Genomic DNA, 143,280 nt, shown 5'->3' with positions numbered 1-143,280 from the left:
GACAAGATTTTTGCCCTGGTAGAGCCTACAGTTCGTGGAGGAAGCAAACACACACACACACACACACACACACACACACACACACAAATTCACAGGTGTAGTTTTAAGTAAAGAGATGCTCTGACCAGTCAAGGGATTCCGCAAAGGTTCCCCCGGGGAGGTGACAGTTGAGCTTGCAGAGAGTAGGGCTGGGCTAGGCAGGGCTGTCCTGGGTTCAGAGAGGAGCTGGAAGGGGACAGCACAGAGGAGCAGGGCTTGGGCCTGCCAGTGCTCCTAGACCAAGGTCCAGCCTAGGTGTGTTCTCTGAGCGACTGAAAGCTGCCAAGTTCTATCAGCAGCTGACCTGGTCCTATCTGTGGTCACCTGTGTGGGGTTAACAAGAAGCAGAGAGCACTGGAAAACGAGGAGAACACTTCTATGGCTGGAGTTGGGACCATGTAGGGTCAGGGCGAGGAGACAGATGCTAATCACTGAAGACTTTTTAACCTGGGCTAAACGGATAAGTAGGTCTTTTCAATTTATACCAAGGGAATGGAAAAGCACTGATTTTAAACAAGGGGCAGGTAGATTTTGTAAAACAAAATTCATCCTGGTGGCTGAAAGGAGTACGAATTATAGGAGTTCATCGTGGCTCAGTGGTTAATGAATCCGACTAGGAACCATGAGGTTGCGGGTTCAATTCCTAGCCTCACTCAGTGGGTTAGGATCCGGCATTGCTGTGAGCTGTGGTGTAGGTCACAGACGCGGCTCAGATCCCATGTTGCTGTGGCTGTGGTGTAGGCTAGCCGCTATAGCTCCGATGAGACCCCTAGCCTGGGAACATCCATATGCCACAGGTGTGGCTCTAGAAAAGACAAAAAGACAATAAATAAATAAATAAATAAATAAATAAATAAATAAATAAATAAATAAAAGTGTTTGTTGTGACTTAACTATTTCTGTGTCTCCCCCTTTGCAAAAAAAAAAAAAAGAAGAAGAAGAAGAAGAAGTAGGGAGCCCAGTTGGAAGACAATGCAACAATCAAGGTTGGAGAAAAGGATTCTGCTAAAGCCATCAATGTGGACAGATGGCGAGGACATGGCCATGGAAAGGAGGCAGCAGGGACAAAACACGACGTGTGATGATGATCTTGGCTTCTTCGTGGTGTCTTATGGGAGGGAGTCCTGTCTTGTCAATAGGGGTTATGACAAGGTCATTTACGAAGCTCTGGAGACAGAGAGAGAAGCTGAGATTGGTGTGGTGGATTCATGGGGCAAAGCTCTCAGGTCTGTATACAGAAGACAAAACTGGAGTATAGTCAAAATGACCCTAAATGCCATAAAACTCCTTTAACTCAGCAGAAAACTGAAAAGACCACATAAACTTCTGCTTCTCTGTCTTTTGGCCGTGAGCTCCCATTCCTGGGTCATGTACTGGAGTCCAGGAGTATTTTCAACCTGAAAAGCACAAAAAAATAACTACGTTTTCTTTTTTCCTTTGGGATTTGTATGTGAGCATGTCTGTGAACCTGTGGGGCTCTGGGGGGAGGCGCCGCTCGAGTGCCTGGAGTTAAGTTAAGTTAAAGTTGGCTAGAACTTTAACTTAAACTTTGGGACAATGGGAGATCGTGGTAAGTAAATAAATTGCTCAAAAAAAGCCATCAGAACAAGGCAGTATTGCTTCATTAATGGAGCCCTGAGAATTGCCTCAGGTCGTTGGGTGGGAGATGGGATGAGGCCTGCATTCAGATTCAGACCAAGGGCAAGAGTTTGAGAACCCCCCTTCTGCAGACTTGAATACATGCTTTACTGGATACTGAGGAGCTACCACTCCCAGAAAGGAAGAGGCAGGCTTTTCCAACCCCCACTCCCCTTGGATGATAAAACTGTAGCCCACCGGATCCTGGGGCAGAGCATCCATGCCTGCCTGCTTGCATCTCTCCCAAGCATCCTATCCTAATAAGTCTATTTCTTGCCTATCACTTTGTCTCTCGCTGAATTCCTTTTGTGCAGAGACATGAAGACCCTGAACCTCAGGGAGTCCAGACACAGGGTGAGTGCTTCTAATTGAAAATCTTGGGTTTAAGTCCCAATCTGGGTTTAGGCTGGGTTCGAGTCCCAGCACGTGGGTTCAAGTTCCAATCTAGGTTCTGGCTAAGTTCAGGCTGTTAATACTGTCCATTTCAGTTTGATCAACAGCCAGGAATGTGAGCTCTGCGCAAAGACAGAAGCATCTTCTGACAATGTCGTCGCCTGCAGTGCTGCCGAGAGGCGCCCACGGCTTGGGCCCGGGAGAGGTTTCCATAGTCTTGGGCAGGTCACATCAGCTGAAGGCAGAAAAGTGCACATGGAAACCCCTCAGTAACTGTGGAGTTACCACTTGGCTTCCACTGAGACTCACACTTTGAATTTTGATCAGTGGAAAATTACAAAGTCTCACCCAGTCCTCGTCTTCCTCGTCCGATCCCCACTAAGCACAACAGCCTCGCCGTGACTTCCTCCTGGCTTATTGTCTCAAACCTGCAACACCTCAAAGGCAAGGATCTGGCTCAGATATCAGAGAATCTGTATCTTTACACAAAGTCAGGGGCAGACATGGTTGCTGATTTAATGTTTTCGGTTTCAGGACACCCCCGGGTGCAAATTCTATTGCCCAAAGTTGGCAGAGTCTTGCCCAGATTCAAGAGGAGAAACAGAGAGTTCCCGCCATGGTACAGGGGATTAAGAATCCAACTGCAGTGGCTCTGGTTTGATCCCTGGCTCAGGAACTTCCATATGCTGCAGGTGCGGCTGAAAAAGAAAAAGGGAAAAGAAAAAAAAAAAAGGAGGAGAAACAGACCTCACCTCTGGACGGTAGAGGGAAGGCCTCTTTCTAGACCAGCCCCCAGGAAGGGAGATGTTGTTGACAATACGATACAAGATCCTTAGCTTTCTTTCAGTCAGCTCACACTGACATGTTTATTTCATGCTGCCTTTTTTTTTTTTTTGTCTTTTTGCTGTTTTTCTAGGGCCACTTCCGCGGCATATGGAAGTTCCCAGGCTAGTGGTCCAATCACAGCTGTAGCCACTGGCCTATACCAGAGCCACAGCAACATGGGATCCAAGCCACATCTGCGACCCACACCACAACTCACGGCAACACCAGATCCTTAACCAAATGAGCAAGGCCAGGGATTGAACCGGCAACCTCATGGTTCCTAGTCAGATTCATTAACTACTGCGCCACGATGGGAACTCCTCATGCTGCCCTTTCTTAAAGCCTTGGTCACAATGCAATCATTTCCTGACTCACACATGGACTGTGCCCACCAGTTTACAGAGATGGATGTGGCAATGCACTAAGTACTTTTAATTATTGTAAAAGTTTAGGAAGCAAGGACTTAGATGTTCTCTACTACACAGCAAACCCCATGTGACTTAAGCATCCACACAGCGTGGCAGGTCCCACACTGACCACCCCAGAAGGACTCACAGGCAGACATTTTTGGCCTCCACTGGCTGGAGTCTTCTGCACCATGAGCAACGGTGCCAGGTGACACTCATCATGGATTGCAGGAGGGGCTTGATCAAGCAGGTTGACAAGCATTCTCGCCCCAGGACAAGCAGGCGGTAGTCCACCAAGTTCTCCATCACAACAGCACAAGCTCCTGGTACCTTCTAGTCATCCTGGGACCTGTGACTGCACCTTCTCTTGTTCTGCTATCACCCTGTATATACAGCAATGTCTGATCACCTCTTTTCCTTCCCTGGCTCCCCTTCCTTGGACCACATTCACAGGAGGGGGGTGCTCTTTGGCACCAGATCCCCACCCTAGAACCTGGCACTGGACCCTCTGCAGCCCTGGCCAGCCTGTGCCCCTCCCCCAGCACTGGCAAAGCAGGGCCTCAGTTGCTGCAGTCAGAGGAACAACCATGCTTCCCACAGCCCCCTTCCCACTGTGTTCCCCCCAACAGGCCAAGTTCCACTCACCTCACAGTAGGAAAACTGATGAAAATGGTAACATTTGCGGAAAACTCTTCTAAAGGCCAGGCTTTCTCTTAACTACATCAGATCCTCTAGGGCAGACGTTATTTAACCTGAGGATTTACGGAGCCCGTGGATAGACTTCAAGGAGGTTCAGAAATGTTTAATTTACACTGTCTACAAATATTTTAAGGTCTGTGAATTTTTCTGGGGAGAATTTTTCGAAAATCCTGAGAGGAAAGCCTGAGTCAGGAAAAAAAATTAAGAAAAAAGTGTAACAGACAGCTTTTTTTTTTTTTTTTTTTTTGCATTTCCTAGGGCCGCTCCTGCGGCATATGGAGGTTCCCAGGCCAGGGGTCGAATCGGAGCTGTAGCCGCCAGCCTACGCCAGAGCCACAGCAATGTGGGATCCAAGCCACGTCTGTGACCTACACCACAGCTCACAGCAATGCCAGATCCTTAACCCACTGAGGGATCGAACCCGCAACCTCATGGTTCCTAGCCAAATTCATTAACCACTGAGCCATGACAGGAACTCCAAAACAGGCTGCTTTTGATAAAAGCTGTCCATCGAGGCATTCCTGTTGTGGCTCAGCGGGTTAAGGACCTGGTGTTGTCTCTGTGAGGATACAGGTTCAATCCCTGGCCTCACTTGGTAGGCTAAGGATCTGGTGTTGCTGTGGCTGTGGTGTGGGCAGGTAACTGCAGCTCTGATTAGACCCCCAGCCTGGGAACTGCCATGTGCCATGGGTGTGGCCCTAAAAAGACAAAAAAAAAAAAATGCTGTACACTGAGCCCATGGTGCAGGCATGAACTGCACAGTGAAGGAACACATGAAAATACATGAATTCATGTGAGCAGAGGGCGTTTGGTGACTCCTATGAGCAGTGTGGCACTCGGCACTGCCAAAGCATATGCTCTGAGCTGGATCTCTTACCGGGATGACTTTCATCTTCTCCATCACCCAGCTGCAAACTTCTGGTGCCAGAGGGGCAAAATCAAGTGATGTGTGCTGGGTGGGAGAAGCTGTCCACACTTTGGGAGGTTCCCTAATCTGGGCGCCAGCCTCCAGGGAGTTAAGAGCTAAAAGTGTCGACTGTATTGGGCAGCTTTGCTGCATAACAAAACAGGCGCAATGTAGAGGCTCAAACAGCAGCCATCTGTATAACTCATAATTTTGCAAGTTGGCCAGCTGTGGGCAGCTGGGTGGGTCTGGGCTGGAGAGGGCTCAACAGTCTTGGGTGAGGATTGTGTAGGCATCTGTGGTCAGCTGGTCAGGTTCATGACATGAGGTGACCTGGGAGGATGGGACAAATGATTCTGGCCTTTCTCCCTGGGGTGTCTCATGCTCCAGCAGGCTGCTGCGCATGTTCATGTGTGGGAGGGTTCTGAGAGCACAGGGTACAAAGTGCAAGGCCCTTAGACTTTGGCTTAAAACCGTCAGTGTTCTTCTGTTCACATCCTATTGTCCAAAGTCAATAGGAGCCCAGATTCAAAGGTGGGAAAATAGATTCCACCTGTTAATGAGAAGAGACACAAAGTATCATGGCCGTTTTTACAGTCCTCTGGACCAGAAGAGCCTTCCAGCTGAGCCCAGCACCAACCACGGAGCTGCAGAATCAGGAATTTAATAAACAGCAGTTGTTCTGAGCCACTAGTTTGTTATGCAGCAAAAATTAATGGATACTTTGTGTTAGGTTGGGTTTCCCTGAAGAGGATGCTGAGATGAGGATTCACCTGATTGGTTAAGAAGTGCTGCCAGGAAAGCCAGTGGTGGGATGGGGGGGTGGGGACCAGGAAGGGACAGAGGGACGGAAAGACGAAGGTCCAGCAGGGCGAGATACAGTGATAACCCCAAAGACAAGGGAACCTGTCGGCTGCCAGCAGTGGTGCAGGATGTCCTTGCACCTGATGGTTGTTTGTTAAGACCCAGGGGTGTGCAGCCCTCTGATCAAGAAGCCAGTTGCTGGCTGTCGGGAGTGACGCTGACCAGAGTCTGCGGTGCACCATGTGGCTTCCAGGGACCTGGCAGCTCCAGTGTCCAAGACGGGTAGTTTTATCTCCAAGGTTTGGAGCCTGTAGGATGATTAGAATGCTCTTACTGCCTAGAAGTTCTTTCTTATTTTTCTGAACATTTTTGTTGCTGCTGTTAGGATGCCAGGCCATTTCTCATTCTCTGTACCTCTGGGGGAAAAGTGAATATCTGAAGTGCCCTCATCATAACCCTCACACACTCAAGGACCTTTGCTCATCCGCCCCCTGGACAGGTCCTGCTGGAGAAGTGGCCTCCACTCCATTAACCTTTCCCTGCAGCCGCCAGACTCCCCTTTTAATCACTCAGTCTGCTCCGTTTCTCCCTTAATCCTCTCTCCGACGCCCACCCCTCCCTGCACCAATTTCTTTGTTAAAGGCAGGAACCCAAGCGAGACACTGAGTGCTCCTAGCTGCTTAGTGGTGACAGGCAGTGGGAACAAGTGTGCACAGCCCAGTCTGGCGTCCCGCGCTCCAAACGAGGCCACTGTCTTCAAAGGTTTGCTTCGATTTCTGACAATGGAGTTGTTTCTTCAACATGCAGTTGTCTTTAGCGCTATTGTGCTTTATGAGAAACAAACATTTTAAGGGAAAAAAAATCAAAACTTAAAAGAAACCTTAGACTCAATGGATCCATGTGTCTGGCAGAGGCTTCACTTGCCTGGTGACCTCCCTGGTGACAACATCCAGGAGATTAGAAGTTTGCTGGGTAGAGAGGCAGCATGAGCATCATGTGACACGTAACATGTAACATGCATGTTAACACATGTAACACGCACTCTTTTGTGTCATTTCTAAACTTTGATCCAAATCCCCAACATGTGGGAGCAAATTATGGACCCTCCTGGGAAAGGATGTAACTCCAGCTCCTTCTAAAATATGGTTTGATATTGTGGTTTATGTTAAGAAATATCTATTTGATCTCCAACCCTCCTGGCACAGAGGTCCTCAAACCCTTGGCATTTCCTAAGTGTGGAGACCCAGCAGGTATCTTTTGTTATGTTAATGAGGCAATTTCTAGGACCCGCCGCCCAGGAGGGGGCTGGTTGCCATGAGAACCAACCCTGAATTATGGACACTTGGAATTTTGAGTCTCACCCCCTGATTTCCAAGGGAGCCGGAGGGGCTGGAGTTTGAATCACTCATCAATAGCCAATGATTTAATTGATCAAGCCCTATAAGGAAGCCTTCATAAAATCCCAAAAAGATGGGGCTCTGGGAGCTTCCAGGTTGGGAACCAGAACGCTTCCACATGCCACTGTGCAGATCCCAGTCTCCATGGGCACAGGAGCCAAGGACCCCCCCGCCCCATGGAAAAGGCATGTACGAGAGCTGGTTAACCTCTGGTTACATGTTGAAATAAGAAGGTTTGGGATAGTCTGTGTCCATCCTTAATTAAACTTAAAAGTTTCTGCACAGCGAAGGAAACCCTAAACAAAATGAAAAGACAACCCACAGAATGGGAGAAAACATTTGCAAATGAAGCAACTAACAAGGGATTAATCTCCAAAATTTACACTTCTACAGCTCAATACCAAAAAAAACAAACAACCCAATCCAAAAATGGGCAGAAGATCTAAACAGATAATTCTTCAAAGAAGACATACAGATGGCCAAAAAACACATGAAAAGATGTTCAACATCACTCATGATTAGAGAAATGCAAATCAAAACCACTATGAGGTACCACCTTATACCAGCCAGAATGGCAATCATCAAAAAGTCTACAAACTGGAGTTCCCATCTTGGCACAGTGGTTAATGAATCCGACTAGGAACCATGAGGTTGTGGGTTCAATCCCTGGCCTTGCTTAGTGGGTTAAGGATCCGGCGTTGCCGTGAGCTATGGTGGAGGTTGCAGACGAGGCTTGGATCCCGTGTTGCTGTGGCTCTGGTATAGGCCAGCGGCTACAGCTCTGATTAGACCCCTAGCCTGGGAACCTCCATATGCTGCAGGAGTGGCCCAAGACATGGCAAAAAAAAAAAAAAAGTCTACAAACAATATGTTCTAGAGAGGGTGTGGAGAAAAGGGAACACTGTTAGTGGGATTATAAATTGGTGCAACCAGTGTGGAAAACAGTATGGAGATGCCTCAGATAACTAAAAATAGAACTACCATTAGATCCAGCAATCCCACTCCTGGGCATCTCTCCAGAGAAAACCATGGCTTGAAAAGATGCATGAACTCCAGTGTTCGTTGCAGCACTATTTTCAATAGCCAAGACATGGAAACAACCTAAATGTCCATTGACAGAGGAGTGGATCAAGAAGATGGGGTACATATGCACAATGGAATATTACTCAGCCATCAAAAGGAAAGAAATAACAGCATTTGCAGCAACATGGATAGACCTGGAAATTATCATGCTAAGTGAAGTCAGACAGCAAGACACCAACATCAAATGCTACCACTTACATGTGGAATCTAAAAAAAGGGACACAATGAACTCTTTGCGGAACAGATACTGACTCACAGACTTTGAAAAACTTATGGTTTCCAAATGAGACTGGTTGAGGGGTGGGGGGATGCTCTGGGGGTTCAGGATAGAAATGCTATAAAATTTGGTTGTGATGATCATTGTACAATTATAAATGTAATTGAGAAATAAAAATGCTATTAAAATAATAATAAAATGAATTTCACATGTTTCTTTTTTACTTCTTTTCATAGACATTAGCGGCATGTGTTGGACACTGGCCAGCACCTCACGCGTCTCCTGGCCCTGCACTGTTTGCTTCACTTCTTCCTTCAAGGCTGATTTGAAAAATCTGCATTTAAGTTGCATCTTTGATGTGTGGGACTTTGTGTTCTTTAAAGAAGATCAGCTCATTCGTCTCCAAAAATCAGAAAAGCAGCAGAGTTTGGATCAAGTGTGACGAGGACAATGTGGCATTTGTCTTATAATTTACTTTGCAGGCATCGAGGATGGCATCTTATTACCAAAAATCCTCAGGAATCACCCTTGAGGACAAGAGGACATTACAGCTTCTTGTTGTCCAATCTTTGTAACCAACTTCGAAATACTTGGTTCTAGTAATTAAATGACTGTTCAGATGAACTGAGCATAATCTGGCAGCCGGGACCTGTGCAAGGTGACAATGGCTTGAATGTGGGTCAGGTTTTGCCCGCAGCATCTCTTGGTGGATTTCCAGCTAAAGTGCTTAGGATCACACAGAGGGAGTTATTCAATGGAACATGGCATGTTCTTGTGATCAAAGACCCCGGATGCCCTACAATCCCACCTCCTCATAGGGCAGGAGGGGAGATGAACATCCAGGGCTGGACGGGAGCAGCAGTGTCTCCTAACATCACTGCCGCTTCCACAGCAACAGCCCAGTCCTGCAGCCTCATGTCAATCACATGATCTCCCAGCTCCAGTAACCACCACACCCCTGACCATCCCTCTGTCCAGGGAGGGGAGTCAGGAGCCACGATAAGCCCTGGTTTTGACGGAATCCTCTCAACCACTGTGCTTCTCTCTTCCTAAAAGATATCAGCTGACATTTCCAACACGTGCGGTACCCTGCTTCCCCTGACAAAAGCATGGTGGGTGGACCCTCTCTCACTGCCGCGAGCTGAGTGGTAATGTGTAGACAGAAAGGGAGGCTTGGGGAGGTCCTGCGGTGGCGCAGTGGAAACGAATCTGACTAGGAACTGTGAGGTTGCAGCTTCCCTGGACTCGCTCAGTGGGTTAAGGATCTGGCATTGCCGTGAGCTGTGGTGTAGTTCACAGAGTGGCTCGGATCCTGTGTTGCTGTGGCTGTGGTGCAGGCTGGCAGCTGTAGCTCCAATTGGACCCCTAGCCTGGGAACCTCCATATGCTGCTGCCCTAAAAAGAAAAAAAGAAGAAAGAAAGAAAGGGAAGCTTGGGTGATATTGACCAAGACGCAGAGAGGTCCGTGAGAGCTCATTCTGTGCTCATCATCTCCTTTAATCCCAGAAACACAGTGACTGTCACATCCATTTGACTGCCCACAGAGCAGGGACACAGAGGGTTCAGTCTCTCTCCCTGTCCCGTGGAGTCAATAACAGTCATGGGTTTTCTCTATCTGGTGAGCAAGTCAACCACTAGAAAGTCCAGTCTCCCAGCGATGGCGCACCGGATCTAGATTTGGTCTCAAGAGAAAGACGGTAAAGTCAACAAGATGAAAATACAAACGCTAATACGTCAATGAAAAGCAAGGCCACAGGGTCTAGCACTTGCTGCCTCCTCCTCCATGGGGCATGTCTGCTCACATAACAGCTCACGTGACAGGATTGGCCACAAGGAGGAGGCTGATGCTGGAGGCACAAACGTAGCTTCGCAGAGAAGGGCAGGCAGATGGTGGGGTCACTTAGTGTTGCTGATGGAAAAGCTTAACGTTAATGCCTTCCGTGTTTATATACCAGCAGTTACATGCCAGAAATGTTTCTGTGTGTCTTCATTGAAATTGCATTTACTATTTTTTTATTTTTTGGTTGCCTCTAGAGCGCATGAAATTTCCTGAGCCAGGGATCAGACACAAGCCACAGCAGCAACCCGAGGGGCTGCAGTGACAATGACTGATTCTTAACCCGCTAAGGAAGGAAGAAGACCCCCTAAGGAAATGAGGAAACTCCACATTAATTTTTTATTGGACAGATGTTCTATCCTTAGCAGCTGTGAGCCTGCCCTGGTGATGCAGGACCAGGGGTGTGGTCCTCGAGGGGCTCCAGGTGCCCCTGACTTCACAGCCTTCTTCCAGCTGTTGGAGGGTCACGATGGAGGGTCCCCATGGATAGGCCAGACCCGACAGAAGGTTGGCTGTAGCACCGTGGGTGGCAGGAACGAGGGGACTTAGAGCTGACATCTTGAGAGTCAGGGAGAGTCCGCTTCTGTTACCTGACTCTCAGCCAACCCAGGGCCTGAGTGTCCCGTCCTAGGAGACAGAACCATGAGGGGTTGGGGCTGGATCCCCGGATCCTCTCCTCCCTGCTCGCATCTGCTTCTTTGATCCTGTGGAACCACAGGGGACCCCAGGAGGAGGGGTGGAAAGTCATGACCTTGCTGCATAAACACTTATTTTTTTGCTTTATTCTTAACCCTCCCTTTTTTAGGGTCTCATCTAGGTGCAGCATATGGAAGTTCCCAGGGCTAGGGGTCGACTCGGAGCTACAGCTGCCCGCCTACACCACAGCCACAGCAACGCCAGATCCGAGCTAAGTCTGCAACCTACACCAGAGCTCACAGCAATGCCAGATCCTTGACCCACTGAGCGAGGCCAGGAATCGAACCCAAGTCCTCATGGATACTAGTTGGGTTCATACTGCTGAGCCACCACAGGAACTCCTTACTCTTTTTTTTTTTTTCTTGCTAAATGTATGAATTAAACAAATCAGTGGATTTCCTGTCATGGCTCAGTGGAAACAAATCTGACTAGTATCCATAAGGATGTAGGTTTGATCCCTGGCCTCACTCAGTGGGTTAAGGATCCAGTGTTGCTGAGAGCTGTGGTGTAGGCTGGCAGCTGTAACTCTGATTTGATGCCTAGCCTGGGAACTTCCACATGCCACAAGTGGGGCCCTAAAAAAAAAAAAAATTGGCAAAAAGCCATGACCTGTCCCCTTTACCATCCCTCCATCCTGAAGTGCCTCTGACTTCCATCCACGTGACTGGTGTCTAGGAACCTAATATAAATTGAGTTATTGACGGTCCTTTTTTTCACTCAGTCTGTCTCTCCTATTAATGCTGCCATCACAGGGCGGGTAGTTTACTTTGTTGTTGTTGTGTAGGAGTCTGTGCAGGCTGCACCCTGGATCTTTCCCGTTTTACCTGTGATCACCGGGCTGTGACCCCAGAGGCCTCCCTGGGGAGTGTGTCTGGAAACTGCCCCCAGCGAGCCGGGGTGGGGGGGGGGGTGCAGTGCTTTGCCAAGGGAGTTCTGACAAGCTACAACCCAGTGGAAATCTCTGAAAAGCACAGTGTGCCCGTGAGCCTCTCTCGGTGGGGGATCTTTTGACCGCCTCCATCTGGTCACTGTAGAAGGGCCTCAGTCCTCTGGAGCCATTCCTCCAGCAGACCCTCTGCAGCCACCATCCCAGCAGGGACAGAGAGCTGAGCTGCAGCACTCTGGACGGTCCCTGCCAGCAGGTGGCGCTGCCCAGGAGGTAAGAAGTGCAGAGGGTCACATTCCCTCCCCACATCCCTCCCTCTGGGAGAGGGCCTTGGGAGTGTGATAGGGATGCAGTGAGCAAAGGTAATTGTAAAAGTCCCAACAAGGGACCACAGATAAAGAGGGAAACCTAGGGGACTTTGGGAGATCACCGTAGGTTAATAATTGCTCAAGAAAGCCTTCAGCACGAGGCAGGCTTGCTGGACTAGAGAAGGCAGAGATGTTGGGTGGGGAATAGGATGAAGCCTGCGTTCAGATTCCAATCAAGAGCAGGAGTTTGAGGACCACCCTCTTGCTGATTTGAATACACACCTTACTGGATACCAAGGAGGAGCTACTGCTCCCAGAAAGGAAGAGGCGGGCTTTTCCAAACCCCACTCCCCTTGGATGATAAAAGTGTAGCCCACTGATCCTGGGGGCAGAGCCTCCTTACCTGCCCACTTGCATCTCTCCCAAGCATCCTATCCTAATAAATCTATTTCTTGCCTATCACTTTGTCTCTCGCTGAATTCCTTCTGTGCAGAGACATGAAGGCCCTGAACCTCAGTGAGTCCAGACACAGGGTGAGCGAATCTAATTGAAAATCTTGGGTTCAAGTCCCAATCTGGGTTTAAGCTGGGTTTGAGTCCCAACATGTGGGTTCAAGTCCCAGTTTGTGTTCTGACTAGGTTCAGGCCATTAGTGCTGTCAGTTTCAGGTGGACGCCCAGAGCAGATGACCCTGAGATGTGTGCTCCACACAGACTCCCGTGTCCCCAAAGAAAGCAGCTCCAGCTGCCCATCCACCTTTCTGGGTTACACTTCTATCTGCCAGGTCCCCCACCGTCTCACGTCCACTCTACCCCAGGGGGACTTCTTGGGACCCTCGACCAACGGATCTGTTTGCAACTAACCTTGCCTTGAGGTCTACAGTAGATGAAGCCAACGGAAAGGGCTTCAGACATGGGTGTGGGTGTAGGAGGGGACAGCAGTCAGGGACGGGAACTCTTGGGCCACCTCCCTCCTTTGTGTTACAACAAGGACAGAAAATCTTAGTAGAAACTCTGATAATAGACCGAAGTGTGTTTGTGTATCTGTGTGTGTTTCTGTGTGTGTCTCTGTGTCTCTGTGCAAGTGTGTGCTGAAAACCATTTTTTCCCACGCGTGCCAGACCCACTTGTCATCTGTTCAATTTCAGATAAGCAAGGCTCTTGCCTTTTCCAAGGTGAGGCGGCTTTAGGTTGACTGGAATTTGGTTGCCTAGAGATTATCGTGATGATACACTGACTGGTTTTCTTATTCCTAAAGGAACTTGTTCTGCGGCTCTTTTTGTAAAGCACCCCAAGCATCTACCTCTTCCTGTGTTTCCACTTTGCTTTTCAAGGGAGCCTAAGCCTTCGCCCTATGGTAGCTGTGGTCTTCGCCGTCTGTGTCCAATGCATGTGAAGCACAGACTTCTCTTGCTCCTGCCTTCTGTTGCAACATGTATATAACATTTACAGAAAGGGGAAAAAAAGTAATATTCCCGCTCCTTAAAACAAGGAAGTCCGAAAGCTGCTGGAAAATAATGCAGATGAGCATTTCAATCACTTTCCAGTGGGAAAGGATTTCTTGCGTGTCAACAAGAACAGATGACAATATACAAAATAGATAAGTAACAAGGACCCACAGTACAGCACAGGGAGCTCTACTCAATACGCTGCAATAATCTCTGTGGGAAAAGAATCTGAAAAGGAACGGATATATGTTTATGTAGAACTGATTCACTTTGCCCTACACCTGAAACACAGCCTTGTGAGTCAACTATGCTCCAATAAAATCATTACCAATAAAAACAGCAGTAAAGGAGGAGTGCTGAGTCAGACACTTCCATTAGAAGTTTGTTCATCAAAAACCAGCATTAGAAGTTCCCCTGTGGCTTAGCCATAACGAGCCTGACTAGTATCCATGAGGTTGTGGGTTCAATTCCTGGCCTCGCTCAGTGGGTTAAGGATCTGCTTAAGCTCATCTGCCATGAGCTCATAGATGCCACTCGGATCCTGAATTGCTGTGGCTGTAGTATAGGCTGGCAGCTGCAGCTCTGATTCGACCCGTAGCCTGGGAACTTCCGTATGTGCCCTTGGTGTGGCCCTAAGAAGAAAAACCAGCATTAAGTGGGGCCATCCAGCTTGTCAGCTGCTGACAAATGTCACCCCTGAGCCCCGGGTGCCACAAAGCTTCATGGCTCCTCCTGCAGCAAAGTTGTCATGAGATTCCTCGTGGAACGTGCCGGAAGGTCCCTGAGAGGCTGGCTTATAAGCATCAAGCACCGTAAGTGACCCAAGTGTCCAAAAAGAAGGAGCACAGTGCATGGAGTGTATGTGTAATAATTAGACAACACAATGAAACATTGCACACAGGGAAAGGCAGTGTGGCTGAATGGGGTAAATGTGATGTTCTGGGGAAAATAAAACTTCGAGTATCAACCCAATTTAATTCAAAGGTACAAAGACAAAAGAACTGTAAACGTGTTAAATGTGGCTCTACCTGGTTATTGGAATTTTATTTATTTATTTATTTATTTATTTATTTATTTATTTAGTCTTTTTCCTTTTCTAGGGCCGCTCCCACGGCATATGGAGGTTCCCAGGCTAGGGGTCCAATTGGAGCTGTAGCTGCCAGCCTACACCAGAGCCACAGCAACTCGGGATCCAAGCCATGTGTGCAACCTACACCACAGCTCACGGTGATGCCAGATCCTTAACCCACTGAACGAGGCCAGGGATCGAACCCGCAACCTCATCATTCTTAGTTGGATTCATTAACCACTGAGCCACGAGGGGAACTCCTGGTTATTGGAATTCTCAGTGAACTTATGTCCTTATAATTTTCCATGTTTCTAGACAAAATTTAAGTGAATATGCATTGTTTTTACATCAGAAAGAGAAAAACGTTGTTATAAGATCATAGGTCTCCTCCCCCTCCCTCTTCTCTCCTCCTCCCCCTCCCCCCTTTCCTCCTCCTTCTCCTTTACAGGCCCAGACCTCAGCATAGGACCTCCAGGCTTTGGGGGCCACTCCATAAGGAAGAGACACAGGACCCCCTCATGCAGCACTAGAAGCAGGTGCTGACAGCTTGGCAGAGACACAGGAACTGCAGGGACACACCTGCACACTCACACACACTCACACTTACACACCACTCCAATGCCCTGCCCTGGCCACTGCCCCCACCACCTGCCTGCTCCTGGATCCTCTCAGCCACTGTTCTGTCTGCTGTTCCAGATCCTCTGCCAGCCTCATTCAGATTTACCTTGAAAAAAGTCCAACGTGTAACCCACTTTCCAAGGGCAGGTCTAGGAGGGAACAGTTGCTGTTATGTAGGGCGAGCCCAGGGGCTCTTGGGAGATGCCCTGGTTTCCGGGTCTCTGCTTACCCTGCAGGAGGCTCCAGCCCACCCCCACCCCCAGAACAACACTCTCACCCCCTGCAAGGCACTCCAGCCCCGCTCCTGCCTGGCACCAAGGCCCATGTAGGCCACAGGGACCCAGCGAGGCCCTCAGAGCCCACCTCACACATCTTGGCTGTGAGGACGGCACAGCCCCAGCTCCGCCACGGCCACTGCCTTCCAACCTCCTGTGCAGCCCCCCTCACCTCCATCCAGGACCTCATCTGTGCTCTGACTTCATTCTCAACTGAGAGGACGACGGGTTGCCAATGCATCTGCGGCCCATCAGGACCCCCAGGCTCCAATCTGGTTCCAAACTCTGCCTGCCTTCTCAGATGAGTGGCTGCCTCCCTGACGTCACACCTGGATGGGGCCAGGGCCCTGGGACTCAAGGGGGGTCTGTGCTCACGCAGTCCACACGGCCCCAGAGAGAAAGGAAGCATGGGGTGGCCGCCATGAACCAAGGAGTCCTTCCCGATGGACCTCGTGTCCTCCCACCTCCAGTTCCCCCACCCCCTCCTTCTGTCTTAGTCACCGTCACCATCAGTAGCATCCCTTTTCCTACAACCTGTTCTCAGAGCAGCAGCCCCGTGCCGTCGTCTTAGAGAGATCAGACAAGGGACAGTCCGGTGGGATCCCCACCTACCCACTGCCCTGCCGAGGTCGCCACTGGACATGGAGTGGCAGACTCCTCTGCATGGCTGGCGGGGCTCCAGGGGTGGCCTCACTCCCTTCCCAGGTGTGTCCTGGGCCCTGTCCTGCTGGCCCAACACCGTCCAGCTGCCCTGACCTGCTTTCTGTCCTTCAAATATTCGGAGCTCATGGCTGACCTAGAGTCTGCCCTCAAGCCCTTTCTTCCATCTGCCTTCTCACGGCTGCTCCTTTTTTCTTTTTTCTTTCTCTTTTTTTCCCAGTCTATTTTTTTAGGGCCACACTCATGGCATATAGAAGTTCCCAGGCTAGGAGTTGAATCGGAGCTGCAGCTGCTGGCCTACGCCACAGCCATGGCAATGCTGGATCTGAGCTGCATCTTCGAACTACACCACAGCTCATGGCAACACCAGATCCTTAATCCACTGAGTGAGGCCAGGGATCAAACCCAAATCCTCATGTATACTAATCGGGTTCGTTCCTGCTGAGCCACGATGGGAACTCCATGGCTGCTCCTTCGAAAAAGGGTCTCAGCCCTTAGGTCACCTCCTCGAGTCTCTGATGACCATTCAGCATAAGGTGGGTGCTGTCCCAGGCCAACCTTCAGACATCTCCCTGTCATTACCTTCATTGTGGGGTTCCTCTCTGCCCCCAGTGGGATATAAGAACCTTGAGAACAGGGATCAAGCCAATTTTGTTTACCCTTTATCCCTGGTGCCCAGAAAGTCAACTGGCACGCATACGGCAGTCAATAAGTCCTTGCTAGATGAATGATTAAATAATTGAGTGACAAGTGCTGACCTTATGTATCCATGCTTCTGAACCCCGAGGCATACACAAATCAAATGTGAGCTTTAAAAATTGTGACCACTCAGGCCCCAGACCCAGAATTGCTGATTTCACTGTTCTGGGGAGGATTCACACATCAGCATTTGTGAAAACTACTGACGTGAATCAAATGTGGGCCCATCTGAGAATCACTTTGCACTCAGGTTTCAGCCCTGGGTCCTGATGCTGTCGGCTCCTCAAATGACTCCTGGTAAGATGCCCTGTGGGCAGGGCCCCAGAGGGAAGGTCAGCAGACTGGGCTCACGGTGCTGGAGCCTGAGCTCAGGATGGCCAGCAGGTCTCAGAAAAGTGAAGAATTGTTGGAACTGGACAAAGTGGGTGACCAAGTCACCTTGGGGTTGGGGGGGGTGAAGCCAAGGGAGGGTCTCCAAGGAGCCCTGAGAGCAGAGTCTCTGTTGGGGCTGATCTTCAGTGACCAGGGCCCCTGGGAACAAGCCACCTGGCTGTCATTTCATCTGCTGGTTTGTGTGCTTGGTCCCAGCACAGTGGAACATGGAAACAGGAACTCTTGCTGGTTGCAGTTCTCAAGGTTAATCAGAAGGAAGGCAAGTTTGAATCCACGCCAAAGGAACTCTCCTTGGGAAAGGATCGATGAAAATCCATGTTCATGAGGAAAGAAGGGATCAGAAGGAGGAAACACAGCAGCCTCACCGTCACCAGGGGAATGGATCTGAAAGCTTCTTTGCCCCCCCCCCCCGAGTTAGCTACCAAATTTTTTTGTAACGTTAAATCATTGCGTGATGTATAATACAACTCAATCTATTAGGCACAGTTTAGTGAATTGATCCAATATTTTTTGCAACAAGTGAGACATATTAAGAATATGAATGTATTAGTGAACCAAATGATGTAGTCTAAACAATGCAACATGCTGATGCTGCATGTCGTTAGAAATTAAAATCAGGGGAGTTCCCGTCATGGCTCAGTGGCTAACGAATCCGACTAGGAACCATGAGGTTGCAGGTTCGATCCCTGGCCTTGCTCAGTGGGTTAAGGATCCAGCGTTGCCATAAGCTGTGGTGTAGGTTGCAGAGGTGGCTCAGATCCCAAGTTGCTGTGGCTCTGGCGTAGGCCGGTGGCTACAGCTCTGATTAGACCCCTATCTTGGGAACCTCCATATGCTGTGGGTGCAGCCCTAGAAAAGGCAAAAAAAAAAAAAAATTAAAATCAGGAACCTGATTAGAAACCATCAGAAAAGTATGTTGATTTGGTTAAACATGCAGGTGATGGCCAAGGAATACGGACACACTGACATGTTTAGAACAGTGTTTCCCCAACGCAGAGCCAAAGCAGAGGGGAACCTGAGGCAGTGGCATCGCCGTGGGCATCACATGTGAGCATCAACATGGGCATTGCAATGGGTGTCACCGTGCCCATCACTGTGGGTATTGACTGTGAGCACCGCTGTGGGTGTCACCTGTGGGCATCACCATGGGTATTGGCTGTGGGCATCACCGTGGGCATCACTGTAAGCATCACTGCAGGTGTCATCTGTGGGCATCATCTGTGCTGTAGCCAGAGACATCAGCATGTGATGTCACCATTCAGAGGCTGGCTGGGAAGATTTGGGTAAATAACTTTTCCAAATCCAGCCACAACAATAGCTGACTAACTCCTCATGGAGTCTGGGCATCAAATCAAGCATCTTGATTCAGGCCCTTACTCTCCATATTCATTCGTGATGTAACAAAATGGAATCTTCTTTCTGGGAAGAACTTTTGTGTCATGAAAATATTTACATTGGTCACAGAGCTGGAAATAAAACGAAACGCTTTGGCAAGTATTTTACACCAAATGTTTAATAAAATCGTTCTTATGGGGAGACCATCCATCTGACCTCAGGGTCCTAGAACAGCTGGCTGGGCCAGAGACCACCCCACTCGTGGGTGAGGCTGTATGTAGTGGGGCTGTGCAGGGTGGAGATGTGGAGGGTGGGAACAGGCATGGTGGGCATATGCATGGCAGGGACGTGCAGGGTGGGCGTGTGCAGGATGGGGCTATGCACCAGAGCATCAGACAGTGTCCCTTCCTTGGACCCCAGTTCTCTCACTCTGCAGTATCTTCACAGCACATCCTCTTTTTGCTCTTGATGTTCTTGGTTCTGTCTCCCCACCCCCAGGCTTCTAGATTACGAGCCCTTGCCAGGCAGAAGCTGTGTTGGAACCATATCCTTTGCAGCATCTAAGGAGATACCTCACACTCCTTAAGTGGGTGAGGGAACTGCATCTCCTGTTGCCCGCTGACCTGGAGGAGGAATGGTTTCTGGGATTCAGAACCCACCTCCTCCAGTCACAGTTCCATGACCGCTCAGGAGCTCCCACTGGTCAAGGCCAAGGACTCAACCATCCCTTCAGAAGGATGGCCTGACTGGGGGCAAAGAAAGGAGACAGGGAAATATTGCAGAAAATAGCAGTGGTCCCGGCCAATTGAAATTCAACATATCCCCTGGGGATTCATTTTCTAAATGGCTTCTAATTTCCCTAAGTGTTTTGTCCTTTTCTCTCTTATATTCAGGCATCCAGTGAGCAGGCACTGGTGCCATAAATTCCTGACATTCCCTCTCTGGCAAAATCCGCTAATTATAAAGCACCGCTTACTGCTGAGAGCCAAGGGAAGAGTAAATTACTTCCTTGTGTTTTTACCATTGACCCCAGAGATGGCCGTCTCCTGTCCCTGCCGGGCCCAGGTCGTCCTCTTCCTGCCCTTTGCAGGCTGGTGCCAGACGCCACGCTCATCCCACAGCCCGTGAGGTGGGGGGTCTGCCTCCTCTGCCCCAGGAATGGGCCTCCATCTCCCACTCCCGTGCCCCTTTGCAGAACACCAGTGTCCTCCTGATGTGGTCCCTGTTCCCAGCCCCCGGCCACAGAAGGGGGTGTGTGCCAGACACGTTCCCAGGTGCCCTCAGGGCTGTGACCTGACAGGGCAGATACAAAGGACAGAAGGTTAAAGTGCATTGAATGCCAGCGGAAGGCTCCAGACCAAGCACCTTACATGAGTGATGCCATTTGATCCTCCCAACACGATGGGGAGACGCCGTTTCTGCCCCTGTTTTACAGTTCAGACCTGAGGCCTGGGGCGACTAAGTGCTGGCCAGGGCTTGTCTTTCTCTCTTTCACAGACACAGATGCAGGCACACAACCACACACACACATGCACACATGTGCACACACATGCACACAGCTGCACACACGGGCTTCTCAGGAAAAGCATTGCAGGTGTGGCTCTTTGCTCCCCACGTGCTTGGCATGGAGGTGAGAATGCCTCCCTCACCATGGATACAGGAGGCATTTGACAGAACCTGAATCCTGCCCTTTCCCCTTCAGCAGCTCAGAAGGGAAGGGGCTGAGCTGAGGGGACCTGAGGTGACACCAGAGCAGAAATAGCCAGAGAGGAGACCCCAGGGGGAGACACACGAGAATGCACAGCCTCAGCACAAATGGCTGCTAGTTGGGGAGCACGGGCAGGCCGGCCACCCTGAGACCCGGGGACCCTCTCTGTGCTTTGCCATCCCTGTCTTGGGCCACCACTGGTGCAAGGATGTCCATCCATGAGACCACCCTGGGCACCGACCTGCAGCCTTCGCCTGCACGCTGTCCTGAGGCCAGCCCAGAAGGCAGAGTGGCGAGGGATACGCTCACAGCGGCCACGCATCCTGGTTGCTTCTCCAGAATTCGCCTCTGTCTTTTGATTCTTAGGGGCAGGTGGTTTGCAAGAAAAAGACATGTTTCTGTTGAAAATTGTGTTTTCAGTGTCTTCAGTGAAGCAATAAAATGTATTTTTCTACCCGTTGACTCTTCTGGTGAAAAAATGGAGTTTCTTGACAGGGCAAAACCCGTTATTGTTGGGTGCAGCCAATTTGAGTGCTGGATGGGAAGTGATGGGTGGCCTTCTGTGTCTGTTCAGAAGTGTTTCCAGACCTGCTCAGGGCCGGGTCAGTGGACGCCACACCACCCAGGAGCTCCCGACCAAAGCCCCCAGCAATGAAAACACTCTATAAAAAGTTTTTAAATTATTGTTAAGGGTAATTTAAGTTTTTAAAATGCATTTGTGTAAGAAGGAAAAAAGCCATATAATGTAAATAATTCTAGGAAATAAGTAATTTTGCAGTGAGAACATCCCGCAGTTATCAAATAGTGTGCACTCTGTGCTCTGGTCTTTTCAGCTCTGACCATGGACAGCGCTTGGGCAGCTGCTGCTGAGACCATGTGCACACAGCTCGGAAAGTCAGAATAATTGCCCTCCCCCAGTGCACACAGCCCTTGCCTGCACAAGACTGCCGGGCCAGCAGGTGCAACAAGTAAGATGGATAAGGACAGGGCTCCAGTAGGAAGCAGTGCGGCTCACGGAGACACAGGAGGGTGACTCCCTCCTTGAAGGGAGGACATGCCCCCATGCTGTGTCCCGGGTATGGGGACATCAGAGAGATAGGCCTGCCTGTGGGTGGATGTGGCTCAGCCCGTGTGGGCCAGACGAGGGGCAGGTGGAGACGCACGCCTGACCCAGAGCACAGAAAAAGCAATGGACACTTGAGGTGCTGCCCTGAACCATGGCACTGGGTCCAGAGAGGACGCTTTGTTTTGTGCTGCCAGCCTTAAGGTAGACATACCCTGGTGGCCTTGCTCAGCCTCTGCTGTGGGAGAAGACCCCACCCTCCACCCTGGCTTCTGACATCTAGCAAATCATGTTTCAGGGACTCGGAGAAGGACCGGCTGCTGGGATGATGGCAAGCTGTGCTGATGTGTGTGTCAGTTGTCCAGAGAACACAGCCGGACACAGAGGACAGGTCCTGGCACCTGTCTGAGTGAGCTCCATTGTTTAAGAGGGAGGCATTCTTTTCTCAAAATATGAATGGTAAACTGGGAATCACAAAAGTGAACTTGCTTACCTTTGTGTTTCTTTCCTCCAGTTCCACATGCTGCAAAATCACAGAAGTGCTTATTTTTGCTACAGAATTTTCTTTTGCAGAAAAGAAGCACATGCAGCAAAAAATATATTTTCTTGAGCCAAAACAAGTTTGTAGGCCTTTTAGAAAATGCCAGGAATCGTGCTAATAATTAATGACATGTTCAAATGCTTAGTTCTGCACTAGCAACATTTTTCAAGGGTCCCAGGGCGCCTCGGCTTCTCATTCTGCTAGAACCACACCAGCACAGGCAGTTCTTCTGCACAGGAAGTAAAACACCACCTTCTTCCATTTCAGTGAAGGAGGTGCCTTATTCACTTGTCTGGTTCGAAGGGGAGGTAAGAATCCATCTTTTGGGGCTAGTGTTTCAGAACACATACTCCAAATTCTAGCCTCACAGTCCATCCTGATAGCAAGGTTTTTGTAAAGCAAAGCTTTTCCTAAGCATTTTTCTCCCCAGTAGTCCTGGAAACAATCATATTTTCCAACTTCCAGCCTAAATACATTTTCTTTTCTTTTCTGTTTTTTTGTTTGTTTGTTTTTGTTTTTGTTTTGTCTTTTTGCTATTTCTTGGGCCACTCCCGCGGCATATGGAGGTTCCCAGGCTAGGGGTTGAATCAGAGCTGTAGCCACCGGCCTATGCCAGAGCCACAGCAACATGGAATCCGAGCCGCGTCTGCGACCTACGCCACAGCTCACAGCAACACCAGATCCTTAACCCACTGAGCAAGGCCAGGGATTGAACCAGCCACCTCATGGTTCCTAGTCGGATTCATTAACCACTGAGCCACGACGGGAACTCCCATTTTCTTCAATGATACTGCTTCTTCTGATACTGTACTCCATCATGATAACAGATATGTGTCATGGATCATTAACTGGATGTTGGAAACTAGATAAAGTCAGGGGGACCACGGTGGACCGGCCCCACCAGCGACACAGGGGGCCAGTGCTAGAGACTCTGGTGCAAGAAGGTCAGGGTGTCACCTGACATCACCAGCAGCGACCAGGAGAATGTGAAGCCAAATCTGTGTTCGGGTCAAGTGATGGTCCAGGACAAAGAAATAAATTGTCAAAATCAGGAGAGGAAATCGGTGCAGGGTGGGAGACTCCCTGTGGAAAGGGTCCATGATATCTGCATGGAGATGGAAGTGTGTGGGGGGGGGGCTTAAACTTGATCTCTTTCTAGGTTGGTCTCTGGCTGCCTGGTGTGTGGGGGCTGTTTCCTGGAAAAGGTGTAGTACCTACTACAGCTGGACAATTAACCAAACCTGCCCCCTTCACTGACTCACGTGTGCCCTGCACCTGCCCCATGTGTGTCCTGCGTGTGTCCCATGTCTGCCCCATGGTCTGAGACTCCCTGGGGCGTCTCTTGAGCTCTGGCTTTCAAGGCCGGGCCTGAGGGGAGCCAGAGCCCACGGTTCCTGCTGTCCTAAGAGAAAAGAGGGCTGTCCCAGGACCAGTGAGATGAGGGAACATACAGTATGAATGTCGCAGCAAGGCGCACACATGTGGGGGGTTGCACAGGGAACCAGAGGGATAGAGGTGTCTGACACAGCCTGGCACGGCCTCTGCCTCCTTGCACTCAGACGAGAGAACACATCAGTCGCCCACTCCTGCAGCATCTGAAGGCCTCCTAGTGCCAGCTTTGTGTCAAGAATCTAGACTTTGACACACCTCTCGACTCCTTTGAACAAAGTACCCAGCAGCCCTGGCCGTCCTGCCTACTGTCTTAAAGACCTGCCGTCTCTGTGGTGACATGGAGCATGTCCTTGCCTGACACCACCAGGCAGCAGACAGTGTAATCCTGCCATTAGACATGGGACAGTGGGCTCCCTAAGGGGCACAGGGGACAGGAGGTATCCCGGCTTGCTGGGCCATCCCCACGGGAGCAGGCAGCCCACCCCAACGCACCCCCCCCCCCCGTGAATGCTGGCTGCTCACAGAGCTGGAGACTGGCCGGATCAGAGCCCCACTCCTCGCTCAACCCCATGAGAACCCTGTGCCCAGCCCTCTGTCTCTTCATCCCTGGGGTCACGCCTGCCCACCCCACCGAGCTCAGACCAAGATTCAGTGAGGCCCTGGATAAGAAGAGATCTTATCTTCAGGAGCCACTGACTGCAAACAAGGCCCCCATCGCCTCCCACCCATGCATCCTGTCTCCATGCAGGCAGGCCATGGCCCCATAGGTCAGCAGGTGGAGGCTGTCCCCCACCTCCTGATCCTGGGCCCCTCAGGCTTTGGTCAAGGAAACCCCTGTTATGTGATGGGGGCTTGGAAAGCCGCATGCACTGGGTCCACCAGCCTGGGCCGGCCAGAGCCAAGGAAGGAAGGCTTTGGCGAGCAGCTGCCAAGGATGCCTGAGGGAACCCACAGTGTTTAGAGGCTGCTTCCAATGTGCTATCTTCCTGTCTTCCTTAATTTATTCCAAAGTGAGGTGAGGGATGCAAAGGCCAGACTCAGATTTGGAAGTCAGGAGCCCAGACTGGGCTTGACTCTCACTCAGCTGCCTGGGACCCTTCTTACCTGAGAATACAAGGGTGGCACCAGGTGGGCACCAGCAACCCCTTGGTATGCCGGCATTCTGCTGTGTCTTTCCGTGTTCTAAACTCACTGCAACACAGGGATCTCTCTCCCTTTACTTCTTCTTTTTTTTTTTCCTTTTCCTTTTTAGGGCTGCACCTGCAGCATAGGGAAGCTCCCAGGCTTCAAATCAGAGCTGCAGCTGCTGGCCTACGCCACAGCCACAGCAATGCTGGATCTGAGCCGCATCTCTGACCCACACCACATCTCATGGCAACACCAGATCCTTAACCCACTGAGCCAGGCCAGGGATCGAACCTGCATCCTTGTGGATACTAGTCAGGTTCTTAACCCACTGAGCCATAATAGGAACTCCCTCTCTTCCTTTGCTTCTGATACCAACCCACATTTTCCCTAGAGCCTCGCTAACCATGTCTGCATTGACCATCTGGGAGTCAAAGTCCACAAGATTCTACTCTGACAAAGCGTTGCAGCTTTTCAATTTCTGGATGTCATCAACCAAGACAAACAATTCAATAACAGACTTTGGGTGGGGGGGGTGAGAAAAACCCTGGATTAATTACATGGCTTTAAAATTGGGTATGTCACTCTCCATCACCACATCATCACGTAACAAGACTGAGCACCACATGCGTTTGAGCTAAAGATGGTTTTGGAATAAGTCACGCATGGCCCTACAGGGCGTGACACAAGCTCTGTCCAGGGTCTGGAGCCTTTCCGTTCAAGATGTGCTGAGGAATATTTCCCATCTGAAGACCTCCAATCTGTGCTTCCTCCTATCCGGTCACCCACCTCTGGGCACTAACAGCTTCTCCTGAAAGTGGTCCAGAAGCCTGACAGCTGGCTGTTGGCTGGGTGACAGTTCACAGCCCAGGAACCGGCTCCAGCAGCCTCTCTTAGCTCTCAAGTTCTGTTACCTCTCCTGAGGGAGAAGCACTGCCAAGGAGGTTACCTGATTCCCAGGAGGTTTCAGTGATGTCTACTGTGTCCCGCTGCTCAGGACACGACAGTCCCTCCTTTGCTTTCTTATTTTGATGCTACATTCCAGCATAATAGTTATGATGACATTCCAAGCAACAACCTGGGACCACACTTAAGAGGAAGCGCCCACACAGGCAGCTATAGACCAGCCAGCTGCCCTCACCCCAGGAGCCCAGGACAGCCTCCCAAAGCTTCCCCTCTTCTGGGGCAGGAGACACCACTCTTCTCTGATCCCTGGCCCTGCAGGTTTCTTACACAATGAACAGTAACCCCCACTGGGACTGCAGAAACACTAAAAGATATGTGTGCATGTGTAGGGGTCAAGAAAAGACAGCATACATCTGGAAACCTCAAAGCTATGTGAGTAACATGGGAGAAATTAACAATAATAACAGTGCCACCACATCGTGCATGTCCCCCTTTTCTTTCAAAGTGCCCTCTATCTTCAGAGACATCTAATTTTACACACACACACGCCGCAACTCCTGTGGTCAATCACTGAGTATTTGTTCAGTACCTGGGATGTGCCCCAAAGCTGTACAAGAATAAAACATAGTCACCCAAGGTGCCACCATATTCGTTCCATGACAGAAGACCAGGCGAATGTTTAAATGCGGAATTGAGTGAGGCATGTAATGCAAACAAAGCCTTAGAAAATGTTAGGAGATGAGCGCGCACACACACCCCAACGCATCCAGGGTCCACATACATGTCACCTGGAAGAGCCAGGGTATCGAGTTCCAAAGCATCAGCCTGGAACATTCAGCCCCGAGGACACGCCCCAGAGCCAGGGCACGGCAAAGGTACCTCCTCCCTTGCATTTCTGCAGCCCTCACCTTCGGATGGAGTACTGCCCAGACCAAGTATTATGCTGCACCCACAGGTACCCGCCCACCATGTCAGGAAAGGTACAATTTAAAATGCAGGCTGGGGAGTTCCCACTGTGGCTCAGTGGTAACAAACCCGACTAGTATCCATGAAGTTGCAGGTGGATCCCTGGTCCCTGCTCCTCAGTGGGTTAAGGATCTGGCATGGTCCTGAGCTGCCGTGTAGGTCCCAGACATGGCTCAGATCCCGCGTTGCTGTGGCTGTGGCTTAAGCCAGCAGCTGTAGCTCCAATTGGACCCCTAGCCTGGGAACTTCCATTAAAAAAATTTTTTTTTAAATAATAAAATGAAAGCTGGGCCCTGGGTGGGCAGAAAGTCCAGCCGTAGCCTAGGCTGGAGTTCTCCCTCTCAGAAAACAAAACTGGCCCCTAAGCCAAGACCTAGACAAGCACAACTGCATGGACAGGCTAGACCAGAGGCAGGCTGCTCCTGTCCTTTGGGGGCTGGGGAAACCCCAAGTGACCGTTTTCAGATATCCTCAGCTTCTTCATCTGATAAATGGAAAGACCCATTCTCTACCTCAAATGAGTTCATCTGCTCAGCGGAGTGGTTCAGATGAGAGCATGCTCTGAGCAGGAGAGGATCCAGGAACAGTGGCAAGTTTATGTTCTCAGCTGACATATCTTTCCATCTGAGCAGGCCCAGGAGGGCACGGTGCCTTTCTGAGTGTTCCAGGGCACAGCCTTAGCTCTGGGATCTGGAGGGAGAAACTGCCTGCACTTTGCCCTGCAGCTAAGAGGGAGATGGGACCGTGCTCAGGTGGGTAAAGACAGAGCACAGGAGGTGCTCCTTCCAAGCCTCCACCCACATGCCCCCTTCCAGGTGCACTGGGACTTGAGCTTCTCTCTGGGCTGCTGCCCACCCACAGGAGCCAGGACCACAGAGGGAACTCCAGGGAGCGCTTGCTGCTCTGGCACCACCTCCAACTCCAGCCTTCAGCAAACTCCACCCCAGGGGCCTGGCAGAGGAAGAGGTGCCTCCTCAGGGGCCAGGGATGGGTGTGCAAGGCGGGGGAGGGGGGGGTCTGCACCAAGTAGGGTTATAACCGACCTTGACCCCTCGCCCCCCGCCCCCTAGGTGCAGCCAGTGCCGGCCTGGCCAGGGCGCCTGGCACCTCTCTGCCTGGGACAGAAGTGGACTCACAGATTCTTTTCCTAAATCACTTTTGACTCCCTTTCTGGTACTTGTTTCTTGGTCAGTTCTTTATGAAATCCAAACTGAAAACACCCCTTCCCCAGCAGCCCTCAAGGTCTGAAATTTTAAAAAATAATAAATCTGGGAGGCGCACTCCCTCGCTCCGCCCCGCTCCCCATTCTCCTCACCAGGATAATGCCCACCCCCACCGCCCGCCGCCCACGTTTCCTCTTCATTCCCGCTGCCCAGGGCCAGCCCTGCGAGCAAACCAGACCTGTTTGACGCTGGGCGGGGTCCCAGCGTCTGGGCCCCCGCGCCTGGTTTCTCCTGGATGGTTGGCTGGTTAAGACTCAGGCCTATAAAGTAGGACCTTAGGAACCTCAAAAAACCAAACCAAAAAGAAAGAAAGAAAAAATAAAAATCCAAGAATTGGCGCCTGGGGAGGCCTTTAGGACCGAAGGGAAGCCATCTCTTCTCCGATCCGGGAGGCAAATCCGCCCTCCTAGTCCCCAGCGGACGCCCCTTCCCCCAGCCTCTGTCACCCACATTCCCAAACACCAGCCCCGGGCCACCTGCCAGACGCGATCCCCAGCGGGGCCCGGGGGCCTGGGGCAAAGTTGGCGCCGCCTCAGCGCGGGGCCGTTCCCTCCTCCTCCTCCTCCTCCTCGCTGCCATCCCAGAGCCCGTGGCCGCCGCCTCCCGCACGCGTGTCTCCAGGCTTGAGAGCCGAGCGGCGCGCCTGGGCGCCCCTCGCCCACCCGCCGGCCGGGCGCGCGCCACGGAGCCTTCCCGCACCCTCCTCGCCCGAGATCCCAGGGGCCAGGCTCCACCCCGTCGCCGCTGCAAAGGAGCCCCAGCCGCCCCGGCCGGCGCCGCTGCCCCGCGCCCAGCGCTCCAGTAAGCGCGGGGCAGCCGCGGGCGCGGGCGGCGAGCGCAGGGCCGGGCGGCGCGGAGGTAGCAGAGGGGAGGGCCGGGAGGCGGGGGAGGGAGCCGGGAGCAGAGGCGGGCGCCGCACCTCCCCGCGCCCCGCGCTCGCTCCCTCCAGAGACGAGCCGGCAGCCGCCTGGGCGCACCAGCGGGTCACCTTGTCCGGGAGGTAAGTCCCTGCCGCCCCGGCAGCGCGGGCAGCAGAGGGGCCCGCGGGGCGGGTGGCGAGCGGGTGGCGGCTCCCGCGCGGCGGCTCCCGCGCGGAGAAGCGTCCTGGCTCCGCCTCGGAGCGCGAAGACCGGCGGCGGCGCGGCACCCGAGTGAGTCGGGGTGGCCCGGGCGGCGGGACCCGAGAGGCGTGGGGTCGCCAAGCGCCGGGGAGAGCGGAGCGGGCGGGTAAGATGCGGAGGAAGGGACCGGGTGGTGGCAGCCTGGGCTGCAGCTTGGCGCCTCGCCACTCCGGGCGCCCCGGACGCGCGGAGGGACGGCTTGGAGAAGTCGGAGGGAGCTGCTAAGACCGAGACCCGGGAGCGCGGCGGTGCGGCGCTGCCCGAGGGGCGGGGGTGGAGGCGCGCGGCAGGCATTGGCTCCGCGGGCCCGGGAGACCCCCTCGAGCGACCCAGAGGAGACCGGCTGGGGCTGGTAAGCAGAGCCACCGTGGAGCTGGGGACCGAGGTGGACGGGAAAGGAAGCGGGCTTCTATTCGCCGTGCAGAGGGGGAAAAGGAAGGCGATGTTGAGAGCGCGCTGGGCATGGGGACTCCCTACCAGCGACCTGGCGGGGGCGGGGACTCCGGGAGCCCCTCGCGTCGGCGGGCTGTCTGGTCCCTGGCAGCTGAGACAGCCAGCAGCCCTGGGAGCCGCCAGCCACTGCGCGGAGAGGGACCGAGTGGATGCGCTTTCGGGTTCAAGTTCTGGTCTCGATTTCCCTCGGTGAGATCTCTGCCTCTTCTTGTGCTCTCTCCAAGGTGCGGGGAGAGGATTACGGGCAGAACTGGGCACTTTTCCTGGGGAAGGGCTTTGATCGCGATGCGTTTTCTGAAAGACTCCAGTGGAGTGGGCGCTTACAGCCTTGCTTTGAGGAGGCTGCCAGTGGGATCACTTGGCTTTTTTGAAGCAAGGCAAGAAGGGGTCCTCTGGTCGACTTCTTTTCTTTGGGGGTCCCCTTGCACGCCCCGGCTTGGGCACCAAGCTCCCAGACTTCAGGTGCGCACAGCCCTTCTGCGGTGTCAGATGCCCTGGCGCCAGGCTCCTGGCTGGACTCATGTCTGCGCCTTCCCTGGCCACGTCCCGGTTCAGTGCAGCAGACACCGGCTGGGGGCTTGGCTGATTTAGGGGCTGAGGTAGGTGGCTCCGTTTTTCAATTCGAATCAGGCTCAGGCGGTGGGGTGAGCATGGGGTCTGTGTATCTGTGGCCCCCCTCCTACCAGCCAGCATGTTTGGTCAGAGCCCAAAGGGAGCGGCTGCTGCGCAGACCTGCAGCCTGTGGGGTGAGCCCATAACAAACCCTGGAGCCAGCCAACTTTTCCTTGATGAGGGGAGACTGCCAGGCCCCGGGGTATTGGTGCTGGCATGTGGATCCCCTGGGCCTCAGGGGCCCATTCCCTAAATGCTCACTGCAGCCAGAGTGGGAAGTGGTGGTCTGATGCCCAGTCTGGCTAGGACAGGAAGTGGCTGGAACACATTTTCAGATGAATTATTGCCTTATTGCTGTGTGCCGGGTGGTTGTCTTTTTGGTGATCGGACCACAGGTACGGGCCTCTGAGACCTCTGAGGGTGAGCCCTCCGCAAACCCCCAACCCCAGGGGCAAATGTTGACTTGTCGCTGATCTGGTGCCCTCTCCCACCCTGCCCCCACCTACTGCATGAAAATGGAATTGTCATAAGCAAGAGGGCCTTGTTAAGTAAAAGGGAACCTGGGGGGAATCTGTCTCTAAGTTTTTTATAGAGGATAATGTCCGTGGTGCACCAAGGAGGGGAGAGCAATGCACTAACCCTGCAGTGTCCCCTCACCCGCCCTTCGCTCCCGTCCCAACCCCGCCCCGCAGTTTGGGGGACTGTGTCTGAGGAAGGACCTGGAAACCCTTCCCACTTCACTGCACCTCCACATGCAGCCCCTTGAATCTCCAGCTCATGACGCTTCATTTCATCTTCATCTAACCAGCATCAGAAACAACTTTGAATGTTTGCCGTAGAAATAGGTGATATTAAAATAGAAATGAAGGTGCCCCGTGTCCGTTTGGGCGTAGAAAAGAAAACTACTAACGTTCCCTAAGGCATGAAGAAGGGAGTTGGAGCAGGAGAAATTCAGATCCTGAGAAGAGAGACATTTGAAACAATTACATTTGGCTAGTGCAGGGGATAAACGGGATTCCACTTGAACCACAATGAGCAGAACATTTTTTTTTCCGGTTAAAAAAAAAAAAGGAAAAAAACTTTTAAAACTCTATTCATCAATCCTAAGCAATTTATTTCTACCACACTTCGCAACAGCAGAAATTAAAAGCACTGCTCTGAATTGACTGCCCTTTCTCGTTAGCTCTAACACATGCCTTCTCAAGATTATTACGGTTATTAGAGAATACAAAGGTATTTTCTTATGTAAGTTTTCTATGGGAGACGCTAGTGGGTGCTGTTCTGAGGTTCAAGCGAGGGCTGAATAGTTTCTCAACTAGAGACGTTTGCCAGTCACCTGCCCCATGGAGACGCCCCCTGGAGACTAGGCTCGCTCAGATGGATTCCAAGTGTGGGGATCCGTTGGCTGGAAAAGGTAGCCAGGGGCTGGCTTCCAGAGACCATGGAAGGGGGTCCCTGCCTCCTCATACCTCCCCACCTTCCCTAACAAAAGCTGTTCCTAAAATTGTCCTCCACGTGCTTGCAGGCTGCAGCCAGGTTTGTGAACCCCTTTGTAAGGTGCCTTTACAGAGGAACGTAGCTGACCTTTTGGGATGCGAGTAACCATCCTGCTGGCCAGCATCTTTATGTAAACCCAGCATAACCCTAGGCCCTCCCGTTGGCCTCTGAGGGTCCGGTATGTTGGGGTTCCTCGTGGCCCAGTGGGCTGACACAGTGCTTTGACCTGGGCTTTGAACAGACCCGCATCAGGAGCAATATCCCTGGGCTGAGTGGGTGAAGGTGCAAAGATGGATGGTGGGATGTTGCTGTGTCAGCATCAGCACAGCCCCGGGCTAACGGGAGGCAGAGCGGCCTCGTCCTCTCGTGGGAAGTCACACAAGACTGGGGGAACAGGTGATATCAGAGCCCCAGCTTGGACACAGGATCACTGCACTGGAGGCCTTGTGCCAACATGACGTAAACCAAAACACCGAAGGTGTTCTGGCCCGGTTCCTGCCTGTGTCCCCAGAGCTGGAGTAACAGAGGTGGCAGTCAGTGGTTTAAACAAATGCGTTTTTTCCTTGCATTCTCCGTGCAAAGTACTCAGACATTTCAAATTACTCCTGAGAGTTTTTAAACGTGTCTTAAGGAGGAGCTGCTTTAATTCAGGCCCCAGGCTACTATTCAGTGCCCTCAGCATGGCTTTGCTGGGGCTGAGGAGGGAGTGGGGAGTTGGAGGCACAGGCGGACTTTCCATGTGTCTGTAGCTGCCCCCGCCCCCATGACACCTTCTGGAATTCTCCTGCAAAGACCAGCTCCCATCCCTGGACTCTGCTGCTCGCCTGGTAAATGGTCTAAGACCACTTAGCTCTTCTGAGATTCTGTTTCTTTTCCTCTATATTCTTTTTTTTCCTTTTCCCGCCTTTTTTAGGGCTGCACCTGCGGCATATGGAAGTTCCCAGGCTAGGGGTCACGTCGTGGCTACAGGTGCCGGCCTACACCACAGCCACAGCAACATGGGCTCCGAGCCACATCTGCAACCTACACCACAGCTCATGGCAACACCAGATCCTTAACCCACTGATCGAGGCCGGGGATCAAACCCACATCCTCTCGGATCCTAGTTGGGTTCGTTAACCACTGAACCACGAAGGGAACGCCCTTCTCTGTATTCTTTCCTGGATTTGAAAAACAAAGTGTCATGGTTGTCACAGTTATTTAATGTGGATGGCTCTGGTTTAGGAGGACTTGGACTCCGAGGCTCTCAGAGAACACAGAACAAGTCTGGGCCCTTCCTTGCACCCACATCCCACAGCTTCTCATTGGCAAGAGTCAGAATAAGGATGGTGTGTACACATCCACATGGGTATGTCTTTATGTAGGGGCTGCTCAACAGGTGTAGACACCCCTGCCAGGTGGGCTCAGAGGACACGCGTGGGAAAGGCTTAAGAAAGACATCTTCAACACAACTAGATGGAGATTCACATCACGTCACTACAAAAGTTATGTGATGTGTGTTCTCAGGAGAAAACGTTTTAAAGCAGATTGTCAACAAAGCACCATTTATAACACATGGTGACTTAAGTTCGTTTCCATCAAAAGTGCAAATCATCGTAAACCATTTTATGGTGAAGAACCTGTTAAATTGCATAAAATGAAATAAAAGCCTAAAGAAAAATAACAGCAAATAAGCATGAGGACCAAAGATAACTGCTAGAACTAAGAATAACAGAACCAAAGAACAATCTACGTGTGCCGAAAATAATAAAAATAAAAGCTGCTTCTGAAAGCATAGAGAAACCTGGGGGACGGCTCTGAGTCAAAAGAATTTATCCCGGAGTTCAGTGAACATTATTCTAGAGAGATGGGGGCTCGTGAGGTTCAAATCAGCATTCATTGTAAAACATTTTGAGTTTTTAGTTTGCTTTTTAGGGCTGCACATGAGACATATGGAAGTTCCCAGGCTAGAGGTCGAAACAGAGCTGTAGCTGCCAGCCTACCCACAGCCACGCAACACAGGATCCGAGCCTCATCTGCAACCTACCCCACAGCTCATGGCAACACCGGATCCTTAACCCACTGAGCGAGGCCAGGGATCAAACCAGCATCCTCATGGATACGAATCGGATTCATTTTCACTGTGCCACAACGGGAACTCCCCATCATTGTCATTTTTAAACTTAGGTCCTGATAATGCTGTAGTAACATTTAGGGGCTGTGACCTCGAGAGAGAGAGAATGTAGGTATTTAGTGATGGCAAGTTGCATCTTTCATGAAGGACCTGCTTAGGTCAAGCTCATATTTTTTTGGTTGCACCCATGGCCTGTGGAAGTTTCCCAAGCCAGGGATCAACCCATGCTACAGCAGTGTCCAGACTGCTGCAGTGACAACGCCAGATCCTTAACCCACTGAGCCACCAGGGAACTCCTAAATTCATATTTTTAAAAAGTGTTTCTTCTCAAACATGTGACCTCACTGGGTAACCTCCCTTCACACATACCTCCCACCTGTTCCCTCCTTCCTTAAGCTTTTTTTCTGTTGGCAAACATTCATGTCCAAACAAAACCAAAAAGCAGACATTCCAAACAATTAGAACTGCAGAAGTTTTATTCTTTTGCCTTAACTTTAAATCAAAGGTACTCCTGAAGGAGAAAAATATCTGAACTCACATATGCCCAGGTTTCACCCCTGCTCAGGGAACCAAAGACTCGAACTTGTTACATAAGCGTACCTTTCTGCCACACGTACAATATACAGTTTTTAACTTATTCTCATAATCCTGGTCTTCAAACCTCGGTGCGAAGAGCTCTCGGCTGGTGCAAGGTGTTGAAATAAGAATGGTTTCCTTCTGCGATCCCAGGGGGATTGAATCCTGGGACAGCACGGGGGTGGGCTGAGCTTTAGCATCAGAGGCCCCAGGGTGCCCAGCTCATCCTCCCAGGGATGGCTGCCAAGTCTTCTGTTGTTTGCAGGGTCTCTTGGTGCCTTTCAACAGAGGATAGGCATTTCTGTAGCCAACCTGAGCATCGAATGTTTCAGCCTTGGTCTTTTCCAAGGGTTTCCAGGGGGGTGAGGGTACTGTGTCCTGAGGAGCAGCAGGAAAAGTAAACCACCTGCTCTGGGTCTGAGACACCACTGAGCACAGGGGCCGACCCAAGCCCACGGCTCAGACAGTCGTGGATGTATTTGAAGAGCCAGGCGTCTGCTCTGGACGGTACTCTGTGCGCACAGAGGGTGGGGAGGCCTCTGCCCCGGGCACGTCCTCCTCCCCTGCCCAGCCTCGGACCATCCCGCCTCCACCTCTGCCTCCCACTCTTTCCCCTTCCCTAGTGCCCTCAGTACAAGCAGCTTCGAGCAGAGTCTCTGGGCAGATGGATGCACACGCACCCTGCCTCCCAGCTCTTCTTTCTACGCAGCACATCCGGCCGGAACACGCAGGCCCGTTCTCCCCGCTCCCTCACCGAGATGGATTTCTGTTAAAAACCAGTCTTAAGTGAAGGGAAATAATCCTTTTTGTTATTGCTAAGCTCATCCTCTGCCTTTCACTCTAATCTTGGTATTTTTAAAGCCGTGGATCTAAGGGTCCCACCCAGCATGCAGGCGCCCGCTTCGCTGTTCCTTTTGCTCAGAATGAGGTCTCAGGGCGAGTCCCAACTGCCTGTGGACTTGGCGCCACATCCTCCTGAGTGACTCAGGACGAGAGGGTCACTGATCTAACTGCGTCCCTGACTCTGTCCTCCCCGCTGGTGCTGCTTGCTGGGTCCCCTGCACTGTTTTCCCGGCAGGGTTGCTAATTGGATGCCCTGGGTGCAGGTGCATTGGCTGTGAACAGGGACGCTGAGTGGCTTTGGGGACATCACAGTCTGTACTAAAATGTAGAGGAAAATGTGCTGCGGACTCAAATGGCGCAGGAAAATGCACTTTCCTGAGGCTGAGCCTGAGCACTGATTGGCCACATCCCTTTCTAGGAAGAGCAGGTACAGACAGGGGCTTGGGTGCCAGACATGGGCTGCTTCCCAGATTCCCATCCCCTTTGTGCAACTGGGTATATGCAAGCACCCGGCTCCAGCATTCCGTCAGGAGTGGAAGCTTTCAAGGTGGCTCTGACCCCCTTTTTGTGCACCCCTTTGCCCCCCTACTCATATTTGCCCTCCAACCTGGAAGCCCCTCAGTGGGCACACACTGCATCCCACTAGGGAGCTACTCCGCCTGGCTGCTCTGTGCGCCCAGGACTGTAGCCGCCCAGCTCCCAATGGTGCAAGCAGAGGGCTTCCTGGTGACATTGATGGGTGGCCCCTGACCAGCAGCCCATCTGGAGCTCTGGTGCTTGTGCTCCAGCTGTTCCAGGCCTCTGGGCTCCTGCTCGGGTGTCCAGTGGCCTTAAGCTAGTCCTTACCTCGTCTGACTTAGAGCCGCAGCTGCCTCCCACTGTAGGCTGGGGAATCACTTCCCCTTGGGAGAACCTGGTCTGTCTGCCATCAGCTCTTCTGTTCTGCTCGGCGGGAGGGGCAGGAGGAAAGAGTACCTGAAAAGGTGCTCGAGTCATTGCTCATCAGGGAAGTGCAAACCAGAACCATAGTGAGACATCGCCTCACACCTGTCTGAATGGCCATCATCCAAGAGACAGCATATAGCAGGTGTCGGTGAGGGTGTGGAGTGAAGGGAACTTTCTTGCACTGCTTGCTGGTGGGAATGTAAATCGGTGCAGCCACTGTGGAGAAGAGTGTGGAGGTCCCTGAAAACATAAAAAATAGAACTGCCGTATGACGCAGCCATCTCACTTGAGTTTATCCAAAGATGAAACCGAACTCAAAATATGCACCCCTGTATTCATTGCAGCATTATTTGCTATAGTCAAGACATGTGAGCAATGGATACATGGATAAAGAAGATGTGAGATAGATATATATATACATATACACAATGGAATGCTATTCAGCCATAGAAAGAAGGAAATCCCAGAGTTCCCAGGTGGCACAGTGGGTTAAGGACCCACCATTGTCACTGCTGTGGCTTGGGTTGTTGCTATGGTGCAAGTTCCATCCCTGGCCCAGGAACTTCCCATGCCACAGGCACGGCCAAAAAAGAAAAAAAAAAAGAAGAAGAAAATCCTGCCATTTGCAGCAACATGGATGGAACTTGAGGGCACTATACTAAGTGAAATACATCAGAGAAAGATAAATACCACAGGATCTCGCCTATATGTAGAATCTGAAAAAACAAAAACAAAAACTCTGAGCTCAGAGATGCAGGGAAGAGGTGGGTGGTTGCCACAAGCCGGTGGGAAAATGGATGAAGGGGATCCAAAGGTATAAATTCCCGTTACAAAATGAATGGCCTGGGGATGGATGTTCTGTCTATCAACACTGTCATATGTGTTTGCAGGTTGTTACGAGAGCCTGTCTTTAACATTCTCGTCACAAGATAGATGGTGACACACGTGGGCCTCACTGTGGTGACCATTTCCCGGTATATACAAACATTGAACCGTGTGTTGCTCACCTGAAAGTCATCTAATGTTATACGTCCGTTCTCCCTCAATAAAACAGAGACACAACCATGGGGAGGGCTGTATGGCTGCCTCTTGTGCTCAGGAGAAGCCCGCCTCTGCACACGAGCTGTGGGTTGGGTACCAGATGGTCCAGAAGCCCGGAGCCCAGGGGACGAGGGGGAGGCCACCAGCTCTGGCATTCTCCCATCTGTAAAGGAAAGAAGCCTCCCGACCTCCTTCCTGGAGTTTCGAACATGCAAAGAAAGGATGAAGGAGGGAGAGAACCTGAGTAGGGAAGAGGGGAGGTTTGGTCATAAAAAACCACGAAGTCCTGGAGATCCGTTTCTCAGCAGTGTGAATACGCTTAACATTCCTGAACCGTTCACTTGAAAATAGTCCAGATGGTAAATTTTATGTTGTGTGTTTTTACCACAATTTTTTTTTTAAAAAAAAACCCTATATTGGAACTCTGAGGTTCTCATTATTAGCAAGTAATTGACAGAGACCTTTCTGATGTAGCCTCAGGAGTAAGGGCTCTGCTGACACATGCCATCCCATGTGTGAGTCATAGTTAAATTATTTCTCCAAAGTATATTCTAGAATGTGATGCTATCTTGGGCCCATAGTCAGAAACTGGGGCATAGATTATCAGCACCAATTTCGCACATTATGTGGGTGCCTTAGTTATTACATGAGTGAATTCTAGGTCTCGGGAATTTTGTTCAGTTCCATCATTCTCCCGTGTTCTCACTGAAGAGATAAAAGGGAAGGTGAGAAAAAAAATGGAGATGTTTCATGTCTTTGCGTGTCTAATAACGTCTCCAGATTTACAAGAGATCAGTGGCAAAGCTGATTTGGATCTAGCTTTCTTGCTTTTTCACGTCTTATCTTTTTCTTTGTGCATTAAGACCTGTTTAAACAACTGCGTGAACACGTGGGTTAGAAATGGAAAACAGCAGCAACACATGACAGAGAACCAGGGGCACCGGAGCTGGACCCTGGGGTTGGCTTTCCTGTTGTGATACAAGCCTAGAGGCAGGAGGTGCTGACCTGCCAGCTCAGCGGAGTCTGGCCCGCATCTCTACCCCCTCCTGGCTCCCAGATGGCTGCTGCAGCCCCAGATATCATGTCTGAGACCAAGGCAAGATGTAGGGATGGTGGACAGAGCCCCCGGGAGACTTCGCTCACAGCCATTTGGCCAGAACTGTGTCTGTGACCACTCTCAGTTATAAGACTGCCTGGGGAAAAGAGGGGGATTGAATTTCTCCAGTCTCAGGGGGAAGGTGGGCAGAGGTGATACCCTGGGGTGGGCTCCCCCCTCAGCCAGTGACTCCCTCCCACCTGCCAGTGAGAGGAGTGCCAGGTGGCCAGGTGTGGGGTGGGAAGACCAGGCCTGTGTACTTGCGAGCGCAAGAGGACACGGTGGCTTGCTGGTGACAAAGTGTGTAGTGTCTATGGGAAGATGGCAGGCAGGTGGGTATAAGAAGGTGGCGAAACCGTGGGCTTGAGCCCGGCGGCCAGGAGGAGGACACAGACTGAGGCTGAGCGGGGATGCTCAGCCTAAGTGACCACATGCCTCTCCTGGGGGCTGCTCAGTGCAGGCTCTGGTGCATCAGATCAGAGCAGGAGGCCACGCCTCCGTGGACACTAGCTGATGCTGTTTCTCCCTCTGTGTAGCCCAGGTCCAGGTGGTTCTCAAAGTCACTGCACAGGAGGTTCCCTGGGGGGCGTTGAAAATGGGTTTACACAGAGATAACGTGAAAAATACTAATGGAGTTTCAATAATATTAAAGGAGCAGCTGAATCAGTTTTGCTTTTTGAAACATCTGTTATAGCCACGTTCACCAAACTCTAATGCACGCAGAACACCTGGGGATTTGCAGCGGTGCGGATCCGGGCTCAGCAGGTCTGGGTGGGAGCCTGAGATCTGCATTTCTAACAGGTGACTGGTGGTGACGATGCCAAGGGTGCCAGGTCACATGTTGAGCAGCCAGGTCGTAAAGAGCTAAGGTGGTGATAGAGGCGCAGGAAAAATGGGGATGGCACCCCTGGTCCCCAGAGCCCAGGGCAGAGCCCAGCTGCTGAGCAGGAGATGCGCATGTGGGCCTGGACATAATTTAGAATGGGCTCATTCATCTGTGTAAACATGCACAGCCTGCATTTGCTTAAATGCATATGCATATGCCTATAGTTTGTCTCATATAATTTTTTTTTTTGTCTTTTTAGGGCCGCAGCCACGGCCTATGCAGGTTCCCAGGCTAGGGGTCTAACCAGAGCTGTGGCCTCCAGCCCACACCATAGCCACAGCAACGCCAGATCCACGGCGTGTCTAGGATCTACACCATAGCTCCTTGCAACACTGGATCCTTAACCCACTGCACAAGGCCAGGGATCAAACCTGCAACCCCACGGCTCCTAGTTGGATTTGTTTCCACTGTGCCACCATAGGAACTCCTTATGTAATATTTTTTAAAAAAACAAATTCATAGTGTCCCTTTTATTTAAATATGTAGAGGCAAAAAAACAAGTGCTAGAGTAGGCGACCGCTATGCCTCTGGGTGTTTAGGGTGAGTGTTGCAAGGAGCTGTGTGTGGCCCAGCCTCTGAGGGCCGTCACGCTGTCCTGTGGTGTCCTGTGCTGTGCTCTCCCCACTTTGAGTCTGAGACCAATGCTACTATCGCAAAGAAAGTGATGGTACATCTTGCAAAGGGTCCAGCACACTTCTTGGTCTGCAGGGGAACTTAATGAACACATGAACACAGGCACACATATATAAACACACACAGTGTGCGTATGTACATGTGTGCCTGTGTGCACACGCATAAACCCACACGTGCTACCATCTCCTTCCTTCCTATTATCTTGCCCTGTGGGAGGTGCCGTAGTTTGTTTGCAAACATGGGCCACAGGTTCCTCTCATCTCCCCACAACCGCCCTTTGCATGGTGACACCCACCCTTCCTGTCAAGAGGACGAATCCATTCTCTGCCCTTGGATGTGGCCTGGCCCCCTGCCTGCCTTTGACCAACACAGTGAAGGCAAGGGATGTGCTAGTTCTGAGAAGCCCAGGATCCTTCTGGACCTTGCCCAGCAGCTGGTGAAGGAGCACAGGCGAGCACGTGGTGGCTGTCCACCAGCTGCCCATGAGGCTGTCCTGGGCTCTTCAGCCCCAGTGGAGCCCCAGTGACTGTAGCCTCATAAGTAATCCAGGAGAGACCAGCCAAGAACCCAGTAGCCCAGCTAAGTCCACCTGCTGACCCAGAGGATTGTGAGCACACAAAATAGTTGCTGTTTTAAGCTGTTAACTTTTGGGATGTCTGTTACACAGCAAGTGATAACTGATACACGTGGCTAGAAAAAGCAGACTGGAGATATCCCTGAGTAAAAATATATGTTTGTACTAAATTCAGTACTGCAGCCCTTGCGTAAATGCCCGATGGACATTCAGCAGGCCATTGGCTCCCCTGCAGAGAGAAAGTGTAGGAGGTGACTTGTCCAGGCCCTTCAAGGGGACCGGACCCCATGGGAGCTGCTGTGTTCTCAGGGAAGCAGACCTGGCATCCAGGCAGACAGCTCCTTCCCACTTACTCAAAGTGCCTTGGGGATTGACCTTCCTGTGTTCAGGTCAGCTCCGAATGTTCCTTTGTGACCTCATTGTGGCTCCACTGCCTGGGTTTTTTTGGGACAGGTGGATCAGACCAAGGAGCACTAGAGGAGCTAGTGATAATCTTCCAGGCTCCAGACCAGCCTTGGGGCTCCAGGACCAGCTGGGGAGGGGCAGGCCAGGCATGCTCTGTGCTGGGACACATGGACGTGAGTGCAGGGAGCCCACCCCGTGTGTGCGCTGGCTCTGCTTATAGGGATGGATGCCGCGCGGTGGGCCTTTGCTGAGAGCCTTGCATTCTGGGCTCGGGTCCTTATGGATGGACGGGCTGAGTGGGACCAGCTGAGTGTTATGCAGAACAGGCGTTAAATACAGAGGAAGACTCACCACCAGGATTCCCAGATAGCAGAACCAGTCCTGGACTGGCTGGGGATGCGCAGACTCTGCCAGCTCTGGGATGCTGATCCCGTGTAACAGGTGCAAAGACTTTCTGTGTTAGTCACCGTCTCTTCTGCAGCGACTCAGCCCAAATGATCCTGGCAAGTCTGAGCTGCCTGTGGAGGCCAGGTCTCCTGTCCATGCCCTGACCTAGAACTGGACGTCCACCCTCTTAGAAGATGGTACTGTGGGCAGACAAGGTCACGTTGCTGCCCTGTTCCTTCACACGTACACATGCACGTGCAAGCAGACATACACACACACAGGCACACACACACATATCAACATACACAGGTATGTCCACTCGCAGAGACAAGTCACCGATCAGAGTTGACTGCACTCTGAACAGTCAGCTCTGCTGCCATGAATGTCACTTCCAGATGCAGTTGCTCCTGGGGGCCAGGGGGTCATTGAGCAGAGAGCAGCCCTGGGGACACAGACACCCTCTCCCAGACTGTGTGAAGGAGATCTATCAGGTGTTTTTCTCCTCTCCAGGCAGCCAGTCTCTGATGCGTCTGAGCCCCTGGCTTGTCCAGCGGGATCTGAACTTGGCCCCTGGGTTGAGTCCAAGGTCCCTGTGCCCACAAATACGAGCAGAGGGTGGGAGTGCAGCCCAGAGCCTAGGAGCTCATGTCAGGCGAGGTCATGACAAATCTGGAACCCAGGCTTCGTGTAAGTGGATTCTTTTCCTTCTGCCCCTTTCATGGCCAGCGCCCTGGGCCTCTCGCAGGCACATCCGCAGCCCGTGCAGATCATGAATCCCCTGGGCATCCTCTGCTTTCTTTCTTTCTTTCTTGGCCACCTTGTAGCACAAGGAGTTCCAAGGCCAGGGATCAGATCCAAGTCACAGCTGCAACCTACACCATAGCTGTGACAACACCAGATCCTCCTCTGCTTTATTTCTGTTCCACTAGTCACCACTTGTCCCGTGGCTGCACGGGGAGGGACTCCCTGGCCATCTGGCCACCTACATGCCCCCAAGCAGCCCCGCTCTGCGGCACCTGCCCCTCTCCGTGGCACCTGCCCCTCTCCCACCATCAACCATCCAGAGACACCTCCATCCTGTGGGGACCTCCCTCCGCCCCCAGATCCTCTCAGCAAAGGGAAACCACACATCTTGCCAAGTGGGAGAAATTCCAGGTGTTGATGCAGGCGAGGCTGGGCGTGGCTTCGAGTGGGATGGATCCAGGGCTGAGATGGTCCTGCAAGGCTTACCACTGATACTGGGAGAAAAAACCTGCAGGTTTCCAGGAGGTGAAGTGCTTGGTCACATGACCAAGAAGCACCAAGTTGTCTTCACAAAAGTTAGGGAAATGCTCAATACTTTGCAGAAGTCATTCACTTTCCCATTGCTGTGAAGTCAGTTTTGTTGGAAGAATTAATTACACCGGCAAACCAGACCACACTTGATCATCTTAGCTCTGAGAGTCACACATTCATAATTATCTGTAAATCTCGTTCAAGGTTAAATGCACTCACTTCCTATTTCAGGTTCCTCTGGGGCATGAAGCCCACGTGGGCATGTGCTACCGTGAAGGTTGGTTCCTGGCTTAAGTGGTTCTTTTGACTGGATTTTCCCCCAAATCAAATATCCTCTAGAAACATTAATCTCTTATGTTAAAATAAGTTCCTATTTGGGGTTAGTGGATGCAAACTATTATATATAGGATGAATAAACAATAAGGTCCTACTGTATAGCACAGGGAACCATATCCGATCTCCTAGATAGACCATGATGGAAAATAATATTAGCAAAAAAAGTCAAAAAAGTAATAAATGCCAACTTTGTTTTTTTTAAAATAAAATAAGTTCCCGGGAGTTCCCGTCATGGTGCAGCAGAAATGAATCCAACTAGGAATCATGAGGTTGCGGGTTTGATCCCTAGCCTTGCTCAGTGGGTTAAGCATCCAGCGTTGCCATGAGCTGTGGTGTAAGGTCTCAGATGCGGCTTGGATCTGCCGTTGCTATGCCTCTGGTGTAGGCTGGCAGTACAGCTCCGATAGGACCCCTAGCCCGGGAACCTCCATATGCTGCAGGTGCGGCCCTAAAAAGACAAAAGACAAAAATAAATAAAATAGAATAAAATAGAATAGAATAAAATAAAATAAAAAGTTCTGGAGGTTTTCAGGCAGCCTTCACTAGCGTCCCCACTCACGAGTGCTGTTCTGACTTCCTCCAGTGCCTCTGCTGACCGGGACCAGGGCTGGCACTCCTTTCTGGTCCCCGCTGAGTCTGAGGTCCTGAACGAGGTGGAGCCAGGGCTGCATGGCCAAGGTACCATGTCCACTCACTACCAGACCAGGTAGGAGCAGGCTGAGCAGGTGACGCAGCCCTTCTCACCCCTGCAGTGGCTGGTCTGCAGTGAATCCTTAACAAGCAGGTTCAGGCAAATGCTCAGGTGTGAAGTGAACGTGGGCTTGAATCCAGTGTCTGGAAAAGCACGGGCTGCAGCCTCCCAGAAAGACCGTTTCTCCATCCAGGGAAGGCTGAGCGTTTTGATGGGCCAGGCAGGCAGTTTAGACAGTGGAGGAAGTAGGCTTTTGAGATAGGTGGCCAGGCCACTGGAACAATCTGCGTGGCCACCCCGGATGTCTTCGGGAGGGAGACGACTTCCGGGCTGAGATCGGAGGAAGGAAGGGTCTGTGGTGCTGAGACTGGGCAGAGGGTGCGGGCACAGCGGTGGAGGCTGGAGGGACGCCCACAGCAGGTGGCGCCCAGCAGGACGCGAGCCTGGGCCGGGCTCTGTGCTTTCCGCCCCTCTCTGGAGTCAAGCACCGCGTACACCCATCATTTACAGGACGTCACGTCCAGGGCAGCGTCCAAGCCCAGGCCCTTCAAGCCTGGGCCGGGCTCTGTGCTTTCCGCCCCTCTCTGGAGTCAAGCACCGCGTACACCCATCATTTACAGGACGTCACGTCCAGGGCAGCGTCCAAGCCCAGGCCCTTCAAGGTGACCTGCTTCAGACCCTGCATCCTCCTCTGGCTTCCTGAGGCCAGTTGAGCACAGCTTTGAAAATGCTGATGGGATCAGCATGACTCCCCAGGAAGCGCATAGGACACAGGATGTGGGTTTCCACCCCAAGGGGAGATCCATTCCCACAAAGCAGAATGAATCTCAATAGCGATCTGTGCTACTGACCGCAGGGACCTGTGCTCTGGACCCTGGGGGGCGTTTTCTAATTAGCGAGGGAAATTGAAAGAGGAAGCAGATGGTTTACCAACTCTACCATAAACACTAAAAAAATGAAAAGAATGAGGCTTCCTCAAGCTAGAAAGCATCTGGAATAATTTGAAGCTTTTAGAAAAAGAAATATATTTATTTGTCTACTGATCTAGGTACATAATACATTTGCATATTTCATGTATTTAAGTAGATTATGCATTTTATTTTATACTTTATCTTGTATATATGCTTTGCTTTCCATATACTTTTATAGATAGTTTATTAAAACTCTTGAAAAGTATTATTTTTTGGTTACACCTGCAACATGCAGAAGGTCAGGGCCAGGGATCAAACCCTTGCCACAGCAGTGACAATGCCAGATCCTTAACCCACTGAGCCACCAGGGAACTCTGAAAATTGTTCTTTAACTGTGCCATGGGGTGAGTGTTTGTGTCCCCCTAAATTCCTGTGGTGAAGCTCCAACCTGGAAAATGACAGTATTTGGTGGCGGGGGGACTTTGGGAGAGTGAGTCTTTGAGGGTGGCTTTGGGAGGGTTAGGGTTAGATGAGGTTGAGGGTGGGGCCAGGAGGGTGCCTCCCTCTCTCCTCTGCCAGCACCAGGGTAGAGGGGCCATTTCAAACAAGAGTGAGACCCTCACCAGAAACCCACCACACTTCACTTCCATCTCAGAGTCCAGCCTCCGAACTGCAGGGGGATAAATGCCTTTTGTTCCAGCTGCCCTGTCTGTGGTGCTTTGAGCAGCTCAGTGCACTTTGCATCACCCTGGGCACCAGCCCTCGGTGACAGCTAAAAAGTCATTGACACCGTTGAACACCAGCTGGTGAAGATCCCCTCCCATTGGCCACATTCCATTTGCCAGCCTTCAGTTTGTTTCAGACCCTGAGCCAGGCTGTGCTCAGCCAGGCCGGGTCTGTTTCTGATGGGAAGCTGCACAGAACAGAGGTTGGGCTTTGCTCCAACTGGCTGTCGGACCATCAGACTCTACCCCTGTGCCTCAGTCCCCTCTCCTGAAAAGGACAGTAACAACGATCGCTTTACAGGATGGTTGGGACGGATCACCTCACCTCTGTGCTGTCACCCATCACTCTGGCTGCACCCATGGAGGTACACAAGACATCCACTCATGGGCTCCTCCAGGAGTCCAGGGTGCAGGTGCCTCTGCGCCCTGACCTCTGTGAGCCCAGCTTCTTCAGCGAACACCTGCAACCCCTTACTTGCTGCTCTTGTCCGGCAGCAGAGGCCCCCTCGGCCCACAGCAGGGCCACCTCCGAGGGCCAGCGGGGGATGGGGTTAGTATCCGAGGCCCCTCGGGTAAGACAACTCTGCCTGCAGGTTCCACATGGGACAGGGCTCAGCCCCTGCAGCAGGTGATACGAATGAGGTGACGGGAGATTAGGGATAAAAGAACCAGGAGAGGGGTCAAGGCCCCCAGTCCAGTCTTGGTGTCCGGAGCTGGCTGTGAGCTCACAGCGGCAGCGCAGAGGGAGTCACCGGCAGCACCGTGACTCACGCTGGCCAGATGCTAAAAATAGCTTAGGAGAGGCATCTATTTCTGCTCCTGAGATGAGAAGTTCTCCTGGAAGCAACACTTCATGGCGAGGCCCAGCGCCTCCCAAACACCCTGGAGAAGAGGCTTCGGGTGCTGTCTCTGCAAGTGGGGGTGGTGAGGTGTGAAGGCTTCCTCTTGGTCCTGCACCTCTGCCGCCCCCCCACCTGCCTCACATGACCTCTCACCCGAATCCGGGTGGCATTCAGGGGGCCAGATGTCACACCTTGGGGTTTGTTTTCTGGTGGCTCTGCAGTATCATTACCAAAATTTGAGTCCAGTGGTCCTGGGTGACTCCACCCGTGTTGCTGTGTCACCACTGGCCTCTCTGGCTGGCAGCACTCGGCACCTTCTGGCACCTTCCTAAGGAGACTGGATCTGGACCTCAGAGTGAGGCGAGCTGGGCCTCCTAGGAGGGGGCGAGGCAGGCCAACCCTGCACACTCACAGCAGCTTGTCAGGCATCTGTGGATGGTGACTTGTCAGTAGAGCTTCTGGGTTTCTCACCCTCCTCCTCCTCCAAATAGCCTTGGGACAACGTGGCTGAAAGAGGTGGCTCCAGAATCTGTCCAGGACGGCAGCAGCTAGAGAGACTGTGGGAAGATGGAAAGTTAGAATTAAGAGGATGAGGTTTAACTGTCAGATAACTTAAAGCCCGAAGGAAGAACAAGGTAGATGAGATGGAAAAGACTGAAAATAAATGTTAAAACAAAACATAGAACCAACAAAATAAAAGGAAAGCCTAGAAATTAAAGATTGTAATTTAAAATTAAAAAAAAAAGAGCAAGCAGAAGTTAAAACAAGACTAGGAATTGGAAGCTGAAGAGATAGAGTTGCTCGAAATGATAAAAAATGAGAAGTCAGGAGTTCCCATTGTGGCTCAGTGGTTAACGAATCCAACTAGGAAGCATGAGTCTGCAGGTTCGATCCCTGGCCTCGCTCAGTGGGTTGAGGATCCAGCGTTGCTGTGAGCTATGGTGTAGGTCGCAGATGCGGCTCAGATCCTGAGTTGCTGTGGCTCTGGCATAGGCTGGCGGCTACAGCTCCAATGGGACCCCTAGCCTGGGAATCTCCATATGCCGCAGGTGCGGCCCTAAAAAGACAAAAAAAAAATGAGAAGTCATTGTTCCAACTCCAGCCCCCTCTCCACAGGCACACTCTAGAATGCTTGTGAGAATGGAAGGCGAAGGAAATAAGCGGAGGTAGAGGTCAGGCACCTGAAGATTAACTGAAGAGTGTGCTACCAGGCCAGTAAGAAGTAAAACCACAACTGCCTGGATGTCAAGTCCTACAACAGATGCATTCATGGTGATTTAAGGGAGTGACGTGGCATAAAAAGACCATAAATAAAATGTATGAAGGATTCCACAGGCTTGAGGTGTAAATCTCTCTCTGGAGTGAGTATCAGTTTGCTGTATGATGTCCCTGCGTCGCTGTAAATTTGCAGAAACCCCTGGCACAGACACCAGTCACTCGGAATTTGTGACCAGATGGGCTACATGTTTCATTCAGCCTCAGAGGGGTTCACAGACTCCTTGCACACACATGCACGTGTGCACACACACACACACCATTTCATTTGGTTGTCATTTTAAGATTTGGACTTCTGGTTTCTCCTGAACTGTTTATTCTTTTTCTCTCCTTCAAACTTATTTAAAAGATACACTTTTCATTCCTATCACTAGCTATGACTCTTAGAATTTTAATACACTTTCCGGAATGGACAGATCAGAATGAGGGCTGTGACTCTCTTTCTCCTTAATGATGTAAGGGTCTTGGAAGCCTCCCATCTTCATTACTGTTGAGGGTTCTGTCCCTTCCTTTTGACACCAGAGCCCATCACTATCTCGGCCATGCATGCTCTCTTTTGATACTGATGCTCACGAACCACTGACCACATTCCTCCCCTCCTTGCATCTTCATCTCAGTTCTGCCTTCTGCGAGCAGTTTCTGTTGGTCTGGAGGACATGCTGCAGTAGCCCTCTCAGTGAAGCTCTGTTGGTGGTTGATTCTCGGTCTTTGGCCAAGTGCAGTTTTTCCTCATTTGTAAAGAATAGGATGGGGGGGAGTTCCCGTCGTGGCGCAGTGGTTAACGAGTCTGACTAGGAACCATGAGGTTGCAGGTTCGGTCCCTGCCCTTGCTCAGTGGGTTAAGGATCCGGCGTTGCCGTGAGCTGTGGTGTAGGTTGCAGACGCGGCTCGGATCCCCCGTTGCTGTGGCTCTGGTGTAGGCTGGTGGCTACAGCTCCGATTCGACTCCTAGCCTGGGAACCTCCATATACCGTGGGAGCGGCCCAAGAAATAGCAAAAAGACAAAAAAAAAAAAAGAATAGGATGGGTATCGAACTCCAGGTTCCGAGGGTTTTCTCATTTTCTCCGAAGTCTCTTTCATTTGCTTATGGTTCCTTTGACTGTGGTTGCGAAATCAACTCTTGGTTTGCCTTTTTCCTCCGAAGAGGAGCACATGTTTGTGTGGTTTTCCTCTCAGATCTGTACATGTGGAATCACCTGCCTTGTGTGCCTCTGAATCTGTGAATGAATTTACATCTTAGTTCTGATAAAGCCTCCGATCTCTTCAGACATTGTTGCTTCTCCCTTCTCAGCATCCTCTCCTCCTGGAATCCCCGGTCTCTTCCTCCCGCTTTTCTATCAGTTGATTAAGGGACATTCCTATTGCTTCCCCTGCCTCCTCACGGGTCTCCCGTATTTCCCACCAAACTCGGATTCCAGGCAGGGTCACACTCGCCCCTGAGATACGCCAGGTTTGCTCATTAACGCACCCATTATGGTTTAAATTCATTACATATTTTTGCTTTAGGAAATCCCAGTTTGCCTCGGGTCTTTCCCTGTGTGGATTAAGCGCCTCCTCGTGCACCTTGAACTTCTGGAAAGAGACTGACTTCACCACCTCCCTCGGACGCCACTTTCCCCGAAGCCTGGGAGGCTGATCTCTCTGCTGGGGGCGGTGGTGGGGACTGGGGGTGCACGGTGGGTTGCTTCTCAGTAGTTTTTAGGTTTTTACATTGTGATCCTTCTCACCAGCCCTCTAATGGAAGTTCTGGCTGAGGCTTCCTGAGGGGGGAGGTGTGTGTGGCAGGTGTATGCCTGACTTGAGGTTTGAATGTGACTGTCTCAGCTTGGGGTTTCCTAACGGAGCAGATAATAGCATTTCAAACCTCGGTTTTGCAGGATGTGGCCTTTCCAGCAGAGGCCATTCCCCAGTCTCAGACCCAGAGGACCTCCCTGAGCTGATGGCCGGGGGCTGATGGGCAGCACTGTCACTGGAGGCGTCCTTTGAGATTCCCGGCTTGGTGTAACTGCTGCCACCCGAGCCTTGTTTACCGAGACGGGCCTCTCCCGGGGAGGCAGTGCCTCTGCTTGGGTTTCAGGCTCCATATTTCACTTCTCTCTGTGACACTTGTCCCTGAATGTTTCCCTTGCCTTCTTGTGCACCTAGTCTGCCTACAGAGGCATCAGAGGCTGTGTTGCACCTGCATGCAGAGCCTGCCTCTGTGGTTAAAGCAGATTTCTCCCCAGAGACGTGATGACCGGGTGATGCCAGGACTGAACAGGCTAGAAACGTGGGTGGGGCAGGTGCTCTGGGTTCAGCCTCTGATTCTCCTCTTGGAATGCGATCCTCGTCTCTGCGCTGGTCTTTGGGGTCCAGTCGCACACAGTGTTCTTTCTGAAGCTTTGAGGCCCACTCTGGGGAGCCCACCAGCTCAGACCTACAGGAGCACAGCCTGGAGTCAAATGTGATCAATCAGCCACCCTCAGCCGCTGCCTCAGGTCCAGGAGCTGCGCAGATCCGTGGGCACGCCCTCAGGAGGGGACCGATATGAGGACTGGGCTTGGCTGGATGGTCCTCAGGAGCATTTTGGGAGAGGGCTGAGATGATGTGAAACTGGGGAAAGCTTAGCGGGTAGTCTATCTCCCAGGCAGGGCTGGAACCCCTGGTGGGTAAGAGAGCATTGCTCAGAAGCTAAGCCCGGGGGCAGTGTGGTAGCCAGAAGTAAGAATTTTTTTTAACAGGAATTCTCCATGTCCTGGTGGAAACACAGTCTCACCAGCTCAGTGTCCTTTGCTCACTTCTTGGGACTTAACTAACCTTTCCACAAAGTGTTTTTGTAAAAAGAGAAGCCTTGGTTCCAAGAGACAGCTCTGCTTTTCTGCAGCTCTGGCCCTGCTGCACCCCAGCCTCTGAGTGGGTCTGCCTCCAAAGGGCCACGGGGCCGTCCTGAATGTGACCCCACGTGCCCGGCCCCGGAGTCCCTGAGCTCTGGCCTCACTGCGAGGATGCAGAACATTGAGGGTTCACCTGAGAAGCCAGTTCCAGCGGCGGCGGCGGCGGCGGCGGCGGCGGCGGCAGCGGCATGGAAAGGAGAAAGTCCCAGGTGACTGGCCAGGAGGATGTTCCCACCCTGTCCTCCGTGGTCGCTGGGCCAGATCCACCCAAAGGGAGCCCAGGCTAGCCCCGCAGGCTCCATACCCCAGCTGCATTCCTCCACCTTACTGGAGCCAAGGGGGCCATGGGGGGGTCAGCCCAGGATGCCACATGGGGGCGCTGGGTGGGCACGTGACTTGTCCTCTGAGGTGGATGCTGAGGGATTATGTTCCCCAGGCCAAGCCAGGCCTCTGCTTCCCCCTGAAGTTCCAGGAAGCAGCCCCAGCGTTTACTGAACTCATTGATTAGAAGCTGGGCTGCGGATGCCAGCCTGAGATGGTGCCTCCGTTTCCTAATCTTTGTAATAACTCAAGTGCGTTTCTGTGTGGAAGAAGCACCTCGTTGTGGGGAAAATGTGAGCAGATATCGCTTTAGTAATTTTCGCAAATTGGAGGTTTTGTTAAAAAACACTATTGCCTGGGAAAAAGCAGATCGCTCTCCCACTTTGCATTTGTGGGCACCTGAGACCTTGTGCTGCTGCCTGGGCATCTTTAGTAGCTGATTCATGATGTGAATGAGGAGCTGGCCGTGTTCTCACTTCTGGCTCCATTTCTATGAACTTGGGAAGGTAAGAAGCATGTTATTCTTGCCGTTTTCTTTTCCCCCTTTCCATGAAACGGATCCTAGCAACAGCCAATCCGCATCCCACTTCTGTGCTGTCTTTTCTGTGGATACAGAGGGGTGGCTTTGATCCTCTGGTAATTGTATTCGTCGTGAGACCCTGGCCTGCTGGAGACCCTTGTGCTCTGTCAGTTTCTCTCTCCCTCTGTCTCTTTCCCCTGCATACGCTTGCTTGCACATACACACACACACACACACACACACACCCCTATCACCGCACAAAACACAGGCGGTAACTACTGCAGGTGAAGCCCGTGCTGCAGGTTTCAGGGTAGATGTTGCAGTCTGAGGGCCTCCTTAATATTGTATTTCTCCAGTCCTCACAAGCAGTCTTTTCACATTTGAACGTGCCTGAAATTCTGAAATGGGGTGCATCTCATAATCCATGGCTACTGAGACATTGAAATATGACAAAGTTTTTTTCCTGAGCAGATCTTTATTATGTGGATGAATCTAAATGAATATTGACTGCACAAGATGATAGTAAAGTATTATAGGGTTTAAATACAATCATAATTAATGTGACTATGTGTTTTTTAAATAATATGTTTTATATATCATCTGTATATGATTTTTTTTTGTCTTCTCGCCTTTATAGGGCTGCACCTGTGGCATATGGAGGTTCCCAGGCTAGGAGTCCAATTGGAGCTGCAGCTGCTGGCCTACGCCACAGCCACAGCACGGCAGGATCCCCAACCCACTGAGTGAGGCCAGGGATCGAACCCATATCCTCATAGATAGTAGTCAGATTTGTTTCCACTGCTCCTCATCGGGAACTGCTGAAAGAACTAATTTATGTGCAACTTAAATATCTTCAAATGTACCTTATCTTATTTTATCTTAATGACTTGGACACCAAAGTTGTTGCTTCTTTTTTTTTAATTTTTTTTTATTTATTTATTTTATTTTTATTTTTTGTCTTTTTAGGGCTGTGCCCGCAGCATATAGAAATTCCCAGGCTAGGGATCCTGTCGGAGCTGTAGATGCCCGCCTACACCACAGCCACAGCAATGTGGGATCTGAGCCACATCTGTGACCTACACCACAGCTCACGGCAACGCTGGATCCATAACCTACTGAGCGAGGCCAGGGATCAAACCTGCGTCCTCATGGACAGTAGTCAGATTCATTTCTGCTGAGCCACGACGGGAACTCCGTTGCTTCCTTTTTTGAAGAAAGTCAATTTTTTTTTCACATGGTAAATGCACAAACACATGACATAAAATTTGCCATTTTCACCATTTTTAAATGTGCAGTTCAGTAATATTAAGCATATTGACATGATTGTGCAACCATCGCCCACATCCATCTCCAGAACTTTTCATCATCCTACATTGAAACCAATATCTAGTAAACAACAATTTCCCATCTCCCTCCCCAAGCCCCTGGTAACTACCACCTACTTTCTGTCTCTGTGAATTTGATTACATGGTACCTCAGAGAAATGGATCAGACGGGACTTGCGTTTGTGCGTCTGGCTTATTTCACTCAGCATCATGTTTTCAAGGTTCATCCATGTTGCAGCCTGTGTCAGAATTTCCTTCCTTTTTAAGGCTGAGTAATATTCCATTGTGTGAACAGATCACATTTTGCTTGTCTGCTGATGGACGCGTGGGCTCCCTCCATCTTGCGGCTACTATGAGTGGTGCTGTTATGAACATGATGCACACATTTCTCCTTGAGACTCCGGCTTTCAGTTCTTTTGGATAAATACCAAGAAGTGGAAGTGCTGGATCATGGGGTAGCTCCATGTTTAATTGTTGACAAACCACCAAGCTGTTTTCCATGGTGGCTCCACCATCTTACACTCTCGCCAGCAATGCACAAGGCTGATTTCTCCATATGTGATTTTCAAAATATTTTGTGGGATAATTTTGGCCGGGGTAGCAAAGACATGGTAAAATATTAAGCAGCAGATGAAATAGCAGTGAAAACTCCAGACCTCTCCCCCAGGTCCTGACACACCCGCTGTATCCCCAACCTGCTCCCCAGAGGCACCCCACCCTCTGCCCCCTCCTGGCAGCCTCCAGACACCTTGACTGCTGGGCATTGGTCCCTGCTTGCTCTATGGGCTTTAGATTCTGCCCGATGGAGTCTTCTGTGAAAGAGGAGAATTGAACTTACTTGAGCCTAGACCTCTCGGTCACTGGCACCATGCCCACCTCCTTCCCCTCCCCCAGCCTCTCAGGTTGTGCAATTTTGAGTTCTTCTATCGGTCTGTCACTGTTGTGTCTGTAAATTGGTATCATTAAACCCATCTCCTGTCTTCATCCTTCGTACCACATCCTTCCCCAGGGGTGGGCTGCGTCCTCAACTCTCCATTAGAATGAGTAGGTCTCAGAGTTCCTGACGTGGCACAGCAGAAACAATCCGACTGGGAACCATGAAGTTGCGTGTTTGATCCCTGGCCTTGCTCAGTGGGTTAAAGATCCAGCGTTGCCATGAGCTGTGGCGTAGGTCACAGATGTGGCTCGGATCTGGCGTTGCTATGGTTCTGCTGTAGGCCAGCAGCTGTAGTTCTGATTCGACCCCTAGCCTGGGAACCTCTATATGCCGCGAGTGCAGCCCTAAAAAGCAAAAAAAAAAAAAAAAAAAGGATGAGTGGGTCTCGCTTAGTGGCCAAGAGCCAGCACCCAAAACAGGGTCACCTGCCTCCAGGTGACAGGGAAGGCGCAGGTGACCCAGCCTTGGGGACCTTAGTTTCCGCTTCAATGGAATGAGAGTCAGGGTAACACCCCCTTCGAGGGGTTACTTGGAAAATCAAACCAGAAAATCCTTCAGAGGATTTTAGGGCAGTGCCGCGTGTTTAGAGAGGCCCTGAGCTGCTTGGCCAAATGATGAGGATAATGATGGCCACGCTGTCAGGACTGGTAACCTTATAAATCTGTTTTTTAACTGTGTTGATTCCAAATGTTAAATCAGGAAATAGTCATCCCTGTGATCCTGTAAGCATTCCTGACTATAAAGCCACGTGGCAGTGATGCCTACAATTTCCCCTACACGAGTTTCCAGAGTCAGCTCCTGGGCACCAGAAGTGTTCCCAGTGCCCGGGGTCAGTGGGTTCTCTTGTTACCTTTCACAGCCTCCCCAGGTACCAGGAATTTATTTTCTTTGTATTCAAACCATGGAACCCTTTGCAGTCTTTCTGGTTGAGTTTGTTAAGTGTCCTTCTTGGGACACCGAGGGAGAGGAGCTGTGCCTCCCCCCACCCCTGCCCCGCATCCCCAGCACCTCCCCATTCCGAGGCTGTCCTCTCCTGTTCTTGGACGTGGCCTTTGTGGAGCCCACAGATGTCCAGGGTAAATTGGACCGATTGCTGCAGGACAGCTGCTAGACAGGGTTTCTTTTTATTCATTTCTGGATATTCACTCTTCCTTTTATCCCTGATTACCCACTTCCTTGCTTTCCTGTATCATTTCTTCTGGAGTAAATGTGCAAGCTACTTGTTCAGAGAGAGGGTGTGTGAGATGAATTGTCTGGGTACTGGAAATATTTAACATTTTGTTTCCTTTTTGGTTTTGCTCCCCCTCGAATGATTGCTTCCTTGGGTACATAGCTCAGCGTGGTCCCCCCGACGTGAAGGCAGGACCCCCAGTCTCTCCCGCTGGTGCCTTTCTGCTGGACACCCTGCTGTCAGCCTGGGTGCCCGTCCCCTTGGCTGCCGCCCTCCTCCCCTCCGGCTCCAGGCTGCCGAGGTTCCTTCTGCAGCTCAGCTGTGGCTTTGCAACATTCTTTATTTTGTTAAATACGTGTTACTACTTTCTCTTCTGTTAAGACCTTTCTTATTCTTTTAGTCATATTTTAAAGAGGTGTTCAAGAGAGCAGAGGAAACCAGTGAGCTGAGTCCCTCGTCCTGGGTCCCCTCATTAGGGCCAGAGGCTTGTTTTTCAAAGAACAGACTTTGGCTTGGCTGGTTCCCTGTGTGGTGCTCTGCCTTCAGTTTCACTGTTTCTGCTCTTAGCTTTATTGCCACCTGTCACATGTGTTTTTTCCCTTTATTGTCCTTACTTTGGCTAATGTGTTGATATGCATGTCGACACTTATGTTTTGGCTCCTATTGTCCTTAATATGTGCACTTTATCTACTTCCCTCTGAGTATCTTTTCACCTGCACTCCTAGGTTTTCATACGTAATTTGTTTTCATATGTAGTTTTCTCCATATGATTCAGTTCTAAATCATTTTATATTTGGTTATGATTCTTCTATAGTCCAATCGTCATTAAGAAAGTATTTCTTTTTTCTTCACTTCCAGATGACAGTGGCTTTTGCTAAATATATTGACTTTTATATCCGCTGCGTTGTGGTTCCAGAACGCGGGCTATAAGATACTAATTATTTGAAATTATTGGTCCTTGATCCATTTCTGGAAGGGAGAGAAAGAAGGAGAGAGAAGGAGAAACAGAGAAAAAGGAAAAACACGTGTGCCTGGAAGAATATTTTCTCTAACTGTTGGATGCAGAGCTTTATATATGCTCATTGATTAAATTGCTAGTGTTTTTGTTTTGTTTGGTTTTTTAATATTCCATGTCTTTCTTATTGTGGTCTATTTATTTCTTGACATAATTTAGAGAGTGTGTTTTTGTTTTGTTTTGTTTTTGCATTTGGGGGCCACACCTGCGGCATATGGAGGTTCCCAGGCTAGTGGTCAAATCGGAGCTACAGCTGCCAGCCTACACCACAGCCACAGCAACTCGAGATCTGAGCCGTGTCTGCGACCTACGCCACAGCTCACGGCAACGCCGGATCCCCAACCCACTGAGCAAGGCCAGGGATCGAACCTGAGTCCTCATGGATACTAGTTAGATTCGTTTCTGCTATGCCACAACGGGAACTCCTAGAGAGTGTTTTGAAGTCTCTTTTTTGGTGGTGAAGATATGACCTAATCCCTGAATTTCTATCAGTTTTGCTCTATTGCCTGCGACATGAGTTGAATGCACGGGAACTGAGCATCCGGGCTTGTGGATTGAACCTCCACTGTGTGGTATCCATGTTACTATGTATCGACATTTATTACTTCGTGGTGTTGACTTTGTTTTAGATTCACTAAACTGCGCCAGGTTTATTTTCTGCTCAGGATTTTTCTTGTATACATATTTCCCATCCTTTTGCTTTTAGTATTTCCTTGTCCTTATGCTTTAAGAGTATCTCTAATAAAAAACATATGTCTGGATATTGCTTTCAATCCAGAGTAAAAATTTTATTTTAACTGGCAATTCTAATTAATGGCTGTTGTGAATACTGGTGTATTTTCATTTGTTACTTCAACTTTTATTTTTATTTTTGTCCTGCTCTATTTTGTTCAGTCTTACGCACATTTTTCTCTCTCCTACTGTGAACTGTGTATACTATTCTTATTCATCTGGTAATTAGCTTTCAAATTTACCCAGGCATATTTAACCTAAGTCTAAAACCGAAGAATTTAACACATTTCTGGAACATTGAAAGGATCTTAGTATCACCCACCTCCTGATTTACATACTATTGTTTTCCAGTGTTTAAATTTTTTAAACAAACCTTACAATTTAGAGGTGAGGGTTGTGTATACTCTTATTTGTTTGAATCTACGAACACGGTGTTAGTTTTCCTCATCATCAGTCCTGCCCACCAAAGTTGTTTCTCTTCTTTCTGAAGCACAACCTTTAGAATTCCTTTCAGCTTAAGTCTCCATTTCTTAATCTGTAAATGTCTTATTTGGCTTCGTCCTTGAAAGATAGTGGTATTATATCAGAATTTCCCATCATGGTGCAGTGGAAAGGAATCCAGCTAGGAACCATGAGGTTGTAGGTTCGATTCCTGGCCTCGATCACCTGGTCGAGGATCCAGTGTTGCCATGAGCTGTGGTGTAGGTCGCAGACACGGCTGAGATCTGGCGTTGCTGTGGCTGTGGCATAGGCTGGCAGCTGTAGCTCCAACTGGACCCCTAGCCTGGGAACCTCCATATGCCGATAACAGTATTTTATACAGTTAAAATGGCTGCTTTCTCTCAACATGTCGAAGCCAACATCTCCTGGCTTCCTTCTGTGTTTGTTGCTGAATAAATTATCTACCCTTTTCCTCTGACTGGTTTTTGGTTTTGTTTTTTTGTTTGTTTGTTTGTTTTTTGTCTTTTTGCAATTTCTTGGGCCGCTCTCGCAGCATATGGAGGTTCCCAGGCTAGGGGTCTAATTGGAGCTGTAGCCGACCGCCTACGCCAGAGCCACAGCAACGCTGGATCGTTAACCCACTGAGCAAGGCCAGGGATGGAACCCGCAACCTCATGGTTCCTAGTCGGATTCGTTAACCACTGCGCCACGATAGGAACTCCCCTCCGACTGGTTTTGAAGTCTCCTTGAAGTCGGGAGTTCCCTTCGTGGCTCAGCAGTTAACGAACCCAACTAGGATCCATGACGATGTGGGTTCAATCCCTGGCCTTGCTCAGTGAGTTAAGGATCCGGTGTTGCCGTGAGCTGTGGTTGTAGGCACAGTGGCTATAGCTCTGATTCAACCCCTAGCCTGGGAACTTCCGTGTGCCACAGGTGTGGCCCTGAAAAAGCAAATAAATTAAATAAACAAATAAATAAAGTCTCCTTGAAATTCATTTTCGTCAGTTTGACTAAGCATGTCTATGTGGCATTTCCTGAGTTTATCAGTGATTTTGTGTTTGTTTCTCTTCATTCCTGAAAAACCTCACAGATAATGCCCCTTCGAGAATTCCTTCTCTTCTTGCCACTGTCCATTCTTCTCCTTTTCTGGGGCTCCTACTCAGGGTGGGTCGAACCTTCTTTCTTATTCTATGTTCCACACTCTTAACCAACCAGTTATGTTTTCTCTCTCTTGTTCTTTTAGTAATGCATTCTGGGTATTTTTCTCAAATCTATCTTCCAGTTTATTTTTTTCTTCAGTTGTGTCTATTTTGCTATTTTAATTCTTCCGCTGTGTTTTTACTCCAGCTCAATATTTTCACTTGCTAAAATTCAAACCATTTTGATTTTTTCTATTTAACTGATAATCTCTTGTTACTTACTTGTCTTTAAATATTTGTATTTTTATAAATATTTCACAAAGTATTTCTATGATTTTGTAACTCCGTATCTTGACCAATATTTCCATAAATATTTTTCTTAACGATTGTCCTATATTCCAATATCTGAAGTCCTTGATTGTCCATGCCTTTTTTTTTTCCCCCTGCTCATTCTTCCTCACGGGGGATGTGCAATCTTTGTTGGAGGTGGGGGGGGGGATTTAACTGTTAGCTCATTGCTTGATCTCTATTATGTGCTCCAGTTTGGAGGGCTTTCCACCCTAGAGCTCTGACTCTGTTTCTGCTTGTGGCCAGAGGTCATCACTTACTTGTCACAAGGTCAGAACCTGCACAACAGTGGTTCTCAAAGTGTGGTCCATGGATCTGCTTCTGTGTCACCTGGAATTTCTTAGAAACACAGGCATTCAGATCCCACTCCACATGGAATGAGAAACTCTACTGGGGACGTGGGAATCTATGCCTTGATGAGCTCTCACAGTGATCCTAACGCAGCTTACACTGAGACCACATCTATCAAGAGTCTTCGCTGAGAATAGGGGTCCAGGGTCAACTCCTCATCTTGTGTCTCAGGGCTGGTCACCCACTGTCATTGTTACTGTTATCACCCTACACGCCTCCCCTTCCTGTGGTTCTTTATGGAAAGCAATGATCTTTGGTGATTTTCCTTCACAACCAGTGGTGTCTCCAAGTGTGTTCTAATCCTGATCTAATCCCTCAGAGCCTCTTGTCCGTTTTAATGCCAGAAGGGGCAGTCTATCCATGGAGGTTTTCATGTCACAATTTTTTTTTTTTACTTTGGAAGTTTTAAGTCTTTCATTTTTAACACAGTAAGCACATGTATTCCATACCCTGTATCTGATGCCAGTACCTGCAGCCAATGTGATCCTGATCGTGGAGCATTTGCTTGTTCTTGTTGACTCTGGGTTATTTCCTTGAGTGCTTAATCCCAGACTCAGGTTCCTCATAGCATGATCTGTGGACATTTTCTGAAACCCATCTTTAGCATATTCTTCCGGAAGGAGTTTGCATTTGCTTCTGCCAAGAATCAGGGCAGGGATCCCCAGCCCCAAACACTCTAAACTGAATGGAAGACTCAGGGCCTGAGGCTTGTGGCTGCAGGTTCTCAGATGAGGTCACCCCAGCCCCTGCCCAAGGCAGCAGGTCCCCCACAAAATCTAGGGGACAAGAATACTTACCTGCAAAGCTTCTGTCTCTCTCACTCACCGGTGGTGAGTCTCTGTCCTCGTTCACAGCCTTCTCACTGAATTCTTTGAGCACATAAGTGACCTCCCTATCTCTCAACTATAGAGTTGGGGGTGGGGTGAGGTGGGGTGTCATTGCTGTTGATGGTGATCGTGGTGGTGATATTAGCGGTGGTGGTGGTGGTGGAGGTGGTGAAGGTGATGGTGGTGGTGGTGTTAGTGGTGATGGTGGTGGAGGTGAAGGTGATGGTGGTGGTGATGGTGGTGGTGGTGGTGGAGGAGGTGAAGGTGATGGTGGTGGTGGTGGAGGTGGTGATGGTGGTGATGGTGGTGATGGTGGTGGTGGTGGTAGAGGTGAAGGTGGTGATGGTGTTGGTGGTGGAAGTGGAGGTGGTGGTGGTGAAGGTGATAGTTGGTGGTGGAGGTGGTGGAGGTGAAGGTGATGGTGGTGGTGACAGTGGTGGAAGTGGTGAAGGTGATGGTGTTGGTGGTGGAGGTGGAGGTGGTGATGGTGGTGTGGAGGGTGGTTGGTAGTGGTGCGTGGAAGTGGTGAAGGTTTGCAGTGGTGTTGGCTGGTGGACTGTGGGGTGATGGTGGTGATGGTGGTGATGGTGGTGGTAGTGGTGGTGGTTAGAGGTGAAGGTGGTGATGGTTTTTTTTTTTTTTGGTGTTGGTTGGACAGGTGGTTGATGGTGGTGATGGTGGTGGTAGTGGTGGTGGTAGAGGTGAAGGTGGTGATGGTGTTGGTGGTGGAAGTGGAAGGTGGTGGAGGTGGTGGTGGTGGTGGTGGTAGTGGAGTGAAGGTGATGAAATGGTGGAGGTGATGAAGATATACTTGGAGGGGCTAATGGAGAAGAAGGCTCTTCCCACAACATCTTCCTTAAGTCTGAGATGGAGACTCACAAAGTTAAAGGAAGTTGGCACAACCTTCACAGACAGCGGTGGTGCAAATATGGAGGTTTTTTCACTTCCAACATCACAGCAATCCCTCTGCATTTCTCTGATGTTAACGAATCAGTCTTGATTGCTGCACTCTTCCCAGAGGTGCTGTGACAAAGCCTGGCTCCCGACAGGAGCCTGGAGATCAGCTGTGGGAGCTGGAAGTCCCAGGCCACCAGAAGCGATGAGTTGGGTGACGCAGCATTTTGCAATTATAATGTGCCATTTATACGTTAAATAACAATAACTGATCTGCTTCTGAATGCTTCATTAACTATCTCCGCTGCCAAATCCCAGGCTTTTCTGTGTGTTTGTGCTAAAGGCAAATTTTAATTGTTTTAATGAGGATTCGCAAGCAGCATTTTTCTCTCAACACTTGGGCGTTGGTGGGAAGGCGTGTATTATTTGCTTAGCAGGAGGGAAGTTTTGCTGTTGACACAAAAGGCTCCTGACAGTGTCTGCGTTTAGGGAAGACCCCACACCTGGCACCCTCCTAATGCTTTGCTAATTGAGCTGCAGGAGGAGAATCGTACTAGGAGCAGTCCAGGCCTGTCACCCATCCCAAGTGTCCTGCTAAACTGATCTGCTAATTAGTTTAATTTTCCTCATCAGCTGCCAAGCTAGTTTGCTCTATTCTCTTTTGACTCGGAGCTGCTGCTCTCAAGGTGGTTCTATGTGTCAAATGTGACTGTCACTGCACAAAAATCTGTGGCTCATAAGGATCTTAATCAGCCACAGAGGCACAGACATCAGCGGCTACTTTGTGAAGCCCCCCCGCCCCCCACCACTAAATGAGGCCCCAGCCCGGCAGGGTAGATTTTCAGGTCTCCCTATGGAAGGTGCGGGGAGGAGAGAGTAGGAGGTGGGTTGGGAGAGACACAGATTTCTTTAAAATCTAGACCTGTTCGCAGGCTCAGAGAAAAGGACAACTAATCGGAGGAGGTATAACTCTTCTTTTGTCTTTACTTCATTGTTCTTGCCTTTGTTGATTGGGAAATAAATACATTTACAACTCGGGTTCCCAAAACATTCTTTTAATTTTCTCCTAGCTATTTCCTCAGAGCAGAGCATCTCTTAAACATTAGAAACGAGTTTGAGGGAAGTACAAGCTGGAGTATCTCACCCCAGCTTCTGCACGGACAGAGGGCTGCACCCGGCATATGGGGGTTCCCAGGCTAGGGGTCGAATCGGAGCTCCAGCTGTCGGCCTACACCACAGCCATAGCCATGCAGAATCCGAGCCACCTCTTCGACCTACACCACAGCTCATGGCAATGCCAGATCCTTAACCCACTGAGCAAGGCCAGGGATGGAACCTGCAACCTCATGGTTCCTAGTCGGACTCGTTTCCACTGCACCACAATGGGAACTCCCACTAGGATTCTTTCAAAGGGTGTGTGTGGTGGGGCCAGAGGCAGATAGAGCATCACGTCGCTCAGAACCCACTTCCGAGGAGCAAGGCGGAGGCTATGGCTGCAGCCTGGGTGCCTTGTTCTGGGTGAAACTCAGAAGTACCATAGTGCCCACTGCATTGAGGTTGGAGCTTTCTGTCCAGGCTCAGCCCACAGTGCCCCTTTGTCAGGGGGTCACTTGGCCTGTGGGCATCTCTGGTCTGGCTGGTGTTGGGAAACCCCGCCTCTGCTCGCCACATGTCTGTGGCATCTGTCACTGTGTGTCCGGGGCCTTCCTCGAAGTGTCTTTCCCACGCTCCAGAGGTGCAGACTGGGCATTTGTTTTGCTTTGTTCTGTTTTGAAGACATTTTCATTCTGACTACATATTTGTCAGAAAAATAATGCATCATTTTACCATCTATTCCACAAGAGAGATGCAGCCGGAGTCAGTCCAGTATTACACAGAATCTCAATGAAAACAACCTGCCCCCCAACACAAAATTCAGGGCAGCCCCCCAGGGGGCCGACTCAGGCACGGAAGGAATGCAGCACCGACACATTCACACGTGATGCACCCTGCACACATGACACTCCGTGAGAGGAGCACGCCACAGATGCCACAAGGATGATTCCGTTTACATGAAATGTCCAGCATGATCAAGTCCATAGAGATAGTACACAGACTGGTGGGTGCTGGGGTGGGTGGGGGAGATGGGGGGTTTGGCTGCTTACTGCATCTGCAGTAAGGACAATATTCTGGAATTAGGGGTGAGGTTTGCACAACTCTGTAAATATACTGCAACCCATGCAATTGTACAGTTTAAAAGTCAGGTGAATTTTATGGTGGTGACTTATATCTCAATAATGCTGTGATTTTAATTTTTTAATTTTTTAATTTTTTGTCTTTTTGCTATTTATTTGGGCCGCTTCCGCGGCATATGGAGATTCCCAGGCTAGGGGTCGAATCAGAGATGTAGCCGCCGGCCTATGCCAGAGCCACAGCAACGCAGGATCCGAGCCGCGTCTGCAACCTACACCGCAACACCGGATCGTTAACCCACTGAGCAAGGGCAGGGACCGAACCCGCAACCTCATGGTTCCTAGTCGGATTCGTTAACCACTGCGCCACGACGGGAACTCCAACGCTGTGATTTTTAAAAGAACAGCCTTCCCACCAGAAATGTGGGGGACACTTTTCCCCACAGGACATGGAACTTCCAGCTGGAATAGCTTCTTCCTAAGTAAGTGTTTATATAAATAAGAAAAGTGCCTCAGATTCCGTCACAAGGTCTAAGGTTAGAGAGTTTTCAGGTTACCCGCGTCTCCAGGGTAACGACCAAGCAATTTCTCCTGATTGAGAAAGGATTCCGCCTTCGTGGGTGAGGTTCTGGTCGCTTCTTTGAGGATCAGGCTGTAGCCCACGTTCACAAACCTCTGTAATTACTCATCAGGGGGCTCGTGGGCGTGATGCAGGACCCAGGACTCCGGGAAGAACTGCAGCCTGGAGCCTGTCTTTGACCTAGAGGAGCTCCAAGCCAGTTTGAGTCGATATAAAATCTTTGACAGAGTTCCCGTCGTGGTGCAGTGGTTAACGAATCCGACTAGGAACCATGAGATTTTGGGTTCGATCCCTGGCCTTGCTCAGTGGGTTAACGATCCGGTGTTGCCATGAGCTGTGGTGTAGGTCACAGACTCGGCTTGGATCCCGCATTGCTGTGGCTCTGGCATAGGCCAGTGGCTACAGCTCCGATTCGACCCCTAGCCTGAGAACCTCCATATGCAGCGGGAGCGGCCCAAGAAATGGCAAAAAGCCAAAAAAAAAATAAATTAAATAATAAAATAAAATATTTGACTCTCATCTTCCTCCCTCTGAATCTTCTGTGTTCCTCCACTGGCTTCGTTCTGAAGCATTTCATCAACATCTGATGACCAATCTGATTTTGTTATTCTTCTGAATGACACGGTTTTGTTTTTTTTTTCCCCCAGGTTATCCACCTTTGGATAACCAAAGGTGCTCAGATGAAAAGCTACTGACCTGAGAAAGTTGTTCCCCATCAGGGATGAACAGCCACGTGTCCCCTGTGGTCCAGGCTAGTGCGGGTGGGTTTGCCCTCAGGTTTCGGGGGTTGGCTGAAATCATGGGTTTGTCTAGAGCGGCAGTAGTTCCAGTTCCTGCTGCATCTCCTTCATCTGAAAGCAAAGGATTTAGAGAGATGTGAGAAGTTCATTTCTGGCTCACTCCGACTGCTGCCGTGGGTGGGGGAGCCTTTCTGAAATTGGCAGAATAGGTAGGACTGGATCAGCTGCTCTGCCCACTGGCGACCAGGATGGGACATGCTGAAACAACCAGGGTCTGGCTGATGCAGTTTTGCAGGTGTGATTTTCTTGTCTCATCTCTGGTTTGTTCCTCCTCCAGGAGAAATGGGCCCCGTGAGGCAAGCGTGACCCTCCAGTCCAGCCCACCAGCCTGCCGCCTGGTCAGGGAGGGACAGCACCATGGCCGGAGTCGTGGAGCAGAAGAGCGGGCTGGTACACAGCAAGCTCAGCGAGGCCGGCAAGAGGAACGGCCTGATCAATACCAGGAGCTTCATGGCTGAGAGCAGGGATGGCCTGGTGTCCGTGTACCCAGCGCCCCAGTACCAGAGCTGCCGGGTGGTGGGCAGCATGGCGCCAGCTGCCCTGGACAGCAGCAGGAATGAGACGGTCCAGCAGCTGCTGGACCCCAACGCCCTCCAGCAGTCAGTGGAGTCCCACTATCGACCCAACATCATCCTCTACTCGGAGGGTGTGCTGCGCTCCTGGGGGGATGGCATGGCTGCTGACTGCTGTGAAACCACCTTCATTGAGGAGCGGTCACCCACCAAGGAGAGCCTGGAGTACCCCGATGGCAAGTTCATCGACCTTTCGGCTGAAGACATCAAAATCCACACACTTTCCTATGACGTGGAGGAGGAGGAGGAGTTCCAGGAGTTGGAGGTCAGAGCGTGTGTTTGTCATGGGTCTTTGGCAGTGGGGTGCAGGGCTCCTAGGGGCATAAAGCCAGATGAAGGTCAGGGTGAAAAGCCAGGACGAGAATATGCAGAGAGCCTGAAGCCTTCCAGGCACCTTTCATTCAGAATTTGTGGAAGAAGCAAGGCTGAGAAAGAAGAAGGGGTTTCAGCAGGGATTCTGGTCAAAGGACCCAAGGTCCCTGCCATCAGGAAGGGGCTAAGATGGATCAAGAGTTGACAGTGCTGGCAGGTCCAGGGGATTCTGCTAATATCCCAGCTACAGGGGAGAGTGGTCACTGGCGAAAGTGAGTAGGGCAAGGGGGCAGGTGGTCCTAAGGCCACATGAGGCTGGAAGTGCACATGTGGGGACAGTTTGGGGTGCTTCTGCTGCCCAGTGTGGTTTCCTCAACTTGACATTGCAGGGTGTCTACTGAGGATCATTGGAGTAGCTACGACCTGCTGAAGAAATAAATAGTAGAAATTCACAGCATGAGGGGCAGACACATTGGATCAGAGCAGCGTCCCGCCCTCAGTGGGCTAGAGAACAGGCACGGGCGTCGGGTCACAGGCTCAGAAACAAGCGTATTAGCTGAGGTGTGATGCACAGCCGCGCACGTGGCCGGGTGGGAGGGCCAGAGTGATGCTGCAGGGGTCTGAGCCCAGAGGCCAGCGCCCAAGCTGGGAAGGTCATTTCACGGCCGCAGGGGGTGGGGGTTCCTCCAGGGCATGGGTGTAGGGAGAGAAGGGCTGTTCCCTGTCAGTGGGAGGGAAAGACCCTCAGGAGGAAGTCTGTGGTCAGAGGGTAAGGACATGTCTTTGTGGCTTCGATGGGTGAGAACACTTCTCAGGTAGAGGGAAGCGGCTGGGGCGGAGAAGGAGGTGGCGGGGCGGGGGCAGGGGTAACGTCCAGGCAGGTGTGCAGGTCTGGCCGTCTACGAGGCCTGTGCACTGCTTGTCTGAGAAGGTTAACCAGCTGCAGTGCTCTGGGTAGAGGCAGAAGGAAGGAGGGCCTTGTGGGGGAGGGTCACTGGAGCTGGGGGGGAGGGGCTCTCAGGCCGGTGACTCGAGGGGAGTGGCCATTCCGAAAAGCCTCCCAAGCAGAGGGGGAGGCTCCTTGTGCAGGTTTGTCCGGCCCAGGGTCCATGACCTTCCCCATCATGAGTGGCCATCCTTCAGCAGGTGAAGCTCATGGCAGAACAAGCTCTGAGCATCCTGCCTGCCAGATGGAGGAGGCAGGAGGGAGTAAGAGGGAGGAGGTCTAGAGGGGGGTCAGCGCCCCCATGCAGAACTCCAGGCTGGGTAGAAGGCTGGGGAGGTCCCTGGGCCTCGATGGGCCCAAGAGACCAGAAGCGTCAGGACCAGAGGTAAACGAGAACCAGCAGCAGCCGGAGCGATGGTGTTGGTCCACATAGATATTCGCAAATGGGAGACAGAACGTGCTTTTGTAGCACACCCTGTGAATGCGGCCCCCCAAAGCCACGGATGAGGGTGGGGAGGAACTGTCCGAGGCCGTCGAGGAGACCCCCACACCCCTTGACCCTGTCAAAGGGCAGAGCAGGGGTGCGCTTGGGCTGCGCGGACTTTGGGGAAGGTGGGCAAGTGCTTCAGCTTCTGTTCAGGAGCCTCAGTTAGGTGTCCACTTTTTCTAAGGCCTGGAGTTTCGCCTGAAGCAAAAGCGTAAATATCGTGTGGTGTGTAGGAAGCAGATGCACAGAGACGCAATTTCGGCATAAAGCAGGAGTTGCGGGGACCCAATCCCTGCAGCTCCAAGAGCCTCCGAAGGAATGGCTGGGCTCCACCGGGGGTCAGGGTTCGCTGCAGGGGAGGCCCCGGGCTGCACCTGGATGAGGGGGGACTGTCTGGCAAGAGACAGGTGGGGGTGGCGGGGAGTCCCAGGGACGTCATGAGCAGATAACGCACAGCGGCATCCAGCAGAAATGTGCGGGGCGATGAGAGGCCCCGACATCAAGGACCCCACGGCCACCTCAGGGAGGTGGGTTCCAGGCGGGGTCACAGACCCAGATGCCTTGAGACAAGAGGGGTGGGCCTGAGAAATTCCTGAGCCTGCACCTTGTCACTTGTGTGGCTTCGCCTTCTCGGCCCTGTGGTCACATCCACACACGTCGTATCCGTGTCTGAAAGTAGGTTACGCTGCCGGGGCGGGGATGTTGGGGTGAGCGTATCATCCCAGGCCTCCTTAGCTTTGTCCTGTGGCTTCACAAAGAATGAAACACAAAGAATCTTCATCCTTCTCCTTTAAGACTCCAGCCAGCTTCTGATCAAGTTTGCAAATAAGTAAACCATATTTAAACTAGTATACTTTTCCATAGTATGTTTTTTTTTAAAATTCTTATTAGAGTATAGTTGATTTATACCCATTTCTGCTGTACAGCAGTGACCCAGTCACACATATATATACATTCCCTTTCTTATATTACTTTCTGTTACGGTCTATCCCAAGAGACTGGATATAGTCCCCTGTGCTGTGTAGCAGGACCTCATTGCTTACCCATTCTAAATGTAATAGTTTGCATCTACTAACCGCATAGTATGTCTTAACTCATGCTTTTGGCAATGGTTCCTGTATCCATTTTATTGCAACCCCTTCCCCTCAATGACCTCAGCCCGTGGGTGTGGGTTTGGAGCTCTACCAGGGTCCAAACGCCTTGGAGAAATCTTTTAAATGAAATCCCAGGGGTGCATGGCTGGGGCCACCGGCTTTGACAGGAAGGAGGCTTCTGGGGAGTGAGATCTGCCACCCCTTGTGTCCCTCTGTCCGGGGGACAGCCCACCAGAAGTGGTCGCATTGACACAGCTGGAATTTCTGTTGCAGTAATGGCATTTGCAGAGTGACCGCTGACTGTAGTAAGGTGGGGCTGGGGGCATTTACCCCTCAGCCAGGCACCTCCCGGTGCATCAGAGATGCTGTTAAAAGTGGGCGGCTTCTGGAGTTCCCCTTGTGGCACAGCGGAAATGAATCCAACTAGTATCCATGAAGATACGGGTTTGATCCCTGGCCTTGCTCAGTGGGTCGGAGATCCAGCATTGCCGTGAGCTGTGGTGTAGGTCGCAGACGTGGCTCAGATCCTGAGTTGTTGTGGCTGTGGCTTTAGCTCCGATTCGACCCCTGGGAATTTCCATATGCCACAGGTGTGGCGTAAAAAGGAAAAAAAAAAAAGTAGTGCCTTCTTTGGCATTTAGGGGGACTTTTCTGGCTGTCATCCAAGGAGCAAACCAGACAAAACATGGCTCTGAAAGGAGGAAACTGAGGCACAGGCACAGCCACAGCTCCCTCGGAGCCATGTGGTGCACGGGGGAGGGGCCAGGGCCACCCAGGGGTTCACCTGGTCCTTCAGGAGTTCTGTAAAAACAAGATGTTTTCTCAGCAACATTCTTGTGGTACAGCTTGGCTCTCCTTACTCCATTTTTCTGGGTCCTTACATCATCCTGGGTGCAGTAAGCATCTACTTTCCCACCCACGAGTCACAGATGAGCATGTGTCTGTCAGCAAACCGGGTGGCTTCTAACCCCCTGGGGCTTGAGATTCTCAGGTCAGCAGTTGGACAGAGGCTGCTCCATGGACTTGTCCGGCTCCCTCACTGGCCCGAGCCTGAGAATGCAGGCTTGGCCATTGGCCGGGTGACAGATGTGACAGCCCACAGGCCCTCATCGCATGGCAGCCACAATGGGGATTCCAGGAGCAGGCACAGGGTGAGTCCATTGAGCAGGGCTTTTCAGGCCTCTTCATCCCAAGCAAGTCTCGGGGCCAAAGCCAGGGCAGGGGAGACAGCTCCAGGTGATATACGGGAACCCAGGACCGCAGTAGCCCCCACAGAGCAAGTGGGGACCACGGGGCATCGCTTTTCAAGATCATGGGATTGAAAAGAGTGAGAGCAGCTATGGTCTTCTTGTGACGGAACCAAAACACCGTCCCTGTGGAGCTGGGCCCCTCCCAGGAGGCAGCTCTACCTCAGGCAGGAGGGAAGACATGACTCTGACCTCTTGGGATTCCAGAGCCTCACTCGCTCTTTAGCAGATCAGTTCAGTTTTCAGAAATCTGTGCCCTGCTTAGGAGCAGGGCCCTGTTTCCAGGGCACCAGCCTTTCCTGCCCGCTCGCCTGGCCCTCCCAGGGGAGACACCCTGCCCCGGAGAGCTCCACTCTCAGACACGCTCTGAGGGTGCAGCTGCCCGTCGGCCTCCTGATGGCTGTGTGCACAGGGCGGTTCTGCAGCCGGTTTCAAGAATCTTGGAGAAAGGCCTTGGTCATCGTGCTTCCCACGCCACCCGGAGAGTGGGCGATGTCACAGCCCCTAGGGGCAAGGGTGACCAGGCAGGCACCTTGGGACCCTAGGGATGCTCTGGGGCCTGATGCCTGATCGGTGCCTCAGAGCCCCAGGCCTCCTCCTGGTCCCCAGACCGCAACTCAGGCTACTGCTCACGGGACACCAACCCCAGGAACTCGCATCCCCTTTTCACACCAATAAACTCAAGCAGAGAGATTCGGGCACGGGTAAGAAAGCAGTGCCACAGAATATAAAACTCGGTTTAAAGCTATGAAGTGAGGCGGCTGAGGGAACTTACCATGCTGAAAGGCTGATTGCCACCCCTTGGTGACAAAGCCAAGCCCCCGGGTGCCACCCGAGAGCACGTGGCAGGTCATTGCTCAGAAGCACCCACACTGGAGGAAAGGGGAAGGAGACTGTGTTCTGGAGCCTCTCCCCAGCACCACCCCCCTTACCCTGCCATCCAGCCTGGGCTGCGATTCAGGGTGATGGGTTCCATCACCACCACACGCAAGGCGGACGCTTGAGGGGCACCAAGGTGCTTTGCTGGCTTCAGACTCTTGGTCCCGAGGGTCATGTTGTGTGTTCCCTGAAGGGCGATTCAGACGCAGCCACATCTCAGATCTGAGCTGGGCCGTCCAAGCTCCAAGTCTACCTGCCCTTAAAAACCAGAACCTGGAGTTCCCATTTTGGCTCAGCAGCAATGAGCCCAACTGGTATCCTTGAGGACACAGGTTCGATCCCTGGCCCCGTTCAGTGGGCTAAGGATCTGGCATTGCCGTAAGCCGTGATGTAGGTCGAAGATGCGGCTCGGATCTGGCATGGCTGTGGCTGTAATGTAGGCTGGGAGCTGTAGTTCCAATTCAACCCCTAGCCTGGAACTTCCATATGCCACGGGTGGGGCCCTAAAAATAAAATAAAATAAAAGAACCTTTAGGAAGAGGAGGGTTTCACACCTGCAGATGCCACTTCACAGCAGAGTAAGGAGGGAGGACTTGCAGACATTTGAAGAAAACCTCAAAGCATGAGTGAGACAGAACAGCAGCAAAGCAGAAGAGTGGACCCAGAGGAAATAGAAATAATTCAGGAAATAACAGACAGTGCCTTAAACACGATCTAGAGTCTTGTGAGGATGTGAGAGGCTGACCTGGGGCCAAGTGGAGGCGGGCGGGATGTGGGGTCTGGGTCTGTCTGCCTCATGCCACCTCACTGTGATGCTAACAGATAGCAGGGGGCAGGGGTGGGGAGGTGTCCTCACCCCGCTCCTAGTTTGGGGCAGCATGTCCTTGAGGCTCTTAATCAGGTCCAGGGAGTACCCTTGTCAAAACTTGGTTGAACAGGGTTTTGTTTTGTTTTTTAATTAAAAATGTGTGTTGGAGTTCCCGTTGTGGCTCAGTGGTTAATTAATCCAACTAGGAACCATGAGGTTGCGGTTTGATCCCTGGCCTTGGTCAGTGGGTTAAGGATCCGGTGTTGCCGTGAGCTGTGGTGTAGGTCGCAGATGTGGCTCGGATCTGGTGTTGCTGTGGCTGTGGTGTAGGCCGGCAGCTGCAGCTTCAATTTGACCCCTAGCCTGGGAACCTCCATGTGCCGCAGGTGCAGCCCTAGAAAAGACAAAAAGCCAAAAAAAAAAAAAGTGTTTAATTTTGTCAAGTGCTTTTTCTGTATCTATTTAGATAGTCCTATGGGGGTTTTGTCCTTTATTGTATTAATATGTCCTGTTACATTAACTGATATTCAGATGCGTATGGGGTAGGTCCCTGTGGTCATGGCATTTGCTCCTCTTTAAATATTGCTGGATTTACTGTCTAACAACTTGGTAAAGATTCTTACTTCTGCAGCCAGAAGGGCTCTGGTCTGTAGTTTTCTTGCACTGTCTTTTTCTGGCTTTGGTGTCAGGCTGACACTGGCCTCGTAGGATGAGCTGGGGAGTGTTCTGTCCTCGTCTCTCTGAAAGACTCTGCCCAGCATTGGCGTTTTTTCTTTCCAAATGTTCATTCAGAGTCTCAGTGAAGTCTGAGGCTGAACTCCTCTTTTTTAGGAAGATTTTTGATACTGAGTGGACCTGATTTCTTTATCATGTTAAAGAAAATCTTCAGATTTTCCTTTCTTTTTGGCTCCGCTTTAGTAGTTTGTGTCATACTAAGAATTTGCCCATTTTATAGTTAGCTAATTTGTCGCCGTAACACTGTTCATAATGCTCCATTTAAATCCTCTTATTTTCGACAATTATAGCTTTAAATACATGTATTATAAATACATATATTATAAATATAAATATTATTTTTGGAGTTCCCATTGTGGCTCAGCAGTAACAAACCTGGCTAGTGTCCATGACGACGTAGGTTTGATCCCTGGTCTCGCTCAGCAGTTTAAACAATCTGGTGTTGCCATGAGCTGTGGTGTAGGTCGCAGATGCAGCTCGGATCTGGCGTTGCTGTGGCTGTGGTGTAGGCCAGTGGCTACGGCTCCAATTCAACCCCTGGCCTGGGAACTGCCATAGGGCGCACACGAGGCCCTAAAAAGACAAAAAATAAAAGTAAAAAATAAAATAAAATAAATAAATCTTCTTACTTTTTATATAGTTGGTAGTGTCTCCTTTTTCATCCCTAATTTTGGTGACTTGAGGTTTTTCCATTTCTTCCTTTGTCGGTCTAGCCAAAGGTTTATAAATTTGTTGATCTTTTCAAATATCTGACCTTGCCTTTGGCTTTTCCATCTCAATGATTTTCACTCAGATATTTATGAAATGAAATTTTCCTCTCCGTTTCCTATGGTCTCAATTTGTTCTTTTTTTTTTTTTTAGGTGGGAGCTTGGTTACCTATTTGAGATTTTTCTTCCTTTATTTTATATGTATTTAAAGCTATAATTGTCAAACACTATTTTAGTTGCCTCTAAATTTTGATATATTACATTTTCATTTTCTATTCAGTTCAAAATAGTTCAAAATATTTTCTCTTTTTCTTTTTCTTTTTTTTCTTTTTTGTCCTGTCTTTTTAGGGCTGCACCTGCACCATATGGAAGTTCCCAGACTAGGGGTCAAATCAGAGCTATAGCTGCCGACCTACAGCCACAGCCACAGCAACGCCAGATCTCAGCCGCGTCTTCGACCTACACCACAGCTCACGGCAATGCCAGATCCTTAGCCCACTGAGCGAGGCCAGGGATTGAACCTGCATCCTCCTGGATGCCAGTCAGATTTATTTCCACTGAGCCACAACGGAAACTCCCTCAAAATATTTTCTAATATGCATTGTGATTTCTTATTTTACTAATAGGTTATTTGTAAAAAGTGTTGTTTAATGCCAGGTATTCAGGGATTTCTCACATTTTTCCTATTTTAATTCATGTGGTTGAAGAACCCGGTTTGTATAATTTCTTTCCTAAGTTTATTGAAACGTGATGTGTGGTCTAAGGTAGAGTGTGTTCTGAGGAACGTGCCTTGTCCCCTCATGAAGGAGTGTGTATTGTTGTGTGAAGAATCCCATGAATGTTGGTTGGGTTGAGTTCACCATGCTGTTCACATTTTCTGTCTTTGCTGTGTACTTGTCTAGTATTCTATCACTTTTGTCCGTTTTTGCTTTGTGTATTTTGGCCGCCACTGGTTAATACATGTACCTTTATCACTTTTATACCTTGCTGAAGTATTGACTATTTTTATCATTCTGAAATACCCATCTTTGTGTCTAATGTTTCTTGTCTTCAGGTCTATTCTGAGTGACATTAGCATAGCTGCGGCAGCTTTCGTATTATTATAGTTTGCATGAGGTATCTTTTTTCAGCTTTTTGTTTAGAGTGTATTTTTGTCTCAGAATTTAAAGTGTGTCTCTTCTGGAAAGCACATAGTTGGATCTTTTGCGGGGGTGGGGTGGGGGGGCTGCCCACGCATGTGGAAGTTCCTGGGCCAGGGATCAAACCTAAGCCATAGCAGGGACCTGAGCCACTGCAGAGACAATGCTGGATCCTTAACCCCCTGAGCCACAAGATAACTCCTGGATCTTGTTTTCGTTAGTTGTTGTATAATCTTTGTCTTTTGATTGGAGTATTTAGTCATTTGCATTAAACGTAATTTTTGATATGCCTAGCTTTAGATCTGCAGCTTTGATTTTTGTTTTCTACATGTTTCTCGGTTGCGTGGTTGTTTCTCTTTTTCTTCTCACTGTCTTTTTGTGGTAAATATGCATGTGCACAGCCTCACGTCAGCCTGGATATAAGGAGAGCTTCCCAGGCCCCATGGTCCTCGCCTTCCCAGGAGCATCTCCTTAAATTCCCTAAGTTGTCCTGCTCTCTGCCACTTGATCCAACCAGGACTGGAGCTGGAGGTTGGGAGAGTTTCAGGCTCCCCCCATTTCTACCTGGAATGGGTTTTCCACCCTGTGCTCCCCGATTAGCTCAGCTCTTTCTAGCAGTGAAGCATCTGTTCTCCAAAGGTAGCCCCCCACCTCGCAGAAGTACTTCAGGCTGAGCTGGTGGTGGGTTTGGGGCAGCCCAGGGTGATAGAAGCTCAGACTTGCACTGTTCTTACTCAGAATTCAGCCATGGTTGATGAACAAACACCCCTCCGATTATTCTTGGCCCTGGGTCCATGTTGAGAACTCCGAGAAGGCTGTTTTGACCATCCTGTCCATTTGTTTCTTACGGAGGGGTTTGCTTGCCCCCCTGGGTCTGCTGGACCAGAAGCCTTACAGGATGTCATTCGAACACTGGATCCATTCTCCAGCAGGCACTGGATGTAGACAAAGTATACATTCAAATGCCCACCAGTGGCCTGTGGTTAGTTAAGAATTTTAATCAAATTAGTTATCTTCAATAATATGACATCTATCCACTTATAGCATTAGAAAGTTAAATTACTCATTTTCCTCCCTGGGACAGTCTGTAAATAAAGAAATACATTTAAGTATTACAGTTTCTTTTGGATCTACTCCTGAGGCTCATTCACACAGGAAATCCACCTTATCCCCTCATAGCACCTGTGTTGCCCAAACTGCAGTGACCTTTTTTTTTTTTTTTTTGGCTTTTTAGGGCTGCAGGTGCAGCATATGGACTTTCCCAGGCTAGGGGTGGAATCAGAGCTACACCTGTTGGCTACCGCCACAGCAATGCAGGATGTGAGCTGCATCCACGACCTACACCACAGCTCACAGCAATGCCAGATCGTTTAACCCCTGAGCGAGGCCAGGGATCGAACCCACAACCTCTTGGATACTAGTTGGGTTCATTTCTGCTGAGCCACGATGGGAATCCCCAATGGCTACCTTATTCTGAAAAGAGGCCTGTGTCAATAACTTCTGCACATCTGGAAATTAAATTTACCTTTACAAAATAAATATTTCAAGGACATCCTAAACCCTTAACATTTCTAAAGACAGATTCAAAACTATTGTGTGAAATAGAAGCATGATGGGCATAGCAGTGTGCTACTTACCGTTTTAATTTTCTGTTTCAAGGAAAATTCTCATTTAAATGTGGGACCCACAGCATGTTTCTTATAAAATAAAATCAGTATCTTCATAGCCTCATCTTACATACGCCAATAAAAGGCACCGGGGTGTGTAATTATAGCCACTTGATGGGGAGAGGATCTCTGAGGTAATAAATCCACCTGTCATCACAACACAAGGGCATCCTCTGTCATATTCCCTGAAATACCTTCCAATAAACAAAGGGGATGGGGCATCGGGCCCCATTGGTGTGCCAAGGAGGTGAAAACTCACAGGACCCGACCTCTTGGCTGTGGCTTCGGAGCCCCTGCTCAGAATCGTGGGTGGGGGAACTGGTGTCTGTGGCCATCTGGACAAAGGGAACTGTGAGACCACTGTCGCTGTCGTGCAGTCGGCCCTCAGGGATTTATAGGCAGCGGAGAGCTGAGTAACCGTGAAAGGAGGGCCCTTGGTTTGGTGAACATCATTCAGTCTGGTGAACACCCACCTTTTGAACAAACACCAGTAAAATCTGATCCTAAACCAAATTGTGGTTTCATAAATTTTCCCCAAGCTTAGCCAAAGGCCCACCTACTTCCAGCAACGCTCATTTGAACAAAACCCAGTACCAGAGGGATCCTTGGGAGTCCCCAAGGCACAGATTTCCTTGATGGCTCATGAAAGTGTCTCCTCCCAGGCCCGCCACTAACTCCCACACTGTGTGACCTCCACGTGTGCACATGTGCACAGAGCACCCTTCATGGCCTGGAGCCCTGGAACCTTGGCCAGTGTTGACAAAAGCCACAGCATAACATTGTGACAAACAGAAAGTGACCGTAAGCCTCCAAGTCTGTTAGAAGCACATCCTCTGGATTTAGCGAATTGGGGGTGACAGCGCCCTGTTTCAGGGGCTGTGAGAAGCATCGCCCTCACACGGTGGTCCATTCAGTCTGTCATCCTGCTGGGAAACAGTGACAGAAAAACGACCCAGAAATCCAGGAGGAGCCCACCTTTATGAGAGCCAATATTTTCCATTGTTTCCTCAGCAAACCATTTCCCAGCACTTCCTGAAAGCAGCAGGGGAAGCTCACCTGGGAGAAAGGGCTGGCAGGTGCAGGTAGCTTGGGTACACAGTGCGCCCTGCAGGGCAAAAGGCAACGCAGGGGAGAGGTTGGCCCTCGTGAGCTGGGGTTAAGCTGGATTTTTGCAGAGGCATTTGGCTCGTTCGAGACTTGGCAGTTGCTTCAGGCTGCACAGGGGGTGAGGGAGACCCTATCCTTCCACACACGGTCCCAGGGGCCGGGCGGAGGGTGTAGCCCGTCCTCATGCTTCTGGGATCCCGCTAGGGTCCCGGAAGGAAGGCTGTTTCCTCCTGATGATGGAACCCACCCTGCACACCAAGAACCAGAGACACGCGAGCAAATCAGCAGCAGTGCTGGTGCAGAAGTGGCCGTACTGTTACTCGGAAGCAGCCCCTTTGTCCCTTAACCTGAGGCGCCCCTAGAGGTGTCCATCTGCAGAAAGTTCATGGCTTGAGTGATGGGTGAGCTGGGGGAGATGCCGCCAGTGACCTCTGGTGAGGCAGGGAGGACCCTGGGGCCTGGGGAAGCTGTAATTAATCAATGTCAGGACGGTGAAGTCGGGGGCCCTTCCTCGGAGCTGAGAGAAGTATATTTAGAAACAGCACGTTGCCTGGAGTCAACCTGATGTAAGACCTTACCTGTCGAGGTCTACACTGTGAAATACAGGTTCTGGGATGACTTTGCAGAGAAAGCAGGGGTGTTTTGGGCAGGCTTGGGGCTGGAGGGTCCGGGCTGGAGGGGGCAGCTGAAACTTGAAGTCAAAGCCCAGAGGATGGCGTCCTTCCAGCAAACTGTCCAGTGCTCTGCTGGCCCAGAAGCCTGGACAGGTTTCAATGTGGGGGATTGTATGGGGTTTTCCCCTCTTGCTTCTTCTAGAAAAGAAGGGGACGATCAATTGGTCAACTCGTCAATCACTGAGTCTCCTTTTCTAGTGCGCCTGCTTTTATCCCCTTTGAAACATCATCAGGTAGCAGATCACCCAAACAGTGAAGGAAAGTGCCCCCATCCCGCCCCTCGATCCATCTCCACCACCTCTGGGTCCCTTCGACTTCCCAGCCACCCTGCAGCTTTGCAGCCCTCCTGGGCCTGGAGGGTCCATCATGTGGCTATGCTGCCCCTCCTGGGCCTGGAGTGTCCCTCCACCTTCACCTGGTCAGTACCCAGGTCACAGGCATGGATCTGTGGCTTACGTGTTTGTGTGTTTACTTGTGTATATGCTACTGTGCTGGACATGGCCAAGCCCTTGGAGACCGAGTTCCCCAGAAAGGACAGGGATGCGAGGATCCACAGCACGCGATATACTGGGGAGTGTCACCTGGGACACCAGCCAGTCAACGGGGGTGGAAGACAGGAGGGCATCCGGGAGGGAGGGGGCTTCAGGCACAGCACAGGGGGGCCCAGCCTGGACTGGGGACGTGGAATGAGGACAGTGCCCCCCCCCCACCCACGGCCTGCAGGGGCTATGGATGAGAAGCTCCTGCCATGTCCCCACGTTCAGCATTGAGCAGCCACCTAATGATCTTCGGGCTGCTAGTCAACGAGTAAATGGCAGTCAGAGGGGCCCAGTAGGCCGACATCATCCTTTTCAGTAGAAGTGAAGCCAAGCCCTACCTGTGTGAGCACCTGCATTCCTTGAGCTCTTCCCAGTGAGCATTTGATGTGACCTTGACTTTGGTTAATGGGGTGCTTTAAAAAGTCACCCCTGTCAAAGGCATGAGGCAGTCGTGGACTCGGGCCTCCTGGTACTTGGCAGCCTGCGGGCCCTGCAGTGGCCCCGGGGCCTTCAAGTGGGGCCTCCCAGAAGCGGCTCATGTCAGGTTGCTCCCAAGTAACGGTCCGCTCAGTGTTAAAACTGTGTTTTCTACAAAAACAAGGAATAAGGAGAAAGCATGACATGCAAACTATCATGAACACAGTGTCCTTGGCATTTCCTTAGAAAAGAGAGGAATTCCAGGGTTGTTTCAGGCGGTGGATCGGCCCCCTGACTGCAGAGGGGCGAGCAGAGAGGAGGGGACCCCGCAGCCCTGCCCAGCCCAGGGTCCGTCCTCGGCCTCTGCATCCTCCGGCTCCTCCATAAACGCATAGACACAGAGGCTATGTGCAGAACCAGTGCTCGTGAAGGCCTGCAGGTGATTCTAACCACCAGCCTAAGGCACTCATGTGTGCCATGGTCGTAACCAAAACCAACTTTTATTTATTTATTTATTTATTTATTTATTTATTTATTTATTTTTGTCTTTTGTCTTTTTAGGGCCATACTTGCCGGCACATGGAGGTTCCCAGGCTCGGGGTCAAATCAGAGCTGGAGCCACTGGTCTACCCTCCAGCCACAGCCACATCAGATCTGAGCCGCGTCTGCGACCTCCACCGCAGCTCACGGCAACACTGGATCCTTAACCTACTGAGTGAGGCCAGGGATCAAACCTGCAACCTCACGGTTCCTCGTCGGATTCGTTTCCCCTGCGCCACAACAGGAACTGCCTCCCTTTTCTTTTTTAAATTGAAGTACAGTTGACTTACAACATCATGTTAGCTTCAGGCACACAATGTAATGATTTGCTATTTCTATACGTTAGAAAATGATCACAGTAAGTTGTTATCATCTGTCACCACACAGTTATTACAACATTACTGACTGCATCCCATGTGCTGGACATTGCATCCCTGTGACTTATTGATTTTGTAACTAGAAGTTTGTACACCCCTAATCTTCCTCCTTTATTTCCCTCATCCTCTTCCCACCGCAAGTTTGTTCTCTGTATCGACGAGTCTCTTTCTGTTTTGTTATAGTCATTTGTTCATATTTACATTCCACATGTAAGTGATAACAAACTGTATCTGCCTTTCTCCTTCGGACTTACTTCATTCAGCATAGTACCTTCTAGGCCTGTCTGTGTTGCTGCAAATGGCATTATTTCATTCTTTTTATGGCTGAATAGTATTCCATTGTCTCTCTTTCTCTCTTTCTCTCTCTCTCTCTCTATATATATATGTATATATATGGTCACATCCTCTTTATCCAGTCCTCTTTTGATGGATACCTAGGTTGCTTCTGTGCCTTGGCGATTGTGAATAGTGCCTCGGCGATTGTGAATAGTGCCTCTGTGAACATTGGGGTGCATATATCTTCCCAATTAGTGTTTTTGTTTTCTTTGGGAAAATATCGAAGTGGAATATCTGAGTCATGTAGGAGGTCTGTTCTTTTTCTGAGGAATCTTTCCCTGGAGCATCACAGCCCACAAGCCACGACATTCAAGTGAAGGCCAACCCAAAACCCTCCTGGGTGACCTTTGCTCAGTCATCCTGGATTCCTCTGACCCTGAGTCTCTATCTCCTTGCTGTCCTGCACCTGCATCACAGCAGACACTGGCCCAGCTCGTCTGCAGCAGCTCAATGTCCTGAAGCCAGGTGACAAAGTACCCAGTGACAGCTGTGTCCTCCCTCAGCATCCTGGTCACACTGGATCCCTCTTGAAATGAGCTGAGAAATGGATACACCCAAGGCGATCTACCCTGCCTGAGGCAGCCGGGAGCTCCCTGCCTCCTTTCTGGAACCTCCCTCCCCGAGGCTCTGCCCGGCCTGACCGGCACCTGCCTCTCTTGCAGCCTCTCTCTAGCCACCCTCCCCACCCCCGGCTCTTTCTCTTGCCTCAGGCTTAACCTTGCGGGAGGTGTTGATGGCTTGAGAGCTTCTAAACGGATCTTCTGGAAACCACTGGTCCAGCTTCACGGAGGAGGGAAGGGACCTCCATGCTCTGTGGCTGCTGGAGGCTGGGGCTGTGTCCCGGCTTCAGTCAGTGATCAGCAGGAAGCCAGGCTACTCCTGAAAGGGGCTCACAGCTCTGTCCTTTGCTCCAGCTGAACTGTCCCCTGTAACGGCCTCATCTGCCGTCCTGAGACTGGGTAGGGGGCAGGTATGAGAACATCAGAACGTCACACTCCTGGGCTGCGTGTCCACGGAGGCCAGGCTGATTCCCTTCTCAGACCCCGGAGTCCACCCGGCCAGCAGGACGTCAGCTTTGGGAGGCTGGAAGCCAAGGTCAGGATGACGTGGACTTGAAGGAGCTGTGAAGGAGCCAGCTGCCAAGTGGTGGCGAGAACAGACGCCTCACCAGATAGGAGCTGCAAATGGCAAGTAAGCGCATCGAGACGTTTGGCGGTGCAGATAAAGCCAGAGTGAGACAGCACCGCACAGCCCTTGAGATGTTGGAGACCCCGACACGGACACCACCAGGTGCAGGTGAGGATGCAGAAGCAGGGCGGCCCCTCTGAAGACAGCTTGTCATTTGCCTATAAAGTCGAACACCATGCAATCCAGCAGCGCCACTCCTAAGCACTTACTCCAAAGAAACACAGCAACCTGCACGTGTGTCACAGCCTTTGTTGGTAACAACCAGAACCTGGACACGCAGCTGTCAGTGGATGGACATGTAGACACACTGTGGGTGCTTCCTTGTCATGGAAACTCACTGGGGAATAAAACAAAACCCTGCTGACACAGCCAGAGCCTGGGTGACCCTCGGGGCCTCGTGCTGAGGGGCAGGGCAGGGTCCCCCACCCGAGTCCATGTCCTGGTTTAGGCACTGGCTGTGCTTATATAAGAAGTGCGGCCGGGGACGTGGGACTCTGTTCTATCTTTGCAGTTCCTGCAGGAGCTCTGTTCTATTTTTGAAACTTTTATGTGAGTCTAAAATTGTTTCAAAGGGTGTGTGTGTGTGTGTGTGTGTGTGTGTGTGTGTATACATCTCTGTGACCTGGAGTTAGTTGGAGAGTTTTTAGCTGTAACATCTCATCTCACACACACACCGAAATAATTTATACGTATATATTCCTATACATATTGTGTAACGCCATCCGTAATGAATTTTAATACTCTATAATCTTCCAACTGACTGAAATTCAACTTAAATATATGCCTTCCTTTCAAAAAGCAGACTATTTGAGAACAGTAAAGAAAATGGGAAATTTTTTAAATTTAAAAATCAGTGATTTTTAAAACAGGGAGTTCCTGTTGTGGCTCAGTGGTAACGAACCTGACTAGTATCCATGAGGACACAAGTTCCATCCCTGGCCTCACTCAGTGGGTTAAGGATCCGGTGTGGCTGTGAGCTGTGGTGTAGGTCACGGCTCAGATCAGGTGTTGCTGTGGCTGTGGGGTAGGCCAGCAGCTACATCTCCTATTCGACCCCTAGCCTAAGAACTTCTATATGCCGAGGGTGCAGCCCTAAAAAGACTAAATAAATAAATAAATAAATAAATAAATAAATAAATAAATAAAAATGAGTGATTTTAAATGCCTGGTATCTGATGACCAAGAACAGCCCAGCCAGTCCCTTGATAAACAACCAAAGGTTTACAGTGATGAGATCTTGCACAGAGGCAGCCCTTGGTTTAGAAAATTTTTTCTTTTTTCTTTTTTTTTTAATTATTTTTCTTTTCTTTTCTTTTTTTTTTTTTTTTTTGTCTTTTCTAGGGCCGCACCCAAGGCATATGGAGGTTCCCAGGCTAGGGGTCTAATTGGAGCTGTAGCCACTGGTCTACACCACAGCCACAGCAACGTGGGATCTGAGCCACATCTGCGACCTACACCACAGCTCACGGCAACGCCGGATCCTTAACCCACTGAGCAAGGCCAGGGGTCAAACCCGCAACCTCATGGTTCCTAGTTGGATTTGTTAACCACTGAGCCACAACGGGAACTCCAGAAAATATTTTCTTTCTTACAAACTAGGGAGCCCACCTCGGCCACAGGTGTACTCAGACATGCGGGGCAGTGGCCTGTGGTCAGCAGCGAGGAGCTGAGGGTCCCTGGGCAGGCGGGTCTAGGGTCCGGCTTCCAAGCTTCAGGCAGACAGCTTTCTCTCTGCTGCAGAGACAGGAGGTGTAGCCTCGAGGACCTCGAGTGGCACAGGGGCTGGCGTCTTTGGCCAATACCTGGAACTTTGAGAAGGCGAGGAGACATCAGACAGACCAGGAGGGATGTGCAGTCTGCTGGCTCCAGAGCAGGACAGATGTGGCTCCCCCTCAAGCCAGAGGGGCTTCTGGACCTGGGGGGGAGGCAGGCGGGGGCTGCGGAGAGGGGGTGGCTGCCAATCTCTGCGAGGAAGGCTCTGGGGTCTCCCCACACCTCCTGCAGACCGAGAGGTGCGTGCACATCCTCACTTGGTCTCTCTGCTGGGTGGACAGACAGATAGGTGAGGACCACGACTGGATGTCACATCCTGGGAGCCTGTTCTCAGCAGGTACGCTCCCACCGGGTCCAGCAACCAACCCACCTCCCTCGCCCTCTCACCAAGGGCAGCGCCTGTGGGCACGAGTGAGCCAGGAGCCCTCTGCACACGGGCCTGGCTGTGAGCACACAGTTGCCTATCTTTTGAGAGCCGCAGCTGGTGGGGCTCTGGCAGGTCACTGAGCCCCTGAGGGCAGCTGGGTGACACCAAATGCCACTAAGTGGCTTCTCCATGAAAACATGAAAAGGACAAACTTGATGAAATACCAAATTGCAGTGGCAAATGAATTATTCATGTCATGAAAAGAGTGAATTTGACTTTTTTTTTTCATTTTTTCCCGTAACGCTCACAGTGTTTCCATTAAAGCCTGATTGAAAAAGGAGAAAAGCGTGTATGGGATGCTTAATCCCCAGAAGAAAAAATTCAATTTAAAGTATAATTTGTCCTCCTAAAATGGCACATGTGAGGGATTTTTTTGACTTTCTGTTTTCGAAATAATTTCAGGCAGAAGACTTGCAAGAACTGTTCAAAGAATCCCCACATGCTTGTCACCCAGTTTCCTTCCGTCTTAGTAGCTCCCCACAGGTGCGTTCCCATTCTCTCAATGGACGTGTGTTTCCCTGAGCTCTTTGCAAGTAAGTTACAGACAAGATGTTCTTCTACCTCTAAATGAGCCAGGTGTACTTTCTAAAAACAAGTTCAGTTATAAAAGTCGGGAAATTAAAATCCTTTCAACACTGTCATCTAACCTATAGATCGTATCCATGTTTTCCCAGTCCTTCCAATAAATGCTGTCCTTTGGAGCAGAAGGACAAGAAGCAGGCCTGGGGTCCATTCAGGACCCCATCTTGCATTTTCTCACATCTCCATCATCTGGAACCTTCTCTGTCTTCACCTCCTTGGTCTGGATGTGTTTATAGAGTCTGGGGCGACTGTTTCTTAGGCCCTTCCCTGGGTTATCTGGAGGCTCGTGCTGATCGAATTCAGGTGTGTGGCCAGTGTGGCCATGGTGCGTATGCCGGGTCCGGATGGCGTGACTCCATCCGCACTGCAGGTGGCGCCTTCTGGTGTCTCACAGCGAGCGCCATGTATGTCCTCAGTGTCTTGTAGGTGCGGGGAGAGGATGGCCACCTGCTTCTCAATGTCTTCACCTCCTGGTTGGTTGGTTGTTTTGGCCACCAAACAACGGAAGTTCCTGGGCCGGGGATCAAACCCGCACCACAGCAGAGACAATGCTGGAGCCTTAACTGCCAGGCCACCAGGGATGTCCTCAGCTCCTGGCTTAAGGCCCCACAGCCCCTCCTGTATTTACTAGTTGGCAGTCAGCTGTAAGGAAGTTTTCCCTTCCTTCGTATTTGTCTCACGCGTGTGTGACTTCCTTCCAGGCTGGACCGTGGAGTCTTACTTGACTCAGTGGGCTCCTGTCCCATCCATCACAGTATTTATTGTTCACTCTCACTTTGTTAACAGATGTGACAGCAGGCACCCCTTCTGTCTGGCTCTGCTTCCTTTTGACAGAGCTCGTCATTCTTTAATCATTTTTTCAACATTTCCTGGTGCGGCGAGCTGGCCCCAGTGTGCCTTGTACGTGGCAGCCCTGACCCTGCCGTCATCCATCTCGCTGAAGCACCGTGGCTCCCGTGTTGCAGAACTGCGTGTGGAAACCAGGGCCCAGGCACTGGGTCTGCTCATCTCACGGAGGTGGGGGTGTGGTTTCCTACATGGTCTCAGCAGACAGAGGGGGAGAATGTGTGTCACATGTGTACATAAACACATTCACGCAACCATGTGTATGTGTACACGTACTTAGATGGATAGATGATAGATAGATTATAGATAGACAACAGGTTGCCAGATAGATAGTAGATAAATAATAGATGATAGAGATAATAAGTAGATAGATGTTAGATAGATAGATGATAAATAGATGATAGATAGATAATAGATGATAGATAGATAATAGGTTGCTAGAGAGATACATAAAATAAATAATAGAGGTAATAAGTAGATGTTAGGTAGATAATGGATGATAGATAAATAGACAGATATAGATAATAAGTAGATAGATATTAGGTAGGTAGATAGATAGATGATAAATAGATGATAGATAAATAATAGATGATGGATAATAGGGTGCTAGATAGATAGTAGATGATAGATAAATAGGCAGATAGACAGATATAGATAAAAAGTAGATAGATGTTAGGTAGATAGATGATAAAGAGATGATAGATAAATAATAGATAATAGGTTGCTAGAGAGATAGGTAAGATAAATGATAGAGAGATAATAAGTTGATGTTAGATGATAGGTAATAGGGTGCTAGATAGATAATAGATGATAGATAAATAGGCAGATATACAGATGTAGATAAGTAGATAGATATTAGGTAGGTAGACAGATAGATGATAAATAGATAAATAATAGATGATAGATGATGGGGTGCTAGATAGACAAATAGAACAAACATCCTCAGCCCAATCCAGCCAGTTCACACCGACATCCCACGTTCCTCTGTAAGCTGCACTTTATCCCCTGCTGCGGAGGCCTCACACTTTGGTGACTGCTCGCCTTTGCGTGAGCTTTTAGGTCACTCCCAATGCTCTGCGGTCACATACAAGGCTGCGGGGCATAAGCGCGAGCACGTGCACCTTTCCGTCATTGAGGTGAGTCTTCAGGACGAATACCTAGAAGTGAGGTTACTGAGCCAAGAAATCAGCGCGCATTTAATTGTGTTAGACGTTGACAGATTTGCTTCTAAGGTTGCCCCAGTGTGCACCCCAACCAGCCTGTGTCCCCAGCCTGACCGTACAGCTGGTTGTGCTTTTCCGTCATGGATGGCTCGATAGGTGGAACATGGCATCTTGGTGTGGTTTTCGTTCTTCCTCTAAAGGAGGATAAATATCATTCCTGGACTGAGTGAGGCCAGCAGAGCAACCAGGCCACGAAATTTCAGAAGCCAGCTCTGCAGTCACGTGACTCTGAGAGTTAAATCCTAGTTCAAACCAATCCAAACCCATGGTGCCAAACTGCCTCGGACTTTCCATCTGCAAACAGTAGGGAACTTAGCGAATTACATGTTGAGTTACTCTGGCCAATGTAACCTAAAGGGATGGTTGTATGCGTAGCTCTTACGTACAGAAAATCACACGTGGAAACAATGCAGGTTTGAAGCAGGAATTCACATGTAGAAGCTGGGCCCACAGAGGACGATGACAAGGTGCTAGGGTGGGTCTCAGAGGTGACACCCACCCCTGTGGTTGGGCCTGGAAGGTTGTGTCTGTGTGTGTTTCCAGGTCGCTTGACCGATGTAGGACGAGCCCTGCTCCCCAGCAGTAGGATCTATGTGGGCCGCCTGGGGCCCCTGTTCCACACCAGGTCCCCCCACTCTGCAGCCCCGTGTGTGCACAGGAATCACTCCTGGCCCAGGGCCTTTACACCTGCTGCTCCCAGGTCCTTATTGAGAAGGGGCCTTTGGTGGAACCACAGTGTCTTAGACAAAATCAGAAGTCTAGTGGACAGCTCCAATTAGATCCACACTGTGAAAACAAACACATTTGAGTGAAAAAGTAACATAATTTCCAGCACAGACTGCAGCCCTGCTAGGCCCAGGTCAGTCTTAGCTGATTTGTGTAGTGTTATTTGACACTGGCTGTTCCGTCTTTGAAAACACAGGATGTATGTATTTACTCTTTGTGCCTTTTATTTGGAGATAGGCAGGGTTTGCCAACCTGGACACCCACATTCCTCTGTGGCCCCATTTTCTCAGCCCCCGGTGTTCACTGAGTGTGGGTCTTGCCCTGATCAAAGCGTTCAGGGTGTCTTACCCCCCAGCCCTGGAGCAGATGCTCTCAGCCACCCCCATCCCCAGGGAGATGCCCCTGGCCTCTGGGCCCTGAGTCTACCCTACTAAGTGCAAGAGTCCCTGCCTGCCCAGTGCTCGCTGTAGCTGCCACACAGCCCCAAGGTCCCGCAGGACCAGTCCTGGTGCCCACGGAGGCCCTGCCTCACTAACACCCCCTGTATGGTCTGTGTTCCTGCCATGGTGCCCTCCCCGCTTCCCCACCCGCATTTCCCAAGGTCTCCCCAGGAAAACACATGCATCCAGTCCTGACTCCAGATCTGCTTCTGGGAAACCTAACCTAAGATGGGTTTCCAGAGTGTTTGCAGGGTTTTTTCCCTGGACCCCCAAGCACTTCGGTCACCAGAAGGCCAAGTCTTAAAAAAAAAAAAAAAAGAAGGCCAAGTCTTAGACGGAGCGGTCACCCCAACCCATGCATTGGATTGGAAACCAACCGCAGCTGGTGAGGCAAGTGTTTGAATTAATGCAGGAAGGCAGAGTAACAGCCCTGGGTGTTACTGTCTCTTCACACCCACCCTCACAAGCAGACACACCAGGCTCCTCACCCAAATGAATCCCCAAGAATCTGGCTCCAACTGGCACCTGCGTCCAGAATGTTAAGGCCCTAAGGCCACAAGCATCCTTAGGCAGTAATCAGGCACTTCTCAGATAAGTGAGGAGTTTGCGCTTTGTCCGGGCACTGAGCATCGGCAGGTTCTCTCTTGATGCCTGCTCCGTGGAGGCACTGGTCTCCCAGGCTGTGCTGGGTCCCACCCTCACCCCGGGGCCTGTGCTGTGTTTGCTCTATGATGGTGGGTGCGGAGGGCAGCCCTGGGGTGTGTTCCCTGGGGGGCGTTTCCTGGGGGCTTTCCCTGGGGTCGCCCCCAGGAACCTGATTCCCCCCAAAAGGCCGATTGTTTTAAAAGGAAAACCAGGCTCCAAGTCTGTTGGTCATGGGAATCCAGAGGAGCTGAGTCTGAATCCCCCACTGCAGAAGAGGACACAAGCTGGGAAAGACAGCGACCCCAGAGCAGAGGCCACAGCAGGCAATCCAGCTGTGCGCATCAGCCACTCTCACCCTAGAATCAAATGGGGAGCTTCCAGGAGAGAAGGCGGGGAGGGGGTCAGGGGACCATGAGAGTGGCTCATGTGGGCGGCATGGCCTTGTTTCCCCAGACGGGCAACCAAGACTGGGAGCCGAGTCTGGGGAAGGAGAGGAGCCACGTGGTGGGGCTGACAGCAGCAATTCGCAGGTGCCCACAGCCACACCAAGAGAGTGCTCTCCCTCCCATGCCTCTGGGCAAATGCCAGGGCTTTGCTGCCCCATAGGCCCCCCTGCGGGCTACAGGCACCCGAGGATTCCTCGTGCATTCGGTACAAGGCACTTGTATACATACAAGGGCTGAAGGCACTTGCCATGTGAAGTCTGTGCTGTGCCCATGTGTGGGCACTGGCCGCCTGTGCCCACTAAGCCCTTGGCAGGTGGTAGGTTGGTGGAGGAACCATGTCAGGCGTCTTTGATTTGGGTGATTTAATTAACTCTGCTCTGGTTGGACATGGGCACTGTGGGAGGAGGTCTCTGGCCTTGGCCCTCAGGGGCCTGGTGGGTCTGATCTGGGAGCTCGGGGCTGTGTTGAGTTCTGATTCCGTTCTGCCAGCTGCTCCTTATGCCCCTGATGCAACCTCTGCAAGCCCATTTCAGGGGAGCCTGGTCTCAGGGGAACAGAGTCTTGGGGGAGCCTGGTCTCAGAGGATCCTCATTCAGTGGAGCTGCATCTGGGGAGAGCTGCTTATTGTAGAAAATACTAAAACCCAGAAATGCAAAAAAAAAACAAAACAACAACAACAACAACAAAACACTGATACACCCACCATCCAAAAGCATCTTAATATCTGACATTCTGGAAGAAACGTGAGTGATTCTATGCTCTGTGCTGGTTTTTACCTCTGTTCAGCCAGGTGTCTTTCCAGAGTAATAAATAAGCATTTCCATCATTGTTGTCCACGACCGTTTAGAATTCCACGGAGAGGCCTCTTGTGGTTTCACAGTTTTAAAGAGGTGCATTGGGGGTCCTTTGTGGGCTGTGCCCCAACAAGGTGACCCAATTCCAAGTCCATCCTGGCCCCCCCCCCACCTTGGGGCCATGTGGAGATGGTCCCCAGAATTGGCCAGCAGAGGGGGCCAGGGCATGAGGAGGCAGAAGGGCCGGGGGGTGCGTGAGGCCTTGAGAGATGCGGCCAGGCCCCGGCACCCCCTGCGCCCTGACCCTTGCAGTCGTGCTTCGGGGCTCATGTGCATCCCGCCTGGTACTGTGATTATCCTAGTAAGTCTTCCCGAGGAAGAAATCCCGGGAGTGGAAGAGCCAGCTCTCTGCGTGGAGGTCATGGGGCGCAGTGGACTGCAGGCTGGGGTGGGGGGATGAGGCAGCTGCCCCTTCCCTGCTCCACCCCCTCCAACCATGTGAATTGTAAACACCTTGTAGAGACTCTAATCTAATGTCCCATGAGGAGGATTCTAGAAACAGGCGCTGTGTGTGATGCCTGCCTTGGTGGTGCAGTTGGGTGTCTTCTCTGCCTGGTTCGTTGCTGTCTCTGCCACCCCTAGGCTACCCACTCATCTGGTGGCTGGATGCCCACAGCACATAGACCCACAGCTCTCCCTTGCCCTCATGGTAGGGAGAACAATGAGAACTGGGCTGGTTTTGTCTGTCCTATAAATTGTCTGAAGTTTTTTTTTTGCTTTTTAGGGCCACACCTGCAGCATATGGCGATTTGGAACTGCAGCTGCTGGCCTACGCCAGAGCGACAGCAACACAGGATCCAAGCTGTGTCTGTGACCTACGCCACAGCTCATGGCAACGCCAGATACTTAACCCACTGAGTGAGGCCAGGGATCGAACCCACAACCTCATGGTCTGTAGTTGGATTCGTTTCCACTGCACCACAACAGGAACTCCTGTGAATTCTTTTTAAATCTATGTTAATCAAAATTGACCATTTTGGTGCTAAGTGCTTGGCACTTGACAATTTACAGATGTGGTTCCTTTATGCTTCTAAGTGAAAACCTGTGAAGACCTGGGGGGCAATCCTTTGCCTCACGGCCGTGGTGGTATAAATTCAAAGCTGTTTCCAGACATGGGGGAGAGGGTGGCCCTGTATGCTCTGTGGCTGTACCTCACATCACACTACTCTTTGATTGGGGAACTTCCCACTGGCCACTCTGGCCACTGGCCTCCCTTTGGCATCATGAGACAGGCCAGTCAAGAAGCGGTCATCACAGAGTTCCCGTCATGGCTCAGTGGTTAACGAATCCGACTAGGAACCATGAGGTTGCAGGTTTGATCCCTGGCCTTGCTCAGTGGGTTAAGGATCCGGCATTGCTGTGAGCTGAGGTGTAGGTCACAGACGCAGCTCGGATCCCGTGTTGCTGTGGTATAGGCCAGTGGCTACAGCTCCGATTAGACCCCTAGCCTGGGAACCTCCATGTGCCACGGGTGTGGCCCTAGAAAAGACAAAAAAAAAGTGGTCATCAGAATCCCAGGGTTGGGGGTGCTGAGAAGACACCCCATCTTCGGTCAAGATCTGTGGCTAAACGTTGGTGTCCAGGCACAGCAGGCAGCACAGAGGACTGGAGTAGTAGCCGCTGACCATGTGTTCTGAGATTCAAGGAGACTAACCCTGGGCCCAGCCCTGTCTATGAAAGAGATGACAGTAGAAATAGCAACAGCGTTTCTATTTCCAGAGCTGAGAACCCAGCCAGGCCAGGTGTTTTAACTCAATAAATTAAAATAAAACCAAAAGCCCACAAAAGCCAAAAACCTGAACAAGTATCCACAGCGATAGTCACTCCTCTGGTTTGAGATTCCCCTGCCAGCCTGACCCACCAGCTCAGGCCTGTCCTGCAGCCCCACGCTCCGAGTCCCAGCCCTCAGGTCCTGTCCCCCACCACCAGCCATGACTGCGGGCCCCTCCCAGACCATGCCAGCACCCCAGAGAGGCTATGGGGTGGGGGGCACCTTGCTGCTCCAGCTCAGCCGGGGGCACTGGGGGCTGTGTTTCTGAGTGGACGCTGTGGGGCTGACAGGCTGTGTGTCCAGCTCCGCTCGGCCCCTCCTTCGCTCGATGGAAGGTTCTGGCTCCCTGCAGGCTGGGCCCAGATCCCACTAGCACGATGCTGTCCAGGGACTGCTCACTCTTGTCCCTGCCATTTGGGAACCGATGCTGCAGAGGAAAAGGACAAGAATTCACAGACCTGGCCCTGTGGAGGGGAAGGCTGCAGGCCCCGGGCTCCTGGGGGGTGGCCCTAGGGGACGTGACCACCCAGGGTGACCACCTGCCTGGCGGGAAGGAGCTGGACCTCGCTGAGAAGGGAGGCCTGGGAGCCCGGGACCTGTGGGGTGTGTACATGTGTGTGTCTGTGACTATGTGTGTATCTGTGTCTCTGTCTGGCTGTGTGTATATATCTGTGTCTGTGTGTGTCTGCATGTGTATCTGTGAGTGTATCTGTATATATCTGTGTGTTTGTGGCTGTGGGTATCTGGGTGTGTGAGTGTGTTTGTGTCTGCGGGTGTGTATCTGTGTATGTGTTCGCATGTGTGTCTGTGTTTCTGTATATGTGTGTATATTTGTGTTTATGCCTGTGTGTGTCTGCATATGTTTCCGTGTGTGTATGTGTGTGTTTGTGCCTGTGCGTATCTGTGTTTGGGCCTGTGTGGTATGTGTCTGTGTGTCTGTGTGTAGCTGCCGGAGGTGGGAGGCAGCCAGGTGTGTGGACCGTGTATTACCCGCTTCCATCCTAGAAACCGCCTAGCAGGAAGCTTCTAGTGCAGGCTGAGTAGAGGCCCTGATGGGCAGTTTTATGTGTGTTTGAATAACCAGGAGGGACACCCAGGCTTGAGACCAAACCCAGCAAGTCCTTACTTAGCTCAGAGTCTGAGGGAGGAAGGGTCTCAGGCGTCCCCTCCCCCACAGGGACCCCACCTGTCCTGAAACCAGCTGAAGTGTCAGAACACAGGACGGGCTCCACTTGCCACGTGTGCCCCGCCAGCCCTGACCTCTGATGGGTCACACCTGCAGCTGCTGCCCCACCTTCACCCCAGATCTGTGTCTGTGCATTACTGTCCCGCAGAACGGCCCAGAGCTCGTCCGTGCCTGTGGGGAGGGCTTGCCAGGCTGGCCCCCCGACCCCCACTAACCCTCGTTCTCCGTCCATCTCCCTGGGCAGAGTGACTACTCCAGCGACACGGAGAGCGAGGACAACTTCCTCACGATGCCCCCGCGGGACCATCTGGGCCTCAGCGTCTTCTCCATGCTCTGCTGCTTCTGGCCTCTGGGTATCGCGGCTTTCTACCTGTCCCACGAGGTAAGGTGTCTGTCCGTCCTGCACGCAGCTGGCTCACCCAGACTGTGGGGAGCGCTCATGGGAGGGGCCACCTTGGGTGGGGGTGCTCTCCCAAGGGGTTGGGAGCCTCTGAGCAGACACAGGAGTGGCCCGGTGCTGGGTGTGGACGTGGGACATACTGGGAATGAAGCCCAAGTGGGTTCTGTGTTCTTGGAGAAAGGCTCCCACATAGAATAAGTTCCAGTCTTACAGCACCTGTGTGCTCATCCCACACTTGTGTTCGCTGGAGGAGCCACTGGTCTGGCCCCAGCGCAGACCTGCCCCATCAGAGCTGCTGGCGTGGGGCCCAGAGCCTGCTGGGAATGAGCCCTCCCACAGTCCTGATGCTGTTGCAGTCTGAGCTGTTGCACACACATGATCTCCTGCAACGTCTGGGACAGGGCACTGCCATCATGGCACTTTGCGGCCCTGGGATCCCGGTCAGAGGGCAGTGGCATCTAGGGACCCCTGGCTATTGGAGGGCCTGGCCTGGAGCTACCTCTGGAGGAGGCAGCTGTTGGGACTCGGCGTGGAGGCCCAAGTGCAGCGTTCATCTACAACCTTATTTTACTCCAGCGCTAATCGTTTGACACAGCTCCCAGTGCAGGCGAGAGCTTCATACGCCAGTTACAGGAGGCGTTTGTGTGATTTTGGTGGACTCACCAAGGGACCAAGGCATGAACGATGGTGAGGATAGAAAGGAACCCAAATTTGCTGAGCGACAGCCGTGAGCTAGTTTGTGTGCCCATTTTATCTTATTTAATATTTGCAGTAAGTCTGAGAGGTAGGAATTGATGATTACCATTTTACGGATAAGAAAACTTAGGTTTCAGGGATTAAATAACTTACAGAAATCAGAGAGAGAGAGCCTGTATGGGTACCTGACACAAATATCGATGCTTCTAACCCTTAAAATCAAATTGCAGTCACTATGACTTTTTTCTGCAAACCAAATGGAAGCTCAATACTCGCTTCTAAATCCACTGGCCACCCCTACCCCCCAACCTTGGAGCATATTACAGTGAGGAACAGGAGCCTTCTAGATAGGATTTGGCACCCGTGGCAGGTGCGAGCTTGAGATGGGAGCCACAGAACCCCCACCCCGGGCCCTGGGTTTGGAGCCGGCGCCGGAGGCCTGAGGGCTCCTGTGCTGTGTCTGCCTTAGGCTCTTTGCATTTGAGCATCTATTATGTCTTGATTTCATTTCATTTCATAAAATGTTTCTTTCCTTTACTAACTGCACTATTACAACAATAATTAAATGAGAAAAGGGAATTAAGAGTCAGATTATGAATTTTATGAATAGCATTTCAAAGTATTCGTTACTATTTCCTAGAGGACTAATACTGTCTTCTGCCAAAGGGTTACTAGCAGCATCACCAGGAGCAGAAATCTCCATTTCTCTCTTTCCTCAATTATTTATACAGAGAATGTATTCCTGCTATAGCAGGATTATTATTATTATTATTTTTCCTTTTTTTTTTAGGGCTGCACCTGCGGCACATGAAGGTTCCCAGGCTAGGGGTCATGTCGGAGCTACAGATGCTGGCCTACACCACAGCCACAGCAACTCGGGATCCGAGCCATGTCTGCGACCTACACCACCACTCATGGCAACATTGGATCCTTAAGCCACTGAGCGAGGCCAGGGATCAAACCCACATCATCATGGATACCAGTCAGATTCATTTCCGCTGTGCCACAACGGGAACTCCCATCGGGAATATTTTTTAATTAGAAAACTGAAGGCTTGAATGAGGAACTGAGATTGTCTGTTGCTTGAATTTCCATCCCTTCTGGCGCTGATGGAAACCAGCACCGACTCTTTGCTCTGCGTGAGTGACCAGGTGCAATGGGACAGACAGCCCATCCCTGCTTCATTCCAACCCAGAGGAAGTTGCATCACAGTGTAACCAGATGAAGGGATGCACAGGGTTGGCACGTCTCTGGGCTCAATAGCTTCTGGCTGCATCTGTGTCTGATGACAAGACCTGCACCCACGGTCTGCACAGTCATTTCGTAATGATGAACCATGTGGCTTATAGATGTGCTGTCACCTAAGGGTATCCAGACAGAGATGGGAGTAGTCACCATGATTAAGATCAAATCAAGCCAGAGTTCCTGCCGTGGCTCAGTGGTTAATGAATCCGACTAGGAACCATGAGGTTGTAGGTTCGATCCCTGGCCTCGCTCAGTGGGTTAAGGATCTGGCGTTGCCGTGAGCTGTGTTGTAGGTCTCAGATGCGGCTCGGATCTGGCATTGCTGTGGCTCTGGCATAGACCAGCAGCAACAGCTCCTATTCGACCCCTAGCCTGGGAATGCCGTGGGTGCGGCCCTAGAAAAGACAAAAGACAAAAAAAAAAGATCAAATCAAGCCACCAAAGACTCTGGACCCACCCTATGCGGGGCTAAGGGTGCCAGCATGAACCCCCAGGTCCCTGGAGACAGGGCGCGCTCACGCCTTCCCACTGCCACAAGGACGGGGGCTGCTGCCAATCCTGCCTGAGGGCTCCTCTGTGGTGGAAACAGCAGAGACAGAGGTGACCTGAGGGGCCTGGGAGGGCAGGGCAGGGCCTGAGAGCCTTGAACCCAAACTAGAGTCGGTTTATTAACAGAGCGTTTTAAGCAGAGTAACAGCGGGAAGCAGGGCAGCATGAAAGGCGGTCAGAAGGCACCGCGTAGGAACTGTCTAAAACAGAGTCGACTCGGAGCAGAGAACCTCACCAGGAAGGAGGCAGACATGCATGTCAGCACTGGGGCCTCTGGGGGTTTCTGCTGACCCCCTTGGGGTTGCCCGAGACAGATGGAGGAAGACAGGCGGGTCCCCTCCCTCCGCCCTCCCCACAGTCAGGAGCTGTCACAGCAAACCCTTGACTGGCAGGTGCCTCAGGTGTTTTCGGAAGCTGTCACCTGTCACCTGTCCATCTTTCCAACCAGTCGACTCACCAGAGAAACCAGCATTTCCACGTTCTCCTCTCTAAACCTTGTCACAGAGAGATTTTTGAAATGTTCTTTTTTCCCAAAGTTGTGTGCTCAGAACAGGTGCATGACAAAAGCTGGACCCTTGTGTGACCCTCACACTGAACCGTATGGTCTGTAATCGTCCGCAGGTCTTGGAGTTCATGTTTTATGAACATGTTTTAGCATCCCCGTTTTTTTCCTCAAGATCAGTATTCTCAAATGTGCCCTGATTTATAGTAAGTTGAACACCAAGGGTGACTGGATCTGTGACCACTAGCAGATTCAGAATTAGTACCAGACCCAGCTTCATACTTGAGAGTCACGTGTGGCCATCTAAAGGCAGACATGATCTGGTTCGGCAGGGTAACTCAGTCCTAAAGCCGTGAACTCTGCTGGAGTCACAGAGAAGGACCTGGCAAAGCCCATCCCAGTCCCAGGAGAAGTGAAGCAGGGGCGGTGGGGCCACCTGGGGAGGAAGATGCCACCACAGGGCGGAGGGGGTAGGAAGGACTTGGACCAGGCCCACCTCGCCTCCCAAGGTTATGGTGAGGAAACAGCTGGGGATGCAAGAGCCCCGCCAGGCACAGGAATGGCCTTGGCTTTGCAGAAATACAGTGAAAAACAAGGCTAGATGGATGGCCCAATATATCAGATGGATATATTTTAACCTGTAGCAGGAAAACGTGTGACAGCTTGATGATCATGGAGTCATCACCCTCCCCTCCCCAAAGCCCCCTTCCCCCTCCCCGCTCTTCTCTCTTCCTCCCTCTCTCTCCACGTGTATATTTAAGATGGTGATTGTAGCTCTTAGAGCTTGTTTTGCCACTTCTGGATCTAAATAATTCTGTATAAATATTAATGATCCGGTGCAGCCAAGACAAATCAGATTTCTGATCTATTTTTCTTCCTCTGGAACGTATGCTGGAGTTGAGTCACTGATCTTAGCTGGTTTGGGTGGATAAATGAACAAATGCATTATGTCTGTTCTGTTCCCTGGAGTGTGCTGGATGGATTTTTTTTTTTTTTCAATTATAGGTTATGCGTTGTCTCAGTAATTAGTATCTTGATTTGGGGATTCTTTGTCTGGAGCAGAGAAGCCCACATGTTGATTGTCCAAGGGCAGAGCCCACGCAGTGCCTGGGTATCTAGGGCTAAAATCTCAGTGTGTGTTACAGTCTTCCCTCTGGCTTCATGCTTACCTCAAATTATATTTGCAAATGCCTGATCTTTTTGCTTTTGGGCGACGTGTCTAAAGCTCTGAGGACACAGGCTCTAGAAGCACGTTGTTCTTTTCTTTCGCATCTCTGCTGAGATGGAGGCTCTCTGTGCGGGTCCTACGACATCCTGAGAAGCAAATAGAAGGTGCAACACCAGGCCCTCCTGCTTCAGCGTGGTGGCCCATGGCATCCTTGGCGTGCCTCAGAATGCAGATTCCAGCCTGGCCAGGGTCTGGACACATGCAGCTGGGTGTGCCCTGGTCCATGACACCACCGCAGGCGTGTCTGGGTGCAGCCACAGGGACGGCCAGGCCACTGATCCCTCTCACTGTCCACAGCATGAAGGGAAGCACCACCCCACAGGCAGGACAGCACCTCCTGTGTCTGGACTCCCAGCAGAAGGTACAAATTCAGGATCAGCTGTGATTAGTCACTGGTCGATGAGTACATCATAGATTGTCATGGGAATGGAGCTGTTTTTGGTGCATGACTGACATTCTGATGTGACATCAGTGGAATGTAGTCTCTCACTGACAGAGAGCCCTCTCCGGGCTACCTCACCCATGGGGCCAGCTGCAGGTGGGCGTTAAAGGTACTGATAACGATACACTTGAACCTCTGCCACAGAGCCTGGTGCAGCAAGAGGACAGGACCAGGCTCAGGACTCCAGTGCGGGCTGCTCTCGGTGGGGCCCCACTTTTCCTGCTTCCTTGAGGAGCTTAGACATTTTCTGACTCTTGAGGGTTGCATGAATTCCAGAGGTAGAGCTAGAAGATGCTGAATCTAGAGCTGGAAAAATTACCTTGAGCACAGTATGTGCTGTGACCTGCAGAGCATGTGTAATGCTCCTCATTCTTATTGTACCGTCTGTCCTTTCAGATGGGGATTCTTTATGCCTAACCTTTAATTTTATTTAAATTACATATAAATAGGAAGGAGTCCTTGAAACACCACTGCAGTGCGTGCTCATACAGATCTGCTCTACACCCCTGACTGCGTTGCAGCGATGTCCACGCACACACATGGTCAGGGTCAAAGGAGCCTCATGCTCAGCATGAGCTTATCAGGAACTCTGGGGCCGGCTGCCTCACAAGTAATTCCGATGTAAATGATGAAGCCATGAGTTCTTGGATGGCATGACTGCAGATTGTTTAGGGATCTAGGAAACAGCAAGATATGTGGACTGAGAGGTGTCTTAGAACTGACCCTGTGCTGGGGGACAGCAAAATGCAGGTGGCAAATTTGGCCTGGACCCTACCCATCCTCCACCCCCCATCCTGGCACAGCCCTGATGCCCAAGGAAGCTATATTGTTTGGGACCACACTGGCCCATCTCAGTCCCTCTCGAACAGAATCACCCCTGGAGATCCAGGCACTGCCACCCCATCCAAACTGAGTAAGGCGTTCAAAGCCAGCCTGAACCCCAAAGCTGTGCCATCACCCCCTTCTGCTATTACTCCATGTGCCCTCCAAGACCACCTGCCTCCATCCCAGGCCCATAGTGCCCACCACCATCAGACCAGTCTCTGGTGGTCTCTTCTTGGTCACCAAGAGCCACAGGAGCTTCAGGGCTGTCTGGGAGGGTTTCCATGCCAGGAATCTAAACACAACGGAGACGGCAGGTCCACCTTAAGATGGCAGGTCCCTAGAGCTCAATTCTGAGTGATTCTGTGCATTCCTGAGATGATTCTGAACAATTCTGCCAAGTCTTTAGAGGTATATAAAGTGCATTGTGTTCCTCTGGAAATGACATGTGGAGTCTGAAAACCAAAATGGATGAAAATCTTCCTCCAGAGCCATCTGTGTCCATGGAAGGATCCTGGGCAGGCTAGTCAAGGGCCCTGGGAAAGTGTTCGTGCAGCGAGGCACAGGGGGAGGGCTGATGAGCCAGACCTGGGCCAGGTTCCCACGCAGCAGGGAGCCCGAGTCACGCTCGCCCACCAAGGACGCTCAGAGTCAGGCAGCCTGATTGCTTTGGCCCTTAAGCTAGTTTTTAGGTAATTGGCGGGGTATCTGGCAGGGACCGCTCACAGCGTGGCTTGATTTATGATGCATGAGCGTCAAATCAGGAAAGCCGGGCAGGGGAGTTCAGCAGCCGCGCTGGAGTCTGAAGGAGGCCTCTCCCTGCGGGGGCTGCCCATCTGCTCAGGACATGTGGGGTGCGCTTCCCAAAGCTGTGCCTGGCTTCCTGGGGAGGCCGGTCCCTTGCAGCAGGAGGCAAGGACGCGCCCTCTGTATCCTTGCCTCTGGGGTGCATCTGTGTGGACCCTGCAGTTGCAGCAGATGCAGGAGCTGGTGGCTCAGTGCTTTGGGCAAAGGGCTGCTTCTGCCGTGGGCTGGCCCTCCAGGCACAATTCTGGGGAAGCATCTGGAATCTGTTCCCACGTGTGGACCTGGAGATGCTCAGGGTGTTCTGGGCACCAACAGAGGGTGCTCTTTTCCAATGATGGAACCGGTGTTGGCTCACGTTCAAGGCTCCAATAGCACAGCCGCCAGGGCCTCCGCCCCACCCACTGCCCCTTGGTCCACCGGGCCCTCTGGGCTGAGTCCTCCTGTTCTCCGCTGCAAGGCTCATCCTCACCACTCCTCCCTCAGCCCCTTCATTGGTCTCCTGGGCTCAGAACCTCTTGTCTGAGGCTTTAGCTGTTTCAGCTCAGGAACCTGTTCCCAGCAGCGTCTCCCCTTTGAATACAGGCCCTCAGGCCCTGCGGGCAGATGGGCCCGTGCAGGTCCCCAGCTCGCAGGACTCTGTGGCTCTCGTTTGGTCTGCCAGAGCCCAGAGCCCCTCCGGTCCAGACTCGAGTCTCTGCCCCTCACTGCCCCACGACCCACCCCTACAGCAGGCCCCCCACACTGCCTCGCTGGGCCCTCCCTTGGCCCGCCTGACCCTCGGTCCCCCTGGGGGAGTTCTGCGACCCTGATACTTAACATTGGGGCCTTTGGAAAACGCTCCAGGCATTTCTGGCTGTTTCCTTCTGTGGCGCCCACTGCACACGTGCAAGGACTGGCTCTGGGTTCAGGGGAGGACCCTGTAATTTGGGAGTTATGAGCTAAATGCAGGGATGCAGGAGCCCTGTCCTGCAATCACAGGTCCACATGAGGGCACTTGCTTTTCCATATTCTTGGCATCTGTGCTGACAGCCGAGTGACCACCTGATGACAATAACAAGGACATGTTGCCCCAAGGACATTGCACCCGCTCATCTATCAAGCTCTGTACACACCTGAGTGGCCAAAGGCAGATGCATTCTACTCACCTCCATTCTTGGCATAAGAGCCTTTCATGAGAAAGGCCAATTCTGTCTGAAAATTCCTCGTTGCTTCTGTCCCCCCGCCCCGGGACCAGGGAGGCCGGAGTGACTGGGCTCATTTCACCAGAGGGCAGTCCTTCCTCAGCAGACAGGAGCATCGCCTCCAGCTGGGCCTTAGGGAGAGGCTGCCCTGACTTAGGACAGAATACAGTCGCTTAATGTTAGGCGAGCCCCCAACACCCTGCTGCTCTAGTGCAGAAAATTGTGGCCCCTGGCAGATCCGCCTGCTGCCCTTGTCCCCCAAGCAGGAGCGCGAGCAGAAGGGATGTCCCGGGCCCCACGCAGGCACTGGACAAGCAGTAAAACCGAAGCATAGCCTGGGCAGCAGGACATTAAAGTGGTCTTGGCACAACCTTTGACTAACCCGCAAGGCAATCAATTTCATTTCCCAGAAACTTAACGGAATTCAAAAGCCAAAAGGAAGGCTTAAAGCAGAATCAACCTGAGGTATATTTCTAAATATATCTAAACTCAGAGCTCTTCCCCCTCAGCTCCAGGCGTAGAATTATAATAATCATTTGTTATCATCAAAGAGCGTGACTTAAGGGCTTCAGCTCCTGTGGTCTGTGGTCTCCTGAGCTTGGGGCAGGGGGCTGCCTCGCTTTCCAGCCTGGCAGTGTCACCAGAGGATGAGGTGCTCATGTAAAAGAGTCCAGTAAACACACTTTGGTTGGAGTGAAAACGGAAACAGAGAAGCAGGTCCAGGAACAGGGGCTGGCGAAACCTCCAACCCTGCAAAGAGCCCCTCTGAGGGCAGCTAACAAAAGTTCCTGAGCTGAGACCCTGCAGTGATCAGGGCAGCAGAATCACTGAGACTTCGGGAAGCAACTAGGAAATAACCAGCCCTCCGCGGTCCTTCTCAAAAGTGCTCGGGGAGTAAATAAGACAGAAAGACGGTTTCAGTACCAACTGACAAGCTGTTGTCAAGGAGGAGCCCTGCTTCATTCATTTAAGTTCTCAGAATAGAGTTAGAGTTTTTCTTACACGTAGATTCATGTAACCCAGCAGGCATGTCAGGGAAAGAAGTAAACAGAAGGTAACAATACCTTAGAGTGTGAGGTGTCCGGGAAAGTCCTAGGAAGTATGGGTGCTCAGACGTTTCCATGGCAACGTTATTGCTTCTGAGGGCGGCTGTTCCCTAGAAGGTAGTGGGTTACTTGGGGAGGAGTTCTTCCAAGCCTCCCTTAATAAACAAAAGCTAATAGTCAAAATTAGCAGTTTGTACACATTTATCAAACTCTTAATGGCATTAGTGTCTCAAGTAGGTGAGGTGCTTCCTTACTAGTATTTTAATATCCCTTTAATCGGCTGCACAGCTCTGTCCATCCTGACCAGGATGCTCCCGACACCCCAATGCCAAGGGACAGGAATGGGAGAGGGGGACATCTCTGTGGGGGACAGAGCACCGGGAATCCTGCTATGCCCACCTCTCCTGCTCCGGGACATGCTGAGTGGCTTCTCCCCCGCAGGCGGCCTCTCCTCATAGGCAGCTTTGCCTGGAACACAGGGCACAGGGTACAGTCACCCCCACACTGTCCCTAAAATAAGCATTAGCTTTCACCCACTTTCACCCCTACCTCCTGCTCTCCCGAGTCCTAAACACCCTTCTTTTGGCTCAGGGACCATGAACACACGGATTGTCCTCCAGAGGGCAGGGCCCAACCCCTACAAGGTCAGGCTGACCCTCTGGAAATGATGAGTGGGAATGAGTGACTTTCATCAACTTCTGACTGAAATTTGGCATTTCTCCCAATTGTGAACATGGGCCACAGCTCCAGGGGAAGGCGTTTGCCTCAGGGAGCCAGGGGGTGGTCCTGGGGAGATGGGAGGGGTGATCCTGCGAGACCCTGAGGGGTGGCCTAGGGGTGGTCCTGCATCGTCTCTTCAGATCAGAATTCAGCCTTGCTGGCCCCAAGGGCTCAGCTGCTGTCCTTCTCTCTCTTGAGTCATTTCTGACCCACAAATTATGCCCCTACCAGCCTGTTACTCTGCCATCCCACAAAGCCTGGAGGAGAAAAAGACATCATCCCAACAGTGCATTCATTACCTTCATATCTTACTCTCATCTCTGGAAACTGGAAAAAGGATGCCCTTTGTGAAAATGTCCTTCCCCGCCGTGCATAATGCTAATGTCCTCCATGTAATAAAGCTAATGGGAGGTTTTACAGTCGGAAAATAGCTGCAGTGACCTTTCTTCTTTCGGGAGGAGTCTCTTCTTTCCTTCTCGCTTCCTTCCCTCCTCCTTTGCCTTTCTATCCTTTGCACGTGCCCTACAGCCAAGTGAGCAGGCATCTTCCAGCATCAGCAGCAACGACTCACCCATAAAAGAAGAGCAGAGAGAAAGTTCAAGGACCCAAGATGCCTCCCAGCCTCCCTTCTCTGCCTGCGCTCCGAGCTCCCATCCACAGACCATCTCCCGGGAGCTGCTCTTTACGTAACATAAACAGAGCCAGGCATGTGCAGGTGTGCCCACAGACATGCATGCACACGTGCACCCACAACTGAAGGACCCTACCCACACACTGTCCTTATTTTAATGTTTGTACATCAGATACATAGCGGATTGTCACTGTGTAATAGAATAGCCCTCACCTGCTGCCGTGGAGCATTGGCTTCTCAGGCTGCAGAGTTCCAGGGATCAAAGCGAAGTCGCCTCCTAGCCCATGAGCAGGACACGCTTTGCTCTGACCCCCGTACAAGGTGACCCAGCCTCATTTTCTTGTCTAAGCTCCCAGAATGTCGTTCGCAGTTGGGAGCTCCCAGGTGGAGGAAGCAGGAACCTAGACCTGCGTTCACACCCCACAGGGGCCAAGGAAGGTCAAGGTCTGCACGTGCCGAAGTCGAGGCCCTGAGGTTGAAGTGGGGACTCGTCAGAAGGGCACCTGTGATAAAAGCTATGAACCCTGAGCCCCCCGAGAAACACCCTCGGGCTTTGACCGAAGGGAAAGCCGGCCACCTCAGGAGGCTTCTGCGATTTCCTCAAACTCAGCCATCTCCAGGGAAGTCCTATACACACCACACCTGCTCCCGGGTTTCTGATAAACCTCTGTCTCCGATGTAGGATGCTGATCCAGATATTTCTGCAGAGCAAACCACCCTGCACCTGGTGACATGAAATGACCTTTTCATCCTGCTCATGGACTCAGGTTGGGGTCTGGGAGGCACCATGAGGACCACCTGTCTCTGCCTCTCAATGTCCGGGTGACCTGAAGCTGGAACACTCGTGGCATCTTCACACCCTGTCTGGTAACGGATGCTGGCGGTAGGCTGGGACTTTACCCTGAGTCCACAAGAGCACCAGTATGGCCTTCGCACATGGGCCGATTTGGGCTTCCCCACAGCATTGACGGCTCTGTTCCCAAAGCGAGTGAAGACCGTGAAACCTTGTTCTGACCCAACCCCCAAAGCCACGCAGCTTCATTTCCATCACACTCTGCCGGCCGAGATCCTTGTAAATGTCCACCCAGACTCACAGGGGGGACATAGAGGTCAAGGCTCTAGGAGAGTAGAAGGGACAGCAGCCACTGTGAGGAACGTAGAATCTGTCACAGCTGCATTTACAGGGACCAAAGAAAAGTCTACACACAGCGTTTTCATGTCATTAGGTTTATAGGAAAAGGAATAATGACAAAACAACCTTCTTTCCTAAATGCCATATTCAGAAAGAGGGTGTCAAATTTATAAAAGCTCTGAGACCTAAAAGGCCTTGTAGTGTATGAGGCAGTGGCATTAGTATAGTGAAAAGGAAAGGGTATTTTTACTCCAAATGCCCACTGGCACACATGGCAGTGATGATGAAGATGTTGCCTAGTGAAGACAGAGGGCTTGAGAACCTTCAATTAGCAAAGCAAACAGCTCAATGACAGCACTAAATATTTCAAACGGTTTTTAAAATAAGCTAAGTTAACGTATGTCTTCAAATATCTATGGCCTTATGCTATGTGTGTGAACAGCAGAGGCACAGAAACCATTTCCGCAAAAGAGGCCCGCCATAAAGTGTCTGATAATTTCCAACATGCGTCTCATTTGTTATTCTAACAGCAGAGTGCTGAGAAAGCCTATCATATTTACTTTTGCACTTAAGTCAGTAATTTATTGCATCATAAGTGCCTCGTGCTTCAAAGGCTTGAGCTTGGCTGAGCACACAGCTAACACCAGTTTGGCACCCTTGTGCTGTTAAGTGGCTATTTATAAGATGTATCCTCTCTGGGAGATCCCTTCGTGGCTCAGTGGTTAACAAATCCGACAAGTATCTGTGAGGATGCGGGTTAGATCCCTGGCCTTGCTCAGTGGGTTAAGGATCCAGTGTTGCCATGAGCTATGGTGTAAGTCACAGACATGGCTCGGATCCCAAGTTGCTGTGGCTGTGGTGTAGGCCAGCAGCTACTGCTCCGATTCAACCCCTAGCCTGGGAACCTCCATATGCCTCAGGTGCGGCCCCCAAAAGACAAAAATTGCATCCTCTCAGATTTGCCGTAATACTGCATTTCTAAGTCAGAACCCTGCTTATGCCTATTTTTAAATAACTCTTTTGTGATTTGGTTTCGAACCCCTTTGTTGGTTCTGCTGGAAGGGCATTACTTCCTCTGTAGTCCCATCGCATGGAGGGTGGCCTCTGGCAGACTTTGGATGCAGGGGAGCAACTGTGCCCTGGAGGAGGAACAGAGACCATGGAGTTCACAGCTCGTTGGCTCCCCAGGCCCGCTGCGCACTCCAGTTAGGAGACTCAGAAGCTTGGGGCATCTCCCACTCCACATCCTCCACTATGTGAGTCTAAGCCTCCAGTACATACCCGTGGGTGTGAGCTGGGGAGATGAGACATACACTCTGCTTGAGGAGCAGGGCCCAGTGAAGCCCCAAAGCTAAGCGGGAAGACAAAAATAAGGACATTAGAAGGCATCAGGGTTTTGGTACCTGAAGCTACAACAAACATCAAACATGCTCCACTTCTGGCCAGATTAACATCAACTCTTTCACTAAAGGCCTATTTACTTTCATTCACATCTACTGCCCTAGAAAGACGTCTTTCAACAAAATATTGCCAGGCACGCCCAAAGTCTAGAAAAGTCTGAAGAGACCAAGCAATCATTCGAACCAAACTTGATTATGACTAAGATGTTGGAATTATCAAACAGAGAATTTAAAACACTGTCAAATACATTAAAGGCTCTAAAGGAAAAGGGAGACAACATGCAGGAATAGCTGGGTGACATCAACAGAGAGATAAATACTATAAAGAGAAATGCTAGAAGTAAACAGCAGTAATAGAAATGAAGAGTATTTTGTTGGTAAACTTGACATAGCCAAGGAAAGAATCATTGAACCTGAAGATGGGCCAAAATAAATTAACCAAACTGACACACAAATTGAAAAAAAGAATAGGCATTCCCATCGTGGCACAGCGGAAACGAATCTGACTAGGAATCATGAGGTTGGGGGTTCGATCCCTGGCCTCGCTCAATGGGTTAAGGATCTGGTGTTGCCCTGAGCTGTGGTGTAGGTTGCAGACACGGCTCAGATATGGCATGGCTATGGCTGTGGCCGGCAGCTGTGGCTCCGATTGGACCCCTAGCCTGGGAACCTCCATATGCCATGGGTGCGGCCCTAAAAATGCAAAAGACAAAAAAAAAAAAAAAGAGAGAGAGAGAGAGAGAATAGAACATCCCAGAGCTATGTACTTTGGGACCATAGGAAATGGTGTAACGTGTAATTGGAATATCAGAAGAAGAAGAAATAGTTGAAGGAATAATAGCCAAGAGTTTTCCAATATTAGTGACAGACACAAAATCACTGTTCCAAGAAGCAGAGATCAGGAAGCAGAATTAAAAACCAAAAATAAATAACAACCAGAACAAAGCCTAGATGTATTATATTTAAACTGTAGGACACTGAAAACAAAGAAAAAATTTTGAAAATTCCTCAAAGGAGGAAAAAAACACCTTAACCAAAAGAGAAACAAGGATAAAAATTGTGGCAGACGTCTCATCAGAAACTACACAAGTAAGAAGGCAGTTGAACACAATCTTGAAAGTGTTGAAAGAATAGAACAAACAAGAACCTGCCAATCAGGGTGTATAACCAAGGAGGAGAATATCCCTCAAAAGTCAAGAATAAATAAGGATGATCTCAAACAAACAACTGGGGGAATTTACTTCCAGCAGACCTGAGGCTTAGAAAAATATGCAAGTTCTTCGGGCAGCAGGAAAATGATACGGGTCAGAAAACTGGATCTACATTGAGTTAAAAAAGAAGAGCAGCAAAAAAATAATAATAATAAATAAAAGTGAAATATAATCTTTTATTTTTCTTAGTCTTAATTTATCTAAAAGATTGCTGTCTTTTAGATACAAAGAAAATTGTGTTTATCATATCACTTAATCTGGAATTTATACTTCAGTTAACATAATCTAAGATCATTCATTTATTAACTTTCTCTGAAATTGTTACAGTTCGTTTGTTTTATTTTTCTGGTAGCTATAGCAAGAATAGTAACACCGCACTGGGTGATTGGGGAATATGTAAAAGTGAAAAGGGAGGGAAGTGTTGAAGGCTGAGAAGAAGGATTCGGGAATATTCTAGCACAAGGTACCTACGCTGTGGTGCTACATGCAAGTAGACGTAGCAACTGAGAAGTATATTTTCAAAGGAGGTATGAACAAAAAGGCAAGAGAGGAGATAAAATGGAATCCCACAAAAATGCTCAGTTAAAACCAGAGAAGGCTGAAAAGAATGATAAAAAAGAAATGACACATGCAACGCTATACAAAGATGGTAGATATTACTCCAGTTATATCAGTGATCATTTATACGTCAGTGGTCTAAACACAACAATCAAAAACACAGAGATTACCGGAGTGGCTTTTGAAAAAAATGAGACCCACCTATATGCTGTCTACAGATAAACTATATACTGTGTGGCCACAAAAGGAAAAAAAAAGAAAAGGAGAAAGATCTAAAATCCTTAATCTAAGCAGCCGCCTTAAGAAACTAGAGAAATAAGAGTAAAGCAAACAGAATAAATGGAATAGTTTCAAATTAGGGAAGAAACCAATTAACAGTGAAAATAGAGAAACAGTGGAGGAGTTCCCGTTGTGGCGCAGTGGAAACAAACCTGACTAGTATCCATGAGGACACGGGTTCAATCCCTGGCCTCAATCAGTGGGTTAAGGATCCGACATCATGAGATGTGGTGTAGGTCATAGACGCGGCTTGGATCCCATGTTGCTGTGGCAGTGGTGTAGGCTGGCAGCTGCAGCTCTGATTCGATTTCTAGCCTGGGAACTTCCATATGCCACTGGTGCAACCCTAAAAAGCAAAGGAAGGAAGGAGGGAGGGAAGGGGCGGGAAGGAAGGAAGGAAAACAGTAGAGAAAATCCACAAAATCAAAAGTCAGTTCTTTGAAAAGATTTGAAAATTAAACATCAATAAAATTCAAAAAGGTCAATAAAATTAACCTCTAGCCAAGCTAACCAATAAAGAGAGAGAGAGAAACTACCTGTACCTGGAAAGAAAGGACCATCATTGCTGATGCTCTGGATGTCAAGAGGGGAGTGAGGGAACCTGCAGAGTGACGAGTTCTCTGCCCGCAGAGTCAGCGCCTCAGATGAGATGGACCCACTAGCACAAGGAGCCTGGCTCCCCTGAGCTGCCGTCTCTCTGTGCCAACGATCATGGTTCTCTCCTTGGCTGCATGTTGGAATCACCTGGAAACCCTGAATAGCTGCTGATCCCCAGGCCCCTTCCTAGGCATCGTTATGTGATGGGGTGGGGTCTGCACAGGCCCAGGCACTCAGGGGTCCCCCCGTTCTGAAGTCCTTTGAGCAAACGGTATCTCCCTGCTCTCGTGAAGCCTTGCCCTTGGTGGCTCTTTCAGCAATTAAAAGCGTGACGTCTCCCCGTCGCAGTGCGTGGAGCTGGCATAGGTTTTTTTCCTCCATCCTTAGAAGTAGAAAACCAGGAGTTCCCGTTGTGGCTCAGCAGGTTAAGAATACGACTCATATCCATGAGGATGCTGGTTCGACCCCTGGCCTCACTCAGTGGGTTAAGGATCCGGCATTGCCGTGAGCTGTGGGGTAGATCGCAGATGTGGTTCGGATCTGGTGGTGTTATGGCTGTGGTGTGAGCTGGCAGCTGCAGCTCCAATTCACCCTCTAGCCTGGGAACTTCCATAAACCACTGGTAATGTTTTTAAAAAAGAAAAGAAATGGAAAACCATCCACTCTCTACAGCAAGATGCTTTGCTCCCAAAGTGGTGGCAGCGGTGGTGGGGGGGCAGGAGGGAGGGGTGCTTTGTAAACCTGCTGGGTGCATGGGGGAGGAGCCTAAGGAAGGGCCTCAGGTCTGCAGGCTGCCCTGGGGCAGCACCCTTTTGGACAGTGTCAATGCTGTAGAGAGTGGAGCATCTCCGCACTGGTGCAGAGATGCTGGGGCCGCGTGCAGAGGCAGGGATAAGAGGCAGAAGGATGGCGCTCAGCTACAGTGTATCTTCAGATCTTTTATTCCTGTCATGGGTGTGCAGCGTGGATGCTAAGCTGTCTTCCATCGTTTGTACCTGTGGCACTCAGGTGGGAGGGGAGCAGTCCCTGCTGGGCACGGGGAGCTGAGCAAGGCCAGCAGACGCCAGCTCCCAGGGGCAGTGACGCATCCTCCTTGGGGGGCTCTGTCCCAGGCGCGTGTGACCATGGGGGCTGTCAGTGGGGGTCACCTCCTCAAGGCCATCTGTTTTCAGCAGAGGGAAGGGAAGGTGTCCACGTGAAGGGTGCATTCAGTGCCCTCAGAGCCCAGGAGACTCGTGGACCTGCTTAAGGAAAGGCCTTGGAAATGCACAGCGCTTTCCTCCAAGTGCTGGTGTATGGGTCCCCAGGTTCCAGAGCTTTCAGATGGTCTTCCCCAACCAAAGGGGTACACAGGGTGCTCAGCAGGGATGGGAAGCCTGGGCATGGCCAGGTTTGCCATCCCCAGGGGGGCATGCCAGTACCCGCCCTCATTCTGCCTGATGCACCCCTGTGTGGCCCTGGCCCCCGTCGGAAGTTGAATCTGAGTGACAGCCAGGCTCAGATCAGCAGGCTTCAAGCCCCTAGAGCCTGGGCAGGAGGACCCAGGTCATCCCCAGGGACTCTCAGATCTGGTCCCTAAAGGACAATGCCGTGGGCACCCTGAAAGACTGGCTGCTGCCCCACACGTGGTGCTCACATGGTGGGAAAGCACCTGAGATGGGTGGAGGGCCCAGCGGGTGACAGTGACTGCCCAAGGCCCCATGACAGAGACCTTGCTCCGTGTGCCCCGCCTGCTCATCCCAGGACAGCCAAAGACATCACGGCTTTTCAAAGAGGGATGGCACCTTTGCAACAACAAATTACCCAAGAGAGACAGAGGCAGGAGGAAGAGGGGAGGAGATCACCGTCACTCGCCCGGCTCTGCAGAGTCCTTGCTGGGCACACAGGCCACGGAGTGGGTTCCCCTGTTGGCCAGGCTGTGCATCAGGCCCTCGCAGGCACTTACAAAGCCCTGAAGCCCCAAACTGAATGTTGTTTACAAAGCCCAGCGCAGTTCCAGCAAAGAGAAGCGAATGTAACGTGTTTTGCAAAACCACTTCGAAGCCCCATTTCCAGGGAAGGAAGAACAGACAGCTTCCAGGAGCTGACACGGTCAAGTTGCTGCATCCCCGCCGTCCACACCATCCACACTGTCCACGCCAGAACCTGCTGAGCCGTCAGGACGTCCACCGTCAGGGCTGCGAAGCCTCCCAGAGACGGAAGTTGACCCCCCAGACCAGACCCACGAGAACAGCTGCCCAGACACCTCTTGGACCCCATTGCACTCCCCTGGCAGTGAGAACACTATAGAAACAGTGACACAGAGACCACATAAAGAACAGAATCTCTCAGTCATGAAGACAGAGACCCTGCAGTTCACGCACAGGAAGGTACAGGAAGGACCATTGTGTGATCATCTGTCCTCAGGGGGCACATGTGAAAATCAGTGGGTTCAAGGCACCCACAGCCACAGCCCATGTGGGAGATGGCCAAGTCCACGGGCTGGGGCCCTCACGGCTCCTGGGAGCAGCAATTGAGTGACATTTTCTAATAAATTTCAACATCCTTCTCCCTATTTCACACCCAGACATCTGCCCAAGGGAAAGGAACCCACGTGGCCACAGAGAAACGTCTACAAGCTCATTCACAGATGAGTCATTTGTCACAGCCCCAAAGAAAACAGCCCAGGGGAGCCGGCAAACAGCCAGAGTGAATCTCGGCGCTCCGGCAGGTGGAGGGTGGTTTATCAGGCAGGTGGCAGGGGCAGTCTGAGCCCCTCAGTGGCCCCTGGAAGCCCTCGTGTGACTTGCCCTTCGTGCACTTTGGCCACAGAGGCTGCAAGCCCATCTCCCTTGCGTTGCTCTAGATCCCTGAGTCGTGGGAGCGCCTGGCCAGCAGGCAGGTGGTGCAGAAGCAACCAGACGCAGTGATATTAATATCAGAGACACAGCATCCAAGAGAAAAGCCAGGAAGAGCGACAGGGAACGATGCTCTCCAAAGAGAAGAGGAGGCGAGATCAAGCAGTGATTAAGGTCTGGATAATCTGCTGCTATGAAGGGAGAAGCCTGTCGCTGTGGGAGGGCCCGGATCCCTGTGTGGTCTGCAGGGTATTCTGCTACCCAGGGTAGTGTCAAAACTTACATATGCCCCCAAAAGGCCCCCCTGAGGAGCTCCACCTATAAAGTCAAGGCAGGCCATGGCAACCCAGCAAAGCCTGTGGGTAGGAGGGTCACAGAGCACAGACCCAGAATTCCCAGGCTGTGGCCCAGGTCAGGTTGCAACCAAACTCAGCCTCAAGGTGAAGTTAAACAGTGGGTGGGTCTAGAGCTGAAACCTCCCTGGGGAGAGTAGGGGCAGGTGGGGGGTGGAGGTTCCCCAGGGGGCCCCAGGGCCTCACAGCTGCCTGCACCTGCAGACACCGCCTCACCGTCTCTTCCAGAAAGCAGCCCCATCGGCCACAGGTCCTCATGACTCTCAGCCTCAAATTCAGCATTCTTTGTTCTTGAAACAATTTACCAAAACTGTTATTTCCCAACTGCATTGCAGACAAGGTGCATGGTTAGTTGGTTAGGAATGCGTGGGACAGCCCTCAGAGCGCCACTCACGGTGAAGGTCTCCTGGGTCTGGGTGTTGGGGCTCCCACCTGCCAACAAGCAAGTTGTGAAAAAGGGCTTCCTGGGCCCCAGCACCTCCCTGGGTAGAAAACATGCAGACAATGAGATCCTGCCATGTAGCACTGGGAGCTATACCCAGTCACTTATGACGGAGCAGGATAATGTGAGAAAAAAATGTATACGTGTATGTGCAACTGGGTCGCCTTGCCGTATGGTAGAAAATTGACAGGACACTGTAAACCAGCTATAATGGAAAAAAATAAAAATCTTTATTTAAAAAAAGGAATTAAAAAAAAAAAAGAAAACATGCAGAGGCCTGAGAGTTAGGGATATGAGCCTAAGCCCCACTACCACCTGACCTTCTAAGAGCGCTTCTGGTTCTGATGGAATCTGAAACCCAGAACCCAGCATTCTGAAACGAGCTGAGGTTTCTAGTTGCTTCACCCACCAGGACCCTGTCCACCTCACAGTCCCCAGGTTCTTATCCTGTGCTCAGATGAGACCAGAAAAGCCCTTCTTCGTTTCCCCAGGTGTGTTGGGGGCTGTTGACCTGCGGTGGGGTGGGGGCATGAAGAGGTCACTGGACATCAGGTCATTTTAAACCCTTCTGGTCAGTGGAGCCCGGTTGCCTGGACAGAGCACCTGATTCAACCACGACAGGACATCACCAGCGAAAATGTACATCAGCCAGCATCACCGCAGTGTGATCCTAGCAGAACCACTCCAAGGACTCAGTCCTCTGTGTTCTTTGTGGAGAGTGGGGCATCGAGATTGTGCTTTGGCTGCTGGTGGGCTGAGCTGGGCAGAGAAGCGGGACGCTGCCCTCCTTTGGGACATTTCGTGAGAGCTGGGGGAAGAGCCAGTGACGCTGGGCCTCCAGGAGCAAGTGGGTCTCTTGAAGCCAAGAGGGGCCGGGGCTGCGGAAGAGATGCCCAGGCTCCTGGAGGCTGAGCCTCACAACCACCTCCCCTTCTGGAGTAAGTTTGTGAGAGGCAGAAACAGAACGTAAGTGGAGGCTTGGGAGGTGAGAAGGCCCTGGGCGTCAGCCGTGGTGCTTGTGAACTTTCTGGCTTTCTCCTTGGGCGGAAAAGTTGCCTGCAGCATCGGAAGCCCAGAATATCTTTCCCATCATTTCCAGTGGTTCTTGGTGTTCTGCTCTGGTCCTTATCCGCCAAGGACATCAGGAGCGAGGGGCGGGTGCCTCTATTATGAACACGGTGTGCTTGGTGGCAGCAGCAAACTGGCACCAGGCGGTGGTCAGGCCTGGAAATCTCACCTGCATCCTTAACCCTCTGCCTCGTGTTCCCTTAACTGTCAGTGGAGCCTTCAGACACATCCCTATGCATTCACTGGCCTTTTTCACTTACATGAGCAGCACACCTCCCTAGTAAACAGGAGGAGGCAGAGGAGAGAGGCTAGAAAGGGAACCTCCCTGTGAAAGCCCCTTCCTCAGAGCCACCCCCAGGGACCACCTCTTACTGCACATTGATAAATCTCTGCATTTGTAAATCACATCCTCTTGCAAATAAAAGAGGATGGATGTACATTGCAACTTGCTTTTTCAGTCATTAAATATTTTGGGTGTCGGTACATAAAGCTCTGCGTCGATATTTTGAATGATTTTGCAGTTTTCTAATACACAAATGTGCACTAATCTTTTCCCTAAAAATATACATAGAAATTGTTTTCTGTTTCTCCCTTTGCAAGCACATCCACAAGTGCAGTCCCACTGACGCAAAGACTCTGGGAATCTAAGTTTAGGAGATGTTGTAAGCTGTCCTGAAATCTGAACCCGTCTCCCCTCCCACCAACACATGAATGCTGGCCCCTCCACAGGGCTCAGCATTCAGTGTTCACTCATCTGTGGATAAAAACATCGTGTTCATAATAGAGGCACCCACCCCTCGCTCCTGATGTCCTCGGTGGATGAGGACCAGAGCAGAACACCAAGAACCACTGGAAATGATGGGAAAGATATTCTGGGCTTCCGATGCTGCAGGCAACTTTTCCGCCCAAGGAGAAAGCCAGAAAGTTCACAAGCACCACGGCTGACGCCCAGGGCCTTCTCACCTCCCAAGCCTCCACTTACGTTCTGTTTCTGCCTCTCACAAACTTACTCCAGAAGGGGAGGTGGTTGTGAGGCTCAGCCTCCAGGAGCCTGGGCATCTCTTCCGCAGCCCCGGCCCCTCTTGGCTTCAAGAGACCCACTTGCTCCTGGAGGCCCAGCATCACTGGCTCTTCCCCCAGCTCTCAGTTTGTATTTCATTAATTACTATGCATCTTTCATATATTAGACTGGTTTTACTCTTTCTGTTATTTCCTCTATAGATTTCTAGCTCATACCCTTTCCTATTTTTCCTGGGCTTTTACATCTTATTGATTTGCAGTTGCTCTTTCTATATTATAGCTATTAGCCCATTCATCATCTTTTCACAAACCCCCAGTGGGTTTGTCTGTGGAGGTGCCCTTGCCGTACAGGGGAGTGGGGTGGTCCTGGAACCTCTGTGGTTGTTGGAAGGAAACTCAATCTTTATGGCTGATGTGGGTGGTGGTTCAGGCCTGTGGGTCACAGGGAAGGAACCAGAAGGTGGTGCTGGGGTCCCACAGACCCGTCTCTCAAGGGCACCTGGCTGTACCAGAGGGGAGGAAGACCCCTCCATCTTACCCCTCCCTCAGCAGGAAGCCCCCAGGCCTGGGGAGAAAGGCAGCAAAGCCCCCTTGGTTAGCACAGGTGGCTCCTCATTTGCTTGGTGAGCTCGTGTGGACTCAGGGGCATCGTCTCTCTGCCATCCACCCTCCACCCTCCACTCATCACCTCCTGGGCTTCTCTTCCTTGGGTTTCTCTTACTCTCCCCGAGCTCTCCGCTCACAGCAAACAAAACCTAGGTGTCGGGGAAGCTGAGGCCCATATGGGCAAGGGCAGGGGAGCCCTGAGCTGTAACAGGGGGAGTACTGGGGAGCCTCTCAGGAGCCCCGAGGTCTGGGGCCTAGGGCTCCTCTGACCTCCGTGGGAGGATGGAGGCCACGGCCCTGCCAGTATCCTGCATGCAACAGCACAGGGGCTGTGGCTCCATTGATGTTTGCGTCGTGTTCTCCCCAAAATGACCTTGACAGGGGCCCTCAGACCCTCCAAGGGAAGCATGCCCTGTAGTGACCCAGACCACAGCCCAGTGGGGGGCCCAGTGCCAGGGAAGCCCATGTCCATTGGGCCTCACCCAAGCACAGGGGTTTGTTTCCTAGCTGATCTGTCTGCCATTCAAACCCAACATGATGTATTTTTTTTACTTAAAATAGAAAAATTGCTTTAAAGGCGGAGGGAGGGGGAGATAAAAATGCACCTGGAGGAGTTCCTGTCGTGATGCAGCAGAAATGAATCCAATAGGAACCATGAGGTTGTGGGTTCAATCCCTGGTCTCACTCAGTGGGTTAAGAATCCATTGTTGCCGTGAGCTGTGGTGTAGGTCACAGACGTGGCTCAGATCTGGCATTGCTGTGGCTGTGACATAGGCCAGCAGCAACAGCTCCAATTCAACCCCTAGCCTGGGAACCTCCATATGCCACAGGTACGGCCCTAAAAAGACAAAAAAAAAATGCACCTGGAACTAAACCCAGGTAAGGAAAGAAATGTGCACGTGGGTGTGCATGTGAGTGGAGGCCTGGAGGCTCTCCTGTGCCCGCGGAGCCCGTTAAATCATCTCAAGCGGCCTCCTCTTCGGGCCCACCCTGAGCCCCTGCCAGCACACGGCTGGCAGTAGACAATTGTGAATAAGGGAAATAAGCTTTGCAATAATGCCAAGAAATGTAATCCAGCCCAACAGATATTGGGGCAGGAGGGAAAATGAGCCGTAAATTAGCCGGGGTGCTGTCAGTTCCCGGAGAGACGCCAAGGCAGTGGTGCATCCAGGAGCCGCACATGCCTGCGCTCTGCCCAGGCCGCACCGCCCTGCCTGGACCCCTCCTCAGCCAGGGCAGAGCGCGTGTCTGTGGACGTGGCCATGGGGTCACCAGACCTTAGCCATTCCTGCCCCTAAAGTGCCTGACCACAGGAAAAACAAAGCGGGGACATATCGCAGGGGAATATGATTTTTTCTGAGCCTCAAACAGGGTATTTTGCAGCCAAAGGAAATGAGAGCTTTGTAAGAACTGGTGGGAAACTCCCTCTAAGACCAGAGCCCAGACCCCAGGTGGTCATTCCAAGGGGGAGCCAGCAGGGGTGGAGCTGGGGCTCCCCAGTGTCATGAGGCCTGAGGCCCAGAAGGTCCCCTGGAAAGGAGGCCCATGGACCTGACACGGTTCACTCAGGCCAGGCCCCGGGTCCAAAGCCCCTTCATCTGCAGATTTCAGGGGACCGTTCCTCCTCACACAGGGTCACCCTAGCTCCTTCGACTTGCCAAGGTTTCATTCTCTCTGCCTGACACTGGGCCACGTTGACCCAAAACAAATTCACAGGTAAAGCCGCACAAGGCAGGTGTGTGTGGAGCAGCTTTCCGGGCCCAGGGGCCTCCACCTGCTCTGGGGTTCATCCTGCCAGGTTCCCCTGCAACACCCCCAAGGGACCCCCCTGCCCGTTTCTCCAGGGTCTGTGATGTCCCATGAGGTGGCCCTAATGTTTGGCTATTTACAGTGAAATTAATTAAAGTGAAAATGACATTAAAATTCAGGCACACTTGCCACATCCCACATGCTCCTTGCCCCAGGTGGCTTGTGGCCACCAGGCCTCCATGGTCACTGAGCTCCCCTGGTGGCCTCGCCTGCACAGCCCCCCTCTCCAGCTCTTCTCTGCCCTCCCGCCTGGATTCCCCAGGATGGCGACGCCTCCCCCATCGTGCAGGGCCTGTGTCCTGCCCACACTGACCACGAGTCCTTCTGGGCAGAGCCACCCCAGCCAGAGCCATGGTTGTAAACACCTCCTTCTTGGCTACGCAGGACTTGCAGCCTCCTACAGACTCTGTGTACGATGCGTGATGACGCCAAGGGCGTCCTTCTGTGTGGGGAGATCTTTGACCAAAGCATGTTGGAGGAAGAGCTGCCGGGCCTCTGCTGTCCCCTCACCAGGTGGTCCTGCTGGGACTGCAGTGGGAGACGCCGCTCACGCCCCTGATGGAGAGAACCCGGACCCCATTCGGGCCCTCAGACCCCTTCCTGGCCTCTGGACACCCAGCCCCTTGTCCCCTCCCATTGGAGGGAGGTCGGTTCAGACTTCTAATTCAGTTCTGCTGTCATTTTGAAAATTGTCAAATGGTGCCACATGGCCAGTGTCACCATCCTAATGTGAAACCTGTAGCTGTCACCGAAGGAGGAAGGAAGGGCTGGGGGAGCAGGGATGTGAGCCCCACGAGCCGAGTGCCTGATGACCCTCTGAAGTGGATGTGGGGTGGGTACACGCTGGGAAGAGGGTGAGGACAGGGCAGGTCCCCGAGGGCCAGACTGGACACCAGAAAGCAGCAAAAGAAAGCAGGGCCTGGCATCTCTCAGACCAGGAGACAGAGCCTGTCCTGCAGTGAACCGTCCCCTAAAAGCTCCCAACCACAGTTCTGTGGCCACCAAGGGGCAGACACGTTGGGGGTAAGTGCAGCTGGGATGTACATTGGCCTCCATCCCCTACAAACCGGTCGCCTCTCATCCTGGACACCTGAGCGAATGCTCATGAAATGTGTCTAAGGACCTTTCCGCCTTTGGTGGCCTGTGCCTCCCAGTGGGGCTTGACCTAGTAGCCATCCTGGCCTCAGAGGCTGATGGGGGACGGGGGGGGAGGCCTGGGACCGACCTCACGCTTTATCCAGATTATGGCTCTGATGTGAGTTCTGACCTAAGCACGTTAGTCCTGCCTGCATGTTCTCTGCTTATATGATTTTTATTTCCTCCATTTAAATAGCACCTGACTCAAGGGAAGAAGTCAGTGTTTTCATGAATTTTAGCACCAGTGTTTCACTTTTGCTCTTTATTTTAAAATTGGGTTTCTACGTAGATTTAAAACCGGGTAAGTTACCTAAAGAACCAGAGTGCGTGTTTTCAACGTGGAATGTGCCAGTGGGCTGTGCGTGACCTCAGTGTGTCCTGGGTGGGGTAGAGGGCATTTCCCTGGCCAGGGCTGTGCTGATGCCCCATCCCCAGCGAGCTCTCTGCCCCCTGACCTCAGGCTCTGGGCCCTGAGTCAGAGTTTTCCCTCGCCTGTGACTTGTGCTCCAAGCAGTGTCCACAAGGGTGGACGCCTCGGCTCTCTGGACCCTGAGCCCCTGGCGCACAGAGGACACCGCTCAGAACCAGGCTTGCCTCTGCACTGTTTGCTGAGCAAAAGGCCCCAAAAGAAAGGAACGATCTTCACTTGTGACCTGTGGCTCCTCCTCAGGGTCACATGATGTTCCCAAGGGGTCCTGGCCCCTGCCCATCAGCCTCCACCCTCATCCGCCACATGCGCTGTCTCACTCAGATGGTCCTAGGTGACGTTGTGGCAGGATCGCCTCACATCCCCAGGGCCCAGTGCCCCCTTGTCAAGGAGGATGGGGGGGGTGCTGGCAGGGGATGTGGGCTCCCCCACGAAATGCCAGATCAGACACAACCCCCAACTTCCATGTTCCCATTTGCCTTGAGGCTGAGGAGCAGGAATCTTCATTACGCAGTTGAGTGACCAGACGTTAGCTCCCTGGTCCAGGTGGATTTACTGGCTCCACCAGGCGGGAGGGGACATCAGGCCCCCGAGGCCCCCAGGACCCCCAAGACTGATCTCAGGCCGTGGACTCCTGTCTGGCGTGAGAGCTGTGCATTCCTTCCCACCTCCACACTGCCAGGGTCGGAGAAGGGCCATGCCACACACTTGTCACTCATGTCTCCACCCGGGAGGAGGCCCTGAGCCGTCATACGCCCTCCCTCGCATCCTGGTTCCTGAGCCCCAGGACCCCGGGATGGTGCTCCACCTGGACATCCCGGGGCTTTGTCTTTTAAGCTCTGACTGCCTTGCAGGGCAGGGCCAGCAGTGGCGCAACAGCCCCTCTTCCATCCCAGCCACCAACCAGGAGCACCCCCTCCTCGCGTCCCCTCTCTGGAATTAGCTAAGGCCAAGGCCCAGCTCCTCACTCGCCCTGCCCATCCTGACCCCCTTTCTCTGCCCCTCCCCATCTGCAGACCAACAAAGCCGTGGCCAAGGGCGACTTCCACCAGGCCAGCACCAGCTCCCGCCGGGCCCTGTTCCTGGCCGTGCTCTCCATCACCATCGGGACCGGCATCTACGTGGGCGTGGCCGTGGCCCTCATCGCCTACCTCTCCAAGAACAACCACCTATGAGCCTCCCAGGCGCATGGAAGAGCCTGGGCCAGTCGTGTGCGGGCGCAGAGGAGTGGGGCTGGCAAGGGTGGACGCACAGGGGGACACGCCTGTGTGATGCTGTCGTCGCCGACGAGGCCACAAAGCCCTGGGACTTTCTGCCTGTGGTTCCCTTTGTTTTCACCCTTCATGCCGTTTTCACGGCGCTGTGTAGAGCGCAGGATGGGTGGGCACTGCTAACCCTTCCACACGGAAACTCCAAAGATCCCGACCCGCGAGGCTGTCTCCAGACAGATTCCGGTGGACGAGTGACAGCGCCTGTGCCTGGAATGCCATAGCGTTAGCAATACACCAACAGGAACATGTTTTATTTTGTACATATTCCGATGCAGTAGGCACAGGGCTGGGGACACGTACTCCTGTCTGTGGCTCCACATCCCCGCTCTGGCACCCCGAGTCCAGGCGCCTCCCCACAGGAAGGAAAGGTGCCAGGCAGCAAGAGAGCAAAGCACTGCTGGCGGGACCCCCAGCTGTCGAGGGTCTTCAGGCTGGTCCAGCCCTGAGAATGCAAGGCCAGAAGAGCAGGCACCTGTCCCCAGGCCCAGAGAGTCACGCCCTCCATGCTGTCCCCAGCCTAGGGACTTGGGGCCTCCTCTGGAACATGTCCAAACTCAGCAGCCACCACGCAGCAATATGCAGTCCTGGGGCCTGGCTGACCTGGGGGCGGGGGGCAAGCCAGCACGTCCCAGTCGCCTCCCGGAGGGACCCAGGTTTGCTCCAGGAACTCCAGGCAAAGGAGCCATGGGCGGCCCCTCGGCGTAAGGACCGGGGTGCTTCTGACAGCCCTCGCTGACACTCACCTTGGTGACGACAGTGACACTAGTGATCTCACAGAGGACACGAACCTTCTCTGTCAACTAAATGAATAGCTATTTTCTTGTCATTTTTTTAAGCGCAACTATGCTTCATGCTGCTTCAGTTATGGGATGAATGCTGAGAAATACGTAATCACAGACGTTTTAGTACCATTTCATTGCTGTTTCACGAATGATCATTATTTCACAAGAATTATCTTCTGCTTTTTTGCTTAAGACTTTTCTTTCGGCTTAACATCAATCCCTGACTTTCACTTAACATGTTTTCCTGTTGTTGAAGTAGCTGCAAAGCTGCCAGAATCCGACAGCTAAAGCTGGGCAGGGTCTCTCTGGGGCGGAGTTATGCCCCCCACCCCACACCCCCCACCCCCAGCACCTTAGTAAGGTTATTACCCTGAGAGCCTGTCCCCTGGCTCCTGAGCCCAGTCTCTTGGGTTTATTCATCATGAGCCATTGTGAGATGGTCTTCTTGTCCTAAAATGTCCATTTTTAGTTCAAGAAGTGCATTTGACCACCACGAGCTCCACTCCAGGCCCTCTGGGCTCCTACTGGACCCCCTTCCCATGCTCCCTCAGCCCATCTTTCCAGATGGAAAAACTCTAATTAAAACACTCAGCCATCCCTATTCCCTCTCAGGCCCCCCAAGCCCAGCACCACCTCACATGGAGCCTTGTGGCTATGTGTGCACAGTCGGGGTCAAGCCTGTCAGGGGGCAGCTGTCAGAGCACAGCTCACTTGGCGGTGGACGCAGTGCAGCCAGCTGAGCCACGGAGCAGGTGGGGCTCTGTCGGTGGCTGCTGCCCACATAGCACCTTCCAAGTGCACTGAGGCCACCCTCCTCCCTAGATCCACGTTGTCCCAGCTGTCACCGCAGCCACCACAGACGAGGCATAAAGTCCTGAGAGCCCCAGGGGGTGGGCGTCAGAGCTGAGGTTCAGAGAAGGTAACTCGCCTGCCCCCCAAGTGGCTGCGTAGAGTAAGAACAGACCCAGCTCCGCACCCCTCCAGACCACAAAGCCCGGCCCCACTGTGGGCAGAGCCTCCCCCCACACCAGCACCCTGCACTCTTGGAAAAACACCCTGCAACGAAGACCCAGTGCGTGTAGTCTCCCCAGAGTTGTGCTTCCAGGAAACAGCAAAGTCAGCATCCCAGACAGTCAGACCCTGACCCGTCCCTCTCCCAGCACATGGCCTCAGCCGAGGCTCACGAAGTGAGGATTTGTACCTGGGCCCAGAGTTAGTAGGTCAGGATTCTTAAGGACCTGGAAGGGCTTCGGTTTATGTTCGCAGCACGTCTTTGCCAGCAGGTGATAGGGCGAGTGGGAAGGGATGGGGGCCTGAGGCCTCCTCCAAGGAGGTGATCTCAGCCAAGGTGGGTGTCTGGCTCCTTTGCACAGTGCATGCCCTCCCGCGTCCGTGCAGGTGCCCTGGCCCGCTGGCTCCTACTGCCCCCATGGCCCCCTCTGCCCCTGCTTCCCTGAGAATCCTGCTTCACCAGGTGGGCCCCCTAGGTGTCCCTCTACCAGGTATCCCTCCCACAAGGTATGCCTCCACCTGCCCAGCTATTTCAGCTTTCCCCAGGGAACTAGCCCAGGTCCCTAGGAGAACCCATTGTGGAGGCCACATCCCTCAGTTGCTGTGCCGTCAGGACCTGCCAGAGATGCCACAGACAGTGGAGCCACGCGGCTGCCTGGGAACAGGGCCCCACTGATACCCAAAGCCACAGGGCACCCTCACCCAGCTGGCCACCTTGGGCCTCTCGGATGCTGGAGTTGCCTCCATTCACGGCAGCCACTGGGTTTAAAATGCGACCTGGAGCCACCTTCCTGTCTGCTGACAGCTGCCACCACTTCCGGACACAAATGCTCAGGGGTCAGCCCAGGGCCCCTGGGGATGGGCTTCAGCACCAGCCCTTACGGGGACATTTTGTTTCATCCCCCCAAGGCTGCCCACCTTTGTGGCCACAGGTGTTGACATCTGTTGACCCAATTTGCCAGCAAATTGCTAAGTGTAGATTCACACCCTGGACTGAGGCTGCCCTCTCAGACACCCAGCCGTCCCGTCTCTACCCAGCTAGAGGCCACGGCCATGTCTGCGCCCTGCTGTCAATGACCTTGGGAGCACCAGGTGAGCTGAAGCAGAGTGAGGCTGTGGCTGTGCCTCCCCCCTCCGCGACCTCCTGGAAGCCCTCCCCGGTGTGCAGGATGAGTTGAGCTGCCTGGGGATGGGTTTCTCACCTGAAGATGCTGCTCCTGTGAGCAAAGCAGCGGTAGACACCAAACCCACAGACACCCAGGGTCCACAGACGGTTGGCTCCCACCCTATAAGCATGCAGATCAAGTAACGAATTTGTCATCTCACTGACCATGGGGTGAGATGAGAGCCCCTGGGGTGAGGACGGACAGCAGCTGGCACTGTAGGAATGATAGGTGGGCCCACCTTCTGCACCTCCGAGCAGCTCCAAGGTCAATGACAAGGGCAAGCAAAACTGCCCCACACAGCAGGGCGTGGGGAGCCTGAGTGGGGCTCCCGAGGGCCTTGAAGCAGAGAGGCTTCCTGAGTGAGTCAAGGGCAGGGAAGGGCCTCGAGCTCTAAAGATTTGCCCAAATCTGCCAGGAGGAGAAGACAGCAGGCAAGATGGAAAAGGGTGGCTGAGGTGATGGGCCAGAATGTGGGGGCCTCCAGGGAGAAGCCCCAGGTGGGCAAGGCCCAGGGGCAGGGCCTGGGTTCTGCAGGACACAGTGGACCCACCCAGGAGCCACTCAGCTCCCCGCAGAATTCCCTGCCTTGGCCACCGTTCCTCACTGCTGCTGCCCCAGGCCTTGCCCACTGTGCAGATGCCACTGTGGGGGATTTGAGCCCTGGGCAGCAAGATGGCAATCCCTTTAGCTGAGCACTGCTGTCAATGTCCCTGTCAACCAGAAGCCTTTCCCTCCAACAACCAGTCAGCTGGGGGAGAAGGGCACTCACCCACAGGAGAGTCAAGGTCACGTGTCTGATTTCAGCCTCCACTGGGCGCTTGACTGAACAGCAGAGACTGATTGAATTCACGGCTCTCTGCAAGGGCCAGATAAGTACCAGAGAATATCCACTGTCTCTACGGTCTCCAGGGACCTGGGCTTGGGCTTTCACTGGAATCAGGTCACTGGGGGCCAGTTTGAAGATGATAGGAGGGTAGATGGATGGATGGATGGATAGATAGATAGATAGATAGATAGATAGATAGATAGATAGATAGATAGATAGATAACAGAAAAATAATAGATAATAGATGAGTAGATGATAGATAGATAATATGTAGATAGAGTGACAAAAGATAAGTAGATAGGGAGATGATAAGTAGATAATAGACATATAGGTAATAGAGAAATAGATACAGATGCAAAGATAACAGATCATAGATAGAAAGATAACAGATAGATAACAGGTAGTAGATAATAGAGAAATAGGTAAGAGATAGGTAGATAAAGATGGATAGACAATAGTAGATAGACAAAGATGATAGAGGATAGATAGATAGTACAGACAGATGGACAGATAGCTAATAGACAAGTCGACATAATATATATAGTGAGAGATGGACAGGTAGGTAGACAGATGATAGATAAACAGATACAGATAGAAAGACAGATGGTAGTAGATAGATAGATAAAAGATAGTAGATAGATGGATAGTAGATAGTAGGTAGATAATAGACAGACAAATAGATAACAGAGAGTAGAAAGATGGATAATAGTAGGTAGATAAGACAGATGGTAGGTAGATAGATAATAGAAAAATAGGTAGATCATAGATAACAGAAAGAAAGAAAAATAGATATTAGATAGATAGATAGGGAGATAATAGGTGGATAGTAGACAGTAGATAGATAGTTAGAGATGATATGCATTGGTAGACACATAGATGATACTCAGGTAGATAGATATTAGAAATCTATAGAAAACAGATAAAAGATAGATAAATCGATAGGTCGATGGATCCTAGATAGATCATAGATAGGTGATAGATGGATAGTAGATAGATAATGGTCAGATGGTAGATAATAGATAGATCACAGATAGATAGATAGTAGATTGTTAATAGACCTGTTTTCTATTTTTCTACCTATTATCTATTATCTCTCTACTGTTATCTATATCATCTGCCTACTACCTATGTACATTCTACCTATTATCTATTTATCATCCATCAATCTATCTACTATTTAACAATATCTATTTTATCTATTATCTATACATCTATTGTCTACCTTTGTATCATCCACCTATTATCTAATCTTACATTTATCTATTATCTACCTAATATCTATCTATTGATCTACCTGCCTTTATTTCTATTATCTACCTGTCAATTATCTATCTGTTTATTATGTGTTACCTGTCTATTATCTATTATCTACATATTATCTACCTATTATCTATTATCTACCTATTGATCTCTATCTTTCTGTTATCTACCTATTTACCTATTTATCTACCTATCTATAATCTATCTATATAATCTATCTACCTATCTATCCATATATCTATTATCTATCTATATATTATCTACCCTTCTACCTCTTATCTATCATCTATCTATATCTAGCTTCATATCTCTCTACCTATCTACATATCTATTATCTACCTATTATCCACCTATCTACTATCTTTCTATTATGAATACATTATCTTCCTATTATCTATTTATCTTTATATCTGTTATCTATTATCTACCTGCCCATCTACCTATTAACTATTATCTTTTTATCTATCTTCCTATCTACCTATCTATATATCTGTGTATTATCTCTTTGTCCGGATAGATAAATCATTGATAGATAGGTAGACAGATAATAAATAGATGATAGAGAGATGACACACAGATGGATGATGGAGAAAATATCTGCACATCAGGGGGAGGGGTTTTCACAAAATCCCAGTATGACATGCAGCTGTCCATTCCCTCAGGCCTCTGGCTGTGACACTCAGGTCACCAGAGTCCAGCTGGCAACTCAGCTGAAGAATAAACAGTGACTTGGTCTTCTGTCTGTCTACACCAGAGAATCCATACTTGGATTGAAACTATCTGGTTGAGACTTGCAGGTGGGGCAGACTGGGGAGAGCGTGTCTTCCCTCCCTGGATGTGGTCCCAGCAGGTTCTGCAGGCACAAGCTTTCGTCTGACTTGGGGAGCAGATTTCCTGGCCATGGGGCTGAGCCAGGTGAAGGGCTGTGAAATCTCCGAGATGAGCCCTTGTTCTCTCTCAAGAGGGCCTGTGAATTAGGAGCTAAAAACAGCCAGTGTCCAGTGACAGCGTCCGATTTAGAATCAGACTCAGGCCATTTCAACCCCCTTCAGCCCTCACTGTGGCCCATACTGCAGAAATGTGGGACCCAATGGATGGCACACCCCCTCCCCAAAGAGAAACCCAGCTGTTCCAGTTCCCAAACCACCTGGCATTTTGTGGGCCCTCAGACTGCAGGTCTTTTTAAAATAACATGTTAAAGTTCCTGTCGTGGCTGAGTGGAAACAAATCTGACTAGCATCCATGAGGACGCAGGTTTGATCCCTGGCCTCAATCATTGGGTTAAGGATCCAGTGTTGCCATGAGATGTGATGTAGGTCGCAGACTCAGCCTGGGCCAGCGGCTATAGCTCTGATTCGCCCCCTAGCCTGGGACCCTCCATACGATTCAGGTGAAGCCCCCCCCACAAAAAAAATTAAAAAATAAAAATAATAAAAATAAAATTAAATGTGCCTTAAATCTGAAAAGCTTGTAGCCAGTAGACTCAGGTACGTACCTGCAGTGGTCCTGTACAAGGCCCATCAGAGCCTCAGTTGCAGGAGGACTCCCAGCTTGGAAGGCTGTTTCTACAACATCCCAGCAAGGAGGTGATGGGCCGGGCCTTGCTCAGCCTGGCCTGAGTCTCTTCAGTCTGGGCCATGAGGCACTGACTGGGAAGACGGGGGCAGGTGGGCGGGGGGCGGGGGGGAGGGGACCTGGGAGGGGTTGTGTGGAGCCGGAGAGTCTTAGCCCTGACTCCAGCCCCTGGGCTGTCAGAGGCCAGGTCACAGTAAGTGGGTACAAAGTGGGTGAGGACGGTGTGCAGCCTGGGGGGGCGGGGTGAAGACAGGGCCCTGGACCACCCTCCACGGGCTCCGAGCTGACCAAGACTGACAGGACGTAAACGTGCACACCAGGGACAGTTCCCTCCCCGCACCATCCCCCTGACCCCCCAGTCCCGAGGACACTTGTCAGGACCTGGGGGCTCTGTGGATGGTCACGACTGCCTGCCCCATGGGCCACTCAGCGTCCTGCAGTGCACAGCCCTGGATGTTGGTGATGCTGGAAATCCACCCATTGTCCGTCCTTCTCAACAAAGGCAGAGAAAACTGATGCCAAATTAGGCACCAGGCAGCCCCGAAGCTTGGAATCCACTCAGACCCACCACCCTTAATGGCAGTCTAATGAAGGCAGGGGGGTTAGGAGGAGAGACAGAGGACCCCCCACCCGCACTGCTTCCCAGAAGGAGCCTGCGGCGCAAGACACACTGCCCCCCCCCATGCCCCACCCCGGAAACCCTCACCCTGGACGTGACTCGGGCTTAATGTCCACCCAGGTGCTGGGGCCCCAGAAATATGGTTCCTCTGGGCTCCCCGGGCATGGGCTGCACTCCCCAGGACCCTCGTCTCCTCAACTGTGGCCACGCTGCACCGCACCCCCCGCCCCAAGCCACTCTGCCAGGGCCCAACCAGGGGTGGTCACACTCTGTCATTTCCAGGACACTGGCCATACACCTCCACCCGCAGCTTGTGGTCAGGACATCATGTCCCATGGCCAGAATTGGTCCCGCAGAGGATGCTGTCCCTTCTGCTCCCCCCACCTCAGAAGAAGGGAGTGGGGCTTGAAAACACGGCTGGATGAGGTTCAGCAAGGCCAGGGCCATGGGACTTAACCTAGTCCTCCTGTGTTGCCTGGGGACAGAACCAGAGGTGTGATGCCTTGGGCTGCCTGCTGAGAACCTACTGTGTACAAGGGCTGCCCAAAGAGCATCTGATAAGCACCTACTGAGTACAAGGGCTGCAAGGGGCCCTTGGGTGACCAAGGCAGGCACGGGTGGGATGTGAGGAGCACCCAGGTCTGTGGGAGTCAGTGGAGAAGTAGAAGCCAGGCAGCAGGTACCAGCACCTGTGGAGGGGGTGGCTCCACCCTTATGCTCCTGGGGGCAGCCACACAGGGGACGGACTCCTGCTGCATCCATGTCTTGCTCCATCCTACGCTTTCACTGATGCTGTCCACAAGGCAGCGTTTCCCTGAGAGCTTGTACCTGTGCCTGTGATGGGAGTGGAGGGGGGCACTGCTCCCACCCAGCCAGCTTCAGGGAAGAGAGAGAGTCCTCCAGTCTGCCCAGACCCACGTGGTCAGTAAGTGGCCACATCTCACCCATAAGTCAGGCAGTCACCAAGACTCACCAGCCAAGGCCTCATTCCCGGGCATCAAGGGCCACATTAAAGTAATAATCTAGTGGCTGAAGATGCCACTTGGGTACTCACAGAGTCAGTGTGGCATGCTAGGATGAAGGGTCTGTGACAAAGGATAACAGGGGGCACCTGCCTGTCTCTGAGAGCTGTGGGTGTGTCACCTCCGTGCTCCGTGGGGGCTGAGGTGTTGCAGACCACTGGGACCCCTACACCCCAGTACGATAAGGTCACAGCTGATAAGAATCAGTTGACAGCAGCTCCCTGGCCTTGGCATGCGCCCTGTGGCTTAATCAGGGTTTTCTGTCACTAGCGCTCAGAGGATGTGGAGGGTGGCCATTCTCGTTTTCCCAGTTGCGAGGTCCCAGGACCATAGAGGCCCCCCAGCTCCCTCCACTGCCCTCGACCGAGATGTCTGATCCCTTCCCCTTCTTGGATGGAGTGGACCGGATTCCATTTTGGGCCGAGAGAATCAGAGCCACATCCCCACATCTCTGGGGTGATGGGGTGACCCTGAGAGGGAGGAGGGTGTCCTCGGGGCCAGCACACCTCCAGTAGGGGGTGGCCATCCCACCCTGCTGTGTGGTAGTTTCTGTCACTCCCATCTTACAGATGGGAAGCGAGGCTGAGGAGCAAGGCCCTGGCTGGACAGAGCTGGTCCACAAAGGCCAGAGCGAGAATCCAGAGGGCCTGTCCTCTCCCCATTGCAGCTCTGCTTGTGACTCCATCAAAGAACAAATCTGCCGGTGGGGGGACATGGGGGCACAGAAGACAAGCACAGAGTGGAGGATCAAGACACCCTGAAAACAGGCTGCACCGCATGCGTGTCCTGAAGGAGCGCATCCACATCCGTCAGCCGGGGCGGCGGAGACAACAGCTGTGCTTCCATCTGCTTCACCTCACACGTTGTCAGGGTGGGGACGTCACACAGATGTGCCCCAGGCTGGCGTCCTCCTGTCCTGACAAAGCCCTGCACAGCACTCACTGCCCATGTCCATCGCAAAGGACAAGGGGTGACAAGTGCCTGCTCTGATGACCCAGATGATGAAGGTGACTATGTCACAGGATCTCCAGTGACATCCTGAGACCCATCTGGAAATCGTTTCTAAAAGAGTGTACAGCGAAAACCTCAGCTGGTCAAAATTACCCTCGAGATGGTGTGATGTAAAGTGCGAAAAGGCCGTAAAGAAGAACGCGCTGTAAAAGAACTACCTTTTCTTTGTTGTTGTTGTCTTTTTTCTAGGGCTGCCAGCCTAGGCCAGAGCCACAGCAACGTGGGATCCGAGCCGCGTCTGCAACCTACACCACGGCTTGCGGCAACGCCAGATCCTTAACCCACTGAGCAAGGCCAGGGACTGAACCCGCAACCTTATGGTTCCTAGTCGGATTCGTTAACCACAGTGCCACGACGGGAACTCTGAGAACTACCTTCCTTTCATGGATGTCAAACACCCGTGTGCACAACTGGGTCTACAGCCTGCGCAGTAACCGCCTCCCCATCCAGGCACAATGTAGCCACCTGACCCACTGCACATGAGAGCACCGCAGGCACATCCCAGTGTCACTGCAGGAATGCACAGCAGGGCGTGAGGATCCCCGCTCGCCAGCCCGACCTTGGAGTCTGCTCTGGTGTCTTCTTCTGGAGACACTGAATCAGGGCTTCTAATGTCCCAGCCCATCCGTCAGGCCACCATTGCCTCTTTGCTTTTTCCTTGAGAATATTCACAGAACCATCGCCTCACACCACTGCCCACCCCCAGGGACCCCTGTCACCCCGCTAGTCGGTGGCAGGAAAACCCTAAAGTCAGTCGTGCATCATCCCCTGAGTTTGCTTAAAGGCATTGATCTTTTTTCAGGCCTGACTACCCAATTGCCTCTGGAAAAAGCTCATTGATTCGCACCTATTATGCAGGTCCAACCCACCCGCCCCCAAAGCTCTCTGATCCACGGTGTTCATCAAGTGCAGGTCAATTAAATCCCCTTAAGAGGCAACTCAGCCATGATGTCCACAAGGATGTGACGCAAAGACCTCCCTTAAGTGTCTGTTAAATTTAATTAAGCTGGATTTGCTGTTCTGGGCACAGCCATCCACCCCAGGTGGGTGATGGCTGAGCTGTGGGAAGAGGGAGGAGAGGCCATGGGCAGGAAAGGGCTGAGGGGATGGACAGGACATGGCCCAGGGACAGAGCTGGACAAGCCCCAGACCTTACGACCACATTCAGGGTCCCTAGAAATGCCGGGTCCTGGCGACTCGGAGTCATAAGGGCTGGGTATGGGTGGCTCAGCTGGGCTCTGGGGAGGGGCCTCCTGGGAGAAAGGGGCAGTGTCTGCAGGACTGAAGTCCTTCTTCAGCCCCAGGTGGCCCATACCCCTCCCTGCCCCGGCTGACCACCCCCCCAGCATCACGCACCCCATCTGGTGGCATCCCTGGCTGCCTGCTCCCCACCTTCTCACACATACAGACACCGGGCAGGTCCCTGAAGGTTCAGGTAGCATAGCCAGCGCCAAGCCTACCTTGAGGTTCCTGGGAGCTCTGCCCTCTCCTCCCTGCCGGGCACCTGGTGTCTTCAGCCCCTGACCCCTGCCTTCACTCAGCAGCACTCCCCCAGCCCACTGCTTTCAGTCCTGCCCTGGAGGGAAGTCAACCACGAACTGGCAGGAGCAGAAGGCACAGACTCAGAAGATGTGGGTCCTGGTCCATTTGGATCTGGTTCAGGGAGGAAAAGCTGGACTAGTGATACTTCCTCAGGGGAAGCAAGATGATGAGCAGGAAGGGACGAAGTCATGGGGGGATTGGGCTGGGGGCTGCAAGGACTGACTGCTCTCACACTGCCCAACATGTCACTGTAGCGGCTATATTTCATGGTTAAAAACCCGACTGAGGTTGTGCCAGGCCCTCTGCTGAGCTTCAGGCATAAGGAGGATCAGGCACAGCCCTGTGGCCAAGTCACTGTCTCCACTCCCCACAGGATGGCTGGATCCTGCCACTCTCATGGCGTGTGGGATGGACCCTCCTTGTTAAAGTGGGGCCAGCAGGGCATGGCCTGCCATGGAGATGCAGTCCCCAGGCCTGGTGGCCTCATAACCACGAATGCAGCCCTGTGTCCTGGTCGGTAACATGACTGTAACTTCCTCTGTACTTTATTTACATTTTTTTCCAAGAACTGACGTCCTATTTTACGCATTTGTTTATCCTCTCAGCATCAGTCATTTGGGAAACAGTGAGTGCTGTGCATACATTTTTTAATCTGATTAAATGTGAGCTTCTCCAGAAACGCCCTATGATGGAGGTGGCGGGGGCGGGGGAGGGGGGATCTGTCTTCTGACTCACAAATAGGGAAACCGAGGCTCAGAGACCAAACAGGCTCCTCTCAGCAGATAAGGAGGCTCCTCCTCCTAAAAGGAAACTGTGGACGCAGGACAATTACTGAACAGGGCGTAGACTTTCTCTGCATCTGAGAATCCACCTGCCAGCTTAGAAGGAAGGGTTCAAAGCGCTCTGGGGAGGGGGTCCTGCCCATCCTCCGCCGTGAGCGCTGACCCTCCAGCATCATCCGAGAGCCCAAAGCTGCCCTCAAGCAGCTGCAGATACCAGCTCTGCTTGGAAACAGTGCCTGGAAGTCCCATTAGAGGTGCTGGCTTGTGAACTGGGACAGCAGATTCCCCTCGAATCTCCTGGGAAGAACATGCTTCTGGCACCACAGCAGGAACAAGTGAATCTCTGCAGATCCACTCTGGGGCGCATCGGGGGCTTGACTGTCCATGTGGGTGAGGATGGCAGAGTCGGGTGGGGTCCTCGGCTCCAGGAGGCCTGGATGCCAGAAGGTGATCACATGACAACAGGAGGGAGTGGCACCACCTCCTCCTTTAGGATGCAAAGGACATGGGACACAAAGCAACAATAAGCAGCTCTCACCTCCTGACAGCACCTGCCTGTCTCCTTGTCTCCCTAACATGGCGCGTCCCCCACCCTGCCTGGGGGCTCTCATGGCCCCTGCAGAACAAGAGGCAGGAACCCGCTACAGCGGGGCCAGAAGTGACCTACGCTGCCCTTCCCCTCAATGGGTCCTGCCCCCTTGGACCTGGGGTAGGAGGGGGTCCCAAGCATTGGGGCTTGGCCAGGTGGACAGGCAGTGTTACAAATGCAGAGGCCCAGGTCCCGCCTCGGGCCTGTGAATGGCATTCGGGGTCTGGGGCCCAGGCATCTGTGTTTCCAGAGCCCTGTAGTGATTCTGATGCACAAGCAGGTTGGAGATGGCCAAGCCCAGGACAGTCTCCTACCTAGCGGGTCATGAAGGAGGACACACAAGAAAAGTGCTGAGGGCAGGCCTGTCCTGCAGCCTGATGACCCACCCTCTTCATATACACCTGTCCAAGACCCCTTCACCTGCGGGGCCTCCCACTTCCTCCTGTGCCCAGCCCACTGAGTGCCCTGCAGGCAGCATGACCACTGAGCTCACCACCGGGACCTGGGCGAGCGAGGCCAGCGGGCATCTGGTCCAGGATGTGGGGCATGGCTGTGCCTTCCCCACGCTCCTCCCCCTGTGCCCCTGGATCCAGGTATGGATGGAGGCCCTAGGAACAGAGGACATGGTAGATGCACCCCCGAGTAAGCCTTCAAATGGGGGAGACACCTGCCCCCCCTGGACACATGGGGTGTCTCTGCTGCAGCTGCCATAGCCCCCAGGGAGACAGACCTGGGGTGTCTCTACCGCAGCCCTTCTCACGGGAGAGGCTGCGCATGAACAAGCTGGACACAGCTGGACGCATGAACACAGCTGGACGTTCAGAAGAGGCAAGACCCAGTCAAGTCCGGGACAAGCCTGAGACTGGGGCAGGTTCGAGGCTAGGGTAGGGGGGAATGGGGGGAATGGGGGGCTCCCAGCCCCGCCCCCCGAGTCTCACAGATTCAGCGCAGAACATGAGGAAGGTGAGGCCTCAGCTCCACACTGAGACCTACTTCCTGGAATCGAGTCTGACCACATGTGACATGAAATCATTTAATGTGATTACAACCAATAGCTCAGCGCAGCCGAGTGAAAGGAAATCTGGAGAAACTGCCAGGGACACAGGTGACCATGTCCACCTCTCACTAGGGGACTGGGAACAGCAGGCAAGCGACATTCCCAACATTCCTTCCCTGCCCCTGCCCCTGCCCCTCAGGATCTCACCGCAGGGCGGGGGTGGGAGAGGGTGAGCATCCCTTCTAAGGCCACTTAACACCCCAAAGAGACAAGAGCCATTGCAAACCCCAGGCCCTGTCTCTACCCCCAGGTGTGGCCACTGGCAGCGCTGGAAGCCCAGCACAGCCTCTCTCTTGCTCTGTGACCAGAGGCAAGTCACGTGCCTTCTCTGAGCCTCTCACTTCACCTGAAAAGTGGGATGGTTACCTGTGCTTATTGCAAGTGCTGCTGGGGTACCACGTGGGACCACAGGAGTCCAGGGCCTGACGCAGCAGAAGCGCCCAGTGTCATCACAACCTCATCAGGCACAAGGCCTGAACAGTCATAACAGGGCTTGTGGGAGTCACTGGTCCTCTGTGAACCTCCATTTCCTCTTCTGCCCTCCCTGGAGGAAACGCGGCAGGAAGGCCCATCACCAGGGTTCCCACGAGGGAACAGTGGGGATCCTCATGTGCCATAGGAGGAAGGGCTGCCTGGTGCTCGGAGCAAAGCCGCTGGGCTCCACGTGGGCGTCATGACTGATGTGGAGGCACGGGGCCCTGGGCTTACCAGAGCCCTGTGGCCATGGCAACCCTCCTCAGGGCGCCTTTGAGGATGATTAAGGAATATTTAAATTAATTAAGAGCCCAAACCTCCCATGTCCTGGCAGGGTTGAGGCTCACACATCCCCTGGGGCTCAGCAGAGGTCTGGCTCTTCTCCCAGCCTCCATCCTGTGTGAACAGCCCCCTCTCCTTTCCACCAGCATCTCTGCACCCACCTCGCTCTCTAAGCTGACGCTGGGAAGTCCTGCTGGTACCCCCTCCCTTCCCATGGTGAACAATAGGCAGGTTCCACTTGAACCAAAGTTGTGCAGACAGAGTCTCTTGCAGTGACACGAGGATGTATCACAAGTGGAAACAAGCTACGCCTCAAAAACGTCCCACAAATGAGGACAGTGAGCTTGGGTGTGTGGGGCCCCAGGGGAGCCCAGGGACTATGTGGCGGCACGGGGAAGGGGGCTCCATATGGCTTTAGTGTCTGCCGTGGGGTCACCTGGACTCCAGACTCCACTGAGGAAGCCACACCTGTGACCCCGGCAGGGCCACTCTGTGTGGAGATAGTGGGTGCAAGGGCAGGTCGGTGTTTCCCATCCCAGCACCCACACTCCTGACCCCGCCTTCCCTTGGGGTGTTCAGGGATCAACCCCCTTCACGCCCAGCACCCCATTGGAACTGTGTCCTGCGCCCTCCACCCAGCAAGGCCTGTGACAGGGTCTGGCCTCTGCTGTGGACTGGACAGTACTTCGTGCCTGGAGGACTCAGCCAGCCCCCTCGTTCATTTTGGAACAGATGGACGCCCAAACCCTGTGTGCAAGAAGTCACGGAGAGCTTCCCGAAAGAAGGGGAAAATGGAGGGGAAGAATCCTGGGGTGTTTGCCAACCCAGCTCAGGGAGCACCCAGAACCCCAGCTTCCAGAGCCTCACCTGAGCCAGGGTGGGGGTTTCGCAATCACAGGGGTCCCTCCACCCACGAGAAATGGCTGGCTCCTAGGATGCGGGAAGAGCAGGCAGCCCCAGCCCTCCCCACCTACCAGGGCTGCTGGAGGCCCGGCCTGTACCCACTTCAACCAAGGCAGAAAGGCCTCCTAAGGGACGGGGTTGAAGGGAACCTCGCCCCTGCCAGTGTCCAGCTGCACAGCAGAGGCTAAGACCCCTGGTTGTGATCCTGAGGGGGCCGCTCCCTTGGCACCACTGGCTGGGCTCCTGGTCAGAGAGCTGACAGCCGCCAGCAACACGGTGCTCTCCATCACCAATGCCACTTCGTCTCCTGCCTGAGGCCTCCAGCCACCCCCTCCACTGGGGATGGCCAGGGCCTGGGTGCCAGACCTGCGTGCATCCTCCCTGGCACAGGCCCAGATCCAGCCTGTTCAGTCCAGCCCACTCTCCAGCCCAGCCGCCCTGGCCCTGAGTGTCCAGCTTGTGCGCCTGCTGAGGTCACCACTATGGAAGGGTGGCCTGGGTGGTGAGTTTCCAAAGGTGGCTGCACTGAGGTGTTTCTGTCCCCCATGCCCTTCACTCCATGTGAGGCTAAGCCGCCTCGCTCCTGGGCGTGGCCTCCATGTGGGGGCCGGGCCGCCTGACTCTGTCACACTGGAGGCCATGTGCCCACGGCATCCACTGAGCCCAGCTGGCCAGGCTGGTCCAGCAGAGCCTTGGAGCGCTGTGCCCGTCCAAACTCCTGACCTACAGGCAATGTCAATAAACACTGTTGTTTAAAGCTGTGAGGCCTGGGCTGGCTTATTGTGAAGCCATAGTAACAGAAACAATAAGAGTCTCCATGGGTGGCTTGGCTTGGGCTGGCGCCTGTGGGCACGCACCAGGCGCAGATGGGATGACAGGCTGGGCACTGGCATCTCATCCTTCAGACTCTGCTGGGCCCTTTATGTCGCCTCTCTTGGTCCAACTCAACTGGGGCTTTTCTCAGGTGGCTGTAGAGTCCCCGATGGTCAATAAGAGCAGCCCAGCCAAGGTGCAAAACTGAGCAGAGGGCAGGATGAATGCCCTGTCCTGGCAAGTGCTAGGCACACAGCACTGTCCCCTGGTCTGCAGGCAGCTGTGCCCGGGGGACAGAGATGCCAGCCTGGGACCCGACACCTCCCACCCACCACCCAAGAGGCCCTTGGGGTGAACTCAGCCAGCAACGGAGCATGTGTGAGGGAGATGAGAAATGCAGGACATCTCCCAGGCAACCGTGAACAATTGCATAGCATCCTCCGATGGCGCTGTCGGCCCTGAAAAGCCCGAATCGCTCTGAGCCTCGAGGCTAAGGAGACCTGAGGCTGCAAAGGTCCTGCCACCTTATGGGACATAGTTACAGGTATGTCATTAAGGAGAGAACAGCTGGAGAGAGGTGGGTACTGCACCACTAACGTGACCCTCTCCGGCAGAATCAGGAGGATGGAATCCCTTGGGAACTTTCTCCCCAAGCAGAGGAGTCTTTGCTCCTAAAAGCCTGAGTTTTCTCAAGATCCCAGCTCCCCAAGTACATGTGAGTAATAAATGTAATAGGTTAATATAATAACATGTATTATCATCAGTATATATTTGGGAAGCTGGGACTATATATTACATATTACTTTATATTACATGAATATATATTGTATGTTATTATATTACCTATTATTTACATATTTGGGAAGCTGGGATTGTGAGACAATATCAAAGGCTTTTAGAAAGAAAGACCCTGTTTCGGTCATTTTCCAGCCCCAGACTCTCGGGGGTGGGATGGGGCAGGACTGTTACTGCCCAGTTCGAGGAGCTTGTCCCGCCCATGGCAGTCAGGCTGCTGGACAGGGAGCCCAGATCTCAGCCCTGATGCCCAGCCAGAGCAGGGGCACTTGGCCCCAAGATGTCCTATGTCACCCCCAGGGATGAGGGCTCATAGGGGCCCCAGTGGGAATTGGGATAAGTCCCAATTTTGGTCCCCATAAAGCAAAGGCCTAGACAATACTGCCCCTCTGACACTTTCCCAGAAATAGGCCTGAAGGAAGCAGCAGTGAGGCAGGGGGGCTGGAGCTCAGAATAGGGGCCCACGCTGGGCACAGGGCACAGGTCTCCTGGGACTTCTTCAGGGCCTCAAGGCTCCCCTCCCTCCCCTGGTCCCTACTCTGCATACACAGGGACCCGGCCACAAGGTGGCGACAGAGCTCCAGGGAGACACCTGCTCTGTGCTTGGGGTCCTGGGGGACAGCCGCTCCATGGAGCAGATCCAGGCCCTGGGCTCCGTCCTGACACAGAACCCATCCTGGGCCTGGCAGGGTTTGGCCCCAACTTCCTTCATCCCACCTGCCAGGAGGTGCCGCATCACCACCAGCCACAGAGGCCCCACAGGAAAACACTGCTCTCACGCAGCTTCCGGGTTCATCCTGCTCAGTTAGGGGAGCTGGTTGTTAAACTGCTGGTGATTTGGAGCCTGTGGTGGTCAGAGTGTCTATATCACAGACATCAGGAGTCACTGGAAATCACGGGGGTCGTGGGCTATTTCCATTCCACATTGCTGGTTCACAGCACACTGCAGCTTGGTACAAAGGTATTTACTTTTCAGATTAACTTAGGAAAGGTGGTCGTGGAACCACTGCTGAGACTGAAGATGCTTCGGTGTCCTGTGATGTGCAGATTCCCAGGCCTCCCCCGCCCACATCGGGGCCCAGCAGAGGGTCTGCAGGGCAGGGCTGGCCTCTGGGTTCTGACCAGTGACGGGATCAGCTCTGTGTGCTACATGCTTAGGAGCCACCAGGCCAGCCTTTTGGTTGCTCGGAGACCACAGAGGCCTCACCACTGTCCCCCCTCAAGGCCCCTCTCAGGAGGTGACTCTCCTGGTCAATATGGTGTCTCTGCATCGACAGTGAACACAGACCCCTTTTACCAACTCTCCTGAGGACAGCTGCCTGGTACCGTCTGCTCACAGTCAGGAACAAGGCCTGACCGTTCTGGGATGGGCGGGGAGCAGTGAGCCTGTCAATGGATAAGCCCCTGTCCCAAAGGTCTCCAGGGAGACAGACGTCTCAAATACACATGTGTGCAGTCAGTCAGGACCTGCACACTGCGCAGAGTATGTCCACCCCGGGATCACAGCCCAGAACCCAGGACCAATGCTTCTGAGAGGTGAACATGCACAGATTCTGATCTGGCTGGGCTGGGGCAGGACCTGAGGTCTGAATGAATGAACAAGCCCCAGGCACATTGATGCTGCTGCAAGGACCACACGAGTCGTCAGGATCTTTGCGACACCATCACCCACAGGGTCCGTGTGAGATGGCTGGAGCTCTGGCTGCGTTACTGGTGATGGTACCATCTCTGTATTTACCTCCGGCACCTGCTCCCTTTCCTCAGGTGCATCTCCACCTGGACCCCCAGCCCTTGGCAATTGCTGCACAAGACTCTTCAAAACCTAGCAGCTTAAGAAACAAGACAGGATTTGAGCTAGGGCAGTTCTGCCCTCCGGGGAGTACATTCAGAGGCTGGGGGGCCAGGGGGCTTTGCCAGGACTGAGGACATGGCTGGGAGTTAACAACACAGAGCTCTCTCTCCCTGTGGCCTTGCGCTGGTCAGCTTGGGCTTCCTGACAGCAGGTGGCCTCGGGCCATCGGCCCTGGCCCTCGTATGTGGCAGCTGGCCCCCACAAAGCAGCATTCCAGATAAACAAACCCCAATGTTCTGGCTCCTCCCAGACTCACGGCTGCTAATACCTTGCCCTCAACAACCTTATGGCCAAGCCCAGGCCAACGGGGGGGAGGGGGGGTGGCAAGGGGATGTCACCGTGGGGGAACACGGACACAACGGTCTGCCACAGCCTCTGACTCTGACACCCTTATTCATTAGTCTCAAGATCAATCCCCTTGGAGATGTGGAGAGTATTTCACCAAATAGTTCCTTCAGGGTGTTCTTAGATCTCAACAGTTATTTCAGAGAACTGAGTTTAACTTCACTCAAATGCTTTAAACAGTTCATTAGAAGTTCAGGAACTCTCGTTGTCATGCAAGATCTGCTTGCTTAAGCCATTACATTGAAAATTAATTAATTCTTTTATTCATGTTTTTAATGGAGGACGGATTTAATTCTTTGTATAATATGACAAATTTCTGCTAAAGACTGACAGCTGTGGGCCTTCAGCATTGTTCTCACTTCAGAAACCACTCTGCCAACCCAAATGGTATTATTTCATGATGAAAGAAGGGGTTAGAATTGCCACTGGTGAGAAGGGAACTTGGGCCAGGAGCCCAGGCTGTCATTGCCAAAGGACAGGCAGGGTCACTACGGAGGCCCACACTACACACAGGACATAGGGCACTGCTGGCTGACAGCGCAAAATCCTGAGGCTTGTTTCCGGAGTCTCTCAGAAGTAGGCACTGGGATGTCTCATTGGCGTCTCTGAAAGTCTCCTTCCCCATTTTTTTTTCATTAGAAAAATGACAGGAGCATTGAAAAACCAGTCGGGTGGATCAGAAGGATGTGCAGTGGGAAATTAGCCATGTCCCAGCGGGGACTTTCCTGCCACGGTCAGTGGTGGCTCCCACAGGCGATGCTTCAGGCAGGTCATCTGACCACTCACTCACTGACCTGGCTAGTTTCCGGGGTCTTCTGGAATCAATCATCCAGTCCACAAGAGTTTTCAGGTTTACCTACATAGAACTAAGCAAAGTATTTTTTCCAATTTGAATTTGCTTGTTTTTTCTGTACCTGTGGTTTCCTCCACTTTTCTCATTTTGAGTTGTCCTCTCTTGAACTGAGTTCATTGTGTCTGTGCATGTGCGTGTGTGTGTGTGTGTGTGTGTGTGTCAGGCACATGCATAGGGCTTATGAGTGTTCACACACATGTGTCTTCAAGTCCACTTGAGATTACTTTTTACGTCTCATTTTCTGTTTTCAAATTCACTAGTTCCTGCTTTTATTGTACTTAATTACCTGTCTCACCTTTTCCAAGGCTAATTTTGTTGGGATTTTTAGTGTGTCCAAACTGAATGCTCACTTTATTTATTTTTCATCACACTTGTCAACAAGTCACCAAGGAAGCCATCTGTTCTGGGCTTTTCTTTGTGAGAAGCTTTTTATGACCAAAGCAACCTCTTGTTGTTATTCAGATTTTCTATTTCTTTGTGAGTCAGATTTAGCAGTTTGTGTCTTTCTAGGAGTGTGTCTATTCCCTATAGATTACCCAAAGTGTTGTCACACAATTATTCCCCTGCGTGCCCCTTATAATCAGCCCTGAATAATGTCTCCTGCTCACCCCAATTAGACTCACTCTTCCTCTCTTGATCAGTCTTCCTGCAGGTTTGCCAACTGTGTTCGTCTTTTCAAAGAACTGACTTTGGGTTTTGTGAATTTTCACTGTTGTTTTCTGCTCTCTATTTCATGTACTTCCACCCTATCTTTATTATTTACTTGCTGATGCTATGTTGAGTTTAGAGCTCTGCTTTTCTAGTTTCTCAAGTGGTTAGGTTCCTGACTTTAGGTATTTCTTCTTTAGCATAGGCATTTCTGGATGGAAATTTCCCTCTGACACTGCTTTCACTGTGTCCATAAATTCTGCTACTGTGTCTTCATTTTCATTCATCTCAAAGTATTTTCCAATTTCTCATGATTCTTTTTGACCTATTGGTCCTTTAGGAATGTATTGTTTCATTTCCACGCTTTTGTGAAATTTTCAAATTTCCATCAGGAACTGATTCCTAATGTCATTCCATCGTGGAGAGCATCCTCTGCACGATTTAAATCCTTTGAAAGGCACTTGCTTTGCAGCCTCACATGCTGTCTGCTCTGCAGGTTCCCAGTGTGTCTCCAGCTACCGTTGGGTGGACTTGTGCAGACAACTGTGAGGCGTCCCTGTTTCAGGTGCTGGGTTCCATTTGCTGTTCTAGACATTGCTGCAAATGAGATGCTGAGTCCCCAACTTTTATTTTGAATTGCCTATGCCCCTCTTTCAATCTGCCTGTTTCGCTTCCTATATCTTGGAACTCTTATCATGGTGATGCCGTTTTGGTGGATTTTCTGTTTCATCATGGTAAAACATACTTAACTTTCTTGAGTGACGGCTTTTGCCTTAAACCCTATTTTTTCTGATATTAGTACAGCTCCTCCCATTCTCTTTGGGGGGCTGTTTGCAGGGAACAGCTCTTTTCTTCCTTTCATTTTCAACTGATGTGTGTCGTTAAGTCTCAAGTGTGACTTTTTCAGTCATTATACCATTGGATCATGGTTTTTGATCTGCTCTTCCATTCTCTGCTTTTTCTTTGCAAAGTCTGACCCATTTACAAACCTGCCTTCACCACTGGAGACCACAGCAGAGACTCATCTGACCTCCTACCCACAAAGCATAAACAATTACTCATTCCACTCCTTACCAAGGCATCCTCAAGAAAACTGTGACCTGCCCATGACCTCTCCTCACTGGGCTCAGCTTCCTCCTCTGCAGGAGAAGTTGGGGCAGACGCTGAGTCTTTTTTTTTTTTTTTTCTTTGCTATTTTAGGCCCACACCCATGGCATACAAATGTTCCCAGGCTAGGGGTTGAATCAGAGCTGTAGCCACCAGTCTACGCCAGAACCACAGCAACATGGGATCCAAGCCGCGTCTGCGACCTACACCACAGGTCACGGCAACACTGGATCCTTAACCCACTGAGTGAGGCCAGGGATCGAACCCGCATCCTCATGGATCCTAGTCAGGTTTGTTAACCGCTGAGCCATGAAGGGAACTCCGACACTGACTCTTCTTTTGACCATCCACCTGTCCAGGGAGAGGCCTGCTCCCGGACCTCCCTCCTGCCTCCATCACTCAGGGCACAGGGGGGAGACTGGAAGGACCATGTTTCACAAACAACAAAATTACAGTGATGGTGATGAGATCTCGTTTTCCCTTTAAGCTCCAAATACCTGGAGGTGTCATCCAACAGCCTAACAGCCCCCCAGTATCTGTGCCCAGAGCTGAGTCAGGAGCTGACATTGGACCCCTACCTCCCTGTGAGTCATAAGCACCTGCCACTTCCACCCGCCAAACCTGAGTCCTGCCACCCCCTCCCCCTGCTGCCTGTCCTCTGCCCTCTCCACGTGCCACAGGACACCTGCCTGCCACCCAAAAGCTCCTGTGACCTCCTCACTGAGGCCTTGCTGGCTCGCCACCTCCCCTCCTCCTACCCAGATGCCCCTCAACGCACAGACCGTCCTGCAGTTTCCCTGAGATGGCACCACCCAAGCCTGCATCCCAGCAGCTCCCCCACCTGCACTGGGTCCTGGACAGCATTTTAACAAAACTGACCTCACATATTTTTCAGATTACATTTACCTTTTTCACCCTAATATATAACTTCATATATATTATAAATATTGGCATTTAAAAAAAACCTCTTAGATCTCTTTAGAACGTATGCCATAGAAAACAAATTTCATACCAGTTTAAGACCCACCATTATCCATTAAAAAATACATGAGCAATAATAATAATATATAAGGAAGTTCCACTCCAGTAGTCAGAAATTTTACACCTTCTTTTCTCCTTAACCAGAGTTCCACTCCACTTCCCTCACAGAATTTTATACTCATGTCACAGAATTTCATGCTCAAGGTGCTTTATTATCATCCTCATAAAATTCTGTAGCAGAAACATGTATATACATCAAAATTATTTTATTTCCTATGACTAAAAGGTCTAGGTATTTTAGGTTTTTTTTATTTATTGATTTAATCTTTTGTCCTTTTAAGACTGAACCGGCGACATGTGGAGGTTCCCAGGCTAGGGGTCTAATCTGAGCTGTTGCTGCTGGCCTACACCAGAGCCACAGCAACGCCACACCAAGCTACGTCTGTGACCTACACCACAGCTCATGGCAACACCAGAGCCTCAACCCACTAAGCGAGGCCAGGGATCAAACCCACAACCTCACGGTTCCTAGTCAGATTCGTTTCCGCTGCACCACGATGGGAATGCCTATTTTTATTTTTTTAATTTTATTTTTATTTATTTATTTTGTCTTTTTGTCTTTTCTAGGGCCACTCCCGCGGCATATAGAGGTTCCCAGGCTAGGGGTCTAATCAGAGCTATAGCCGCCAGCCTACGCCAGAGCCACAGCAACATGGGATCCAAGCTGCGTCTGCGACCCACACCACAGCTCATGGCAACACCAGATCCTTAACCCACTGAGCAAGGCCAGGGATCAAACCCGCAACCTCATGGTTCCTAGTTGGATTTGTTAACCATGGAACCACGACGGGAACTCCTATTTTTTAATTTTATGGCCATACCCACCAGCATATGGAAGTTCCTGGGCCGGGGATCAAATATGAGCCAGAACTGCGACCTACGCCACAGCTGCAGCAACACCGGATTCTTATCCCACTGCCGGGGCCAGGGATCAAACCCACACTCTACAGCAACATAAGCCGCTGCAGTCCAGCTCTTAACCCACTACACCAGAGCAGGAACTCCCTAAAATTTGATTTTCATTATAATTATTGATATTACTGAGCAAGTCAAGATAATAGAGTAGAAATTTTGATTAGTTACTACATAGAACAAGTGAGGCTGAATGCGGGAGCATCTCCTAAGGAGATGGCGGTTTTACAGTTGTTGCCATTTCCTGAGGGGCTGCCCCCTAATCAAGAAGGGACAGGAGGGCTGGTCCAGAGGGCCTTTGAGCCCCTTCTCCGGTGTTTCACATCATTGCAAACCTGCTGTGTAATCTTCCTTCCCATGGAAGCCTCGCTCTGGGTGGATGTTGCCGCTGCCTAGAATCAGCAGGGCTGATGTGGCACTCCTTCTATCTTCGCCTTTGTTTTCGGAGCTCTGTTCTGCACCTGCAGCCACCAAGGGGCTGCATTCACTTCTGAGAGAGAAGGGCCTTCCTCCCCAGCATCACCAGGCTTGGGACGCCTCCTAAGCTACAGCAGCTGCATCCCCTTTGGCTTAGTCGGAAGCCAAGAATTGGAACCAGCTGCCTAACAGAGGCTCTGCCACCCAGACATGAAAACCATCCTTATGCTGGTTCTGGGAAGTCTGCCCAGAGGCCCCACTGCCAGCCTCCCAGGGGGTCATCAGGCCTGCCCACTGGTCCAGCCACTAAGGGAGAGTTAGACTTCATTTTATGAGAGGCTTAATCCATCTTCATCAGGACCTTGAGGCTGAGGCCCCGCCAACCCAAACAATGGCACCACTGCCCGTGGGTGCTTAGAAAGCCAGGCGCTGTGGCTTCAATCCGCTCAAGGAACTGCCAGATAGGATGTCCTCCCTGGGGACAGCGCACGATGTTTCAATGTGTGAATACGGGTTTCAAGAAACAGTGTAAAAATCACTGAGAAACATATGAAAAGTATCTTATAAGAAAGATTATTAGCAGTAGACAGGATTAAAAATGATAATATCTGATAAGGGATTAATACCTAAAATATAGAAAGAACTAAAACTCAGCGACAAAAGAAAGAAAAAAAAAAAACCTGATTCAAAATGGGCAATGGGCTTGAATAGACATTTCTCCAAAGAAGATTATTTCTTCTGAAGAACACATATTAATAGCCAATAAACACACCAAAAAATGCTCAACATCTCTGATCATCAGGGAAATGCAAATCAAAACCACAATAAAATATCACCTCACACCCATTAGGATGGCTAATTAAAAATCGCAGAAAACGAGTATTGACAAGGATGCAGAGAAACTGCAATCTGGGTGCGTTGGTTGGAATGTGAAACGTACAGCTGCTTAGGAAACAGTGTAGAGGTTCCTCAGAAAAATTAAAAATAGAACCATCACGTGATTCAGCAATCCGACGTCTGGGTATACACCCCCAGAGAACTGAAACCTCAGAGTCCCTAGAGATATCTGTGCACCTGTGTTCACAAGGGCATCATTCACAAGAGCTAAACCACCCATCGATGGTTGAAAGGATGAGCAAAACATGGTCCAAACACACGACTATGATTCCGCCTTAAAGGAGGACATTCTGCAATATCCTTCTGTGAGTCTTGAGGACATTATGCTCCGTGAAATCTCTGTCACAAGAAGACACACTGTATGATTTCTCCAACATGAGGTCCCTGAAGTCGTCCAAAATCACAGAAGGAGAAATGGTGGTGGGCAGGGGCTGGGGGAAGGGGGCTGGGGGAAGGGGCATGGTGGCAGGGTTTAGGGGCCCCGAGTGCCAGGTTTATGGGGTGAAGAGAGTTCTGGAGATGATGCCACATGGTGGCAACAGCACAACAGTGTGAATGTACTAATGGGCCCGAGCTGTGTGCTGACAATGGCTATGGCAGTAAGTTTTGTGTTATGTGTATTTTACAATAAAAAATAATGCATATCTTGGGTATACTTTATAATATTTTGAAAGCATATTGTAAAACAACATGAAAAGTAATACAATTAATTCAGACGTATTTTATAATAGATTGTGAAAGTAAGTCTAAAGGCTGTTTCTCTTCATTGAATTTACCACAATGCTATGTTATAAATGCCCTATGTAGGAAAAATTATTTATGAAATAAAACATGTTGGTAAAAGCCTTGAGAATAGTTAAGAATCATCTACTAAAATCACATAAAGAGCCTTATCTACTTTATGAGACATAATGACCAAAGTTGCTTTATATTTAAGAAAAAGCAAAGGTGGAGTTCGTGTTGTAACTCGGGGTAATGAGTCCATGGGTTCCATCCCTGGCCTCGATCAGTGGGTTAAGGATCCTGAGTTGCTGTGGCTGTGGTATAGGCTGGTAGCTGCAGCTCCAAGTTCACCCCTAGCCTGGAAACTTCTATGTGCCATGGATGCAGCCATAAAAAAAAGACAAAAAAAGGAGATAGAGAAGGTAAAATTGTTAAAAATATAAAGGTGTGGTGCTTGCATATAATTTTATTTTTTGTTAATAGGAATAGGAATTAGTACCATTAGTGAATATTTGTTTTGATAAAGGTAAGAACAGACTAAAATTTGAGTATAAATATTTCACTCTGAAAAGACAAAAAAAAAGAGTTCCCATAGTGGCTCAGTGGTTAACGAATCCGACTAGGAACCATGAGGTTGCGGGTTCAATCCCTGCCCTTGCTCAGTGGGTTAAGGATCTGGCGTTGCCACAAGCCGTGGTGTAGGTTGCAGACGCGGCTCGGATCCCGCGTTGCTGTGGCTCTGGTGTAGGCCGGTGGCTACCGCTCTGATTAGACCCCTAGCCTGGGAACCTCTATATGCTGCGGGAGCGGCCCAAGAAATGGCAAAAAGACAAAAAAAAAAATTTCACTCTGATTTGAAAAAATGGGGTTTAGCTTCCTTTAGATTCATGCACACAAAATTTTAATCAAATTTTTCAACATAAACACAAGCAAATTTTAGCTTGTTTATATTGAAAAAAAATGGTTCTCTCTCCCCAAATTCAAAATACAAAATTTAATCCATAATCTTATTAAGCTTATTAAGCATTTACAATATACTTTCAAAATATTATAAAGTATACCCAAGATATGAATTACAAAAGACACTTTTCTTTCCGGCCAAATGACAATCGGATGACAAGCACTGCCAAAACCAGGGGGAAAGCTGATGCTTTTAAATTCATGAAAGAAACAGATTTCAGTTTCTCTCACCAACATTCTCTCGGCTTCACTACCACGGAACTGTCCCCAGGCAGAATGCCACCTTCGGCTATAGTCTGCACAGCCCACCACCCCGCTACGTGGACACAGGCCCTCCTGGACTTGTAGGTTTAAGGAGGGAAGCCCCACTAGGCTTGTGTCTCCGCATTCACCTTCTGGCTTCCAACAGCCCTAATTTCCAGAAGAGGAGAGATGAGGGGTCTACAGGCACACTAGGGGGGCACAGGGCCAGGGTCCTGCGTGCCCCTGACAGCTAGGAGGCCAGCACAGGACGCTGAGGACCTGGAAGTTTTTTGGCTGCAAATCAGATGCTTGAGTTGCGTGTCTGGGTAGCTTGGGGCACAAGCGCCCAGGTGACAATGCACTTCTGTCACTTGTCCCCAAATTAACACTGTCTCCACATTTCCCTCAGTCTTCAGCTGAGGGCCTGCCGG

The 143,280-nt window shown here is 51.4% G+C and overlaps 1 protein-coding gene across 1 annotated transcript; it reads left to right on the top strand.

Moving 5' to 3' along the window:
- The first annotated feature begins 28,452 nt into the window (after positions 1-28,452).
- On the top strand, positions 28,453-117,310 carry SYNDIG1 (synapse differentiation inducing 1). Its single transcript, XM_047770191.1, has 4 exons — positions 28,453-28,552; positions 63,513-64,072; positions 90,171-90,308; positions 116,088-117,310. The coding sequence occupies exons 2-4, from the start codon at positions 63,593-63,595 to the stop codon at positions 116,244-116,246; spliced, it is 777 nt and encodes a 258-aa protein (XP_047626147.1). The 5' UTR covers positions 28,453-28,552; positions 63,513-63,592; the 3' UTR covers positions 116,247-117,310.
- Positions 117,311-143,280: the final 25,970 nt, after the last annotated feature.

This window comes from Phacochoerus africanus, chromosome 3 (genome assembly GCF_016906955.1).
Source record: "Phacochoerus africanus isolate WHEZ1 chromosome 3, ROS_Pafr_v1, whole genome shotgun sequence".
Taxonomy (NCBI): Eukaryota; Metazoa; Chordata; class Mammalia; order Artiodactyla; family Suidae; genus Phacochoerus; species Phacochoerus africanus.
Note: the sequence above shows the minus strand (reverse complement) of the source record. Positions and strands in the feature narration are given on the sequence as shown.

Coding starts and splice junctions, on each gene's coding strand:
- SYNDIG1 (XM_047770191.1), top strand. CDS start 63,593: ATGGCCGGAGTCGTGGAGCAGAAGAGCGGGCTGGTACACAGCAAGCTC. Junction 64,073..90,170: donor AGGAGTTCCAGGAGTTGGAG/GTCAGAGCGTGT, acceptor CTCCCTGGGCAG/AGTGACTACTCCAGCGACAC. Junction 90,309..116,087: donor CTTTCTACCTGTCCCACGAG/GTAAGGTGTCTG, acceptor CCCCATCTGCAG/ACCAACAAAGCCGTGGCCAA.